We start from the raw sequence: 137872 nt of genomic DNA on the forward strand, positions 1-137872 counted from the left end.
ATGGGTGGAAGAGGAAGCAAGAGAAAGAGAAATGTAGGTTGGAAGTTGGAGTGAATATTAGTCAATAGGGGATGGGTGGTTTGCTTTACAAATTGCTACATTTGAGATGCCTGTGGGACATGGATGAAAAGGGGTTGTTTATGACGTTGGGAAGCTCAGGTTTCTCCGCCCGCACCTTTCACTTCATTGCCAGGAACTCTGGAGAACACTACTAATAGTTAAGAGATGGGTTAGAAAAAGAATTCTTGAAGGAGACTGAGGATGGCGTGAGAGGAAGAAAGAAAATCCAGAGAGTGACATAGAAAATAAATGATAAAGAATGTCCAACAGCCTCAAATGGCGTCTAAAGGTTAAGTTAGAAGACCTGAAAATTCCTCACGTGAGTTTGGCAATTAAGATAATGATGGCCACATTGCCATTTTCTTCGGGAGCAGAACCTGCAGGGCAGAGCACGAAGGAGGAAGTGGAGACGATGGATTATATTGCCTTTTTCAAAAAAACTTGGCCATTAACGGAAAAGGCGGGATGGTGTAAGAGCGGGACGGGAGGACGTCTGAGCACGTTTATAGCTAAAGCGAAGCCCAGAGGGTTGAGCAGACGGAAGCGCAAACCCCTTCTCCCCCTTGCAGCTCTGCCAGCCCTCCCCCCACGTGACCGGGAGGCAGCCTCCGCAGCCCCGGCCTGGAGGGACTACAGCCCCCAGAAGGCCCCGCGGCGCGGGTGGGGGGAGGAGTCGAGGCCTGGCGCGCGCCCCAGCGGCGCGAGCGGAAGAGCAAGAGCTTCGAGGAGGTGGCGGAAGCGGAGAGCGACGGCACGCCCGGTAACGAGTAGCCCCACGTCCCTGTCCTTTCCTGCCTCTACACCCTTAGCTGGGGCTGGTCGCTCCACTTCTCCCCACACACTTTGGACAAGACTTCCTTTCTCTTTTTGTTAGTTACCGGTATTTTTTCCCCTCACGTGACTCACGGGGCGGGTCTCCGTCTGGGGCGGAGGTTACTGGGAAGCTGCCGCCCTTCGACCCCTGCGGGCCCTGGGTTGCAGGGATCCTCCCGAGGCCCTTTTGCTGTCCTAGAGGCTGAGCGCCCGCTTTGGGGCCTTTTCCCAAATACTCTCTGCGGAGAGGACATTCCTTTCCCGGGTTTCAACAGGTACTGAGCGGGTCCGTGGCGATCCCCCCAGGGGTCAACGGGGCTGTGGGCCTCAGAGGCCGCCCCGAGAAGACCCCGGGGCTGCTGGCGATTTCCGGGCTGCGAGCATTTTGAGGGAGTCCGCTCGGCTGTCCAGGAGCCCCGGGCTATGGGCAGGAGCTGGGAGTGAGCTGTCTGAACGGGAGGATGTACTTCCTGGTTTGTTGGGCGGCCCTCGGAAACCCCCAAGTCCGATTATTAAAAGTTTTCTTTACTCAATAAAGCCGCCTCTCAGAGTTGAGAAAGGAAAGAAGCACAGGGTTTGGAGACTAATGTCCTGAGATGAGTCTCAGGTCTGTCACTTGCTGGACTTGTGATCTTTTGTAACCCGTTTTCCGCAGCCTCGGTTTCTCGATCTGAAAAATGGGGCTACTAGTCTTTGGCCTGCCTGCCTTCAGTGTTGTGGGCGTCAGTGGATAATATGTGATACGTGGGAGAAAGCATGTATCAGATATAACTTTATCCTCCTGTCTCCAGTCTAGGTCAGTTGAATTTTAAAACCACGTTCATGTCTTTGAAACTCGATTATAAACATGACCATGCTCTTTGTGAAAAGCAAATGATTTAATAAATAAGGGGAAGTGACTTTGGAAACGAATACAAGCCATGCAAACGTTAAGCCATGTACCTCTTGAAGAGGTGACTTGAAGGCCCTGTCACCTGTGGAGTCCGTGTTAAACTTCATCTGCAAATTAAGGTCTCCCAGAGTGAGGACACTTCCCTACCCCCAACACACTCGCCTGTCAACCCATTTTGCTCAGTTATAACCTTCCTTCACCACAAAAGTACAAGGATCTCAGCACTTTCTGTTCATCAGTTGTGCTAAACTGATGCCTGTCTCCAGCAGGTCTTGTATTTTTTTTACCCCCTTTAAGATACTTCTGGTGCTAAGTCTAGCTCTAATTCTAACACAGTTCCACTGACCTTGTGTGCACAGTAGCTGAAATACTGGTGTCATCTTCATCTGTCCTAGGTATGTATGCTAGAAGTCTGTTTCCTCATAGTTAGAATTCAGAATATAAATAGCCCATATTCCAGTGTTCTGGCAGTTAAGATCTGAGACTCTAAGCAGGTAGCTTTTTTGTCTTATTTTTCCCCTTGTAGAGAATGGGATTTTACAATCAATATAAGGGTTTGGAGGTGTAGTAATAAGGTAATCCTAACTTGTATTTATACTGATATCATCGGTTGGAAAATGCTTAAATGTAGTTCAAAAAAACAGGATGGCGGTACAGTGAATTAGTCCAATGTACAAAGTTGAACACATTGCGTTCAAATCCTGGTGTTGTGACTTACTTTATGACTTTTGGCAAATTAGTTGACCCCCCTGAGCCTGATTACTAGTTTCTAGGATAGATACAATAACATTTATCTTGCAAGGTGTTCATAAGGATTAAATGAGATGTTAATATAAGAAACTCAGTAGTGCATAGAGTAAGTGCTCATTGCTTTGTTGCTATTGTAATTGTTGACAATGATGATCAAAAAATGATAATTTAGATAATGTATTTTCTTGAGATTCTTTTTTTCCCCAAAATACTGTAAATAGAAGTTCTCATTCTGCAGTGTGTTTCTTAGCAATTGTATTTTATATAAAGATTATATTAGGCTATTTTTCACTTTTAGAGGTTTCTAAAATGCTATTGTGAAAAGATTGTTGTTTGGGATGTGCTTTGGTGCTTCATTTGTAACCTGCAGTAAGGATGCTGTTTTCTGTCTGCACATTGTAGCTTGTAGTAGAACAATTATCTGTGTTTATGACTTAGTTATTGACTATTGACTAGGACATAGTTTTATAGAGCCATTTTTTGGTCCTTCCCCTCATTCCTGCCTTTTTTTTTTTTTTTTTTTTTTTAAGTCAGACTGTTTGACTCTAAAAGTTAGTTAGCTTAGTGGGTAGGTTCCAGAGAGCTTGGTGACCTCATTTTTTATTAAGGTAAAACTCTTAGTGACATTGGTGTACACATTTGCAAGGAGTGAGAGTTGAGAGAAACCAAGAAGGATAGTCTAATAGAGAAAATTGATCTGTTGGTCAAAGCAAAATCTTAGGGTTAAGAATTGAAGTATTTATTTTTATTTCCTACAAATGAGTTTTGACTACAAGATACCTGCAGACTCAGATTTTTAGGAAATGTTTCCTTTACTCTGTTTTAATGTGGTATCCTCTGGCTCTGCCCTGGTAATTTCATTCTTCCAGTTATGAATCTGCAAGATAACTATTTTTTAACTATAAACTTTTATACAAAGCTATGACAATAGTCATTTCCATTAAAAATTATTTTGTATGCTATAATGTATTATTTTTTCCTTTGTCTTAAATGCTTGTGTTCTTAAAGAACAAGAATCTTTGCTGTTTTGCTTAAAGAAGTTTTGGAAGGTAAACTCATTCTCAGCTTTAGCATCTAAGTGTACGTAGTGGATATGCTCAGTAATGACTGTGAATAGTTCTGAGTAAGAACATTTTGTTGATTGTCGTATGTCCCTAAGGCATGCTGTTGAGAAACTATATGGTATTGTGGAAATAACCTAAGCTTTGGAGTCAAATCAAAGTTTGAATTCAGGCTCCACCACTTAATAGGTTATGACTTTGGTTCATATTATCATTCTGAGTTCATTTTCTTATCATCTGTAAAACAGGGATAATAATAATCAATCTTGCATGACTGAAAAGATTAGAGATTTTTTGAACTAGGCACATACTAACCAGGCTTAGCAAAAGGTAGATTATGTTAGCATTACTTTAAAAAATTTTATTATTATATTTTTATGATAATCATTGATTTTGGTCAAACATTTATAATTCATTCCTCTAATACTTCACATGATTAGTGTATTTTGTTTTGTTTTGTTTCTGTTAGCCAAGGTTAAGGTTGTTGACTGTAACCACCAACCCATGAAACACAGCAAAGCTAATTGGCCAAGATTTTCCAATCTATGACCCTGTCCTCATTAGCTCCGTAGACTAACCATTCACAAAATAGCTCACCAGAATGAATGATAAAACTGGTATATTGTTGATTCAGTACTTATGTACTCATTAGACATAATAGAATTAAGTGAACTAGTGCCAGAATAAAAGTATAGATTTTTAATGATAAACCTGTATAAATATAAGACTAGCCCTCACACTCTGTATAAAATTGGGGACCTACAGGGTGATCTTTGACAGTCATTAACCTGAGTTATAATTTAGACATTTCTTCTTTGTTGAACTGTATTTGTTGCAGACTTCCCACTTATAGAAGTGGAAAGAAATGGAACTAGGCTATTGGTAGCTTGAAAGAGAACCCTACTTCTCTGCCACCCATCAGAAAATGTGCTCTTAGCTAGTGGAGAAAACATTTAGAGTTCCTTGGTGATGAGCCCAGCAGGATGGATGAAGTCTGGGTAAGTCATAAGAGTTTATTGAATTACAGAAAGATTCCTGTTGACAGAGCTTTAGATAGAAGAGAAGTTATAGGGTGTTGCTCAGCAAGCTGTAAGCCTGCATTTGAAGAGGGTTTTCTACTCTCTCAATAAAACATAGACCAGTTGCTTCCAGTCTGTGGTGTGCATTTTTCACTTGTCTCATGCTAGCTTTCTATATAGCTTTCCATTCTTCAGATTCACTCTTCAGTTTTATTAACATTTGTTGTCCCTCTTATATCTTTTTTTTTTTTTTTTTTTAAATGTCAAACATGGTTGTTTCCAGACTAGGGATAAAAATAGAGAAGCACTGTTGGAAACAGCAGGTCTGGTGTCTAGTATTGTGAGATTCCCAAATAACACTGTTAACCTGTTAATATAATGGTATAGATTTCTGACAGCTGACCATTTTACTTGATACAGAGGCAAAAACAGAGGCAAAAGGTATGTGGCACTCCTTAATAGGAGATTTGCTTCTTAGGAAAGAATACATGTAGTGTTAATACTGGCTTGCAGTTGGGCTGTTTCAAGTTTTTTTTTTTTGCCATGGAATACCAGAAGAGTATTAAAGAAGAGAAGCACTTGGATATAAATCCTAAACTCTCAAATTTATATCAGTAGTCCAGTATGTGTTTTCTTATCATCTATAAAATAGGGATAATAAAACCATTCCTGCTAGTTTATCAAGATTAGAGGGAAAAGGTAACAGAAATGTCTTGGAAATGGGGTAGGTAGCTGTGGGGAAGAAACTGACCAAAAGGCAGAGTCCATGAGAGTAACACAAACACCTATCCACGCACACACACACACAGACATACGCACTGGAGGGAAACAGAAAGAAGAACACACACAATAGGCAGAGAATGAGGGTCATCTAGAGACGGGAAGTCAGAAACACTGAGAGAGACAGTCTGAGGCAGAGTTAGAAAGAAGAGTAATCAGAGATGTAGAGAGAAGGGCCACCTTAGAAATGATAGATGCAGAGAGGGAGACAGAATGCCGGAGGGATCTGGGAGGGCATGACCAGGAGATGGAGAGCTTATTGAGGTAGTTGTTTTCTGTTACCTGAGGAGACCTTCTAAATATTTGTAATTAGCAAGGAAAGGGAAGAAAAGTAGATATTAATAGCAAACAAGTAACATGTTTATGCAGTTTTTATTCTACTGAAAATTCTCCTTAAATTCTAAATTTATTTTGTATATTTGGCATGCTGACACCAGAATAGCTTCTGTTACAGATCTATTAACCTCTTGCTTGACTCTCTTCATAGTGTATTTTAAACACATTTTTAAAAAATTAAATAAAACTATTGTTTTCTTTTGGAGTGCCTGGGTGGCTCAGTCAGTTAAGCATCCAACTCTTGGGGCACCTGGGTGGCTCAGTCGGTTAAGCGGCCGACTTCGGCTCAGGTCATGATCTCGCGGTCTGTGAGTTCCAGCCCCGCGTCGGGCTCTGTGCTGACAGCTCAGAGCCTGGAGCTCGTTTCAAATTCTGTGTCTCCCTCTCTCTCTGACCCTCCCTCGTTCATGCTCTGTCTCTCCCTGTCCAAAAATAAATAAATGTTAAAAAAATTAAAAAAAAAAAAAGCATCCAACTCTTGATTTTGGCCCAGGTCATAATCTCATGGTTTGTGATATCAAGCCCCACATTGGGCTCCGTGTGCTGTCAGCACAGAGCCTGCTTGGGATTCTCTCTCTCCATCCCTCCCCTGCTCATGCTGCTCTTTCTCTCTCTCTCTCAAAATAAATAAAAAACGTTTTTTTCCGAGGCACCTGGGTGGCTCAGTCTGTTAAGCGTCTGACTTGGGCTGAGGTTATGATCTCAGGGTTCCTGAGTTCAAACCCCACGTCGGGCTCTGTGCTGACAGCTCAGAGCCTGGAGCCTGCTTCAGATTCTGTGTCACCCTCTCTCCCTGCTCCTCCCCTGCTCAGGCTGTGTCTCCCAGAAAAATAAACGTTAAAAAAAATTAAAAATTTTTTAAATGTTTTTTTTTAATTAAAAACAATTTTTTTTAATGTTTATTTTTGAGAGAGAGAGAGAAAGAGACCGAGTGCAAAGCAGGTGAGGGGCAGAGAGAGAGAGGGAGACTTAGAATCCGAAGCAGCCTCTAGGCTCTGAGCTGTCAGCACAGAGCTGGTCTGGGGACTGGAACTTGCGAACCCAGAGATCATGACCAGAGCCCAAGTCGGATGCTTAACTGACTGAGCCACCCAGGTGCCCCCCCCCCAAATTTTTTTTCTTAATAAATCTGGTACATGGTTGCTGTAGAAAACTTGGGAAATAAAGAATTAAAACAACAAAAAACAGCCTCATAATATAAGCACATAACAAAGGCCACATTTTTCATATGTTTTTTTAGTCTTTTTTTCTAGGCATCTGCAAAGCTCTTCTACTTTCCTAAAGAAATCAAAAAGCTTTTTATGAGTCCAAATGATTTTATAAATTAACTGTGGTGGAATTAACTTTATGTACCAGTTTTGGCACTTAAATACTTCTATAAACTATTTGTATACTTGTTTTTATTTCCTCCCATTCTAGATTAGATTAATAACTATATGTTATTTACCTTTGTGTTTTAAACATCTAGCAAAGTGTTCTACACGTATCAGGTACTCAGAATATATTTGACATGAATTGTTGAGTTCCCAAGTAGAAACTGTCTTATTTAAACAGGTCTGTCCAATTTCTCATTGGCAGATTAGACCTTCAGTGTTGAGAAAAGCTTGATATTAGAGTGTATGTGTGCACGTACGTGTATAGGTTTCATATGAATGGAGCTACTGAACTAGGAAAGGGCGCTTTTTCTGGTTAGCTTTTTGTGTAGCAAGCCACTCCAAAACTTAGCGGTGTAAAATACCCATTTTATTATGCTGTGGATTTTGTCTGAATTCAGACAAGGTAGTGAGGAGATGGCTTACCTGACCTTTAGGTGGAAAGACTTATAATTAAAAGCTGGTAGTGACCTGCCGGCTCCTGGAGGTGTCAGCATTCATGTCTGGGGGCTAATGTGGCTGTCCCACAGAACACCTGCCTACAGTTTCTCCACATAGACCAGTGGAGCTTCTTGAGAGCAAGGTGGTGACTGTTTCCTAAGAATGAGCATCCTAAAAGAACCACGCGGAAACTGTATTGCCTTTTGGGACCTACTTGTGGAAGTTACATAGTGACATAAACTTGCCAGAGTCAAAAATAGCAGTTACACTGAACCCACTTCTCACGGGAGAAGTGTCAAAGTCACATTGTAAGAAAGGATGGGGACAGGAGATAGGTGCCATCTTTGGGAAAGACAGTCTGTCACAAGCACTTAATTGAACTGAAAAATAGTAAGTTACAAATGAGTTAATACAATTATCACATTTTGAATTTCAGTTCATAAATTTCCTGTTGAGTCTTAGTAAGGATTTCCCCCACTGTTGATAGCATTTTTATTCATTTATTTTAAATACTTATACTAAACTTGTAAAAACTTTTAAACTCAGAGCTATTTTAAGTTACTTTTTTGGCTTTTGAAATCTGAACAAGATCTTACTTCTTTTTTTAACCCAGTTTGCAAGTTGGTCAGTATCTGTATTTGGGCTTTTTCACATCCCTTTTTAAATTTCAAGTATTGTTTTGTAAATAATATGGTACATGTTCACTGTTGAATATGTGGAATATCAGGAAAGAAACAAATAAAATCCATGCATAATTCCACCTCTTAGATGTAACCAGTTTCAGGTCCATAATTTCTTATCCATGTTTCCTAAATTCAAACTGTTACGAGAATGGGAAGTCTTTAAGAAGTTTGTGGCAAACTGTGTTGGCAGCAAAATTCAGTCTGCACTGATGTCAGGCTACTTGTAGTCTTTATTTTACATAGTATAGTGATTTATACTTTTCCCATAGAAGTATTAATGTGTTTAATTAGAGTTTTGCCCGAAGCCCTAGTTGGAATATTTTGTAACATATGGAATATGTACCATATTAACCTTTGTAAAATATAAAAAAAAGTTCGTGAATTGTGAAGCCTCTCTGGCCCCAGGTGTTTTGGGTAAGGGATGTTGGACTGGAATTAAAAAAACTAGTGCCAGGAAAAGATGAATTTATATCCTATTTAGTGGTCCTAAGTCTTTTTATCCTATGAATCTTTTCAGAACTTTTGTGCTTTCATTTCACATTTTCATTTTAGGAGACTAACCAGAAGGAAAATTAGTAGTCTTGATTCGTTTATGTGGTGTGTAATTCTCTACAACTATCCCAAATAACAGTTTCAATCTCAGTGTGACCATCTTTCAATACATTCAGAATTTCCAGTGACCTTTTAGGCCTCTTGACTCTTCTAGTGTAAGAACCAATGATTTATTAAGTACTGGAGTCAACAAGCCCCAGGAGCCATGTAGCTCTTGGTTTCTGCAACCATTGTTGTTAATGTGACGTTGCTTTTCTTTCACTTAACTGCTGTAGTGTTTCTTTTTTGTACTGTGCTTCTTGTTTATTTCCTTGGGTAGCCTGAAACTTTTCTTTGCTTCTGACACTTGAGTTCAATGTCAAGGAATTTATCTTTGACTTCATAATGTCATATAGTTTTAATTTTTAAGTATTTCTTATTATAAATTCAATATGTGCTCATTATAGAGGATTTGGAAAATATATCCATATTTTCACCATCTGGAAGTAACTATTAACATTTAAGATTATTTCCTTCCTATGTATGCCTATTAATGTAATACAGATGCACTTAAATTGGGATCTCTTGCTATTGTATATAAATTTTGTATCCTGATTTTTTTAAAGAAAGGTAACATGTTTATGAGTAGTGTCTGGCAGTTTCTGGAACTAGCATGAATTATATTCTGGACAGTGATCTTTAAATTTGTATTCACTTTGAGTGGGAACCTAGGAAATGGGTTCAAATTCTGGCTTTCCCATTGCCAATCTGAATACCAGGGCAAGTATTTCCCTGAATACCAGGGAAAGTCATATGATAAAAACAGTGAGAATGGTTGTCCTGGCAGCTTTGTGGGCTAACCTCTAGTTGAGAGTGGCTGGGGTGTATTTCAATACAGCAGTAGTGGGGTAATGTGGAAACAGAAAACATGATAGCTCTCGTGGAGGAAGAACAGTAAATATGGGGTTGGAAAAGCTGAAAGAATCAGAATATCTCAAAGTTTTGAGCCTGACCTAGCAGGTATATTGTAGTGTCATTGATAGTGACATTGGGAAAAGAGCTCAGATAGGCCTAGGGAGAAAGATAATGAGTTCAAGTGCTAATATAAATTTTAAGTTTTAGATCATTTGAGTGCTAGTTAAAAAAAAAATCTGGTGCTTTAAAACTAAAGAACATAAAAATGAAAGGTCTCACTTTTAAAGTATTTGTTTTTGAGGCCATACATTTATTTTAGCAAATAAGTATTCTCTGGAATTTGTCTTTTGAAACTGCTTTCAGAAACAGAGTCAATACAAGAAAACCAGTCTCGTTGCTTGATGATCATATCCTTTGTTTTCAAGAGAGTATTTTCTAGCTTGATCACTCATCTTAATTACTTATTTCTAAGTGATATTTGACAGTTTCTAAAAATGATTCTGCAGAGGCATAAAACTTATTACCATGGTGGATATTTAAATGACTGTCATGTGGTTGCTGAAGACAACTTAAAAAGTCTTAAGCTGTGATAGCATCCTTAGAATAAAGTACTAGTGTACCTTGGTTAGGAGGGTGGGTTCCAGACAGCCTAGGTTTGAGTGATCTCTTTGATACACTAGTTATATGTTTTGAGCAAGTTACTTAACATGTCTGGGTCTCAGTTTCCTCATTTTTAAAATGGATATGGCACAATACTTCCTGCTTCATAGGATTGTTGTGAGGATTAGCTCTTAGACTTAGAACTGTGCCTAATAAATATTAAGAGCTCAGTAAATATTAGCTATTTATTACCCTCACAATAACTGCTGCTATTGCTACCACCACTACTTTATTTAATGTGTGCGTTTTAAAAATCACTTGTATTCCTGTTTAATTATGTCACATACAAGTGGAATGATAGGCAGCTGGAGAGCTCAAAGATCTGACACATAGAGATGTTATTTTAGAATGTTGGCCTAGAACCCAGTGGGAGAAGAGAGGAAAAGACCAACAATAGAGTATTGAGGAATACTCACAATAAAGGAGCGGCAGGAGAATGTTTAGAGAAACAAAACAAGGAGTGTGCCTTAGCATAGCAGTTATACTAATTAGATTAGATTTGGTTGCAACCAAATAGAGATTTAAACATCATAGAAGTGTATTTCGCTCAACGTCAGGAATTCCCAAAGTAGTCTAGGACTGGTATGGTCTGTCTGTCATGGTGTCATGTTGTTGCACTTCTCTGCATGGATTCTGTTCTTTTCTGAAGTCACTTTATAGTCTAAGATAGTTACTGGAGCTCCAGCTGTTTCATTCACATTCCATCCATCAGAAAGGAGGAAGAAAAGACATCTCCTTCCCTTTAAAGATACTTACTGAAAGTTACACGTACCACTTTTGCTCATACTCTATTGGTGAAAATTAGCCACATAGCGACACCTTTCTGCTGGAGAGATGGGTAAATGTAGACTATTCTGAGTGGTCAGTGCCTGGGAATAAAGAACAGGAACAATCAGGATAATCCAAGTGTGGCTAGATGAAGAATACAAGGTAGACAACAGAATTAATTGTCTTTAGGACAGTTTGTCATTATTGGTAATCCTTGATAGAGTTTCTGTACTTATAAAAATTATGAATATAAAATCACTCTTGTCAGATTGCGTTAACAGTACTTTGTTTTTAGGGTATAATCCTTTACAAATCCTTGTTTTGTTATTTTTAAGTTTATTTATTTTGAGAGAGAGCATGCACTCATGCCAGAGTGGGGGATGGGGGCAGGGGGAGAGAGAGAGAGAGAAAGAGAGAGAAAGAGAGACAGAATCAAAAAGAGAGACAGAATCAAAAGCAGGCTGCAGGTTCACTGTGGAGCTTGATCTCACCACTGTGAGAACACAGCCTGAGCCGAAATCAAGGGTTGGACACTTAACTGACTGAGCCACCCGGGTGCCCCACAGATCCTTGTTTAATTAGGATTATCAGTCTCTCATAAGGAAAAAATTATGTGTATGTACGTATATGTATGCTTGTGTGTGTACAAACATACGTATACATAATGTGTGTGTTTTATGTATCTCCTCAACATTGGCATTGGCCGAAATTACTCCACGTTGCCACAGTGTGCCGTAAAATGATGGCAAATAAGCCTCTGATACCTCTCTTTTGTTGTCTTTAGCCCCTAATTTTACTTAGCTTTCCATCCACTCTCCAATTTGGTTGTTTTGGGCAATGTTTTAATTCGTCTCTGTCCTTTTATGTTACTACTCTCTCTCTCACTGCTGTTAATCGTACTTCCCCAAATAGATAAATGAGCAAATTTAATTAAATGTGTTATTTGCACTCTCCTGATCATTAATGAATTTGTAAGTAAGATCAGACCTACAATCTTCCTGGTATTACAATTACTGAATTTTGTCCACTCAAGTGGTAATTATTTGCCTTAAAATTTTTTTATTTTTAAAGCTTCTGTATTTTGTATGTTTGTGTTCTTTCAGTACTAGGAAAAAATGTGAAGGTCTCCCAACAAAAAGGGAGACCTTTTTCCTTAGGATTTTTTTTTTTTTTTTACTCCTTTCAATTGAAAATATTTTATTTATATATTTTTTTAAATGATGAACAATACATTTAAGATAAGAAATTCGTCAGTTCCTGTTTTTTGTATTCTATCAACAGACATATAGTTTAAAATAGACAAGCTTTAAAAGTCAAATAGTAAAAACTGAATTTATAACAAAACATAGTGAATCCCCATGCTTTCTAGTTTCTTCCCTAAAGGTAACCACTTTCAGCTCTTCTTCTGGCATTTATGTATCCATATTTCCAAATAATATATGTGTAGTGCTGTCTTTTGATTCACCAATTTTTTCATTATATGTTAAGTTTCTATTAAGATAGAGAAAGTTTTACTGTTCTTTTTTAAAAAAATATTTTAATGTTTATTTTTGAGGGGGGGGGAGGGAGGCAGAGTGTGAGTGGGGAGGGGCAGAGAAAGAGGGAGACACAGAATCCGAAACAGGCTCCAGGCTCCGAGCTGTCAGTACAGAGCCTGATGCAGGACTCGAACCCATGAACTGCGAGATCATGACCTAAGCTAAAGTCGCTGTTTAAGTGACTGAGACACTCACATGCCTCTGTACTGTTTTTCAACCACCATCACCACTGCTATTCCTTCTCTACCTTCCCAATTTAGTTATATTACAATATCTGGTTAAATGAAATAGTTAATCTTATGTTTACGTTACTGTGCCTGTGCAAGTTTTATTTGCTGATAGTGTCTTGAAATAGTAGCCTCTCAGTGCAGTTTTCCATAAGGTCAGTCACAGTAATGTGTTAGTTCTAATTTTCTTCCTTTTTTGGCAACTTCTCTTCTAGAGACCTTCATTGTCCTCCTATCTACACCTACTATCTGGGCCTGCTTCACAGCTCATTTCTGGGGAAGATTTCCCTTTGTTATTCTTAGACTTTTCTTTCCTTTTCAATTTAGATTCCCAGTATTGTAACTCTTAACCTTCCTTATTCCTCATTTACCCTCTTGCTTAGGTAGAACACATCCTCTGGTAGTTGTGTTGGATTTGAAAGATGCTACTGTGGCAGAGAACATGGGGACGACAGCCTTCAACATGCCTGGCTCTGTCCTAGAGCTTCAGTCTGGATTGGTTGCCTTCTACTTCTGGTGCAGTTAGCATCCTGGAATCCCATTCACCAATATTCCTTCACTTTTTTGTATTGAATATCCTGTTTTCCATATCCATGCCTTTCTTTGTTGGGATTTATTTCTTCATTTGGTGTCAGGGTGATGATCCCACTATCTAGAATATCTGATCAGGCAAATCTTGAACAAAGCAGAGTGTTAATCATACATAGTGGTTTTTGGGAGTGTGGAGTTCAGGGATTGGAAGATTTTAAGAGGTGGAAGTAGGTTAACATCATCTGTAGATGCATGGTTACTTGGGTGACATTGTAGTTCATTTGTTGGCCCTCAGGCGGGGGTGTTTATTGGAGTGAATCTGTCCCTGATTGTTTGGCTTAAAAGAGTGCCTTTTGGGTTAAGTTGTCCTTATCAATTGAATGAATTTGAAACTGATTCTCTTGGCAGTTTACCCTGGCTAGGAACAATCCGTCTTTTCCTAAATTTGTTAGAACTTTAAATTCTTAGTCCTCTGGTGATTTTCTAAGAAAGTGTATTTATTATATGGGAGGTAATTTTTAAGCCTTTCCATGTCAGAGTGTCTTTTCTTTCTGTCCTCACATTTGGTAAATCTAGTTTGTGTGAGTGTAAAATTCTAGATTGGGAATATTTTTCTTTGGAATTTTGAAGGCATAATTATTTCTCCTTGTCCTCTGTTGCTATTGAGAAGTCCTCAGCAAATTTGAGTCCTCTTCTTTTGTTTGGACCTACTCATTGGAAACTTGTTCAATCTCTGCTTTGTCCCCAGTATTCCAAAATTTAATAGTGATGTGCCTTGGTGTAGGTCTTTGCCTGTTTTTATGTAGTACTGGGTATTTGTAGGTATTTGGAGGTCCTTCTAGTTTACAACAATTTGCCTTTTCTTTTCTTTTTTTTTTTGCAGCTAGTGTGTGGGAATGGGAGTGGGGAAGGGTAGATCTTAGCTTTCAACCATGTGCACTTCATCACTGTTTTAAAGACCTCTGCACTTCCGGTTAGCCCCTAAACCAGAGATCATCCCTTTTTACATTCTGCAGAGATAACCTCAAGTCTTTTTTCAGGGAGCAGAAGAGATCTAAGGATCTAACTGCTCCTCAGACAGCTTTCACTCAGTGCCCTTTCTCCATTTCACTTCCAATTCCAGAGGCGGTGCTGTCCGTTCCTGATCCTTGTGTAGGTTTCTGGCTATAAATTGGGTTGGGTCTCAGCATTCTCTACTGCTGGATTGGGATTTGACTCCCCAGGATCTGCTGTAAATATTTGCATGTGTTCCAGCTTCCAAAGTTTTGTTACTTTTTTCTCGTTTTTCCACCCTTGTCGTTTTATATCTTTAAAAAAAACAACAAAAAACACTTTACTATCTAGGCTGTGTTAGAGGGCATCATCTTCATTTATTATGGGGTGGTCTTTTCCCTTAATTCCCTGACTTTGGTTGTGACTATTCCTGACTGGTTTATAAAGTAACAGCATTCTTCTCCGAGGAAGATTGCAGGTGCCCCCTTTCTTTTTTTAAAAAAAATTTTTTTTTTCAACGTTTATTTATTTTTTTGGGGGGACAGAGAGAGACAGAGCATGAACGGGGTAGGGGCAGAGAGAGAGGGAGACACAGAATCGGAAACAGGCTCCAGGCTCCGAGCCATCAGCCCAGAGCCCAACGCGGGGCTCGAACTCACGGACCGCGAGATCGTGACCTGGCTGAAGTCGGACGCTTAACCAACTGCGCCACCCAGGCGCCCCGCAGGTGCCCCCTTTCTTGGCAGTGAGGAGGTCAAGTGCCCATCTGTTCTGGAGGGCAGCTCCTGCCAGGGAACTTATTTGGCCCTGCAAGGACACTAGGGAGTCAGCCACTCATTCCATGTCTTCATTGAGTTCTCGGGACAGTTTATGATATCGTTCCACAGAAGAGCCTGTGCCTCCTATCCCTGTGGCCAGTCCCTATCCCCGTGGCTATTCTTGTCCCTAGGGTAGTAACACCGCTCATTTATACTGGGCCTTAAGACTGAAGGTTTATGAATGGGGTCCAGATTAGAGGCAGTCAGTAAGAGGAAGCTGAGTGCAAACAGGAACCTCTCGATGTTTTCCCAGCTTTCTGGGGCAACCTCTGCCAATCTGATGGCAAGGAGTAAGGACGGTCTATTTATTTATTGCACTGGCGATTCCGCAAGCTTCTGCCGTTTGTAGACCAGCCAGCTTCCTGGGTGTGGTTTGAGTAGGGCTGAGGATCCTAAGAATGTAGGACTCTCCAGAAGGTCACTTTGAGCGGTTTTGTCAGACTTGGGTCAGTCTTCCAAGTCTGGGGCTCCTCAGGTTTGGCCCTCTTGACTCCGGAGTGGTGGTCCCATGGAGTGATGTCCGTGACCTTGAGGGCAGTAGGGAGGTCACAGTAACAGTATGAGGCCCAGTCCACTGTGGTTTGAGAGGGTCTTTTTTCCAATCTTTGACCCAGACCAAGTCCCCTGGTGAGAAGGGGTGTACAGGGGATCCTAAAGAGATTGGGGCCCTATCTGTGGTATATCGTTGTAACTCATTTAGGGTAGCCTCTAAAGCTTGAAGTTGTTCTCTTATTCCCTTATCCCCTATTTGGTGTAGGTCCCCTGGGAGGCTCTCTAGACATGGAAGGGGCCTTCCATATATTAGTTCAAAAGGGGAGAAGCCTTGAGTTTCTGGTGTGCAATGGACACGCAGGAGGTCCAGGGGCAATAGGTCCGGCCATGAGAGGTCTGTTTCCTGACAGAACTTGGCTAAGGTTCCATTGAGGGTGCGATTCATCCGCTCTACTTTCCCTGAGCTTTCAGGCCAGTAAGCAGTCCAGGTGATGTTGAGGTAGTTGGTTAAAGTTTGTATAATGTCCACCATGAAGGCAGGGCTGTTATCGCTGTGGATTGTGGCTGGTAAGCCGAACCGGGGGACAGTTTCTTCCAGGAAGACTCTAGCTACTTCCTGGCTCCGTTCCGTCCTGGTTGGGAAGGCTTTGACCCATCCAGAGTATGTACAGACTATCACTAGGAGGTATCTAAGTCCTCGGCTTGGTTGGACATCTGTGAAGTCTATTTCAAGGTCCTCAAAGGGGGTAGCTCCTATTTGGACTCCTGGTGGGAGTCGCGGCATGGATCAGGCATTATTCTTGGCACAAGTCACACATTGTTTGCTTATTGTCTGACACAACACGGGCAGCAGACTGATGTAATATTGTTTTTTGAGGAGGGCCTCTAATGCAGTTTTTCCTAGATGGGTGAGTTGATGGTATTTGCTGACTAGATGCCCTCCCATTGTTGCTGGGACGAAGATGCGTCCATCTGGCAGTTTCCACCATCCTTTCTTGGTCTGGGTGGCCTCTTTGACCTCAACCCATTTATTTTCTTTTTTAGTGTATCTGGGTGGAGGGCTGGAGTTGTCAGACACCATAGGGCCATAGTAAGGGCCATATGTCATGGCCATAGTAAGGGAGGGAGCTGTGTCTACCTCCTTATTTTCCAATGTCCTTTCTCCTTGCAGTAGACACATTGATCCCTTGCTGAGGAGGCTCTGGGCTTCCCCCCCTTTTGGCAGCTGGACCTTCCTTGTCCTTTTGTTGTCCTTTTCCTTCAGAGCAGCAGCAAGGAGGCTGACCTTTTTTCTCATCTTTTTTTCGGCTTCTCTCTCAGCAGTGACCTTCCTGTTCATGTAGACCTTGTTAGCAACCTCGATCAACTGGGTGATGTTCATTCCAGTGAAGCCCTCGAGTTTTTGGAGCTTCCTTCTGATATCTGGGGCAGCTTGGGCCACAAAAAGAGGTGTTTACCATCTGTTGGCTTTCTTGTGCCTCGGGATCAAACGGGGTGTAAATGCGGTAAGCCTTGCATAGCCTCTCATAATAATCCCTGGGGATTCCCCTTGCTGCTGGGTGATTGATGGTATCTTGGTCATATGCATGGTCTTCTTAGCCCCTGCTCAGATACCCCAGAGGGGAGTCTCTTGGTACCTGCGGTTGTGGACTTGTCCTTCTTCTGTAGTGAAGTCCCATATAGGACATTCTTCAGATGTGGCTGTCCTAGCTCAGGTGCCAGGATCGACAACCCTGCCTGGTGTACGTTCTTCGAGGTATTGCTGAGCTCCTCTTATAATTCTCTCTCTTCAGTGTTAAAGTGTGGAGCAGCTGTTGGCAGTCTTACCAAGTTGGTCAGTGGGTCTGAAAGAGGGACTCCATTAGGTTTGTGGTTTTTTGGAATATGATGGTGTGTTAAGGTTCCAGTTGAAGAGATCAGTAGTGGGAAAGGCTGGTAATGCATCATGGAGCTGCCAGGCTGGAGGGTTTTGTTTTCATCGTGTCTCTCAGGTTCCCGCGTCTCTCGTACTGGCATCTGGAGAGTGCCTGGGCCTGGCCAAGGGCACAATCTGGCCGCTGGTTCTGGGGGAGAGAGGATCTGCCGAGTCTGGAGGTGGTGGGAGACCAAAGGTGGCAGAGTATCGGGAACCGGGGGGTTAGGTGCTGATGGTCTCAGGGGAGCATATGGCAGGGGCAAGACTGGTTCTTCTGCCGGATCACTGGCGAGAATTTGTGGAAGTGGGGACTTCTGTACCCTAGCCTGTCCCTGTTCGTTGCAGGTAAATCACACCCAAGGGGGAAGGGTTTGGGCAGTCTCTAACTAGGAGTCGATATATGGGAACTGATCTGGGTGACCTGGGTCTCTGGTGACAACATGCCAGACACAGCAGACTGTTGGGACATCTAAGGTTCCCTGTGAGGGCCATCCTACACCAAAAGTGGGCTGTTCCAACTCACATAGCGGCCTTAACTTGCCGGGGGTCGTCTTAATTCCATTGTCTCCCAAAAGCTCCTTCTTGAAGTTCTTGGTCATAGTCTCAAGAACTGTGGGTGTGCTCTGTCCCGACCTCATAATGTTCCCATGAGACGGAGTCACAAAGACAGACAGAGGGATAGGGGTGCCCCCTGAAATGAGGAGACCAGTCAGATGCCCGTCTGTCCATATTCCAAAGGAACTTAGGTGACACTTAGCCGTAGTGGTCTCAGCTTTGTGACTTACACTCGGAAACTATTCTGATGCCGCCATAGACTGTATGGTGTTCACTATGGAATCTGACGGACCCACTCAGACTCCGTGGGCTTTTGGGGACCTTAAGGGTGCCTGCCCATGGAGCCACAGATTAAGTCCTAACTGAAGGACCAGATTGGGCTGCACATTCACTCACACACTCAGACCAGAGGTTAATACATTCCCTCCCTGGGAATCCCTACCTGTGAAACCTCTGAAAGGTCTCTGGGAGGTGATCAGGCTCCCCTTCCAACCTGATGGGTGGGTCTCACTGGGTCAGGGGCCCCAGGCCTTACAGGTGTCTGACGTTGGGTCCAGATCCTCACCTACCAAGTCTCCTCAAGTCTGGTGGGAACAGCGGAGCGGGGCTGGCCTGAGGTGACCAAGCAGGAGAGTGCCGAATATCAGGCAGGGCGCGCCTTCTCCATTGAGATTACTCACCGCCTCTTCATTTTCCCCAACCGGTGGCAACAATGGGCCAGTGCAGTTGGGTTTCCCGGTCAGGGAACCAAATGTTAGAGAACCTGGTCTGGATCACCCAATGGAAGAACCAAGTGGCGCTCAGAGATCTTGGAAGGCAGGAGGTTTATTTCACACAGGCAGGCTCAGAGGAGATCATTCTCCAGAGGTCTGAGACCCGAGCGCAAGAATGGGGGACAATTTATAGTCTGTTACTTCCACATTAGTAATAATTTGGTGCACGCTGCAAGTGGGGTAGGAGGAAGAACTCGGAAGGGGAGTCTTCGGGCGGGGACTGGAATTCCCCTATCAGTCCTGTCCGGCCATCTTATAACATAATTTTTCCCTATCAGAATGATACTACATGATCATTATAATTTTAATAAATGAAAGGCAAGTAACAATATGGTGCTCAAAAACAATAATTAAATATGGGTCTGCAAAGAGGGTATTGTTATAGAAAATGAAGAATGCTATGCCTTCCTTGATTGCAGGCTATCCTTTTAATTTCTATAAGTAATTTTTAGAAAAAAACATAAAAATGATTCATCTTCATTATAAGAAAGCTAGCAAATACTGGTAAGTATGAGGAAGAAAATAAGAATCACTTTGATTCCTCAACCCAGTGCTAACCACTATTAACCATTTAGTGTATATTTTCTAGTCTTTCCCGTGCATTTATGTGTATTTGTGTGAGGATGTTTAAATGGAACATATTATATGTATTATTTTGCTTCTCTCCCCATTTTTTCCCACCATAAATGTGTATATCTGTTACGTCAAGAGAGTTTTTTGTGTAGAATCTAGAGTCCATATTAACATCTAACAGCTGCTATTCATTTGACTGCAGATTATGTGCCAGGTACTGTGCTAACATCTTTTTCTTTTTTGAGGGGCGTTTAATTTATGTTGACATTATTTCAGACTGCAGAAAACTTAACAAGAATCTACAAAAAATTTACTCAGATACCTCAAACATTAACACTTTACTACTTTTCCTTTTTCTCTCCCTCTCCCTTCCTCCCTTTCTCCTCTTTTTTTCCTACTTTTCCTCCCCTCCTATTTATCCTCCTTCTCCCTCCCTCCCTCTCTCTCTCTCTCTTTCTCTCTCTCTTTCCATATACATACTATCTAAATATTTCTTGAACTGTTTGACAGTAAGGTGCTGACCTATTTCCCTGTATACCTAAATACTTGAGAGTGCATTTTCTAAAAATAAGGTTATTCTTTTATGTAACCAAAGTATAGTTGTGAAGATCAGGAAATTAACATTGATTTAATATTATTGTGTAATCTGCAGGCTTGTTCAAATTTCAGCCCTTGTTCCAATAATGTGCTTTCATGGCAAAAGAAAATTCTGGATCATGGAGTGCATTCAGTTGTCGTATCTCTTTAGTTTCCTTTAATCTGGAGCATTTCCTCAGTCTGTATTTTTTTCATGACATTGACATTTTTGAAGAGTGCAGGCCAGTTATTTTGTAGAATGCCCCTAATTTGGGTTTATCTTATGTTTTCTCATGATTGGATTCAGACTATCCATTTTTGGCAGGAGTACTGTAGAAATAATGTTATGCTTCTCAGGACATCATGTCAGGTGGTGTAGGATGTTGAATTACTGGTAATGTGATCTTAGATCACTTCATTAAAAATCCATCCTTGCTGATTTATACCTTTAAAAAAAAAGGTTTTTTTTTTTAAGTGTTTTAAATGGTACTGTCTGCCAGGTTTTCCCGTGTTGTTACTATTTTTCCTTTTGTAGTTTTGTTGGTAAAATATACATAATATAAAATTTACCAGGTTAGCCATTTTTAGGTATATAGTTCAGTGGGGTTAAGTATTCACATTTTGTTTCTAATTTTGAAATACCTTTGAGAAAACACTTTGAGACTTTATAGATGTTACTTCTTGAACTTTTTTTAAAATTTTTTTTAACATTTATTTATTTTTGAGAGTGAGAGAGAGCATGAGCGGGGGAGGGGCAGAGAGAGAGGGAGACACAGAATCAGAAGCACGCTCCAGGTTCTGAGCTGTCGGCCCAGAGCCTGATATGGGGCTCGAACTCACGGACTGCGAGATCATGACCTGAGCCGAAGTCGGACGCTCAACCGACTGAGCCACCCAGGCACCCCACTTCTTGAACTTTTACTCACCAGTTTTAGTATTGATTGGTGATTTCTGCCTGAATCATTTTCATGATGGTTCCAAAATAGTAGATTTAGAAATTCACCATATAGAATATGTAAATCTACCATTTCTTCTACACTTATTTATAATAATACTTTATTTCATAATTATTTATTTTGATGCTGTTCCCCTTTTGGCCTTGCTGTCCCTTCAAGCCGATTCCTGTCTCCCTTTGGCTTACCCTACTCATTCTTTGAGCACTGCCTCACTTTTTACTGCAACAAAATGTAGGCTCATCTTGCACTTTCCCAGCCTGAGCCCTGGAATGAGTTATTTCTTTAAGGAGCTCTGGTTGCTTTTGGTAGAGAATAGTTTTAAAAGCCGTGATCTGGACCCTAGATGCCCTCATTGCTCTAGGCCCTCTCAGCAGGCACGTGGAAGCAGTTGTGTTGTGGTGTAAGTGTGTGTCCGTCCACACACACTCAGTACGTCTTCATCTGTCTACTGAAAGCAGTGAGTTTATACTGATAACCTCTGATTCCAACCCAGTACTACAGGGTTTATTCTGTCCTTCCTTTATTCTGTATTTAGAACTCCCTCTTCCAACAGGGAAAAATCTAGCTCTGTTATTCATATTTTTACTTATTGGCTCAATCTTAGAATAAACTTAAGAATTGCTAACTCATACCACTATTTAAAAGACACCTGAGCAGAGTTCAGTATTTGTTGATAGGTTTTTCTTTAGCCTAAAGGTATATACTCTAAATCTCCAGTGTCCAATAGGGTAGCCACTACACATGAATTGTTTTGTAAGTGTAAAGTATACACTGGATTTTGTAAATTTAGTATAAACTAAGGAAGGTAAAAGATCTTATTAGTATTTTAGTAATATTTTTATGTTGATTATATACTGAAATATTTTAGATATATTGGATAAGATATATTAATAAAGTTAATTCCACCTATTTTATTGAAATGTGGCTATCAGAAATACTAAATTACATATGTGATTCTCAATCATGTTTCTGTTGGACAGTGCTGATCTAAAAACCATGTTTAAAAGTTACTTGGATTTGTTTTCTCTCCCTAGCATTCTTCCCATCCTCACATGGTTATGTTAGTCATTTGAAATACAGTTCAGTTTTTTTTTTAATTTTTTAATCTTTATTTATTTTTGAGAGACAGAGACAGAGCATGAGTGGGGGAGGGGCAGAGAGTGAGGGAGACACAGAATCTGAAGCAGGCTCCAGGCTCTGAGCTGTTAGCACAGAGCCCAATGTGGGGCTTGAACTCACGAAACATGAGATCATGACCTGAGCCGAAGTCAGACGCTTAACCGACTGAGCCACCCAGGCGCCCCTGAAATACAGTTCTGAGTTTATTTTCATTCTGAGTTTTTCTCCCCATCCTAACTGATCATCCTTATTTTGGAATATGTGAAACGTTAACATGGTTCCAAAAGTAAGAATTGTACAAAAAAATGTATACTCAGAGCAGTGTTCCCCCTTTTTTTTTCCCCCTTTCCACCGGTTTCTACCCCACTCTGTAGATAACCAGTTTCATCATTTTCTGAATTATCCTTACTGTGTGTTTTCCCTCCGGGAATGATGAGATACGTGTATATTTTCTGATTTCTTCTTTTTTACACAGAAGATATATACTATAGAAAACTTTTGTGCTTGGTTTTTTCATTTAACACAACATATTTTGGAACCCATTCCATATCAATTTATAGACTCACCCTCTCTCCGTCTGTCTTTTCCTCCCTCTGACAGTTGTGTATCACTACTGTGTTGTGAGGATGTTAACCATTCTTTTATGATGTTTTCAATATTTTGCATTTACAAACAGTGCTACAGTGGCTAACCTGGTCATATATATTTTTGTATGTTGGAAATATATCTTTGGGTGAATTCCTAAAATGGTATGTTTGGGTCAAAAGTTTAGAAGCACGTGTAAATTTCTTAAATATTGCTGTATCCCCTTCTGTGGGGGTTGTATAAATTTGAATTCTCACCAGCAGTATGTGAGAGTGTTTGTTTTCCCATAACCATCAGAGTGTTGTTATACTTCTTAATTTTTGCTAACCTTAAAGGTAAGAAGTGGTATCTCCATATAGTTTTAATGTTTATTTCTTTTGTTAGTAGTGAGGTTGAACATCTGTTCATATGTATAAAGGTCATTTAAATATCTTTTTTGTGTTTGTTAATTGTTTTGTATCTTTTTATTTATTTCTCTATTAGATTTTTTTCTCCCTCAATTTTTCTGAGTTCTTTTTTTTTTTAGGGATGCTAGCTATTTTAAGTTCTATATGTTACAGGTATTTTCTCCCAGTTTGTCAGTTGTTTTTTGGTTATGTGTGTGTGTGTGTGTGCATGCATGTGTGTGTCTGTTTTTAGGCATTTATCTAGTTCATTTTTTCAGTCTTTTGTTGCATCTGAATTTTGGGTTGTAATTGGAATACCTTTCTCTTTCCCCAAGGTAGAGAAGAATTTACATGTTTTAGTTGTTACATTTGGATCCCTGCTTCGTTTAGAGTTTTTTTTTTAGTGAATATTATACAAATTTAATAATCTTCCAAATGCTAATTAGTCATCCCAGTATATTTTTTCTTTAAAAAGTACAGTTTTGCCCCAGTGTTTTGAGATGTCATGTTTAGCATACATTAAGTTTCCATTGAGTTTATTTCTGGACTTTCTACTCTTTTGCACTGATCTGTCTATTCCTGTACCATTATCACGCTGTTTTAATTATAGAGGCTTTGTAGTATATCAAGGGATAGCTTTTAACATTTTTAATGTGTCATGTTACATCTTTATTTTTCTGTTGAACTTTAGTGTCAGCTGTCTATCTCTAGAAGAAAGTATGTTCAAAATGGGATTTTTATTAGGATTACATTAAATTCATAAATTACTTGAGGGAGAACTGACGTCTTTATGATGTTGAGTAATGTTGAGTTTTTTTTTTTATCTGAGAACAAGGAAACAAGCTTTCCATTTGTTCACATCTACTCAAGAATGTTTCAAAGTTTTTATATTGGTTTCGTACACTTGTTAAATTTTCCATTTTTAAAAAACTCAATGTATTTGTAGATCTTTGTATCAGTTTTTATAGAGCTACATTATTCTTTCTAATGACTATTTTTGTATAGCTTAGATATACCATAATTTATTTAACCTTACCCATATAGGTGGACGTTAAAGTTGTTTATAATTTTTCACTATTATAAATAGTTTTGGGAGAAGTATTATGGTAGAGGTCAGTTATTACCTTATGATAAAGTATTTGAAGAATTGCCTGGTCCTAAGCCTCTTTGATATGTAAAAGATTCCGAAATATTGTTAAAATGCTTTATACGTTATTAAAAGGTATACCTCCATCAACAATGTGAATTCTTCTGTCTACATTTACCAAAATAGGACCTTATTGCTCTTTAAGTCTGTCAGTTTGATGGGCAAACAAAAGTACTGTGTATTTATATATTTATTTTGCATTTCTTTGGTAACTGATATGATTTATTTTTTCTTTGCTAGCTGATGAGGTTTATTTTTTATCCATCCATCCAACCATCTGGCATATTCTTATTGAGCATCCACCATATGCCATCCTGTAAGTTAGAACTGTAGTTATGACTAGAAGTTGAGCATCTTTTTGTGGTTTTCATCATTTGTATTATTTTGGTTTTTTTCTTTAAAAAAAATTTTTTTTTAAACATTTATTCATTTTTGAGAGAGAGACATAGCCTGAGCAGGAGAGGGGCAGAGAGAGAGGGAGACACAGAATCTGAAGTAGGCTCCAGGCTCTGAGCTGTCAGCACAGAGCCCGATGTGGGGCTTGAGCTCATGGACCGTGAGGTCATGACCTGAGCTGCAGTTGGACACTTAACCAACTAAGCCACCGAGGTGCCCCACTTTCTCTTTTTTTTGAAGGCAATTGATAGGCATTTCTGCCCCCTCAGACTAGTTCTCACAGGACTGAGAATGAGAAAAGATGACATTTTCTTATTCTGTTTGGTTGATGAGCTACTAAAAAGTATTTTCATCTGTTTGTGTTTATTTTCATTGCACATTCTATGGTAGGTAAATGTGTTAAACTCTTAGCATTCGCGAAATGAGATAATGAAAGTTAAGAGCATAGACTAGTGTCAAAGAAGTAATTATATATTTTTATAAAAATAACTTTTATTATTTTCCAGGTGAGACTGCTGTTTATCAGAAGGAAACTTTTGTACCATTTGCCTTCAGATAAAATCTGTCTGCATGTTCTAGAGTTTTATTATTCAAAAAATAAATGTCATTTATTTGGTAAGTCAGTTGACTATACTTGTGCGTATTTTATAGAACTATTGTTTATTTACTCTAAATATTTATTTGCTTATATTTTGTTTCTTTTAGTGTCATTTTAATTGTAACTCATTTAAAACAAGTTTGAGAGTGGCAGTTTCCTGAAGGACTGAGGGTCTCTTAAAGATTTTCTTCTATTCACTGTTCTTAACTTTGGTGTTTGCTGTAGAGAGAACAGGGGCTGGTTAAATATTAGAATTAGTTCTCAAAGCTGGGATACTGGTTTTGCTTTGTTTAGTCTCTTCCACTGTAGGAACAGAGAATTGACATCCTTTCAAGCTCTAGAACTTCCCTCTCGTTCATATATGGAGCAGTGAAGAAGCTATGTTATTATAGAGGTGTGAAGAACTGACTCAGGAAGATTATATCTTCAGTAAAGCATAAAGAAGAAGAGTGAATAATACTATGAAAGAAATTAGAAATGAAAAATAATGAGATAGCTAGTGAAACTGATTTTAATTATTTCATATTACTCTATAGGTGTTCTTTTTCAATTAAATTTTTTTCCAAGAAGACTTAGTAAGTTGATATAACCACTGTTATGTAAGACTTTCTTAGTCACATCCTCTTACGGTCTTTTCAGTCTGTTCCAGCTTGTTTCTAATGTTTTGCCAGTGTTAACTGGGTGGCTGATACGTAGGGTGAAGGCTTTAGTGGCAATAAGAGGGTCAGTCATAGCAAATGTTAGAAGATAATTGTACTTGGGTGCTGCTGAAGCATGTGGCAAAAAATTGGAAACTATAATGAAATGATACTGGTGACTTGAAGAATTTTCTTTTAAATGGTTTTACACAAAAATAATGAGAAGTAAATATTGATGTTCAGAGCTTAAAGTATTCTCAAATGGAATCTAAGGATGAGGACTATAGCTACAGAAAAAAGGGGAAAGAAGATTCTCCTTTGATATCTTTTTTGGTGGTGTCTTTGCTTTTGTTAGCATCAGAAAGCGTACTTCTGATATTCCTAGAGAGGGTATATGGCTGCTATGAGTAGAGGCATGAGATTTCATTGTGCATGAGTCTGAAATGGCCCCAATCTTAGAGCAAACCAAAATGAGTTTTAATCTTGGTTATTTAAAATCTCCTTGTACCTGTCTTATTAGGAGTATTATTTTTTTTAAGAAGAAACTAATTTGCAACTGGCTATAAAGAGTGACATTGTGTCCGGGAAAATGGTGTACTAACACACTGCGCTGTCCCACAAGAGTACTTCTCAAGTCCCTGAACGCAGTGCTGACAATCTGTGAGGGCCTGTGAATCGTTGGGCAGCAGTTGGGGAAGACGGCCAGCAGAGTGAGGTGGTTGTGTGTAAGTTACAGAGGAGGTGGGAGGGGAAGAAATGAGAGAAGAGCAGGGCAACTCTGGTTCTGTGGGCAGTTGGAATGGAAGCTATTCTTGTTGGTACTACTGAAACGATTGTGAAGTGAACAGTCAGAGGTTGTGTGTGAAGCGGAGGGGTTTGGTGGAGTAGAAAATTGTGTATTTCACTTTTTCTTTCAAGGTGTCAGTGTTTCATTCTGTCATCAAAACTGTAAGGCTATGGGGCGTCTGGGTGGCTCAGTTGGGTGACTGACTTTGGCTCAGGTCATGATCTCACAGCCTGTGAGTTTGAGCCCAGCGTCGGGCTCTGTGCTGGCAGCTCAGAGCCTGGAACCTGCTTCGGATTGTGTGTCTCCCTCTCTCTCTACCCCTCCCCTGCTCACGCTCTGTGTCTCTCTGTCTCTCAATAATAAATAAACGTTAAAAAAAAATTAAAAAAAAAAACTGTAAGGCTGCATGTTCTGTTGATGAGAGTGTGGATTGGATAGATTTAAAAATTTTGAAGAGACTAGAAATATCACTTCCTACCAGGAAATGAGACTATAAAAGTCAGGGTGATAGGGATGGGGCTTATCTTTTCCAGGAATTATTGTAATGGTAGGAAGGCCAGTTACCATATCGAGATCCCTAAATGATTGGGCCTTTATCTCAGATGAATATATATCCTGTTATTTATTTATATATTAGATCTTACGTACGCATACCATCAACTAGTGTTGTTTAGAACCACTTGGCCAGCCATGGCAGTCTTCATCAGACATCAGTACATGGGTTTCTGAATATTTCTGGGTTGTGGAATAGACTTTAATGTGGGGCGAGTTATGGTTCACTATGGTTCAGCCTTTGGCTCTAGCTAGACTAGTTTCTGTAAGTGTCTCCAAAATATCACTTTCTGACTTACTGCGTCTTCATATTGTTCAATCTTCTTGCAGTGTCTCCCTTCAATTCTCTTTCTCTATACCAGCTTATAAAGGCCTAACTCCAGTTCCACCTATTTTATTACATCTTCAACCATTCTAGGCCCTTACTGATATCTCTCTGGGTTTTTATCATTTAGTGCTTTTCTCTTTACTTAGCTATCAAATATTATTTTAAAACTTTTTTTTTTTTTTTTTTTTTTTAGAGTGTGTGCTCGTGTGTGAGCAGGGAAGGGGAAAAGGAAGAGGGAGAGAGAGAATCTTAGGCAGGCTCCATGCCCAGCAGAGTCTGATGGGGGCTCAGTCTCACCACTGTGAGATCATGCATGGCCCGAGCTGAAACCAAGAGTCAGATGCTTAACTGACTGAGTCACCCAGGTGCCCCTAAAATGATAATTTGAAAAAAAATATTTTATCTTCCCAATTAGATGGGGACAACTTAAAGGGGAGGCTACACTATTCATGTGGTTCAAACCATGTTATATTATTGTAGTCTTTATAATCTATACTGTCCCAACATAGTATCTGTATCAGTATAGTATCTGCACTTAAAAAATATTTGACTCCAAGAAAATGCCATTACCTATTGTTAGCTTTTACCAGTCTTTAACACTTATCTTTCTTTTTGTATCATAAGAAAAATAGATTAGAATTGCAGTTTTAGTACCTGAGTCATGTTTGTTCAGTACATCGTACTTCTTGGGAAAGCCTTCTGTAGTGCTCTCTACAGGCTTCCTGATTTTTAAAGGAACATTGCTCTGAAGAGATTATATTCTAAGTTAATTACAGTATTTATTCTTGAATCTCTAATTAGTAAGCTTTCAATCTGCATATAAGAGAAGCTCTTATTTGTTAATTATCTAATGTTTTCTTTGCCTACTTTGAAGTGTAACTTGCTTTAGTTTCTCACCAGCCACATTTGGCCTTCACGCTTGCTAGCATAGCTTCAAGGAGGGGGAGAGAGACACAGATTTGTAACTATATCTCTAACATAGGGATTCCACCTCCTTTACAATTGTTCTCCTATTGCTATTGCACTTTTTTGTTTTTTTAAGCTTTTCTCTGCTGTCTGTTTTACCCCATTTTTTAGGAGGCCTATATTCTAGTATAGTACACTAGTTCAGGGACTTTGGAATCCTAACCAATGCTTGGAAGCTGTGTGATTTTAAGTAATTTAAGTTTCAGATTTCTCATCTGCAAAATTAAGATACCTAGCTACCTCTTAGTTTGTAGTTGGGATCAAATGAGATAATATAGAGGCACCTGGGTGGCTCAGTTGGTTAAGCGTCTGACTCTTGATTTCGGCTCAGATGGAGCCCCACATCGGGCTTTGCATTGACAGTGTGGAGCCTCCTTGGGATTCTTTGTCTTTCCCTGTCTCTCTGCCCTTCCCCTGCTCTTCTCTCTTAAAATAAATAAATAATTTAAAAAATGAGATAACATATATAACACTCAGCACAGATTAAGTCTGGTTGCTTCTACTTTGAAAATTTACTGTGTGGTTTATTAGTTTTAGTCTGTGAATCCTAAAGGGAAAGAAAGATCAAGTTTAATGCATGTCATGTTTGAGGTACAGCCCTCAAAGCGTTGTCAATTTCAACTCTGTTGTCAACTGTAGGATATTAGGGATGAAATCCAGATAGATCAGTAGAGGAACTAATTTCTAATAAGTCTAGAAATAACAGACCAACCTCCAGATGTCTGGTAAGGGATATACGTTTTAGGAGGGAGTTTTTCCTTCTCTCTCCCCCCTGCCACCAGGTATATATGTGGAATAAGAAGCAGAGCTTTCTCTCCACCTTTCAATTACATGTTATATTGCTGTTGTGTTCAGTTATATTACAACTTTGGTCTATATTACTGCCTTTTGAGTTGGTCAGTAATAGGTGCACTAACATTAAACTGGGAATAGTTAAGTAGGTGAACTACCGGGATACCATGTTAGTGGAGTGTGAAAGAGGCTAAGCTACGGACTGTTTCCCAGCCTATAAAGCGTGAAATCAGTTGGTGCCGATGCATGGTGACTATAGTCACTGGAGTGTAAAATAACTTGAGGACATGAATTGTGTTTAGTCGTGAGAAAAACCTTTTCATGCCATCATTTGTTTATGTATTTTGGCACCCCCAGGATCCTGCTGGAATCATGCATCCTATATCTTTCATTGTCTTAATACTCAGATTTCTCATGGAATGTTTCTTCATTTATGCAAACCATATTCTTTTTTTTTTTTTTAATAATTTTTTTTTTTTCAACGTTTATTTATTTTTGGGACAGAGAGAGACAGAGCATGAACGGGGGAGGGGCAGAGAGAGAGGGAGACACAGAATCGGAAGCAGGCTCCAGGCTCTGAGCCATCAGCCCAGAGCCTGACGCGGGGCTCGAACTCACGGACCGCGAGATCGTGACCTGGCTGAAGTCGGACGCTTAACCGACTGCGCCACCCAGGCGCCCCAATGCAAACCATATTCTTGTCCAATTGCATGCAGAGACGCAGAGGCTGTAAATCTCCAGATTTATACTAAAGACTAATACTAAAATACTGTAACTATTACATTCTGTTTAAGATGACATCTGAAAATACCATCTTCTACAGGGATTTGATGTACCAGTTTCTTCTGTTTGGAAACTCAAATTTGAAGTGCACTCTACATTCTGCTTTGAAGCTTCCTCCAGTCTAAGAATTGTGTTACCAGCTTCACTGGTTGCTATTCCCATGTTCACATGTGTCTTTGGAGAAAGGGAAGTATGTAGAGAAGGATAATGTTTTCAAATGGTTGGGGGAGTTGGTAGGAAGACGTATAGCGATTATTCTTATGGGGAATAGAAGAGAGGGAGTTTCTCTCCTGACACCTGGTGAGGTTCTTCACCATATGGTTTTGAGGGTGAGGCAAGGTGAATGAGGAAGTTTCAGAGACTATAGTGAATTATTATTGTCAGCACTTTTAAGTCTGGAAGGTTATTGGAAATAGGCATGCCATGAAAGCATTAAAGTTCTTTCATTCTTACCCTTGTTGGTTTTACTGTTTTACTGCAGCGGTCTTTGAACTCTGGTTGCTTTGTATTTATACATTCTAAGCAAATTGTGAATATTTATGAAATTAATACATTATTGTGAGACACCATCCTGCTGAATGTCAAGCAGTGAATTGTAGCAGTTAAATGCAGGGACTTTGAAGTCTTAACTGACACTCAAAACTGTGTGATCTTAAGTTACTTAAGCTTCAGATTTCTCATCTGTAAAATTGGGATAATAATAACTACTTCATAGTATTATACTTGGAATCAAGTGAGATCTTTCATACACACACACATATATATAAATGAAACATTTAGCATGGTCCTTGTCACATGGCAAACACTCATTAAGTGGTAGCTGGGTTTTTCTTCCTCTGCTACTACTTTTGGTACTACTCTACCACTTCTTCGGTTTTGCTTGTAGGGCCTAAACTTTCATGCAACAGAAAACATAATTAGATACGGTTCATAGCAGCAGATTGTGAAGAATATGTCATTGTTCTCTTAGACATGGCTTAATAGATCTTAACCAAATAGAAGCTCTGTAAAAAGACTTTTTTCATGAAAGGAAAGGATCGTTATTATGTTGACTTAAGATAGCTTTGCAAATGAATATAAAAAATTATTTTAAAATGTATTTGGTTAATGCAAATAAAACAACCTATGAACTTAGGGAGTTTATAGGAATAAAATAAGAGTTCAAAGTATTGTCATTTCTTATTATTCACTTAAAACAAGCCATCTTTTCTGAGGAAGTGCCTTTTTCAAAATTGGTAAGAGAAATGTGTGTCTGGTGTTAAGAATAGTTGTAATAGAGATCTTGCCCAGTGTAAGAGGCACATTTTTGTGGGAATGGGATGGAAAGTCTTTCTCATCATCTTATACTAATAGAAATGAGCATTGGTATGGATAATGTATTTGGTTTTGGTCTGCATTATGTGATTATTTTTGCAGCACAATTAACTTACTGATTAAAGTTTGTCCAGCTGGTATATCCAGAACTTATACTGACTGAAAAACTGGGTAAGGCAACTATGATGGTGATAAAACTACTAGTTTTAGTTGATAGGAGACCTGGGTTCTTGTCTCAGTTCCTACTCAAATAACTGTAAGTCTCAGATAAATTCCTCAACCAGTTCCTTATCTCTCTTCCTTCTTTCCTTCCTTCCTTCCTTCCTTCCTTCCTTCCTTCCTTCCTCTTCCTTTCTTCCTTTTCCTTCAAAAAATTTCTTTTCATGTATATTTATTTTGAGAGAGACAAAGAGCAAATAGGGGAGTGACAAAGAGAGACAGGGAGAGAGAGAATCCCAAGCAAGCTCTGAACTGTTGGCACAGCGCCTGACACTGGGCTGGATCACATGAACCGTGAGATCATGAACTGAGCAGATCAAGAGTTGGATGCTTAACCGACTGAGCCACTCAGGCACACCAGTTTTCTCATCTTTAAAATGAGGTGATACCACATGATTTTCAAAGGTCTTTTTCAGCTCTAAGCTTTTGGGCTATGTATGGAGGTGGCTTGGCAATCAGGAAATAGAGCAATGACACATTTTGGCCACCAGACAGACGGTAAAGTCCAGTCAGTCAACTTGTGCTATGTATTTGATCCTTGCAACCGAGGTCACATTACTCTTCTATCCATTTAGTTTAAATAAGTTATGGAGCTTCTTGCTTTTCTGATTCTAGTTGGATTGAATATCTTTCTGCTTTTGTTATTTTCAACCTTCTAGATAGGACTGGGACAAGTACATAAAGAAGGGAGAAGAGTAGAGGTTTATAGTTGTCAGGGATTCATTTAATTTTGTTCTCCAAGATAGCGAGTGGCTCTCGGATGACCTGTGGGCAGTTTTCATGGGAGGCGCAAGAGTGTGGGTGACCAAATTTTAATTTGTGGTCACCTTCCCCCAAAATACACCGGGCACACACACAAATGACACTCAATCCTATTTATCCCCACTCTCTCTGAAATCATAAAAATGAAAATGAAATGTCTGAAAAATAGAATGAGCACAGCACTTTTAATTAAAACCTAGATTCCAGCCGTTCTTTGTCACTTAATATCTATTTAGCCATGGCCATCACAACCTCGGATCCTTAGTTTCTTTATTTGGAAAATTAAGATCTTGAATTCTGACTTACGAAATCCTTTTCGGTAATGTAATTCTGAGATTCTGTAAAGATTCTTTAATGTTTATGTGAAGGGCAGTGATATTTTTGATACAGCATTATAATTAAGTAGTATCTTGTAAAAATAGTCTATAATTTTTTTTTTTTTGGCAAGGAACAGAAGTATAGGTGCTGTTAAGGCATAAATATTAAAGTATTAAAGTTAGCTACCATAAGAGCAAGAAGAACAACACTCTACTGAGACATTTTTATAACCCCACAAACAAATAAAAACAAATTCTCTAGACTGCAGACTCAGGGTGCAACAAATCAATCGAAAGGGGCCATACTAGGCTCCTGGCCAACCTGATTTGGGGTATAGTTGATAACGAAGCATTCATAGGAGAAGTCATTTGGGGATAAGTGAACTTGAAAAAAGAGGACATCTATATCACAGAGGGAAACTATATCAAAAAGCTGGAGTCAGAGTCCATTTCTTCCAGTCACACAAGTGGAAATAACTTTGATACTTATATGTCCAGTTATATGAGTCTGAGTTGCTGTCTGAGAGCACTGGATAAAGGAACAAAGGGGGCATGGGGCCCAAATAGACTAGTTCAGATGAGTGTCTAGAAGGAGACAGAGCAAAGGGATACAGGAGTGTGCTTGAAAACAGGCAAGGATTAGTACTTACACGAGAGAGTGAAGCCAGCAAGGCAGACGGGATAGAAAGAGAATTTTAAGATTATGAGCAAAAGCCAAAATTTTAACCTGTCCAGGGTTTAAGCACCATCCTTGGTGTTGGTAGACAGGGTCTGCTTGGTATATCCACAGCTCCACACATTTGAGGCTAGTGATTATGTCACTGACAAACTCTACATGGTTTGTATGGTTCTGATGGCTTTACATTCAGCTGGATACACATATTCACAGATCTGCTCACTAATACTGCGGAATTCATTACACAGAACTGGCTAGTAAAAAATTTGGCAGGCAAACTAGCTTTCAGAGTGCTCTTAGGAATGGAGCCCAGCTGTTCCCTTTGGGCTTTGAGCTGTTGGAATTCATTGGGTTAGCAGCTAGAAAGAATGAAACTGTAACATTTTTAGCCCAGTTCATGACAGCAAAGCAGAGGTGTTAGAATTTCTGTTCTAGAGGTTTACACTGCAAGTAACTTAACCTGATTGTGTGTCTTAATATTACTGGGCTTCTGACCGCTGAAATATGGCTTGGATCGATGGTGGTTTGGAGAAAGTAGAAAGAGGGCTATCCATCATTCGGAGGCTCCATAGAAGCTGCCTGATAATGCTGCTTTCACCAAGCAGCCATCTGTCCATCCATCCATCAGTAGGATGAAATGAGATTTAGCGGAACAGGCAGCCGTAACTCTGAGACACTTTCTGACCAACAATTGCAGCCCTGGCCTGAGTCTGACCACAAAGCACAGCACTGGGGTTTGGCGGGATGTGGCAGCAAGTGCAGTCTCATTCCCGTCAGTGCAAAGCCTAGAATGTGTTCAGTATGAGGCCAGAGCCCAGCCATACTTCACATACAAAATTTGATAAACTTGGGATGACCAGCAAATAGTAATTTTCATCTCCATACTGTTTTATAAGTTGAACAGTCCTTTTGATGGAGAGTTTTTTGTTTGACTTGGAGAAGAAACAGAGTTAAGACCTGATTTCATTTTGCTGGAATCCCACCACAGTGTAACCTTTAACCTGTATCTTATATTGGTGGAATGCTCTGTAACTGCTAATGAATCAGGACGACCACCTTTCTTTTTTTTTTTTTTTTTAAATTTTTTTTCAACGTTTTTTATTTATTTTTGGGACAGAGAGAGACAGAGCATGAACGGGCGAGGGGCAGAGAGAGAGGGAGACACAGAATCGGAAACAGGCTCCAGGCTCCGAGCCATCAGCCCAGAGCCTGACGCGGGGCTCGAACTCAGGGACCGCGAGATCGTGACCTGGCTGAAGTCGGACGCTTAACCGACTGCGCCACCCAGGCGCCCCTGAATCAGGACGACCACCTTTCTAAAACACTGGGTGCTTCTGGCAATTCCCAGTTTGTCATGGTAATGAGGGATAAGTCTAAATTAAATTGAAGGATAATTCAATGATTTTATTTCATACAAATTCTTTTTCCTATTAAGCTGAAATTTGTACCTAGGTTATTAGGTAGCAGAAATTGAATTTTCTTTCTCTTACTTCTCTCTGCATTAGTGATGTTGATATGAAGAAAAGAAAAGAAAATATGGACAGGAAAATGGGTAAAAGACTAGAAGCAAGGAGCTGGATTGCCCATAAAATGGATAGTCAGGTTCTGAGTAATTGAATATTAACTGTTGTCTTCCTGATTCCCCTGCTTTTCCAGGGCACTGAGCCTTCTAAGAGCCTCTTGGTCAGTACAGATCTTCCTTGACTTATGATGGGGTTATGTCCCAATAAACCCATCCTGAGTTGAAAATATCGAAAGTTGAAAATATGTTTAATATACGTTACTTACTGAACGTCATAGCTTAGTATGGCCTGATTTAAATGTCCCTATTTGTATTAGCCTGTAGTTGGGCAAATCGTTTAACACAAAGCCTATTTTATAATGAAGTGTTGAACATAATAAGGTGTTGAATATCTCATGTAATTTATTGAATACTGTACCGAAAGGGAAAACAGAGTGGTTGTTTGGGTGCAGGGTGGTTGCAAGTATACCAGTTGTTTATCCGTGTGATGGCGTGGTTGGTTGGGAGCTGTGGCTCACTGCTCCTGCCTGGCATCACTAGAAAGTATTGTACCGCATTGTGCTAGCCCAGAAAAGATCAAAATGCAAAGTATGGTTTCTACTCGGTGCGTATGTGTTTGCACTGTTGTAAAGTTGAAAAATTGTTAAGTCCGTCAGACCATGGTAAGGCAGGGACTGTGGGTATAGCTGTGTGCTCATGTTGCCTGTTCTGGTACCTTTCCTACCATGGCCAGCTTCCTTGCCTTTTTTCTTGCAGTGGTCACTTCAGACCTCAGTTCCTGCTCTTTGTTCTGAAGCCTTGCTTTTCATTTCAGATTGGGGGAGGGGTCAGGGGAGTCTAATGTACCGGAGATGCCTCGGAAATGAGAGCCTTGGATGAATTCCTGGGCCTATTGATCCACCGGCAGTTTATGCATCCTGACATTCATAATCTCAGTAGGCTGCTGATGTTCCTGATTAATGGGCCCAGGGGCTGTCCATCCGTCACTTCACATTAATTACTGAAGAGGTGTTTTTCCAGTGATTTACCTGACAGCGGGCTGTGATAAATACCTCTAAGCAGAGTGGGCAGTGATTAATCATGGGGCCACACCCCTCCCCCCACTTTCCCTTCCCCCTAACCACAGGCCAGCACTGGGACCTGACCAAAGAGTGCCCCCTCCCCATAAGCTATCTATCTCCATAATTGCTTGTGGATGCATATTTATTGGGGCAATGGACCTGGCAGATAGCATTCTAGAATTTTTGCCAAAGATGATGAAAAATAAATCTTCCCAGTAGGAAGAGTAACTAATATGTTTTTACATGGGGCAGAAAAGTATATATGAGCTGCCTTTATGTTGCAGCTCATATATGTTTAAAGAAATCTAATAGAAATATTGCCCACCTACTCTGCATGTGCTCAACACTGTGGTAGTTGCTCTGTGAGCTTTAAAGGGAGGAGAAAGTAGAGTTTTGATTTTCGTGATTTTCATAGTCTATTTAGGGAGAATCTGTGAACACATACGAGAAATTAGAGAACATTTCAAGACACTAATATAATATAATCTTTGGAGAATTGGGATAGAACTCCAGGGTTTCAGTTCTTACTTTGGCCTTAGAAAATGAAGTTTAGTAAAATACTTGAATATTGAGTATTTTCCATGTGTTGGGCACTTCATTCAACCCTGGAACTACGGAGGTGAGTGTGATGCAGCATAGGCTTGGGGAGCAAAGTCTAGTGCCCTGGGCTTCAGTTTCTCAAGCTTTAAAATAAGCTTTTCTGGGAAGTTAAGTATTTTAAATTAATTTACAATTAATTAATTTAAATTTAAAATGATTTAAAATTACTTTAACTTCCACATTAATTTTTTTCTTGGAATATTTATTGAGTACTTGTGTTCCTGGAGATAGAAGAAGCATGTGAAAAATAGCATTTGCCCTCAGGAACCTCTGTTACAGAGGTGACAGTCGTAAGTGAAACATGTAAAGAAGAATATAAGGTAGTATATAATGTCATGAATACCATAGGTATGAATGCACATGAATTCACAGATAGGTGAAGTCAATGTGTCTTCAAATAGTTAAAGGGAAACACTGGACTTGAGATAAGCCTTTTGAAGGAATAGTGACTAGGAGGTACTTTTAAACTGAGGCAGTTCAAAGAGAGCATTTCAGAAATCGGCGTGAACAGATCGTGAGGCTATCCAGTGTAGAATGGAGGATGTGTGTCTGAGGTAATAGAAATATGATTAGAATGGTAGAGTGACACCATATTGTGTAGAACCTTGAATGCCAGTTAAGATGAATTTATATCTTGTAAACTCTAGTGAGTCACTAAGGTTTTGAGCAAGGGATTTTGAAAAAAAAAAAAAAAGGTGTGTTTTAGTAAAAAAGTATTATATATTGATGTGCATAACATTGTTTGGAATTATCAGAGTATCTTAGAATATTCTCTGTGTCCTCGTTTCTAAAGTTGTTCGGAACAAAACTATCCAGATGAAAAATATAGTTCAATGGGGCACCTGGGTGTCTCAGTCAGTTAAGCATCTGACTTCGGCTCAGGTCATGATCTCACAGCTCCCATGAGTTTGAGCCCCACATCAAGCTCTCTGCTGACAGCTCAGATCCTAGAGCCTGATTCATATTCTGTGTTTCCCTCTCTCTCTGCCCCTCCCCTGCTCACGTTCTGTCTCTCCTTCAAAAAATACATAAACATTAAAAAAAATTTAAAAATATATATAGTTCAGTATATCTCCCTGAGTGCAATGCATAGATTGTCTGGTTTGGTTATATATAGAGAGTCGATAATAGAGTTGACAAAGGAGACTAATTTTTACAATCTTTACTCATGCTAAGTTGAGTAAGTCAGTGGAAGTTTTAAGTAATGACTGCAGAATTAAATTAGGAAAGACTGTAGCCTCAAGTTTTAAGAAACAAATTGATCTTTAGTCTTACTAATATAACTTCATTAAGGTTGTGCTAATTACTCACTGACTTCTTAAAGCCAAGAATAGAAATTAAAGAGCCAGTGCTGTCATCTATATTTTGGTATGAATTTCTAGGGGATGTGATTTTTTTTTCTTTAATAAAATTAAGATATAATTTTACATGCCATAAGAAAATTTACTTTTCTTAGAGTATATTGTATGAATTTTGACAAAAGCATGTAGTCCTGTAACTCCCACACAATTAAGATACAGAAGAGTTCCATCATTCCAAATATATGATGGAAGAGTTCCATCATGCCCTTTTGTAATCAGCCCCTCATCTGAACTTGAGCTTTTGGCACCTATTGGTATATTTTCTGTCCCTCAAGTTTTGCCTTTTTCAGAATGTCTTATAAACAGAATTGTATTTCCCTAGTAATAAATGATGTTGAGCATTTTGTGGTGTGCCTATTTGCCATTTTTATATCTTCTTTGGTGAAGTATTGTTCACATTGTTATAGGATATTGAGTTTTGTGTGTCTGTTGTGTATTCTGGATAAAGGTCTTTATCAGATAGTCATTTTGCAAATATTTTCTCCCAGTCAGTGATTTGTCTTTTCATTCTCTTCACAGTGTCTTTGAAGAACAGAAGTTAAATTTGCTGAAGTCCAGTTTATTGATTTAAACATTTTTTTCTTATTTATGGATTGTATTTTTGGTGTTGTATCTAATAAATCTTTGCTTAACCCAAAGTCAAAAAGATTATCTCCTATGTTTTCTTCTAGTAGTGTTACAATTTTAGGTTTTATATTTAGGTCTGTGATTCATTTTGAGTTAGTTTTGTATGTGGTGTGAGGTATGGATAGAAATTATCTTCTTGTTATCAATAGGAAATTTTAATTGTTTTAGCACCATTTATTGGACAGACTCTCCTTTTACCATTGAATTTCCTTTGTACCTTTGTTGAAAATCAATCGATCATATATGTGTGGGTCTGTTTCTGGATCCCCCCCCCCCCATTCTGTTGGTTTGTATATTTACCCTTTCTCCAATACCACACTGGTTTTATTACTGTACTTTATAGTAAGTTTGAAATAAGGGTGGTGTAAGTTGCCTTAACTTTGTTCTTTTTCAAAATTATTTGGGGTATTTTAGTGTCTTTGCCACTCTGTTATTTGTTTTAGAATGAGCTTGTTAATTTCTATAAAATTCCTTCTGAGATTCTGATTGAAATGTAAAGATAGTTTGGAGAGAATTGACATCTTAATATTGAGTTTTCCTATTCATGAACTTTATTTAGATATTCTTTGCTTTCTTTTATCAATGTCTTACAGTTTTCAGCATAGATTCTACATATATTTTGTTAGATTTATACTTAAGTATCTCATGTTTTTGAGTGCTGTTGTAAATGGTACTCTTTACATTTTTAATTTTTATTTGTTCATTGATAGCATATAGAACTACTACTTGTATCCTATTACTTTGCTAAACTCACTTATTAGTTCTAGTAACGTTGTAATTCTGTAGGATTTTAATTGTAGAAGGTTATATCTGCAAAGACAATTTTCTTTCTTTCCAGTCTGGAAAGACTTCTTCTTTTTTTTCCATGCCTTATTGCATTGGCTAGAACCTTCAATTTCGCTGTTGAGTAGAAGTGGTGAGAATGATCATCCTTACCTATTTTTTTTTAATTTTTTTTTTAACGTTTATTTACTTTTGAGACAGAGAGAGACAGAGCATGAATGGGGGAGGGTCAGAGAGAGAGAGGGAGACACAGAATCTGAAGCAGGCTCCAGGCTCTGAGCTGTCAGCACAGAGCTCGACGCGGGGCTCAAACTCACGAACCGCGAGATCATGACCTGAGCCGAAGTCAGACGCTTAGCCGACTGAGCCACCCAGGTGCCCCCTTTACCTATTTTTTGATTTTAAGAGGAAAGCAGTTGATTTTTCACCATCAAGTGTGATGCAAGGTATATGTTTTAATCAGCTATTCATTTTTGTTTTTTGTGGATATCCTTTATCAAGGTGAGGAAATTCACTTTTGTTCCTAGCTTGCTGACGGTTTTATTAGTCTGTTGTTATGGGAAGAGGAGTTTTACTAGCCTGTTGTTGTTATGTCTTGTTATAACAGAAATGTTACGGCATTTTTGGTGGTTTGGTTCAGTCTCAGTTTTGAGTAGATACTTTCCCCTGATCTCACGAGTGGGGCTTTTTCAGTAACCTTGCCTCGATTTGAGGGGTAGAGGTGGTTTTTGTTTTGTTCACTTCTTGTTTTGTGTATTTTACCTACCTGCAGTGGGCCTTCACCTGCTGCCTCAGGGCAATAGGGCTTCCTTTCCCCAGCCTTACTTAATTTCTTTCATGTAGGGGAGATAGGCAAGAAGGATCTAGGTACTTTTCCCCCATGAACTCTTATTTCTTTCTCCCAGGTCTGCACCACAAGGCTGGATTTAGACTTCTCTGTCTCTTGCTTAGTCCTTAGTCTTTCTTTTGAGCCTCTGAAGTCTGTGGGAAAGATTCTGTGAGGGGGTGAGAGTTCACCTCATTTCTGTGTTTGCTAAGGGTTCTGTCTTCTCTCAGTCCACATTTGGCCTTTAGCAATTTTTAAAACATTTTAACTGAGTTCTTCATACTGGCTTTTATGGTGTCCATTGTTTACTACAGCTAAGGAAGCATTCATGTTCCATCTCTTCTTGAGGACCCTGTCTTCTCTCCTTAGATTTTGGGTTAGTTGCTTGTCCCAACTTGCTTCTCTGATCTTGCTTCTCTGATGAGCTCAAGAAAATTTGTGATTGTGCACATTTTCCACCTTTGTTTGTTTGTGTTAAGATGGAAATGACATTCTCCATCTTTCTACATCATAATCAGTGTTCAGAAGTTCTGTTTATTTAAGGATGTGATTTTGACATGGGATTCTTTTGTTGATCAGAATACCATTTAAATCTGTCCTTTTCAATTTCTACCCCCCAAATTGTTATTTTTGTTTGTTCTTTCATTCATTCATTTTACCCAAACAAAAAAATTTTTTTTGATTCTGTGCTATATGTTCAGGCACTGTACTAAGTGTGGGGGGATACAGTGATGGACAAGGAGACGTAATTCCTTCTATAATGAACATACAGTGCAGTGGTAAAGACCAGACAACTAAAGAAGTAATTGTAATCAAATATAAGAGCTGTAACAGGAGTGGTGTATGGCAAAGGTCTAATCTAAAATAATTAAGTAAAGCTCTCAAGGAAACAACAATGAATAGAGGCCTAAAGATTACGTAGAAATTAGGCAAAGTTGGTTAGGCTGCAGGGAAGTAGACTAGGTAGAGGGAAGAGATTGTGTAGAGACTAAGATGAACCCTGCCCCCACCCCCCAAACGAATAGTGTGGAGAGTTCAAGAATCTCGAAAGAAGTTTGATGTGGCTGTATGGCATATAAGGACAGAAGTGACAAAAGTTAAGAGAAACTCATTGGGAGCCAGGTTAAAGTGTCTTGTAAAGGGGCATTTGGGTGGCTTAGCCTGTTAAGCGTCCAACTCTTGTTTCAATGCAGCTCATGATCTCTTGGTTCTTGGGATCAAGCCCCACTTAGTGCTCTGTGCTACAGTGTGGAGCCTGCTTGGGATTCTCTCTCTGCCCCTCTCCCATGTTCATACGCATATGTGCGTGCTCTCTCCCTCTCAGATATTAAAATAAAAGTCTTATAAGCCATGTTTAAAAATTGATTTTATCATAAGAATGATGGGGGGGGGCACCTGAGTGGCTCAGTTGGTTAAGCATCCGACTTCAGCTCAGATCATCATCTCACAGCTTGTGGGTTCAAGTCCTGCATCGGGCTCTGTGCTCACAGCTCAGAGCCTGGAACCTGCTTCGGATTCTGTGTCTCCATCGCTCTCTGGACCCCTTCCCTGCTCACGTTCTGTGTCTCTCTCAAAAATAAACATTAAAGGGGCGCCTGGGTGGCGCAGTCGGTTAAGCGTCCGACTTCAGCCAGGTCACGATCTCGCGGTCCGTGAGTTCGAGCCCCGCGTCAGGCTCTGGGCTGATGGCTCAGAGCCTGGAGCCTGCTTCCGATTCTGTGTCTCCCTCTCTCTCTGCCCCTCCCCCGTTCATGCTCTGTCTCTCTCTGTCCCAAAAATAAATAAACGTTGAAAAAAAAATTAAAAAAAAAAAAAATAAACATTAAAGTTTTTTTTTTAATTAAAAAAAAATGATGGGAAGTCATTGAAAGGTTTTAGGGAGGGGGATGCCTGAGCACCTAATTGTAAGGGTCATTCTTGATGCAAGGTAAAGAATGAATGGAAAGGAAGCAACACAGAGAGACTGGTTAAGTGGGTTTTTATAATAGTCTAGGTATTTGTGTGAGTGAGTTTAACCTAGAGTATCTTCAGGGATGGGGAAAACCAGACAGATTAAAGAGATACTCAGGTGTAAAGATCAGTGAAACTTGTCAAGTGATTGAATATAGATAGAGAAGACTTTTGAGGTATATCCAGTAAAAGTCTTGGTATGTTTCTGCAGAACCTTCAGATTTTCTTTTTCCCTAAAAGAGAAAGCAGGAAGAAAAGATACTTGGTTTACTTTAATAAATACCACCATTCATGGCCCATGATTCAAAATTCATTGAGGCTGTGGGTGGAAGTCAGTCAGAAAAGAAGAAAAGGAGAAAAGGAAACAATGTGTAAGCTATGGTGAATAAAGTTAGTTCTTTTACCCGATTGTTTTTGAGAATTGAGAAAACCAGAAGACAGTTTGATTTCTTCAATGTTAATGTTTAGCCTGTTGGCACCTAAACAAATAAAATCTGCAAACTGGCTTCCTTGCTCTTTTGGAACAAAAATAGTGTATAATCGATCTTCTGAAAGAGCTGTTCCATGCAGAGAGAAATTTACTATATTTAATCATGTAATTTCCTTGTTTTTCCCAGATGTTTTTACTCAACATTTAGTGTGGTAAATACTACAAACACCTTTAGAACTAGCATTAGAGAGGTCAAGTCTTCTAAGACTCCAGGGTCACCAAGGTAGTGACCTTTACTACCAACAGTTGTGGCAAATTTTATACAGAACACGGTGGATGCCAACAGTGTTTTCATGGTATTGGAGCAGCAAAGTCTGAAGTTTTAGAAAAGGGAAAGTTAGTGATAAACAGCCCCTATATGATTCAAGATTTCACTGGTTAAGATAGGAAGGTATGTGTAGAGCTCATGAAGGTAAACAATTTTCCTTATTTTACTTCTCAGAATGATGAAGTTAAAAATAATATGATGTGTTATCACAATGTTAATAGGCAGTGGGATTCAGAAAATTCAGAGCTGTTTTGATGAGGATATGCTATGGGGTGCAGAGTTTTGAGCAGTTATTTAAGTGCTTGAATATCAGTCAAAGCAAGGTTTCAATTCTAGTTCCAATACTTACTAGCTAGATGTGCAACCTTAAGTCTTAGTGGCTTTATTTGTGAAATGGTAATAGTTGTACATACCTCAAGAACTTGTTTATGATTGTTAAATGAGATAATATATATGAACACTTAGCATAGTACTTCATTCATTGACTTATTTTGTGCAGCACAAATTTAAATTATGTTGCCATGTATAGTTCTTTAAACCCAACATATTAGAAGGTTTTTGTAATCTTAGAAACATTCATAGTCTTAGTGCTTTTTAGTGTTTCTCATAATTGGAATAATCTGTATGTTAACTGTAAAAATGAGTAATACTTACAAAATAGAGGGCATCATTTCTTTGATGGTGGTAGTAGTACATTGTGGTATGCAGGAATGAACTGGGTTTGGAGGATAGGCCTTTAACCTGGCTCTGGTTTAATTTTGCTCTCACTGTTAGTTTGCATATAAGATCTCTTTCTGTGAATAGAAATGTGCATGTGTCATATACAAGTTAAGATAGGTGAAAGGTCTGTTTAGTAGGAAATTAGCTAATGAATTGAATTTAAAAATAGCACAATGATAAAGAATTCTTAACTTTCATTGAGAGTACACATACTTTCACGTATTCAGAGTCTCAAATTAAGGAGAAACATCCGGATTAATACTACTTTGTGTTAGGAATGTTTATTGTTCTACGCATTTATTTACCTATCATTTATTGAATGCCATCCATTGCCAGGAATGGTGCTGGGCACTGAGGATCTAACATTGATAAGGCATTTCTTGCTTTCAAGGAGCTCAAAGTATCATTGAGAGTCAGGTGAGCTAATAATAGTTTGGTATGGCAGCAGGGAGCAGAAAATACCTACCCCACATTTACTCAGGGAATGTTTATTGAAATTTGCAACGTGCAGCAGGCATTCAGAGAGATCATTTAGGGCTGCATCTTAAAAAGAACAGTCATCCTTGGCAAGTAGATCTTCAAAGGGTAATGGAGAGTCTTGGATTTGGACAGGCACAGTGTAATTTCAGACAAGGCTAGACCCCTGACAACTTCCTGGTCAGCTTTGTCGACCCACTGGTGCTCCTCTGACTTTTCACTTCCATGACTCAATTTTGTTTTTTGGAGCAGCTTTTGAAATAGTGAAAGGAGGTAGTTAAGGCTTCTGATCTCCTAGACATCAGCTAATCGATGCAGTTATCCCTAATGATTTTTTTCCCCAGGGACTTGTCAAAGATATTAAAGTGGAGGGTACTAAACACACTGGGTTTTTTATATTGTCATAAGGCAGCAAAGCATATTGCCAAGAGAGTTAGGAGCACACACACTGGAGTCAGATAATCTAGATTAGAATCAGCCACATTCTAGTTCTTTGGCCTTCGATATATTAATTAACATCACCTTGGCTAGGTTTTCTCATCTGTAAATTTGGATTTGTAATAATACTGCTTTGTAAGGTTTTTGGGAGGGTTGAGTGAGGATGTTACTATTATGCATATCGTCAAATAAGCAAATAATATCTGATCAGGGGCCAAAATAGGCACCATAAAGTTCACATATTAAAGTTTGTACACTTTGCTCAAATAAGAGGCATCTCCGATCCTTACTTAGAACTTTTATTCTTATTTTGTATATACTTTGAACAATGGAATTTATAGCACTTATTATATTGAAAGAAAGAAAAACGCTTAGAGTGGCAAGAAGTGACAGGTGGAGAAGAGACAGAAACAATAAAAACAGGTGTACTGTACTAAAAAACAGTTATCTGGAGGTCACAATATAGTTGTGTTGTGTGTGGGCTGAGAACAGCCTTTCACAATGAATAAGGCCTTTCTGTGTTACTTTATATATACACGGCCAGTTTAGCAGTTTAGATAATGCTTTCCATTAATGAATCTGTTTCCTGCATACCTTTGAGTAAGGTCTATGTAAGGTGCCCTGAATGAGTGTCTACTTGGTTGGAAACTTACTTTTTCAGTCCAGGTATGTTAAGGTGTAGAGTAATCGCTTCAACTATAGGTACTAATGTCACAAATTACTGTCTTTATTCTGTTAATTTGAAACGCAACCTATGTTTTGTAAGCCCGGTATTCAAACCAGAAGTGAGAATAAACCTTCAAGTGGATGTAGGAATTATTTTGTGTTTTCAAGTATAAAATATGTCATTGTATTAACTAGTGCAAGTGCATTTACGGAAGGATGCGTTAAGAAAACTACAGCAGCATCAGTTGTGGTTCATTAGTAGATTTTATAGTTTTTAAATATGAAACCATTTCTCTGCTGTCCAAGTATAATTTTTTATGTTATTATATCACACACAAGTGCCTCTGTGTTGTGTTTAGGTCAAGCATATTTTAAAGTGAATCTCTTTTGCAGAAGGACATTTCTTGGTTTTTCATTTGTGGAAATGTGCTCAACCATGGAAATAGAGGACCTTAAAAGTGTGGAAAGATTAGGTATAGTCCCAATTTTATTATTTTGCTAAACACCTGTAAGGTGGTATAACCTTCTGATGTTTTACTTGTTTTACTTTCCGTTTTAGCTTGCTCTACAACAAAAAATCCCCATCATTTGACATAGAGAATGTTTTCTATGCCTTCTATGAAAATTTCTGACATGATTATGCTGTTTAGAATAGTATTCTACAAATTCAGTCAGTAAAACAACTTAGTGAATAAATTGATTTTAAGTTATAAGAATCTAAATTTTTTTCATTAAAGTAAAATAGATTCAAAAAAATAAGATCAGTGCAAATAGTAAAGATATTAATATGGGACTTTTTGTCAGTCTCATCTATGTATGTGAATCTGTACTGTGTCATGATGTGAAAGGTCTTGAACTGGAGTACAGGAAAAAATTTGAAGAAAACTGGCTTAGCAAGTCTAACAGGAATCTGTGCTCATAGCAGATAAGTCTCATTCACAACGCTTTTTAAAAACTTTTAGGTCTAGAAAAATATGCAGCAGTATGTTAATAGTGACTAAGGTGAGGATACAGCTTTTTTATTTGTAGGTTTATTTTATAATGCTTTTGCATTAAGGAAAATGCAAAAAAACACCTTACTTTTTTAGTTAGCTTTATACTTTATTAAATTTTTTCTTAAAATGAGATTTTCTTCTATCACAGACCTTTGAGCCATCTATTATCTTCAAAAAAGTAACCTGTTTAAAGAAATCCCCCTTTTTTTTTCTTTTACTTAGAGACTTCATTCTGCAGGTAGTAGCCCAGAGTGACCTAGATAAAGAACTTTGTAATCTAGTTTTGTTATCAGAACACTGAACACTCTATAAAAGTTTATAAATGAATACTAACTGCTACATTCCCAAGATCATCATCCAGTACTGCAAAGTTATATAATGCCCATTGCTGAAGAAGTAGAATTTATATGTTTGTGACTGAATTCAAATGACTGAAGAACTGATTTTGTACAGACTTTCATGAATCCTGAACTTTGCTAAGGTACAGGTAACTTTTTTTGTTTTCACTTCATTGCTGAACTTTTATTTATTTTTAAATTTTATTTAAATCCAAGTTAGTTAACATACAGTGTAATAATGATTTCAGGAGTAGAATTAAGTGATTCATCACTTACCTATAACACCCAGTGCTCATCCCAACAAGTGTTCTTCTTAATGCCCATCACCTTTCTGGTCCATCCCCCACCCAGCACCCTTCTAGCAACCCTCAGTTTGTTCCCTGTATTTAAGAGTCTCTTATGGTTTGCGTCCCTCTCTCTTTTTATCTTATTTTTCCTTCCCTTCCCCTATGTTCATCTGTTTTGTTCTTAAATGCCACATATGAGTGAAGTATTTATCTTTCTCTGGCTTATTTCGCTTAGCATAATACACTCTGGTTCCATTCATGTTGTTGCAAATAATAAGATTTCATTCTTTTTCATCACCAATTCATATTCCATTGTGTGTGTGTGTTTGTGTGTGTGTGTGTATAATGTATATATAGTATATATATACATAATATGTGTATATGAGTATGATATATATGTATTTTTATACCACTTCTTTATCCATTTGTCAGTTGATGGACATTTGGGCTCTTTCCATAATTTGGCTATTGTTGATAGTGCTGCTGTAAACATTGGGGTGCATGTGCCCCTTTGAATCAGCATTTTTGTATCCCTTGGATAAATTCTAGTAGTGCAGTTGCTGGGTCGTGGGGTAGTTCTATTTTCAATTTTTTGAGGAACCTCCATACTGTTTTCCAGAGTGGCTGCACCAGTTTGCATTACCATCAATGGTGCAAAAGTGTTCCCCTTTTTCCACATCCTCACCAACATCTGTTGTTTCCTGAGTTGTTAATTTTAGCCATTCTGACAGGTGTGAGGTGGTATCTCACTGTGGTTTTGATTTGTATTTCCCTGATGATGAGTGATGTTGAGCATTTTTTCATGTGTCGGTTGGCCATCTGGATGTCTTCTTTCAAAAACTGTTTATGTCTTTTGCCTATTTCTTCCCTGGATTATTTGTTTTTTGGGTGTTGAATTTGATTAGTTCTTTATATTTGGTACAAGTAACTTTTAGGAAAGATGTTGAATATGTGAACTTGATCTTTGTAGAAATACCGAGGCTCAAGGTATCTTAACTATCCTGAGGTGAATAATTGAGCACTTCAGAATATCACATTCTACTTAACACTACCCTTGCGTTTCTAACAATGACAGAGGAAGTATTGATAGATTTTCTAATCTTATAGTTGCTATTTTTTTGCTCCAGAATTTGAAAATTATTGTAAATGTGGCTTTACTACAATTGACTACCCATCCTGCTCACCGTAATTGGTTTCTCCTTTCCTGTTGTTGGATCATAGTTTCTTACCTTGTATTTGTTCCCTAACCCATTCCAGAAGGTATTTATCTCTTCAACTCAACTGAAACCTTTGCAGTGTCACCAACAACCTCTTTCCTGCCAAGTCCAGTTGAAGATTCTCAGTTCTTCCTACTTGACCTTTCAGCGTTTAATACAGATGACTGCTCTTGCCTTTTAAAATATTATCTTCACTTGGTTTCTGGGATACAACATGCTTCTGTTCTTCCTGTTTTCTTCTTCATTCTCCTTTGCTGGCCACATCTCCTCTTCCTGACATCTAAAGGTTGTAGATGGCTCAATCCCTCTGGCCTCTTTCTCTGTTACCACCTAGGTGGTCTTACTCTGTTCCTTGGCTTGAATCTTTATGATGATGACTCCTAAAATTTTATCTCCCAATTCTTGCACCTCCCTGAGCTTTAGACTTGTATTTCTGATTGCTTCCTTAGCAACTGCACAAGATGTCCAACAAGCGTTCAAATTTAAAATGCCCAAATCACAACTCTTGATTCCTCTTTTCCTGTTTCCTTCCCCCAGTCTTCCCTATCTTAGTAAATGTAACTGTCTTCACCCAGGTTGATGAGACCAAAACTCTCCCAAGTGACTCCTCTTCCCTTCACGTCCCATATAGTCATCCCACCAAGTTTTTGTTAGCTTTGCCTTCAGTGTATATCATTAATCTGGCTACTCTTGTGACCTCCTCTTGAAGTAGACATGCTGCATACCTCATAGTTCTTAGACTTCTTTTTAAAAAATTTTTTTTCAATGTTTATTTTTGAGAGCGAGTGAGAGAGAACGAGAATGAGCAGGGGAGGAGCAGAGAGAGAGGGAGACACAGAATCTGAAACAGTCTCCAGGCTCTGAGCTGTCAGTACACAGCCCAATTCGGGGCTCAAACTCACAAACCGTGAGATCATGACCTGAGCCAAAGCCAGACGCTCAACCGACTGAGCCACCCAGTTGCCCAGGTTCTTAGACTTCTTTACAGATTTTCCTTCTTCTGCTCTTACTGTTTGTAGGCAGTTCCTCACATTTTTGCCAGAATGATCTTTAGCAAAGGTAAGTCATGTCATGTCCTCTTGCTCAAACCTAGTGATTTCTCAAAACATTCAAAATAAATCCCACATTCCCTTGTCCTGCAGGCCCATACTTGTTCTGGCCCTTAGCTGTCTCATAGTGCCCCTTCTTACCCTGTTGTTACCAAACCTGTTTTCCTGTTATTCCTTGAATGTTTCAGGCTTGTCTTGCCGTAGAGCTTTTTGCACTTGCTTTTCTTTTTCCTAACATTCTCTTTTCCCCGGATAATTTGTGTGACTCAGTTCACCTCAGGTATTGACTCCCCAGAGTGGTACACCCTGCTTTACCGTATAGTTTTCTCTTCTAAAATAGCAACACACCCCATCACTCTGTGTCTCTGTCCCTGCTTCATATTACTTCATCACATTTATTGCTATCAGACATTATGTGTTTAAATGTTTATTTTTTGTCTCCATCATTACGGTGTAAGGTCCATGAGGCCAAAGACTTTGCTTTGTTTCATTGTTGTGTTCTCAGTGCCTACGATGGGACTCGGTACATAACAGGTATTCAGTAAATGTTTGTGGAATGAATAAATGAATGGAGCCCCAATTCATTTGGGGAGGTTAGGGGTGTATCATCTGTTGAGAAGTCTCACTTGTCATGATTGAACCAGGTATTTATTTAGAGTCAGATGTAGTGCTGTAGCATTGTAGATACAAAGATAAAAAGATACTAACCCTACACTGAAGGAACTTACTGTTCAGAAGAGAGCCAGATATGCAAACACAAAACTGTAAAGCAATATGATAATTGTTTTAATGAAGGTATATGTAAAGGTATATAGTGGGAACTTATGGATAGTACCAGAGCATATCAGGGAGAGTCAGTGACAAAGTTACAGAGGAGGTAACCTTTAAGGTGAGAGTTGAAGGACAGGTAGGAGGCCATCAGGCAAGCATCTAACAGAGAAGGTAGTAAGTCATAAGTCACAGAGGTGTGGGAAGGCAGCTGGGCATGATTCTGGTACTGCTAGGAGTTGGAACTGATGAAATACAAAGTCCGAAATTAGGAGTGGCTGGAGATGAAATTCGGCACATAGGTAGTTTTAGGGGTGGCAGGGGAGTTAGATCACCTAGGGCCAAATACGCTATGCAAGATACTTTAAAGTTTGTGATAAAGAACCACTGAGGAATTTTGAACAAGGAAATGACCGAATCTAATTTGTGTTTTCGAAAATTACTGGAAGCAGCGTAGAAGTAGAATGAACAGGGCTTGGTAATTGATTGAAATGTCAGGAATAATGACTTCCAGGTTGCTGGTGTGAACAACTGGGTTGACAGTGATACCATTCCCCCAGCTGTGAAACTGGGGAGGGAAGAGCAGTGAATCTGAGAAGATGGCTAGAATTTAAAAGTACAGTATATAATAATTTTAGTGCTCAGAAGTCTGTTAGTTTACTTGTGTCACTTAATATATTTTGTATATTACATTTAATTATAAACGTTATTAAACTTCTAAGATATTTTTTATTTCTTACAAATGGACACATATGATGCTGAACTGAAGGATGTTGGCATCTCTTAGTTTTGCCAGTTTGCAGGTAGACCGATGAGAATAAGAATGCTCTTGACAGAATAGTAAAACAAAGGAAGTTGTTTTATTAATATGCAAAGAAATGATTCAAAATGTAGGCCGTTGACAGTTTTAAACATACATGAAAAAATGCTCTTAAATTTGAGTTGAGGATAACTTCTACTACAGTTATGTTTTTTAATCAGTTTTATTTTCTAATTTATGAAATATAAGTAGACTTTACTTATTTTGATGCTTTTTTTTATCATCATGAACTTACGAAACATTAAAGTGTTTTTGTCTGTGTCAGAGATAAGCTTATCTACACATTTATATTTTAGTTGATTTCTTGGTTTAGTATATTTCCTTGTTGTTGAAAGTGGAAAATTTTGGAACAGGCAAGATATAAGAGGAAAAGCACACTGTGTTTGTTCTTGTGGTGTTAAGGATATGGCAAAATCTTAGACCAGCGCTATCACATTACATATGTATCATAGACCACAAATGGGAGCCACATATGTAATTTTAAGTTCTCTGATAGTGGCATTTAAGACTACAAAAACAGATGAAATTAACGTTTTTTATTTAACCCATTGTATTCAAAATAGTATCACTTCAACATATATAAATTTAAAAATATTAATGAGACATTTTATTTTTGTTTTTCTATTTATTTATATTTTTGGTGTACCGGGTCTTTGAAATTCAGGGTTTATTTTACATGCACAGCACATCTCAGTTTAGTCTGGTCACTTTTCAAATGCTCAATAGCTACATGTCGCTGGTGGCTATGTATTGAACAGTGTTGTTCTAGATCATTCCTAGACCAAAAGGTAGAAGTTGCTCAGCATTTTGCAACATTTGAGGGTATCTTTCCAACATCAAGTAATTTATGTACTATGTGTTTTATTATACTGTCAGGTATATTAAAGAGGCCGCTCTTTTCTCCATTCATCATTTTCCTACTTACAGTACTTTTGTCCAATAAAGGTCTGTTTATCAATTTTCATTGCCTTTTCTTTCTCCTACAGCAATTTATGGTACTGACCTCTTATACAAAAATGATAGCATATCTTTAAATTTTAGGGATTTTGTTTTTAATTACAAAAAATAGTACATTTATTGTAACAAACTTCAAACAATACAGAGTGTATGTATAAAAAGATAGTTAAGTAATCCTTAATTCTTTTTCATCTTTCATTTTCTATTCTCTGAGGTGTAAACCACTGTTTTCAAAGGACGATATCCTATCTGTTCTTAGGAATATACATTTATGAGAAATTCTTAAAGTGAGGAAACTGATACTTGGGAAATACCTCTTAAAGTGGACCTATTTAAAATGAAGACTAACGGGGCGCCTGGGTGGCGCAGTCGGTTAAGCGTCCGACTTCAGCCAGGTCACGAACTCGCGGTCCGTGAGTTCGAGCCCCGCGTCAGGCTCTGGGCGGATGGCTCAGAGCCTGGAGCCTGTTTCCGATTCTGTGTCTCCCTCTCTCTCTGCCCCTCCCCCGTTCATGCTCTGTCTCTCTCTGTCCCAAAAATAAATAAACGTTGAAAAAAAAAATTTAAAAAAAAAAAAAATAAAAAAAAAAATAAAATGAAGACTAACGCTTCTTAGTAATAAATAAAAGATTTGTTTGGGACAGTTTTCTGAAATAAAAACATTTATTTTACCACATATTTAATAAAATTTGGGTTTTAATTATGGCTGTGCTAATTCTCAATTAAGAAGGAATGATACATTGGTATAATTTTTCCACTAAAATTGTGTGATAGTCTGATAGCATCCTTGACTTTGTTTGACTTTCTTAGTATTTATCATACAGACTAGACCAGTGCATCAGTTTTAGGAAAACTATTGAGAGCTTTAGCAGTTTCTCAAGGGATTTTTCGTAATCCTTTGACGTTTCCTTTCTTGTTTTTTATTCTGTCATCATCCTTGATGCATTCCCTTTTTCAGTTGTTACTGGTTTGATTCAGCCAGATCTACATTCCCCAAGGGTTTTGTTGTGGAATGAGTACTTCCTTCAGCACTATTTTCATAGACTTCATGAAATCCTACACTCTTTTCAAGATTTGTATTTTCACTTTACAATTGAGTTGCATTGTGTTTAGTTTGTATTTTTGGATGTTTAAAACATTAGACTGTTAGTAAGAGGTAGATAGGCAAAACCAGGATACATAGTTGCAGTAGCTGTTAGTGTTAAGTAGAAATGGATCTTATAGGTGGTCAAGGCACATTTGAATATTATTTTATTATAAGGGCTTTTGATTCTCTCTGCAAACTTGTAACTTAAGGAACTGAACTGCCTGTTTAAATAATAGCTTTTATTGAGACTTTACCATGACTGGAAAATTTGTATTCATGTATCATTTTATTTAACCTGTTCAGTGTGCCTATGAAATAAGCCTGTTATTATAATACCTCATTTTATGCTTTGAGTAAACTGAGGCTTACAATGGTAACTTTTGCCCCAGTAAAGTTATTTGTCTAAGGTAAGGGCTAATCAAGTGTGGAGCTGGGATTCTAACCCAGGAAACCAGCCCATATTGACTGCTCACTCATGTACATGCACACACACACACACACACACACACGTGCAAAAAAAAAAGAGGATTGAATTATAATTTTCTTTTTTTAACTTAGTATTATGTTTTGGATATAGATTCATTGTATGGATGGGCCATAATTTTAAGGAATTACCCCTGTTTAGATTGTTTGCAGTTGTTGTTTATTTTTTGTTTTGCTAATGTTGCTGTTCTTGATAACTAAGAAGCTTAGATTATAATAACCGTGTGGGAAATAGAGGAGAGGAGGCATTGGGCCTGGGAGACATGAGTTAGAAACTGGGTTCACTTCCTAAAGCCTTAACTTCACAAAGAGTTGTATCCCACTCAGAGGATGTACTAGGAAAAAAATTACTCAGTGTTACAGAAAGAAAATAAGGAAGCTTGTCTATTTTCACCTGGGTTCTGAGTGAAGGGAAAAAGTGTTCTGAGATTTTGTAGCTACTGTTTTACCTCCATGTGGTTTGTGTTTCATACATATAATTTTACTGAACAGTCCAGAAAAATCTAACTCTTAAAAATAGACATTAATGTAGAACCAGTTCATAAAAGAACACTTACAGTCTGGCTGAATGAAATTCCCACAGATAAAGCCACACTGAGGTTGAGCTCACCTCCCACCCAAAATTACCAAAAAAAGAAGAAGAAGAAGAAGAAGAAGAAGAAGAAGAAGAAGAAGAAGAATCATGCCAAGACACATCAGAATTAAATCCTCAAGAATTTCAGAAAGTAGAACTATTACATAATAAATATTTAATATTATAATAAAAATTGAAGTATAAAACTAATACAAAAGTAAATGCCACAATTGTATTAATAAACATTGAAAAATAAAATGGAAATGTTAAAAATGATTAAAGGTAAAAAGAAAACAAGTATCAGAACAATATCAACACAACTATTAAAAAAGCCTAAGACCAGGGAGATCAGGGGAGGGTGGGGGTAAATAGGACTTATATAATAAAACCTTATTCATTAAAATTTAAAAACTGATAGGATAGGATAAAATGCAGAATATGCAAATTTGAAGAAAAAACTAGTGATGTGGAAGGTGAATCTGAAGGTATTGCCCTGAATGAATAGAATTGGTAAAAGACTCAGAGATAAAATACTCAAATTCAAGAAGCACAGTGGTGTTCTAGTAGAAAAATAATACTAAACACACACTTAAAACACATAGTAGACACTTGAACACCAGGTACCTAAGAGAATATCAAGAGAATCACCAGAGAAGAAAGAGATTACCTACAAAGCAGTGACAGACTGACAACAGATTTCCTAACAGTAACAACAGAAGTCAAATCTGTTAAAGGATGGGAGCAGTGGAAAGATATTTTCAGACAAAAACTACAAGTACATATGGAAGATATTGTGAAATAAAAACACCTGTACAGTTGTTTAGGAGACAGATACAAATAATAGTTAACTTTAGGTATTGAGAGAAGCACTCATGTTAAAATGCTAACAGACTAGAAATAAGAGTATGGAGCCTTTTGAGCAGTAGGAAAACAAACAAACAAACAAACAACTTGGTCAATCTTAAAGTAGGGAAATAAGAAAACTACAAAAGTAGGATAAATGGAAAGGAAGCACAAAATAAAAAGGTAGAAGTACTTCCAGATATATCTATAATTGTAATAAATATAAATGCACTAAATTTGACAATTAAAAGACTGACATTGACAGAATAGGTAAAGAATACACAGTTCAGTTGTATGCTGTTTGCAAGAGATACATCTAAAGCATGGTAATACAAGTTGAAAGTAAAAGGACAAGAAATGAAAGCTGCCATAGTTAAATTACTTTTAGACAACATAGACTCTAGCACCCCTGCCCCCAAATTCAGCAAGAGAAGAGATTGCTGCATAATGGTTAAGAGTAACAGTTTATCAGGAAAATAGAATAATTTTCAATGTAAGTATCAGGTAACATCAGAAAATTATATAAAAGTATAAAAATTAATATACAGACTCAAACCAATAATTCCACAAATATAGGTATTTCACAAATACACTCCAATGATTAATTAAGCAAACAGACAATAAGATACGATTTGAACAATACTTTAATAAACATGATTTAATGAACACACACACATGTAACACCCATGATTAATTAAGCAGACAAACAATAAGTAAGGTTATCATTTGAGTATGTGTGTAATCACTGTTAACATTACAAAGAGGAGACAATCAGACATTATAGCTCTCTGATGTGATGTAATAGGAAGTGCATAGTTGGATTTAGACATTCTTGCTTTAAAAAAAATTAAACCCAAATCCTATCAAGCCTCTAGATCACCACTTTTTAGGAAGTACAGAGACTATTTATAAGAGTTTATTGGACAATACTACAAGAATGCAGTCAGCAAACTCCACAGAATGTGAGAAATTCTATACGGCAAATAACCAAGTTTCTTTAACAAATGAATGGCAAGATAGGAAAACATAAACAGTTTGATTAGCACCTATAAATTAAAAGACCAGTGTGTAGATCTTTTGGGATCCTGATTTTAACAAATCAAGTGTTCAAAAAAAAACAACAAAAAAAAAACAGTTGGCCTCAGAAGTTGAGCACTGGATATATAATGATTTAAGGAATTATTTCTCTCTCTCTCTTTTTAAGGTGTGTATGGTTTTGTTAAAAAAAAAAAGAAGTCAGTCTTCTAAAGACAGATACTGAGGTACTTAAGGATAGAATGAAATAATATTTGGGACTTTAAAATAATCCAGTGAGGGTGGGAATATATGCACAGATAACATGAAGAAACAGTGGCTCTGATTTGAAGCTGAGTAATGGGTATTTGAGAATCATTATAAATATTTTCTTTTTTTTTTTTTTAATTTTTTTTCAACGTTTATTTATTTTTGGGACAGAGAGAGGCAGAGCATGAACGGGGGAGGGGCAGAGAGAGAGGGAGACACAGAATCGGAAACAGGCTCCAGGCTCTGAGCCATCAGCCCAGAGCCCGACGCGGGGCTCGAACTCACGGACCGCGAGATCGTGACCTGGCTGAAGTCGGACGCTTAACCGACTGCGCCACCCAGGCGCCCCTATAAATATTTTCTAATATGTGCTTGAAAATTTTTGTCATGCAAAAGTAATAACAGCAACAACAAAAAATTTAGAATATAGCTAATTAAGTCACTAGCTCAGGAAGTTAATCAAAGAAAAATGGCATTATCCTAAAGAAAATTGAAGGAAGAGATTGAGATGAGAGATGAAGGCAGAAATTAATGATATGGAAATGATACAGAGAAGATCCTCTTCCTGTTTATTAACATACATTAATTGTGCCTTGCCTTCTTCCCAAAGGATTTTGAGATCCCCAAAGGGATAGAGAAGTAAATGTTACCAGACGTCTGGGATGGATTAATCATTCATTGTATTTGTATACCAGACTTGATTCTGTGTTTTCTGGAAAAGAGCAGAAAGGGACATATTTGCTATACCTGATAAAGGGACTGTGTAACTTTGAGAGACATGCTGTTTTCCCTTCTATTTTATACATGGGAGATGGGATAAGATGGTAATTACTTTCAACTTTGGTTTGCAAAAGTTAGAAAATGTTTTGCAAGTGGACATTTCCTGTATCCACCAGCTGTGAAAATCAAGATTTTTAACTTAGAAAATCTAATCTTAGCTTTTGTAGTGAGTGAAGATACATAGTTTACTTTTGCTTTCAGAAAAATGCTAAGGATTTACCGGTAAACGTGAAGGAACTTGCAGAGTTGGAAGATCATTTTGCAACCATCATACTAAAGATTGGGTCAGATTAGACTTGTTAGTGGATGCTAAATCTAGGGGAAATTGTGATGAGGAGTAGGATATTTGTATGCTCTTGAAGTGTTACTCCACAGACTGCTTTTAGTTGCAAGGGAGAAAATACACAGTAATTATACAGTAGAGAAATTGGACAGTACCTTGACCAGGTACTCAAAGCTAAAGTCACCATTGAAGGACAGATGGGAATCATGTGCCTCCAGATGTGAGGCTCTGAGAAGGACACATGACCATCTATGTACTATTCTGGCTGAGAATGTATAACCTCAATCCAGTCATGAGGAAACACCAGATAAACCCTAACTGGGGGATGTTCTATTAAAAAAAAGGGTGGGAGAAGGAACAGTGTTCCAAATTGTCAATGTCCTAAAAGACAATGAAAGTCTGTGAAAACATTCTAGAAGGTAGGAGGCTAAAGAGACGTAACTAAATGCAGTACCTGATTGTAAACCGGATCCAGTATTGGAGAGGGAAATATACTAAAAGGTCTTTAGTGGGTCAGCTGACAAAATTGGAATATGTATGTTTGATTTGATAAAAGTATCCATGTTAAATTTGCTGACATGATAACTGTATTAAAATTATCAAAGAAAATATGCCAATTTATAGGAAATATACTCTGAAGTATTTAGGGATAAAGGGCCATGATGTCTGTAATTTGCCCTCAAAAGGTTTAGAACAAATATTTGTGTGTGTGTGTAAAGAGTGGAAACGTGTACGATTGCAAATGATAAAGCAAATGGAGTAAAAATAACATAAATCTGGGTAAAGGATTGCAGGGTGCTGTTTGTAGTATTTTTGCTTTTGTAACTTATCTGTAAATTTGAAATTATTTCCAAGTAAAAAGACCAGATATATGCTGTTGTTATGATGCATTCTAATGAACAAAGTGGTAGTGCTTAATTTGTTCTTGAAGAATGAACAGTTAACATGCCCATTAGGCAGTTTCTCTCAAATATCCTCTGTCTCTAGTGAGCCATTGGTAAGTACTGGATCAAATCAGTTCATGGTTGAATTATCCAGTGAGTGCCTTAAGTGCCAGTATTCTCTATTGTTGATTGAAGAAGGATCCATATGTTTTATATACCGAATGTGGGCCAACAGCATTAAAATTCTGTTATAAAAATTGTAAAAGCCTGATTTGTTCTATGCTAGTTTGCCTATCATGAAGATGGGACAGAGAGGTACTTAGAGGAAGTTACTGATTATTTTCTCTCAAGAGATATTTGAAACTTTAGAAGCAGTTGGACAGGTTCTCACAAATGATCCTAGTCTTCAGAAGTATAGGATAGAAAAAAATGATTTGGCCTAAAATATTTGAAAGGTGTATATTAGCAGTTAACTGCCCACCATCACAAAGGAACCTTAAGTTTTTATCTCCTTCAGAAAATATAATTCTCTGCAATATAATTGCATGCTGATGGCCATTCCAGAATAAATTGCAAAGTACACCCCAAATAACCTGCCTGTTAAGAAGAAAACTGGACCAATAAAAAGCATTTAGAATATTGTAAAAAAGTTAAAACCATATTAAAGAGCGAAAGAAAACATCAAGTGCTATTAGTAAATATCTGGGTGGGAATTTTTTAATCTAAGATTTAAAAACTTGTGTATGCCAGGCATCCCTTCTCCCCTTGTTAAAGGCCTTTCATGCCTACAGTTGCAAAAAAAGTTCACAAAAAACATAACGGCTTTAAACTGATTTGATATTATCTTAAAGGTCCACAAGATGGGGATGCTCCTCTTTTTTTCTATGTCTGTGAGAAATTATGAAAGAATTGTTCTAGCCAGTGGTGTATTGGAGAATCTCCTACTGGTCTGAGAGCTGATTGTTAAAGTCTTAGGAATTTTGCAAACTGGTAACACAGCCATCATTAAGAATTAAATTACATAGCTTATTATTAAATAAATGGCATTAAAAAAGGTAATCAATATTTAAAATTCACTTCCTAATTATTTTACTATTATTTATGTTCTTGAAGTTATTTATGAATATCGAACCTTTAGGTTGAGCTACTGTATCATGGCGTGTTACTGCGTGTCTTTCTCCAATTCCATTTTCAGTGAAGTTACATCGATAGCTTGGAATTAGCTACGGTAGGAATATTTACATCACAGAGTTAAGCAAATGCCATAAATCGGGGCTTGATTTATTGTTTATTGCTTGTCTATATGTAAAGTGATGGAGAAAATGCTAATAATGCAAACTTAAAGTGTCAGGTCTTTATCTATTACATTGTACATAGCTCAAAAATTGAGAATATATTTTGCATTTCAGAAATGATTATTCACTTCAGCAAAGAAGTTACTCACATTGTTGACATCATTGATGTGAGTGAAAATATCAACCAGTCCTCTGAATTACAGTGGAAAGCTGGTTGCTAAACATTGACCAGCGCGTTGCTGGTCATGGCCTAATTGAGTTTGGTGTTCTGGTAAGAAGTGGGTGGTATAAATTTCTTATACTGTTTTCAGCTTTAGGAAATCGTATCATGACATGTGGGCATTAACTTAAAAAAGGCAAATTATGTTTTAAAAGTCATTAGCAGTAGCACAAAATAATTTTAAATTTGAAGCCTTTGATACGTATCTATTGTGGAAGAGAAAAATAGAATCATAGAATTTCAAGTCTGAAGAATACTTAAATCCTGACTTACCTACAGATAGAAATTCTTTCTCTAGTGTATCAGTCAGTCATCCAGACTGTAGAGACAGAGCTCATTACCTGATTAATAGTGTTGGAAAGTTCTATATATGGAGCTAAACTTTGTTTTTCTTTAATTTCTACCAATTGGTTCTGGTACTGACTTCTGGAGAAGCATAGAATCATAGAAGAGAACATTTATCTCTTCTGTAGAGCAACTAGCTCTTCAGGTTTAAAGGTAGTTTGGATGTTTCCAATTAGACCTCTTTAGGCAAGAAGTAACCTTTAATTCCTTTAACCATATTTTGTATGGTATATTTTCTGAGCTGTACAATCTAAGATTGTGTTGCTTTTGTAAACATCCACATCACTACCTTTTGAGGTTTATTGACTTTACAGATGAAATTTAATTCTTTTTTTGTGCAATTACACACAAATCAGTTGTTCTGTGGTGTTTGATTTTTTAATCAAAGCAGATCTTTGTATTTATTCGTATTACTTCAGCGCAGCATTCCAAATTGGAGAAATGATACTAAATTGTAATTTTATCATTTTGGGCATTTATTAACCATACTGATTTTGTATCAGTTGCAGATTTGATAAGCACTCATTGTTTATTGTTTATATTCAAATTGTTGTTTAAAATGTTGAATTTCAAAGGCCTGTGGGGACACAGATTATCTTTAAATAATCCTCTCTAAATTCATTTCTGCCTATTACTACTTTTTGCTGCAAGTCCACCTTCTAGTTCTATTAAGTAGCCCACATTTTCCATCTTATAATGCAAGAGTACATCATGACATATATTGTCAGATGCTTTGTTAACTGAGATCAAGATACACTGTCTATGGGCTCCCAGTGAAATATACGTTAGTACTTCTGTCTTTGTAAAGTAGGCATTTTTGAAAAATCCTGGCATGTCTAAATGTTAAAGTCCTATTCGTCCACAATTGGAAAGCTAGAAAGAAAATCTACCATGAGTTGTAGGTTAGATGATAATTAAGACCTCAAAAGAGAAAAGGAATGAGAGGATTTATGGGAACATTTGATACTCAGGGCCACGGTAAATACCTGGGCTGCAAAGAAAACGGCCTGTGCCATGAGAGCAGAGCTTCTTCACTGAGAAGGTATTCTGGAGCAGGTGAGAATTGAGGGATCTGGAAATAGTTTCCCTAGTATTATCTATTTTCTTTGTAATGTGTGTGGTGAAATCTTAACAGTGAATGCTTCTGAGTGTGTATGGGTGTTTCTTTGTGATGTACCTCCTTCTTCTTTTTGCTATGGATACAGTAATACTTCATGGTATAATTTTGAAGATTAAAAACTCAATATGAAGTCATCTAGCTCATTTTCTTGTATTTTGTTGATGGTAGATAAAGCCTTATTTAACCATTTGTTAAGTTTTTTCCTTTTTTAAATTTCCATTGGCCAATTGTGGTGAGTTTCTCAAGAAGTTACTAAATGTGAGTTGTTGCATCACATTTCTTGGTCTCCAGTCTTCTTCATCCTGTCCAGACCCATTTTATTGCTGCTGGAAGAAAAATTTATGACAGGTCATTTGATTAAATAGTATTAGAATAATGATGTTCTTTTCCCCACTACCTATTCTCCCAAAAATCATAGTTCAAGAGCAACAGGTTCTAGAAGTTAGTCCTGGATTAGTTGTCTCATTTTCTAGCCTCCATTCAAGTTACTTTTAAAAATCATATTTATGTGGATACATTTATGTTAAACAAATGTGTTTTTAGAGGTCCTCCTTGAATATACTCTTCAGTGTAAATTCTGGGCCCCAGGAATAGGGAGATAGTAGTGTTTCATGAGTACTTAATAGCTGGCAGTCACTTTTCTGATAATCTTTTAATTTAGCCAAGTCAGGGCTACTTGTTAAAAAGTAGAGAGGACTTCAGATGTAGAAGTAAAGGGTTTGGGGCATATGAAGAAAGAGAGTTACATGAATTAAATTCATGAGCTCATGAGTTATTTTGGAATTTACTTTCCTTAGTGGCATAACTTACTACATTAATTATTTTATGGCAGGTTTTACTTTGTTTTAACTTGAGGGTTTCTATAGGATGGGTTAGTAGGCCCTCTACCTAGTCTTTAAAGAATCTCTTGGTTCAGCATGTTGTACTTCATTTTTGGTAATTGATTTATTCTGTCTTGCAGATTGAGGTGGTGCCATGCAGCAAGCAGCAGAGAGATGCAGAGTTCGAGCCAGAAGGCCTGACATGGCACTTTATATACCGAAAGCTCGAAGGGGTATAGTGCTGCTTAAGTCAGGTGATGAAGAAAAAAGCTGTGGTCCACCTAACTCTGTGGTGAAAGAAGAACAAAAAGAAGATGGTCTCTTCCAAAAGGAGATCTTCAGAGGCAAATCTGAGACTCAGACACTAAGCATTAATCCTGATGATAAGGAACACAACCATAAGGAAGGAAAGAAGTTTTCAACAAAATTAAGAAAACACACATGCCTTCAAGAAAGAAAGAAAGACAGGGTTTGTATTAGGAGGGGAACCACAGAATCTAAAGAAGCATTATCCCAAGGACATCAGCAAAGTGTCCCAAATCCTGGGATGCTACCTAGTGCACCTTTACAAAGACACGTTAAACCAAAGAAGGTGGAGTGTTTGGAGGTCGAAACCACAAATGTGATAGGACCTGGGAAGTTGCTTCTATCTCAGTCTTGTTCAGAAGTGGGTGAGGCCCAGGTTCTAAACAAACCATTCCAAAATATGGAATTCTGTGATTTCAGTAGGCACAAAGTAAGTGGCAAAACGTTCAAAGGCAGAGATTTGGAAAACAGAATTGAAACTGATGTCAAGGTGGTGGAGATACTATCCCAGTTTCCTGGAGTTTTTAATTCTGTATTGAAACCTGAGAGTAAGACTGTGCCAGTAAAACTAAGTTCTGATTCTGAAACTGTACCAGAAAGTATGCAAACATCGTGTGGAATGTTGACTCTCGGCAATGGAGGCATCACTGCCATTTCTGTTCCTGGAAGTGCGGATGGTGTCACTGATCAAACTTGTGTAGACTTTGAAGCTGAGAATGTTGGTGATACAGCCAACAGTACAGATATCATCTTGGCTCAGAGAGGTATAGATTCCATTCCTGAGACTTTGGGTCACATCTCTCATAAAATGACCATAGTCAGCAAATTAGAGAGTATAAATGGCATTTTTGATCCAACACTGATTAGAGAGTATGAGAAGAATGACAGTACTGCTGATGACTTGTGTATAAGGTATGAACCTTCTGATACAGCTCTCCTTGCTCATGAAACAGATCTAGATAATGGGCTGAAGAGTGTAGGTGACATTACCCATAAGGCATGTAAGATGGACATTACAGATGTCCTGTCTGATCAGATAACTGTGGGTAGCCCTTGTGTAGCTGCAGTTAGAACAGCTGGTGAGGCCTGTAGCAACACAAATAGTTTCTCAAAATATTTAGAAATGAGTGCAGATACAGCCCCTCTTCATGTAGCTGGGAGTGGGAATGACATAGAAAATTTCAGCAGCCTGACTGCTTGCTCAGATATTTATGCTGAGAGTATTTCATCTAGTTTCACAGAGTCAACAGGAAAGTTGATAGAGAGCTTGTCAGATTGTGCTTCCTCCTTACCTATAAAGAAGATTGCTGGTAGTAATTGTAGCACTTTTTTGGACTGTGAACTCAGTATGTTAAATGGGACAAAAGTACTTTCAGACAGTGCCTTGGGCATTGATCTAGATTGTACGGGTGATATAACAGAGGCATTGCATGAACTAAAAACTGCCGAAGAGTTCGAAACAAAAGAGGAAGATAACTCAGAGAATATAGAATTTGGTGTATCCTTTCCTGATACGGAATCTGTATCTATGGAAACATCTATGGAACCGAAAGCAACGGAAACATCTCATGTGGAGGGAAGTACTGCTACTGAGGACAGCTGGGAGTCTCTGTTTAATGATGATGGTGACTGCTTGGATCCACGTCTCCTACAAGAGGTCTGTTCAGTGGAAGTTTCTCGATGCTTACATAATTTATAGATTCATAGAGCCTGGTGTTTGGGGGGGTAATTTTGATGGACATTTGTGCACATTCATACATTCACTCATGTTACATTCAATGTAAGGGTTCCTGCAATAAACAAATAGGACTGTAGATTGAGAAAAGAATAGTCTGATAGATCTTTACAAAGTAAAACATACCAAATTGAGTATCTATTATAACCAAGTTGTGAGAGATCTTACTGAATAGATTAAAGATGAGTTTAACGGATTCTGACTGTCTGTTGAGGAAATAAAGAGGGAAACTTCTTCAAAAGGGATTTTCTGCATTGACAAGATGTATTTTACCCAGGCCTATCTGAGGGGAGGGGAGTAATTTATTATTCACATTTATCGTATTTTTCTAGGAAATGTTGGGATGTTGTCAGACACTGGAGGGAAGGAAGTAGAGAAGGGAAGGGTAAAATAAGGAAAGGTATGATCGTTTCTTAAGTAGTTTATGCTGAGTTACAGAATAAATGATTGTTGAGTACATGTAAAGTATGAGTAAATAATGACATGCTGGCTAGTCAAGAGTTCATAAATACAAAATGTTGGGTTAGAAGTCATTTTAAAAGTTATTTAGTTTCATCTTTTTATTTTCCTAATTTAGACATTCACTCTATCCAGTATTTAAATTCCTTGCCATAAATAAGAATCATTGGTGTTAAATAGTAAAACCACTTCCCCTTTCATTCCTTATAGGAGTGTCTGGAAGGAGAAAAAATAATTTCCCAATGAAATCACCAATTTTATAAATGAGGAAATTGAAGCTTAGTGGTCAGACCTTTAGGAAAGGCAGAATCAGGGTTTCCATTTAGTTCTCTCTTAATCCAGTGTTCATGTTCTTTCTACCAGACCATGTTGTTACCTATAACATAGTTTTGTTTGAGTGATTCCAGAGAACCTTTTAAATATGAAGTGATTGGTTCTTTTGTTTCTCAGAATTAAACCCTAAGTACAGAAAAACGGTCACATGCATGTGAAGACACATGTGAGAATGAAGAGGGTGTAGCCCATTGGACAGAGCTGACTTTCCAATACCAAGCAGTTCCTCTTCATTCTTAGGTGTTTGCATGTGCACATGTACCACAGGTAGCACTTCTTATGGTCAAGTCAGGAAGCACTATGTCCTAAATATTCCTTAGAAAGAAATACAGAACAGAAAATAACTACAAATGGCATCCATGAACCCCTTGAAATTGCATACAGAATTTTATATGTATGTGCAGTTTTTCATCAGATTCTCAAAGGCAGGGCTTCCCAAAGTACGAGTATCACCTGGAACTTGTTAGAAATGCAAACTCTTTATTTAGCCCAGTAGTGTGTATATTTGTGTTTTTCAGGTGACTCTGATGCATACAAAGTGAGAACCATTGCTGAAAAGGTAGTAACATACACTTGAATGTTTACCAGAATGTGAGTGTGATAACTAGAGATGGCTGTCCACACATAACTAGAAGAAAAACAGAAGTTTTAGACACAAATTAGGTTAATAAATACTAGTAATGTGGGAAGTGAGGTGGAATATAGAGAAGTTATTAAGGATCCAAGCACTGGGGGCTCCTGTGGGGCTCAGTTGGTTAAGCATCTGACTCTTGATTTCAGCTCAAGTCATGATCTCACAGTTTGTGTGTTTGAGCCCCGCATTGGGCTCCTCACTGACAGTGTGGAGCCTCCTTGGGATTCTCTCTCTCTCTCTCTCTCTCTCTCTCTCTCTCTCTGCCCCTCCACTTCTCGTGCTCTCTCTCTCTCTCTTTCTCAAAATAAATAAAAATAAAAACAAAAAGGATTCAAGCATTGGAAGGTCTCCATGTTCAAAGAGATTATCTGAGGGAGCAGAGAGCACACATGTGCACAGGAGAGAAGGAATAGCTTCCTACAAAAGAAAGGTATGGCAAGAGCCCTTTACACATAATGAGGCTTAGTAAATAAATATTTATTGAATGGATGTAGATGATAGGGCAGAGTTGGAGCTCTGTGCTTTTTTAGGGTGGACACCAGGGGCTTTCAAAACTTGATTGCTGCTGGAACTTGGATTCTGTATGGTAGCTTAGGGATACAGCTTTTATAACGGGGCATGAGGGTTCAGGTGTGCAAGTCTGTTTTTCAGATCTTAACACTGTTTGGAATAGGTGCAGAAGAAAGTAGGCAACCACTCAGTGTTTTGAGGAGCATCGTAATATAGCCAAAGACGATACTTGTATGACATGAAGCTTGGAATGGCTAGAGAAAGGAGTATGTAGTGTTTTAAGCTGGACAGCCAGTGCCTGGGTGTTGTGTTTGGATATCACACACTGGGTTGGTGCTTGGTAGGGAGTGAGGTCTGCATTGAGGGATAAGGGTTGAAGAAAGCAAGAAGGAAGGAGGTAGATTGAGAATGCTGGTAGCAGATCCAATTCCAAACTATGATTTCCTGTGCTTTGAGTTTTAGGAGATGTAATAATAATGTTATTAAAAGATGTCACAAATCCAATAATGTTAATAGCCTTTTAGTGACTATTACTCTTAATTTATTATTTATATTGCTCTAAACATACTTTATTAAAGGTCAAATCAGAGTGTCTGTCTCTTGAAAACTTTCCAACCAATAATTTTTGGCTCTTTTCCCAGTGGGCCTGTTTCTTTGTTGACAGTGGCTACCCATGGAGGTATGTCTAATACTTCTAATAGTCAGGGAGGTATGCTGTAGAGCAGGGTGTGACAGCCATTGGCATGTGAAGCAGTTTCCTGTGACATTTGAACTTCTAAAACTGCCTGAGTGGGTAGAAAGCATGGATGGGTCATTACTGAACTCCTGGAACTACAATTCTTGATGAGTCTCTAAAGATCATGGTTTGGAATGCTCAGAAATTTACATTGGTAATTGATTTTTAAAAAAATGTTGGCATGACTTCTTTTAACCCTTTGAGATCTTGGTATAAGAACACAAGAATTACTGTTGTCTGGATAAAACTTTCATAGCTCCTGCTGCCTCCCGTACTGATCTGCAGATCCCTCCCGTACGAGGGTTAACCCAGCAACATAATATAGATATTGATAGAGTGTGGCATCTGGTCCCTTCACTGGCCATTTCTGGCCTTAATTTGACACTGGTCATTTCTGGCCTTGGTTTAGGTAGGAGTCTCCTTTTGTTACAGAAGGCTACTAATAATATATAACCATGGAAAAAAGAAGAGTAAAGGGACACCACCCATTCCCAGACTCTCTTCTTTTGTGTGTAGACTCACGTTTATACACTCCTTCTCCCTATAGACTTTTGCAAAGATGCGGTCTGTGTTTAAGTAGGGAACCTAAAAGCGAAAGGAAAAATTCATAATCCAACCACTAAAAGCAAATTATATGAAGTACAAAGGGAGGAAAGTCCTTCATATTCCACCCCCTAGGGACTTCATTAATAGTTGGTAGTTCATCACTTTGCAGCTAAATGCAAAGTTTAAGTACCTAGAGTTTGATAAACTATAGGTTGTAAATAGCTAGATATAGTTATCACTACCATTTTAAAGGCACTGGGTTACATGCCAGCTTTTTTCTCAGCTTTATCTGAAGTTTCTTATATTTGGAGAGACAGCATGTAACCATGTGATTATCACATAATAATCTAAAGAATAATTAATATAAAACACCCATATAAGAGATGTCCTAAATCGATTGTCTGATGGGTGATCTGGACAGTGGCTTCAACAAAGGATTAGACCCTTGAGGGCTAACCTGGTTGACACTGGTTCATGTTGCTGAAGCCATAGAATTAAACAAGATTTGAAGCCCCACTTCAGAGATTGTTCTTATGTTCCTAATTTATATTTTTCTATTTTTTTTAAATTGATAGACTCTCTTTTTTTGAGCAGTTTTAGGTTTTCAGAAAAAAATGGAGTGAAAAAAGTACAAGGTTCCCATATACTTTATACTTCCTCACTATTTTAGTTTTTATTTTCACAGTATCTTTTATTATTAGTTGCAAATCATTTTGACAGACTTATGTTTAATATTTTTATTAAAACGTCTGGATTAGCGGCACTTGGGTGGCTCCGTTGGTTAAGCATCCAACTCTTGAATCCAGCTCAGGTCATGATCTCATGGTCTGTGAGATCGAGCCCTGCATCAAGCTCTGTGCTAACAGCGCAGGGCCTCCTTGGGATTCTCTCTCTGCCTCTCCCTGGCTTGTGCTCATACTCTCTTTCTCTCTCAAAGTAAATAAATGAACATTAAAAAAAATAAAACATCTGAATTAACATGTTCTTGACTGCCTAAGTGAGGATTCCAGATGCTGTATTTTCGAATGCAGTCACTTGGGACATCCAGTGAATAATCTGGTTGAATTATATATTCCGTTTATTGTTCAGTCCACTAGTGGATGATGACTAGATCTCTGGTTCATACAGAAAGAGGGGACATTAAGACGATACCATTGCTAACAGTTTGTTTATTTCTAAACCAAACAACTCCTAAAATGAAAAATCTCCCTTCTGAGCTCCATTGGGTTTGTTGCATAGTATTTTTTCCCTCTGAATCTGCATTCGCATCAACAGCATTTTAATTCCCAATGCTTTTTCAAAACTAATGAGAGGTAAACAGTTCTAGGCCTCTGTTGTCAGTACAAGGAGGGATTCTTGTCTGAAGCTTCAGAGATTCCTGGTGTGCCCTACTCTGTCCTTGGCAGTGTTTTCATGTTAGTGAGCTCCATGAGATGCCATATGTGGGGTATAGTTGGGGCAGATGGGGTAGGAATAGTGATACGACTCCTCCTAATGTTTGTTCCATTTAGTTCATTCCCTGTTGAGCAACGATAGCAGGGAGGGGAAATGGTAGGGTTGGCAAAGAGAACTAGAGTGAAAAGAAACACTTAATAACTGTATCCCAAAATTGAAAATTTATTTGTGTTAAAAGTTTGGTTAAGGATAGAAACATACTTTTAGGAGAATTAAACTCATCTATGCTTTGATTTAATATAATCATTTGTATCAAAAATTGCTTGTAAGGCATGCTAGATACTCTGTTGCTGGGCTTTGGGAAGGAGTGCTAGAGGAAAAAGGGGACCCATCTATAGGCCTGGCTGCTGAAGTGAGTAGCCAGCAGTCAAAATATATTTAAATTCAGACTGTTTTGTTATGAATTTGGGGTTGGGGTATAGGGAGGTATAAATTTGCAATAATGCCTAGATTTGGGACAGAGGGAATTTAAGTGCTAGTCAGCAACCTGTGCAGAATTGACCAAAAACTGAGATTGTTGAGGAAAAGCCAAGAGGATGCCCAGGCATACTGGATACTAGGCTTAATGCACAAACACTGTGCTTCTGATCCTTCAGATGATGGGTCATACTATTATATTGCCTGCCCAGAACAAGACTGACTCATTTCTTAAAGCAGTGGTTCTGAGTCTGAAGTTTGAAGGTCAGAAGTACATATGTATTACCTGGTAGGGACAGATAAGCCAGGACTAATACTCTCTAATAAGCAAAGAAAACATTTTATTTGGGAGAATTGGTATGGGTATGATGTAGGATCTTAGGTAGCTAAAGGGAACATAAGGAAAAGTAGATCAGGGACTAGAGAAATCAAACAAGTGGAATGGCAATAAATGCTAACTTTATCTATTTTACAATTTTTCCTGGGTCTTGTGGACAGCCATTGTCACTGAGGTTAGCTGTCACCGGTAGTTCGGGAAGGTTCAAATCTCTAGCAGTTTCCTATTCCTGGGTAGTCTGGTCTTAGATCATTCTAGTTCATCAGTGACATCTCTCAATCTAGTCATTTCAGTGATGCTGGGAAAAGGAGGAGATGCAGATGTCTCCCTGCCTTCTCAGTGTTTCTCTTGACTATAAATTTAATGTTTTCAGGGGACTGTATAGCGTCTTCTCAAGAGCTCCAACATCAGTCTGCCATGTTAACCTCTGTACTGTCAGAACAGGAACCAGGCCCATATTGGTTCAGGATGTTCATTTGGTCTCTGCCCATATATTCCTATGTCATACATCACCATCTGTGGGAGGGAACTAGAGTTCTCAGATTTACCCTCTGGCCCTGAGGTCAGTAAATGATCATCTGAACCAATTGCTGGGGCACTATACATGTCTCATTACGGTAGCTTTTTTCTTATTTCCTTTTGCCCTTTTCCTTTTCTGCTTCCTTGTTCACTTCCTTCCTTTCTTCTCTTTAATTATGCCTTAATCCAAAGCTATGGACATGGCTTTCTCCCACCGATGATAATCAGAGGTATTGAGATATTACTTAACACCTATTCTAGAGAAGTCTTTAGATGGCACCTTAGATGGGGAGGACATTCGAGCCATTCTTGTTAGAAATTTAATGAAGCCAAAGTTTGCCTTTATGGCTTTGGTTTCTTGGTAAGTCAGTAGGGGCACAGCCTAGATACATTAGAAGTCTTATTTGCGGGTATGGAATTTCATCGGAGACATTATCTATTCTTATACTTACTGTGTAAAATGTTAGAGTTTAAAAGTCTAAATTTATCCTTCTATTGAAAAGAACTCAAGCCCAAAATAGTATAAAAGAGGGCTAGAAGCTGTAATTTATACAGCATAGCATATAAATATTTATGCTATAATACTATAATGGTAGTATCTTTTTAGGAAACTCCTTATGGATGTTTTTGAACTTAGGTCATGAGAAATTTGAAAAGACTTGGAATACTTTTTATTTTTTTAAATAGTGTTATTTCCCTGTTTGCCAAAGATAAGTCAGATGAGTAAAACATTTTAATTCTAGCTTTTGGTTTATTCATAGTACTATAGAGCACCATGAAAAATTTCTTGGCTATTACTCTGTTTTCTGTGATCCTAGAATACCTTAAATAGAATTAGATCCAGATAATTCAAAATCTTACTTTTTGTTTATAGCTTAAGCCTATTCTCCAGCCAAATCTTTTAATTTATCAAGGTTTATAGTAAATAATGACATTTTAAATTGATTTTGTTCAACAGAAAGTGAATTAGAAGCAGTTAAGTAGCCACAAGATATAAGTAGAAGAGAAAAACAAAAACAAAGAACTTGAATAACCTAACCTATGTAATTGAGAATTGACTATGTGGATTAATTCTTTTTTTTTTTTAAGTTTTTTTAATTTATTTTAAGAGAGTGAGTGGGGGAGGGGCAGAGAGGGAGAGAGAGAGAATCCCAAGCAGGCTCCACACTCTCAGCACAGAGCTGTGGGTACTTTTAATTAAACATAATAAACCACCTTAAACTATAGTTATATCTATAACAAATTTAAATATGGGGTATCAAGTTACAGGGACAAGGACAACAAAGACTTTACCACAAGTTGGTTGTATAACGTGATTACATTATCTACAGAATTAATCCATGCAGTCAATTCTAAAGGTACCTGGGTGGCTCAGTCGGTTAGGCATCTAACTCTGGACTTCAGCTCAGGTCATGATCTCACAGTTGGTGGATTCGAGCCCCTTGTCACACTCTGCGCTGACAGCACTGCTTGGGATTCTCTCTCTCCCTCTCCCCCACTTGCACTGTCTCTTCATTGATTTGAAAAAGCCATCGATTGTGAAATACGTCATCATTTTATGTATCACTAAACTTTCACACAACCCTTACCCTTTAGAATTTTTATTTTACAAAGAACTCTGTTAGACTTAATTAGATGCAAATTTTTATCCTATATCATTTCTTACATAAAGAGAATGTAGGTGAAAGAAATTGGCTAAAGTTTTCCTAAAACTCATGTTTATAGTGCAGCTCTTTGTAATAATTCCTTGATTCAGTCATTGATAGGACGCCTTTCCATCCTGTATCATGTTCTGTGCCATCAAGAACTTTGATGGTGCAACATTTCTTAAAAGAATACGTAAAAGAAGCAAAAATCATTGTTGCTGGATTCTTTTTTTTTAATTTTTTTTAACGTTTATTTATTTTTGAGACAGAGAGAGACAGAGCATGAACGGGGGAGGGGCAGAGAGAGAGGGAGACACAGAATCCGAAGCAGGCTCCAGGCTCTGAGCCATCAGCCCAGGGCCCGACGCGGGGCTCGAACTCACAGACCGCGAGATCATGACCTGAGCTGAAGTCAGACGCTTAACCGACTGAGCCACCCAGGCGCCCCTTGTTGCTGGATTCTTAAGCCTTGTTTGCATTTATTTAGAGCACTTCTTATATCCAGATTTTCTTCCACACTGCTGACCACCCTTTCTGCTGGTTTTGGTACTGGTACTTTGATGCTTTTGCATATGCAGGCAAGCATTTTCTACAATATGCATGATTATAAAATGCATCCTGATGTCAGAAGTGTTAAAGTGTGAAAAAAATAGGTGTCTTAGAATTGATGAAATGTGGTATATAGTAAAACCTTGGATTGTGAGTAACTTGTTCTGTGAGTGTTCCACAAGATGAGCAAACATTTCTAATAAATTTTAACTTGATAAAATGAGCGATGTCTTGCAGTACGAGTAGTATGTGATGCCGAACATCACATGATCACAATCAAGCCATTTGTTCTTGAAATTTGCTTTGATATATAAGTGCTTTGGATTATAAGCATGTTTCCGGAACAAATTATGCTCGCAAACCAAGGTTTTACTGTGTATCCAACTGCCAAGTGTTACAACGTAGTAGTATAGGGAAGGGAGAGACCACTAAACTGGAGTCAATAAGGAAAGCTTTAAGAGGAGATAAAGATTGAAGCTAGGTCTTAAAGGAGAGGAAGGACCCAAAACAGACCAGGCATTCTAGGATGTGAAAATAGCCTGTAAAAAATACAGAATGTTCCCATACTTCGGTGCTGAATTTGTCACTATCAGAAGTTGAGATGATCTGTTTTGAAATTTTTCTTTTATAATTTATTTTCATTTATTTATTTTTATTTCTTTTTTTTTTTTTAATATTTCTTCATTTTTGAGAGACAGAGCACGAGCCAAGAGAGGAGCAGAGAGAGGAGACACAGGGTCTGAAGCAGGCTTCAGGCTCCCAGCTGTCAGCACAGAGCCTGATGAGGGGTTCCCTCAAACCCACAAACTGAGATCATGACTTGAGCTGAAGTTGGTCACTTAACTGACTGCGCCACCCAGGCGCCCCTATAATTTATTTATTTGGATTTTTTGCATAATTTTTGTAAGCAGAGAAATTAAAATTTATTGGTAAAGGGAAAGAAAAGAGTGTCAATTTTTTTTTTCAAATTTCAGAATGCCATCCAGAATCCTTTAAAAAATATATGTTGTGTAAATCAAATCCTTATTGGTGGGGTTCTGTATAGTTAGTCCTGTTAATCATGCATTTGGACAAAGTAATTAACTTGAGGCATGTGCATTTTATTTGTTCCACAAATATTTATTGAATGCCAAGTTTGTGCATGATAATATGTGCAATAGGGGACTATCAGGATAAATATGATATGTCCCTTATAGTTGGACTATAGAATCCAGATGTTGATGAGGCAACTGGAACTCCAGCCTTTCTCTCCAGCCTTAGACCGTGTAGTAGTTGGCCAAGGCTGTCATACTCCAGTGCCCTAAACCAACTGTAGCATAGTAATAACCCTTGCAATGCTAGGGGTTAATGGTACAGATGAAGGTGTCAGCAGGGTTAGTTTCTTCTGAGGCCTCTCCTTGGTTTGTAGCTGGCCTACTTGTCCCTGTGTCTTCACACGGTCTTCCTTCTGTGTCTGTGACCGCTGTCTCTCTTACAAAAACACCACTTATTTTAGAGCCCACCCTAATGACGTTACTTTAACTTCGTTAACCTCTAAAAGCCTTATCTCCAAATACAGTCCTATTCTAAGGATCTAGTTGTTAGCACTTTAACATAGGAATTTGGGCAAGACCCAGTTAAGCCCATAACACTCCCCCCAAGTCCTGACATTATTCAGTGTACCCACACAGGACTGTTTGGTGAATACTACACTCCTTGTGTGCCTTTGCACACTTATACTGATGGCAACTTTGTCTGCCTTGTCTGTGTTTTAATTACTTGGGCAGTGAAGAAGAGTTAGCAAAGTTCTCTTCTACCTTCTGATAACACTTTATTCATCTTAAAATTTTATTACATATTGAATTTGAAGTTCTTTTTCTAATGTATGTTTAAACATTCATTAAATGTTTGTTGGAGGGGCAGTTAGGTGGTCAGGGTAAGTTTGGAGGAAGAGGCCAGTCCAGCTGTAACATAAAGTGTCATGTAACAAGTATTACAGAAGTAGTGCAGCGGAGATAAATGCTGTAGAAATGTAGAGGAAGCGTCAGATTATACATGCTTTCGGATGTGTAGGGGAGGAATCATAGAAGAGGTGGTATTTGAGTATGTCCTTGGAGAATGGTGTCATATTTTGAGAATGCAGACCAACAGATGTCAGCCAGCACTTGTAAAATAATATGACCAAAGCAATAGACAGGAGGAAGTAAGATCTGTTTAGGCATAGTGGGTATTACTCTTTGGTTGGAATGTAGCATATTAGATTGTGTATTAGTTTACTATTGCTGTAATAAATTACCACAAACTAGTGTCTTTTTTTTAACATTTATGTATTTTTGAGAGAGAGTTTGCACGTGCATGTGTGCGTACAGGAGGGGCAGAGAGAGGGAGACAGAGGATCTTATAAGGCTCCTCCTCACTGGGCTTGAACTCACGAACTAAATTCCAAAACTTGAGATCATGACCTGAGCCAAAATCAAGAGTTGGTCGCTTAACCGACTGAGCCACTCAGGTGCCCCAGCACAAACTAGTATCTTAAAACAACACAAATCTATTATCTTACAGTTCTGGAGGTTGGAAGTCCAAAGTGGGTCTCCCTGGGCTAATTAATTAAGGTGTTGGCAGGGTTGTATTCCTTTCCAGAGGCCATAGGGGAGTACCTGTTCTCTTGCCTTTTTTAACTTCTGGAGGCTGCCCACATTCTTTGGCCCACTTTTAAAGCCAGCAAAGGTCAGTTGAGTCTTTCTAATATCTCATCTCTCTGACTCACTGTCTCTTCTCTGGGCTCTTCCTGCTTTTAAGGACCCCTGTGATTATAACTGGGTCCACCCAGATAATCCAAGATAATCTCCCTAATTTAAAGTCATCTGATTAACAATCTTAATTCTCTCTGCTGCCTTAATTCTCCTTTGGCATGTATCATAATCACAGGTTAAGGGAATTAGGACACAGATGTCCTTGAGAGGACATTATCCAGCCTACCACAGGTAGGTTGGGGCCAAATTATGGGAGCTTTAAGTACAGCCACTGAAGAGTTTTGATCAAAGGAATGGCGTGATGAAAGCAGTGTTTTGGAAAGTTTAATCTATGCTCTGTATGCTATCTAGAATATACCACTAGAAAAATCAACCCTGGGGGCGCCTGGGTTTCAGCTCAGGTCATGATCTCACAGTTTCCTGGGTTCAAGCCCCATGTCAGTCTCTGTGCTGGGAGTGTGGAGCCTGCTTGGGATTCTCTTTCTCCTCTCTCTCTGACCCTCCCCCACTTGTGCTGTCTCTGTCTCTCTCAAAATAAATAAATCTACTTTTTAAAGAGAAAGAAAAGAAAAATCAACCCTGAATTTTCAGCTTTGTCATTGATCCTCCCTTCCTCACTCCTTCCTTTTCCCTTTCACCCTTCCCTTCCTTCTTCTTAGAATAGCTTATATCCACAGATGCTTAATCAGACAGAGTTCATTGTCCTGAACACGAATACAGCACTGTTTCTGATTGTTTTCACTGTAAGACCTTTTCACCATGTTATGGAAGGAATACTATGCTACCAGTCAGGAGACGTGAGTTATGACTCAAACTCTGTCAGTAATTTGATTTGTAATCTTAGGGATATCCTTTAGTCTCTCTGTGATGCAGTCCTCCCTCTTTGTAATCAGGATGATAATAGCCTGTCTGACATGCTCATCTGACAGAGATATAAATATGAATTTATTCGAAAATAACGTAGCATATTTTTATTTTTTGTCACAAGTAGTTGGCTTGTGACTTGAGAACTTTTTGTTTTTGTATATTGAAGAACCAAGGATCAAACAAAAAACAACGAAAAATAAAAAGCTCAATGATCCATGCCTAATTGACCTTCTACTCTCCTCACCCTTTTTCTCTACAGATAGATACCAGGGCAACTAAGTCATAGCCGGTCAGGTACTGTTTTATAGACCTGTTTTCAAGACCGGACTGCTAGGCAATAAGAGTCTTAAAACCCTCACTTTGAGGAAGATAATTTTAATTTAGCTGAATGGTTTTGTGGAAGCTGGTTATGCATATGAAGGAATAACTCAGATTTATGTTATGCTTTATAAATAAACAAGACAGACCACTGGTAAAAATCCTAAAATGTTTGTGATTCATAACTCAAAATTGTTTGCTCTGAGCTGTTTGCAAACTTTCCGTTGGTCTAATAGATCAGAATGAATCAAATTCAAAACCTCTTCTCTCTATTGTTGCTCTGTCAAAGTTTACATAGCCATCAAAAAGAAAAAAAATATATATGCAGGTTTTACAATATGAAGGCTTCACATTGACAGTATAGTTGGTATTGCTTCAGTACACGTGACTCTTAGAGTAAATGTTTCACTTGTCTATAATAGAAATATGACGTAAGCTATAAATATGAACCTTACTATAATTAAAAATTTTCTAGTAGTCACATGCAGAAAAGTAAAAAGAAAGAGTTGAAATTAATAATGTATTTTTAATCAGGAATATCATGTCAACACGTCATCAATATAAGAAATTATTAATGGGATATTTTACTTTTTTTGTATTAAGTCTTTGAAATTTGGTGTATATTTTATACATAAAACCCATCCAATTTGGAGTAGCCACAGTTTTCAAGCACTCAGTGGCTACGTGTGGCTGGCAGCTACTGTGTTGGACAGTGTGGGTCTTCTGCGGATGTATCTACATAATTCATGCATGAAATTTTAGAGCCTTTCCTTAAAGCTGTCTATATCGCCTTGTCTAATCCCCTCACTTCCCTTCACAGTCTTGCTCTGATCCTCATTTCATTCCATATTGTTCTCCCTTAGACGTTTCCTTCCCTTCGTTGAAACATATTCCTCTCTCTTGTACTCTGTCAAGTCTCCCTATCCTGTTTTGCTGAGATACTCAAGAAAGAAAGTGCTGTTAACATTATGGCCTCCTACCGACCACCATACCCCCTCAAAATATGTGTTACCAGTAGATCTCACCAGTGTCAGTACCATGGGGAAATGAAATTAAGTTCTTCCTCCTCTTTGGCAAAGTCAGGAATCCCTGATAACAGCGGTGTCTGATAGGAAAAACTAGTCAGGAGTATATAACTTGTAGGCTTTAGATCTATTATTACAAAATACAGAATAAGAATCGTATGTTTTGCTATTACTAACACTTTGCATTTAACCAGTCCCAGAAGCCAAAACAGTTAATAGTTACCTCAGAAATGGGATATAAGTATATAGTTCAATTTTGCTGACTAGGTTAGAGCAAAGGACCATAATCAGATGTTCTTGCCATCTTGCCTCTTTTCCTTCCTCTTTGTAATCATTTCTTAGAATTTATAATTCCTAGGTGTTTTGTAGTCATGCATTATTTACCTCTCACAACGCATTATATAGCCCCAGTTTATAAATGCACAGCCATGCAGTGGTTTTGTTTTTTGCTAAGTAACTCAAAAAGTCAATGCCAGAAATCCAAAAATGAAACTAAGAAAATTCCATTTTTAACTGCATTTAAATACTATTTAAAAATAAATTTAACAAAAGAAGTATATAAAACATGTATTCCAAAAACTACAAAACGCTGTTGGAAGGTCTGAATAAATGGAAAGTATCCCATATTCATCTTTTCTTAATATTGTTGAGGTACTTCTCAAATTGACCTACATATTCAACAAATCCCAGCTGTCCTTTTTTTTTTTTCTTTCTTTTGGCAGAAATTGACAAGCTGATCTTCAAATTTAAATGGAAATCCAAGGGACCCAGAATAGCCAAAATGATTTTGAAAAGGAAGGACAAAATAGGAACACTCAAACTTTCTGATTTCAAAGACCTATTATAAAACTACAGTAATCAAGACAGTGTGGCACTGGCATAAGGATGCACTTGGAAATGTTTGCAGACCTTCCTGGTGTCTGGGGCTCTGAGTTATTTTAAAATGATAGACCAGCCCACTTTAGGCTTTTAAGATTTTTAAGTTCAGCTGATTTCTTGGTGCCCACTTCTGTCCATGCCGTACCAGAGGCAAAAATGGTTTCTGTGTCCTGTTTTTCTTTGGAGGAACTTGTTACTCTGTGGCTTTCTGGGTATTTTTGGTTGTCTTGCATACTCAGCTGTCTGGTGAATTCAAGAATAGTTATGATTTTATAGATCACTTAATCTTTTCTCATTGTTATGGTGGAAGGAATATTCTCTTCTTGCTTCCTGTATCCTAAACAGAGTGGAAATAACATGGTGCTTATCGTGTAATAGATTCAGCACTTAGTTAAAATTTGCATAAGTAGGTTGAATTCATTGAATACTTAGGTATCATATAAGTATTATGCTTAGTGTGCTGAGCACTTACAAATCATCTCATTTGATCCACACACCTATCTGTGAGGTATAGGTGCTGCTGTTATTCCTAGTTTTTTGGTTTTTTTGTTTTTTGTTTTGTTTTGTTTTGTTTTTTTAGATGAAACTAAAGCTTCATGGAGAAAAGGAACTAGAGGCACAACAATCAATATTTTTGTTGATTTTACCTAAGTCACCTTCTGTCTCTCCTCCCTCCCAAATAAAATTCTTGAGTCTTTTTTCATTTCTGCAAGGAAAGGAGAGGTGTCCTTGGCATTGCAAGTTCTCATTTCCTCATTTGATGGGCAGTGAGGCACAGTATAAATGAAGGAAAGGCTTTGAAGGGATCTAGTTGGACTTTTGATTAACAGAGAGAAGACACCCTCAGGTCTGAAGGCTTTGAGTGGTCAGTACTAGCAACTAGGTTTTTGTAACAGGTGAATGATAAAATGACTGTTACAGCTTTGCTGCCACTTTACATTTTCCCCCCTTCCCTTCTGCCTCTGGTGTGCAGTAGATAATAGCCTTCGGTTTTCTTATGGGATAGTAGAATTTTAAGTATTTTCCATTACTGTTAAATTTTTGTACTAATCTGCTATGTGGGAATTCCTGTAGGTAGCCATCGTGCTAGAGACCCTATAATTCTACCACTTAACATTTGTCTTAACAAATTTCCTTTGTAGGCTCCATTCAGCAAAAGGTGGACTAACAAAATGTTTTCATTTTTTTAAATTTCTGTTTTGTTCACTTTCATAAAAGAAACTATGAGATGAGCCTGATCAATAAGCCCAGATAAAACAAATGTTATTAATTCATCTCTTCAGCTATTTTCTGAAATTCGTTTTCCAAGATGTACCATTTGTAACTCACCACATTAATCATTCTACATTTTCTCACACTCTGGTTGATAGATGCAAGTGAAGCTTCATGTATTGCCTATCTTTGTTGGAATTTCAGCATCTTTTAAAATATTCCACACGTTAATATAAACTGGATGATAGACCCCTGGCCATTATTGTATTCGTGAACAGCATTAGTGCAGAGACAGTGCTAAAGGTTAAAGAATTGGAATATGGAGACAAGGAGGAGTATTTATATATGATAGTATATTTTATAATGTTCTAGCTTGATGTAACAGCTACTTATATGCTGCTTCTTCCCTAGTTATCAGGGACTATGAAGAATAGAGAAAGCATCCAGGAACCTAGATTTGATTATTACAACCATGAAGTTTCTGATATTGACCTCAGTGATTGTGAATTTCCACATGTCATAGAAATTTATGACTTCCCCCAAGAATTTCGTACTGAAGACCTCCTGCGGGTTTTCTGCAGTTATCAGTAAGTACATGCAAATGGTTGGGCATGTTTGGGAAGGTGGGATGAAGTTTTCTTAAAATGTCTTCTGAAAAATCATCTCTTTAGTTTGCATTACTTGTTGTTTACTTTAATATCAGTTTTGTTTATTGTCTTTACCAAGTTGGTTAGAAATCTTCTGTATCAAGCCAGTCTTCTGAGTTCTTTAAAAATGCCAAAGTCGTTCTAGACCCCATGTTAGCTTTTAAGAATGTCCTCAGTGATGACTTCTGAATGTCTTCATGGTGCATTTAGTCCATTTATGTTTAATATAACTATTGATATATTTGGATGTATGCCTGCCATCTTTTTTTGTGTTTACTTGTTTCATCTTTTTTTCTTCTTTCTTGCCTTCTTTTGGATTGATGAGGTATTTTTTTCTCATTCTGTTTTGTTTGGAAATGATACTTTGTTTCTATTCTTTGGTGGTTACTTTAGAAATTACAAAATGCATGCTTAACTTATCAATGGCTAAAGTTAATATTTTTACACTCTTTCCAAACATGATAAGAGCTTTTAACTCCATTTCCCAATTCTATTTCCTCCCTTTTCGCCACTCCCAACTAATATGCTATTGTGACTGTTCTCTTAATTTTATTTTTAAACTCCATTTGATGTTATTATTTTATATATTTAGCATTCAGATTTATCCACGTTCTGTGTTCTTTATACGTCTTGCATCTCGTATATCTTCCATCTGAAATATTTTTCTTCCTGCATGGAACATATTTCCTTAGTATTTAATTTAGTAACAAATTGCTGTTAACAAACTCAGTTGGATTTTTTGTTGTCTTTTAATGGCATTGTTTCAACTTCATTTTTCAGACATTTTTGCTAGGTGTAGAAATCTAGGTTGACAGTCATTTTTCTCTCAGGAATGTGTAGATTTATTCTACTGTTTCCCGTCTTTCTCTGTGGAGAATAAGAAGCCAGCTAAAAGTTCACAACTGTTGCTTCTGAATGTAATCTGTCTTTTCTCTTTGGATGCTCTTAGGGATTTCTCTTTGTCTTTGGTATTGTGCGTTGTAGTGTGATGGGGCTTTGCTTTTTTGTTTGGTTGGGTTGGTTTTTTTGTTCTTTTGTTTCTTTTGTTTTTAATTCTTGAGATTATTTGAGCTTCTTAAATCAGTAAGTATTTTTCATTGGTTTTGGGGAACACCCACATTATCTCTTCAGATAGAGATAATGGCCTCTGTGCCAGTCTCTCTTTTACTTTCTCTAAGATGCCAAGAAAATATATATTCGACCTTCTCATTTAATCCTCATGTTACCTCCTTTATGTTTTCCATGTTTGTTATATTCTAAGTAGTTTCTTTAGCTCTTATTTCCAGTTCACTAATTTTTTCTTTAGCTGTGTTTAATTTTCTGTTAATTCTGTCCATTGAATGTTTAAATTTCATTTTATGTTTTTCTTTTTTTCAAAATTATCCATTTCTCTTTAAAATCTGCATGGTCATTTTTTAGTTTCTTTTATTCTAAAATATTTTCAAGATTTAAAAAAATTTCTTCAAGTATATTTTTTTTTTTAATTTTTTTTTTTTTTTCAACGTTTATTTATTTTTGGGACAGAGAGAGACAGAGCATGAACGGGGGAGGGGCAGAGAGAGAGGGAGTCACAGAGTCGGAAACAGGCTCCAGGCTCTGAGCCATCAGCCCAGAGCCCGACGCGGGGCTCGAACTCACGGACCGCGAGATCGTGACCTGGCTGAAGTCGGACGCTTAACCGACTGCGCCACCCAGGCGCCCCTCTTCAAGTATATTAAACATAAACCTTCTGTGGTCTGTGTCTGGTAATTCCTTTACCTGACGTCTTTTTAGTTCTGCTTCTGCAAATTCTTACTTGTAGTGCCTTGGCTTTTTTGGAGGCTTAGTTACTTTTCTTACTGTGAGCCAACTCTTTTCCTTGGAATTTTATTTATGGGAATTGGAGTCTACAGTAGAAGAAGAGGATTTCTCCTGAAAGGATATGCATTTTCTTCTTCTAAGCACCAAGGGCCCTAACAATTCAGCAGCACTATAAATTAAATTATTGATTTGAGGTTATTCTGACCACTGAGATAGAAATAGTCAAGTGGAGAATGGTAAGAAATGATTGTTATATGTCTCAACTAGTTTATTTTAACAACACATATAAACACTTGCCAGTCTTTGATGTGGTGCCAAAGCCTTTTATTTCTTTTAAGTTATTGGTCTATTGATAAAAGAGTTCCTAAATGTTATTTCATAACATATCAACTGAAGTAGAACAAGAACTTTAATGTACCTTTAGAGTCATCTGAGTGCATATTCCTTATAGGTTAAAATGTTTGTCTTTTATAGCTGTTTGCCCAAGCATAATTGGTCATTGTTCTTTGATTTTTTTAGTGACTTCACCATTCTCTAGTCTTCCAAAGCATTCAGTTAAGTTTTTATAGACACAACAATTCTTCTTTTTGACACTCATATTTCGTTGTTTAAATTTTATTAAATTATGTAGTGAAAATATAAATAAAAACTGATATAAGTGGGTTTGAAAACAGTTGCACTAACTCTAGTTATGTATATAGTTTATACATATATAGGACAAGGTAAAAGAATCAGAAGTGTACCTCTGTATCTTTAGCTTATAAGAAGAAAATAAGTTTCAGGGGTAAAGAAACAATCCAGAAAGAAAGTTATTAAGAAAAAGATCTTTACGATCTTGAAGAAGTCAATACCAACAAGGATTATACTTTAACATTCTAATCCTGAGAATTAAAAATGAACTCAGTCCGTTGTCCGATGCTACAATTTTTAAATTTGTAGCATCGGACAACGGACTGAGTTCATTTTTAATTGAATTTAAAATTAATTTAAATTTAAAATTTGGGGCGCCTGGGTGGCTCAGTCCATTAAGTGTCCGACTCTTGATCTCGGCTCAGGTCATAATCTTGTAGTTGTGAGATCGAGTCCCATGTCCGGTACCGCACTGGGTATGGAGCCTGCTTAAGATTCTCTCTCCTCCCTCTGCCCCTCTCCTACTCATGCGTGCTCATGCTCTCTCTCTCTTTCTCTCTGAAAAAATACTCAATTCATATGTATCTTGAATTTTTAAGATTCTGTATCAGTTAGGGTTTAGCTCCCCACTTTTTCTTAAAGGGTCAGATAGGAAATATTTTAGGCAACTCTGCCATCATTGCACAAAAGCAGCCACAGACAATACAAATGAGTATGATTGTATTCAGTGAAATTCTGTGTACAAAAACAAGAACCCTATTTTTTTTTACAAAGTTCTAGAACAGATAGAACTAGCTAGCAGCCATGTACCTCACCTAAATTTGAATGGGGGGCGGGTATCAGTTCTATAACTAAAAGAAATAAGGGGGTGACTGGATCATGGAGGACATTTAATCTTCCTGTACACCGTACGCTAAATTTATAGGTTTGCTCAGTCTAATTCATTAACATTATATTAAGACCCTGTATCAGGGCCTGTTGCACATAAAGTGCCTAATAGATTTTAAAAAGCAGTCAGTGAGATTAAATCCCAAATTAGAACTACCTTAGATTGTTATTAGTAATGATGATTTTTAAAACCAAGGATTAGTTTTGTTGAGGTCTAGAATTTCCTGAAGGCTAGTTAATTCTTATGAATTATTAATTTCCCTTTGCTATATTTCTTCCTAATCTTACCTGCAAGTCCATTTTTCTCTCAAACCTAAAAACAGTCCCAAAAGAGGAGAAGCATTTTAAAGGATTATAAAATTCCAGTCTAAAAGGCTCTCCAGAACCCATCTAAGGTCTTTTTCTAACCTTTTTGTAAACTATTATTATATAGACTCTTCTGCTATTGAACTTTTTTAGTCTCCAACCCCTGTGGTCATTTTATGCCATGGTCAAACTTACCCTTACATTCGGGAAATTCTCTAACTAACCTTGAAGCCTCCTTCATTCCTTTTTTCCTCAAAGGAATTTTTTTTCTCATCTGAAGGAAGATATTTTAGCTGTTGTCTTTTTCCTTTCTTTATAGTGCTTTATAAAAATAAAGTCAAGGTCATGGTACAAAAGCCTATAATAACGTCTTGAGAGTCAAATACCTGAATCAACTTTGTATTTTAGTCACTATCTTTATCAATATTAATAATATTCCTGATGAATATTGCTATTAGTCATAAAAAATAATGAGCAACATTCATTTATTAAATGCCCGTAAGTGCTCAACACCGTGCTCTTTGTCTTGTCATAGATGATCTCATTTCCATTTTTACAATAACTGGAAGGTACTATGCCCATTCTACAGATGAGCAGACCTAGCTTCAAGAGAAGTTAAATCTGCCCAAGGTCTCAACATGGCAGAACCCTGAGTCCTTATGCATCTGACCCTTAACCCTGTACCCTTTCTGTAGAACCGTTGAACCTATGAGCCGTTTTAAGTTCCTAGCTGAGAAAAATAATGTCATCATTTTGATAGTCATTATGCACACTAATAGCTCTGCTCCAAAATAAAGGTGTTTTTTAGTACTTCGTGGTCTTTCTTTTGATTGTGTCTAATCCTGTCTGACGTTTCTCTGAGCTTGATTTCTTTTATCCTGAATTTTTCTGACTTTGCCACAATTTTTTCCTTTTTTCCCCTTCGTACTTTCTTTTACAACTAGAAAGATTAGTCAGCCTCTCTGATTAGAGTTGTCTTTTTTTCTCTATTACTTACTTTTTTTTGTCTTTGGGGTTTTTTGTTTGTTTCTTGCTTTGAATGACCTGTTTCCCTCTCCCTCTCTGTCTCTCCGTCAGTCTACATTTGCATTAAATCCAGGTGACCTTCCCTGCCTCCCTCCTCTTCCAGTATTCTTCTACCCCTCCTCTACTTTCTCTTTTCACCTCTTCTTGTTCTGTGCCCACAAGAACATCTCTTGTAAATAGTGCGATAAATACTTTACCTCCCCAAGGGACATGTGAGGATTAATTAGTTGATGTCTATAAAATGGCTGGGAACATAAAATACTCCCAGGTAGTTCTTTATGATGGTATTATTGCTTTTAAAATTCAGTGGCTTCTTCTGTCCTCCAAGCTGTTTTTTGTGTCATTATCCCCATTCCACCTGTGCTCGTTGAGTGTTTATCTCATCATGAAATGCTTTATGAGACTCTATTTGAAAGCTGTTTCATAAAAGTAAATTTTATTTTAAGAAATAAAATTGTGTTCTTTTGTTGCAGAAAGAAAGGATTTGATATTAAATGGGTGGATGATACACACGCCCTAGGAGTATTCTCCAGTCCAATTACAGGTATTCGCCCAGTGGATTGTGGTAGTCTTTTCTCATTGTCCCTTTTCTCCTGCTACTTGTTCTTATTTCCCTTGTATTGTAGCCAACTGGCATTTTATTCAGCCGGTTATAGGTGAATGGCAGAAACAGGTTTTTGAGGCATAGTGCTTTGGTACCCATGTGCTCCCTCTCTTCCTTTTCACCTTAATCCAGTGGTGTTTGGAATGAGAGCCAGCTCCTTCCAAGGTTACATGCTGTATAATGGTCAGTTCGGATAGTACATAAGCAGACTGTAAGTAGAAATTTAAGAAACCAGTGTGACTGAATCTTAAAATTTTTGTGATGTTTTTCCCTCAGACAAATGAATTCGAAATAGCCCTTTAACCTTTCCAGTGAGAAATCTCTCCCTGGAAGTAATAACTCTCACTACATAATACCTACTTTCTGAATATATGAGGGGGCCTTTTGAATTACATCATTAGCTTCATGATTGATGTGATGCAGAAGCATTCAGAGAAATGAGAGATGTTGGATCCTGTCCGAACCACTTAGAATAGGGATCTGCAGACTTACTCTCTAAAGGACCACATACTAAATATTTAGGGTGTAAGGTCTCTGTCACTACTTAATTCTGTTGTAATAAGAAAGCATCCCTAAACAGTATTCAAATGAATAGGAATGGCTCTGTTTCAGTAAAATGTTACAAAAATAGGTGGTTGGATGGATTTGGTCGCAAAACCATAGTTTGCTGATCCCTGATCTAAAATAATCACTTGCCGACTTATTAATGGATTTTCTAAAGCTTGCCGTGGGGGGGAAAAAAAAGGCATAACATCTAGACATCTAGGAAATAACTTTCTGAGAACTAGCCTTCAATTTTCCTTTTTCCTTTGTATCACTCTTCTTCATGTCGTCTACTTCCTTACATGTATTCTTCTTTGCAGCTCGTGATGCTCTGGGTAGTAAACATACCATGGTGAAAATCAGGCCATTGTCACAGGCCACAAGAGCAGCCAAGGCCAAAGCTAGAGCTTATGCCGGTGAGCCTATAATCTCAGGGGCTTTTCTTGTTGGTAGTGTATTATTATTTTCTCCAGCACTTACTCCTCATCTAGAATTCTAAAGACCTATCACTTTTATTTTTTAGTGTTTAAGGTAGTATGTTCTTAAAGAGAAAATAGAAAAGGTTATGTTGGAAATATGGCATTTGAGTAGCCAGTTGGAGAGAGTGGGAGATCTGGCCAAGCAACGCAGCAACCGTTTTTTTGTTGTTGTTCACATCCTTATCTGGTTTACCTCACTGTTGAGCTGTTTGAGTCACTGTAGAAATTGTATTAATACAGATAATGAAGCCAGGATTGTTTGTGCTTTGCCATTTTAGTTTCCTCTGATGATCATCTATTGGCCCATATTAATTACTGCTGATGCAGCCCTTGTTAGTCTATTTTATATGTTAATTATGGAGTTAAATCACTTGGCACTAGAGTGCCTTCTCTTCCTTACTTCCTCCTGCCCCCTCTGTTTCTCCCATTCAGAGTTCCTCCAGCCAGCAAAGGAGCGTCCTGAGACTTCAGCAGCCCTAGCCAGAAGGTTAGTCATCAGTGCCCTTGGGGTTCGAAGTAAACAGAGCAAAACAGAAAGGGAAGCAGAGCTCAAGAAACTGCAGGAGGCCCGAGGTGAGTTGAAGTGATGGTGTTCTTCTCTAGTTCTCTAGAGCTCACTATAAGACATGTGGTAAAAAAAAAAAAAAAAAAAAAAAGGAATGGAGCCCTTTCCCTTTTGTCATTTCCATTTCCTGGAAGCCTCCCAAGTGTATTAAAATTGTTTTCATGCCTTATATTTAGGGTGGAGACATTTCAGGATTTCTCTTCCTGTTCCATACACCAGGCATCCTAATCCATGTTTCTACTGTGGTTTTCTAAGAGATAGGTTCGGTCTTCTCAGCTCATCATCCATGGCTTTCGCTCTAGTTGTTGCTCCAAACTCTGAGCAAACTTTTCCTGTAAAGACATAGTAGTCTTTCAGACAGAAAACGTTTGCTGTGGTTTTATTGGACCTTGATTGCCATGATATTATCTAATGGTTTAGATTGTAGGTAGAAGACAAATTAAGGAAAAGCCATCGACTGACACGGATGATGATAACTGTAGGAGGTATTTTTTCCTTTAAAGGCAGCTCTGAGTGGCTCCCTTAGAGTACATATGGATTAACCTATCTTCTGATTATTTTGCAGTACCTACGAGTTCTTAGAAAATATTTCCACTGATCCACAGCAGGGTTTTTCTTTCCCTGTAGTTTGGAGTTGAGGTTAAAATTTCTCTCTTCCCTCCTTACAGGCTGTTGACTTAAATGTAAAGGCCTGGGATTCTGGCTTTACACTTAAGTACTTTTTATCAACCTTCCAGGCTTTAAACAGTCTCATTGCCTTAGCCCACGATCTGTGGGATCTGTGAAGGCAATTTATTCTGAAAATTCCACTTACCAAAAAGTAACTTCATTTTTCCATTAAACGAATTGAAGTTTCAAACTCCTTGTTTATTGCCGGTCTAACAAGGCCATTAATACTTCCTGTCCACTCTGCTTTGGTGATAGCAGGCGGCTTGCGGACTCTCAGCTGCACTGGCCAGATAACCAGTGACAGAGTGTGTCATGGCAGGTGCTAGAGTTTCAGAGTTGAACCCAACTAATTTTTTGAAACCGTAATGATTATAATGAGGCAGTTTTGATTTTTCCAATGCATGTTCACTCAAGGGCCTTTTACGGACTATAGATAGTTTTTATACACAGCAATAACAGAACTAGAGTAAAGCAGAATGTGCAATGTCCTTAACCCTTTATTAATGGTTATCTCTGAGGAAAGTGTTTTCTCTGTGATAACCACAATTATCTCAGAAAATCGCAAGAGGGTAATAACAGTGGTATCTATAAGGGAAGATGTGGCTCTTTTTGCAGTGTATTATGTTTCCCTACCCTACGCATGTAATATTACCTGTATTTCCACAGGTACTGCAGCAATAGTCTTGCACAGATGTCATCTTGAGTATTCCCCTCTGTTTTTCTGTAAGCACATTAGCATGTAGCTTCATTTGAAGTGTTTGTTTTAAATGTCCCCTTATACAGAGGACATTTCAGTGATGCAGTTAAAAATGAGACTATTGGCTGAGTACCCTGTTACTTAACTTTTTGAAAGAAGGCCTTGATTTGTGAATAGAGACTCACTGTGATAAGTTCCTCTCATCCATTGGTGCTGAGGCTGTACAGATTATAGAAGATTCTTCCTTTATTATGCTTCAGAGCTCTCCCATTCTTCATATCTGAGAAAACGCATATGGAAAATTCCTGATATATCTCTTTCTGACTTCTTTATGCATTAAGCAGATATTCTTGTACCTGCCTGCATGGAGCCCAAGACTTCTCACTTAAAGACTTTTTCTCTCTGGAAATGAAAAGTACTGTTTAGGTATTCAACAGAACAGATATTTTTGCTCCAGACCTTTTTCCACTGGAGGGGGGAGGGATCAGTACAGCTTGGTGGATAACATAATAGATTCTGGAATCAGACTGCCTACGTCTACCCATAAGCTCTACAATTTACTGGCTGTGTGACCTTGAGCAGATTACTTATTCTCTGGAGGCCTCTGTTTCCTCATCCATAAAATGGACATGAAGTGAGATAATCCACAGAAGATGCTTAGTCATCTTCAGAACCTATAGAAATGCACTCTGTCCTGTTTCTATAGGTCTGTAATAAGTATGTGATATATGTTAGCTGCTGCTGTTTTTAGTAATAGTAGTAATATTATGAGTCTAGCACAGATCTCAGTGCACATTTTTTGTCACTACTTTTTTTATTTTAACTTTGCTGTAACACTCCAAAAACAACATTTGACATTCACTAAGCACCTGCCCTGTATAAATTATGCATTATGCTCCTACTTGGGAGAATTAGAAAGACGGCAAAATTTTGTTCCTCTACTTAAGACTTAGTCTAGTGAGGATATCTACCTTGAGTAAAGAAGAAAATAATTTTTTCAGCAGTTGTTTCTCTTCTCACTTCAATTTGGAAGACCTTTAAAAAATTCCCGTATAGTTAATATACAGTGTTAAATTAGTTTCAGGTGTACAATATAGTCATTCAACAATTCTATACATTACTCAGTGCTCATCAAGATATGTGTACTCTTAACCTGCATCACCTATTTTACATCCCTCCCACCCACCTCCCCTCCAGTAACCATCAGTTTGTTCTCTATAGTTCTCTATAGTTAGGAGTTTTTTGGTTTGTCTTGGTTTTTTCCTTTGTTCATTTGTTTCTTAAATTCCACATGAGTGAAAAATCATATTTTTTTATGCTTAGCATTTCATAATCATATTGCTTAGCATTACACTCCCTAGCTCTATCCATGTTGTTGCAAATGGCAAATGGCAAGATTTCATTCTTTTTTAATGTCTGTATAATATTCCAGTGTGTGTGTGTGTGTGTGTGTGTGTGTGTGTGTGTGTGTGTATGTGTATCACCTCTTCTTTATCTGTTCATCTATCAGTGGGCATTTGGGCTGCTTCCATAATTTGGCTATTGTAAATAATGCTATGATAAACATGGGGCACATTTGTCCTTTCAAATTAGTATTTTTGTATTCTTTGGATAAATACCCAGTTATGCGATTACTGGATCATATGGTAGTTCTGTTTTTTATGTTTTGAGAAACCTCCACACTGTTTTGCTTAGTGACTGCACCAGCTTGCATTCCCACCAGCAGTGCCCGAGGGTTCCTGTTTCTCCACATTTTCGTCAGCACTCGTTTCTTAGTTATTTGTTCCAATAGTTAGCAGCTTTCAATGTCAAAAAATTCTTCCTTAGGTCTAACTTATATCTGTACAACAGTTTAAGCCAGTTTCCTCTTCTCTTTTCCTTGTTAGAAATAGGGAATATATGTGGACACCATTCTGTTCTAATTTTTAAAGATCAAAGGCAGATTATTTAGGAATAAGGGAATTTGGGCTGTAATAGGGTTTTTGCCATTAACATTAGCTGTGTTGCCATGGGCATGTCTCTTACACCTTTCTGTGCGCCAGTTTCCAACAAAGCAAAACTAATGCCTAATTTACCCTGGAGAATTTTTTGAGCATAACCTAAGGTAACGTGTAAAAATGTTTAGAAAGGTGCTTTACAAATTCAGGGTACTATTATTTATGTGACTCTTAGAAAATTAATATTCATTATAATGAGACAGTAATGACACCTATGTAATTTGTACTGTTGCTCCCCCCCATTATCCATGACAAACAGTGCTAATCAGTTACGGCACTCTTTTTTGTGACTTTTGACTTGACCATTGCCAATTGATCAGAATTTAGCATGGAAATTGAAATCTGTGTACCATCCTGATATAGGTACTCTCATAAGCAGTACTATAGAATAACTAGGATTCCTCTACCCACCCACTTGAAGAGTTCTCCTGTCTGGCATAGTGTCTGGTTCATAAAAAAATACTCAATGTGCATTGACTGGATACATGAGTGACACATTGGTCACTTTTTCTTCATAAATCTTATTTCATTCATGATTCTACTCTGAACTCTTTCAAATCCTTTATGTTTTTCTTTATAAAGCCCAGAGTTGAACACTTCCTATGAAAACCTTGTAATTAATGAATTTGAGATTTGTGATTTTGAGGTTTAAATACTTCCTGCTAAGTTTCCTCACCCTACTTTGGTCTTCTTACCCTTCTAATGAGAAGTCTGTGTCTTAGTCCTTAATTAAAAATTAGATTCAGAAAACAAAGCTACTCTGGAAAGAATCAAGAAAAAAGAAGTGCCCAAATCATTTTAAGCAAATCATGTGTATATCTGGAGGATAAGAGCTTTTTAAAAGTTCATAGTCTTAGAACATGGAGAAGAGGTTTGTCAGTCTGACAGAGTGCATAACAGATCAGAGCTGCACTAAGAGTGGGAAATCAAAGCATAGATCATCCTCCATCCTTTGTATTTGACTTAATCATGTTTTAAACCAGTGATTCACATGAAATAATAAAACTACATTTTAAAGACCAGATTCAGGAGTATATGTAAAATTTCCCCATGTTTCACTTATCAAAACACTTGATTCCCACCTAAAACTGGAGATAGAAGATATCATTACATCTCAGAATAAGCTACTCTCTCATTTTCAAAGCTTGCTATAATTCTGTTTCTTATTTCCATTTACTCTTGGGGGTAGGTGCTTAATTGACTGGTTCTAAAAGGCATCTTTTGGGTCACAGGCCTGAAAGGCAGAGTAAGTAAACAATCATTTGATCCCCTAGTTTGCTTAATTAAAATCACTGAGAACTTAAAAGTAAAATCATCCCTATAGAATACTTAGTCAACTGTAATAAAAAAATTTAATTACAACTGCTACCTTTTGAAATTCTTTTTAGGCACTCCATTATTCTGCCTTCAATGGCTCTGCTGCATTGCTGACTCATAATCTAGGTCGTGTGGCATTTTCTTGGTGTCTTTTCTTTCCTAATGTGAAATTCCCTTCATTTCCAATCACATTTCTCTTTTCATCTTAATGTGATCTTTTTCTCTGAGGTGCAGTATTTACCCGTATTTTTGCTGTCACTTGCTGTTTAATATTCTTATATCACAGGCCAGTATCAGATGAAAATGTTAATTAACCCTAGGATTAACTGACCAGTTTACCAACTGCTAAATAAAGAACACATAGTTCTTTGTGTTGACACTTAATACATTGATGAACATTCTACTCTCCAGAGTTAAATGCTCCCCTTAAACACTTATGTGGTCCAGACTATCTTTCCTGGTATATTAATGATTATATAAATAGTTGGTAAGCCTAAAATCTAAAACCTTGCTAAAATTAAGAGGTTACTTATATTATTTCACCTTAATCTATCAGGTCTGTCAATCCATAAAAGAAGGCATTTAGATTAGTTTGACCAGACTTGTGCTTCAAGTCTGCGTGTTGATTATTCCTCTGTAGGGAGTTTTGTGATGATTTTTCTCCACTATTTTCTTAGGCGTGGAAGTAGATTTTGAACGTTTTAATTTACATTCCTTTTCTTTGTTTTCTTTTGAGATGACACTGTATTGGCTCTTTTTTAATCTTTATCCCTTTCCATTCCCTGAGTGGTAAGTCGTGATTCAGTCAACTAATTTAATAAAAGCATTTATGCAATTTATTTATTATACTGGGAAATGAAGGTCTTTAGGGACAGCTTACATGCACACTTTAAGTTAATCATTTCATACAAATTCTTCTATTCTGCCTTTAGTTCCTTGCCCTTATGGCTGCTGTTGGGCTTTCTCTTTACTTAGTTTACTGTTTTCTAATTGTTAAAGGCAAAGGTAATAGGAGCTCTTCTCATGCAGTCTGTCAGGTTAATATAGGAGGTCCTTGCAGGCAGTCTGTCAGATATTATCTGCTTTCCTTTCTCTCTCTCTTTTTTTTTTTTTTTTTTTTTTTTGAGAGCAAGCACGGGAGGGGCGGAGAGAGGCGGGGAGAGAGAGAATCTCAAGCAAGCTCCACACCCAGTGTGAAACCCGACGTGGGGCTCCATCTCACGACCATGAAATCATGATCTGAGCTGAAATCTAGAGTTGGATGCTTAACCAACGGAGGCACCCAGGCACCCCTCCTTTCTCTTTTTTGTTTTTCATTTTCCCCTTTTCTTTGTAGATATATTCATATGTCAGGACAGTAGAAAGTATGCTGGTTTAAGAATTAAAGGCCTGAGTTCCAGCTTTAGTTTTTCACTGATTATGTAACCTTAGCCAAGTCACTTAACCCCTCCAAGCTTCCATTTCCTCTTTAAAAAGTATTTCTCTATTCAGGTTCTGAATTACTAAATGTATGCCTCACATTGTTACTATTTCTTTGTGCTTCTCAGTCTGTCTCCCAGCCTTCACTGGTTAACCACCAGAGTTTCCTCATATATTATTTTACATGTATTTGGCAGTAGAGATCCATAATCTTTTATTATAAAACATTAGGGTGGGAAATGTTTCAGTATTCTGAACTGTATTCAATTTTAGAAAGATAGTATCGTTATCTTAATATATATTTCATAACACCAAAATCAGACACACTGACAGTATTTCTGCCACCAAGTGTATGATTGTTCCATTAAATGGCATATGTAAGACCATAAGCAGCCTTTTATCTTTTCAGGTTATATTTACTACCAAATGAATTTTGGCCCTAAACTTTAAAAAAAAAAAACAAGTTTAAAAAAAACCAACTTTTCCAAAGTGCTTTGAGTTTAGAGTTGCGAATTGTGGTGAGTGGTTTATTTTTCTATTACACCTGGATTTCTTTTGTTAAACTTCCCAGGTAGTCACTCTGATTTAAATTTCTGAGCTTATTGAAAAATTTGAGTTCTAGTAGTTCACTTTTCTGGTTTCTTCAGTTTTCTAGGAATCCAGAACCAATTTTTGATTGCTTTCGTCCAACATTGCTTTTGCCTTTAGATCCCCTTCTAATAACTTTACCCTGTTTATGAGAATCAGAACCACAGTGCTTTCCTAAGAAACCCTGGAATCCTTTAGACAAGCCAATTATCCTTAGTGCGGTCTCCCTGGAGAATCCCAATCCCAATTGAAGCCTGTCTTAAAGCCAAGTCACAAGGCACTGAATTAATTAGCCTTCAGTTTGGAATTTGCTGACCCTCTTTTTTTTTTTTTTTTGTCTGTTATAACTTTACTGTTATATTCAGATAATGCCACAAGGTGGTGCCCAAATAGCAGTGAATTTCTCTATCTCACATTTCCAAATGCCAGTCAGCTTCCTGACCAAGTTCTTTGCCCTTAAAGTACAGTCAAATATATTCAGTAAAGGAATTTTGTAAGGGATTCTGCTGATTTGGAAAGGTATGTCAGAATAGCAAGTGTTAACTCTAAACTCACCTTGATTTCTGTAGTAATTCCCCTGGTTCATGACTTGCAAAATCTTTTACAGACTTTATTTGAAATAATAGCCCTTGAGAGGAAGCACTTAGGCTTATCATCTATATTTTGTGGTAAATGACTAGCCATGAAATTAGAACTGGTATTGTGGCACCTAATGAAGTGCTCGGGTCACCAAATCATGTGTGGTCTGTATTATCTCAGGTCTTGGTCAAAGTATTAAATGGAAACCCAGCTTCTCTGTTAAAAATTGAAGATGGATTGCCCAGATTTCTGATTTTTTTGTTTTGTTTTTAGAAATAATTCTTTATTTCCCTCCATTATATGTGGGTGTTTTCCCATGTTGGAATTGTGTGTTGCGGAAGGTAGGCTCTTGAAAGTGCTCTAAAAATACTGAAATTTGATTTGCCTCTGAAAATTTTTTTTCTGTAAGACTGTAGTAGGGAGATCCAGCTAGAGCCCAGTGGCCACCATTTCTATTTGAGCAAGAAGACAGAAGAAGAATATTCAAACCTATTCTTCATCCCTATTGAAATATTTTTAAAGATCAGTGAAGTGGGAAGAACAGGCAATTATATTGAAGCACTAACACAGTTGAGAAATAGAATGAAAATAAATACATTATTAGCAAGACTGGAGTCTGGTCCTGCTAGGTTCTGACTTACTCCACATACTTTTTATTTCTGTTAGTCCCAGATCTTTCTTTTTTATTATATAGTACTAATAACATTGCTTCCACTTATAACGCACTTGGAAAGTTAAAGATATTAACTCTTGGAGTCAGGTAAGAGAAGACCAGGAAATTCTCCTGTCTCATGACTGAAGTTTGCTTATAATTTGGATTAAAGGAAAGTCACTGGTTATATGGAGCGTACTTCCACTTTTCATACTGTCCTTACTTACAGAGAGAAAGCGACTGGAAGCCAAGCAACGGGAAGATGTCTGGGAAGGCAGAGACCAGTCTGCAGTTTGAACATCACTTAAGGAAATGGATAGTTCCATGAATTCAGAAATTAATTCCATAGTCTTCGGATAGGAGGATCCTTCTAGAGTTCTGTGTACATGCAGAAGTGCGTGTTCATGAAAGAACGAGATAAAGCCATTGAGGCGAGCACTGACTGGGTCTAGAAAGAAGGTGGACTCCTGTCCGTCTTTGCTTCTAATTGCAGTCATTTGGAATTGCCATACTGTGTTGGGCATAGAAAGGAGCCATCAGCCAGGAAGCTGACTTGTGGCAATTTGGATATGACTTCCAAGAGTCCTCTGGGCGTGGCAAGCCCCACTGTTACCATGGCTCATGTGTCTAAGATGTCTGAAGCAGATACAAAAGAGAGGATTCAAACCTGCCATGATGGGCCATTCTGGCCCTGAAAAGGTAGGGTGTTCTTTCGGGCCTCACAGAGCCAAGGGGTGGCGGAGGGAACAGTGTTTGAAGTACTTAGTACTCACCGAATCCACACTGTCAATTCCAGAACTCTGGAGCTGGTGAGCTGCAGCAGATGTAGGTGTTTGAGCTCCAGAGTTTGTACTGGGCCGGGCGCCTGGGGCTGCTCCAGCTGCACAGCAGCCAAGGGCATGCCTGCTTCAGCCCTCTAGAAAGCCAGCCTTGGGAGCCGTGTGCTAGTCCCCACTGAAAGTACTACCGTGTTGTGAGAGGGAGACATTAAAGCTCAGTCTATGACCTACATCACTGCTATTTGTCACTTTTGTCATTCCCACAAAAAAACTGGGGAACAGCTCTCCTCGTATCTTCATCCCTATAAAGTTGTGCCTGGGTTCAGTGGATCTGTTGGCTTTATTGAGCCACACTGAGTAGACTGCTGGTCCTCTATCTGAGTATACTACAAAATACTCTATCTGAGTATACTACAAAAATGCCTCTCTCGGGATGGGTATGTGGTAGCTCCCCTCCCCTTCTTGCCCTCCCTGGACATGCCCACCCGAGCCTCTTGCCTTCTCCCATTTCTGTCAAACCTGACATTCTGCAGAAGGCTTCTGGCACACAGCATGTTCTTGGTATCATCTTCTCAGCCTGTGCCAGAGGCACCTGGCAAGCAACACCAGATGATCCATTACAGTGAAGAGTTGCCAGAATAAAACAAACACCTCTGGGCAGTGAGAAATTTCCTAAAGGACACTGACAAGTCTGAGCCGCCAATTCAGGCTTTATCCATCTCATACCTGCGCTCATTGTTTTTGGAAGGAAGTTCTGCACTGAAGAACTGGGAGTGCTAGACTTTAATAGGTTGAGCTAGCAAGACATAGTGTCCCATCGTGCTTTCATTGAGGGCGGCAGCCTCATATTTGTATGTGGTGCCCATGACAGTGATGGATTATTAGCACTGCCTAGAACATGGTAGAGTGGGGGCTCTGTTCAAATGTTCCTCAGATGACACTGGCCTTGGGTCTTAGCCCTGACCCAACTATCCCTGCTGCTATTCTGGTCTTGGAGGCTTCTTGCAGCTCCTCAGCATTGTTTTTCTCATACTTGGTCAGTTCTGAAAGTGTCCCTTGTTCCTATTCAGGGCCTCCCTTTCAAGTTGAGAGGATTAAATAAAACCTCTTGATCCTCTGTCCTAGTATCTGGTCCAGTGGACTTCTCTGACTTGTAGCCACAGGGCTTGTGCTCTCTGTCTTCACACAACAGACTTCTTTAAGATAGACAGGTCTGTTCGAACAGCATGGCTACACTGGAAAGAAAAGGCAGGGAATCGTAGCCAGGCTTCATACTGAATGGTACACTTCTGAGGTACACCTTTGCTCTGTTTTGATTCTTCAAGGCTAAGAGTGACCTTGGGCAGTAAAAAAGATGATTGTCCCTATTACTTGTCTTCCCTTTTCTAATAGCATTTTGGCTTTTAAGGGCGTTGGTAACATAGAGCTGCATGTTTATTACCCAGTTTTTTTAATTACTCCTAGCTTTTAAGGTACTGTTGTCATTCTAATGCTGTCTACTAAGTGGCTAGTAGTGTATGCTTTTTTCCAGCTTGCGATCAGCCACCTCTAACTTTCAGACTTATCCTTATAATTAGACCCACAGAAGGGATTTGTGTTTAGCCGGTACCTAAAGCTGTGAAGTGTTGCTGCTTCCACCATTAGTAGAGAACGTGCTGTTCTTTTCTTGAGAGAGAGACAGAGAGCGAGCATGCGCAAGGGAGGGAGGGGCAGAGAGATAGGGGGACAGAACTTCCTTCCAAGGAAGGAAGGATCCAAAGTGGGCTCTGTGCTGACAGCAGAGAGCCTGATGTGGGGCTCGAACTCACAAACTGTGAGATCATGACCTGAGTCGAAGTTGGACAAGCCACCCAGGCGCCCTGAGAGTGTGCTTTTTAGGTATATTTTCCATTGATGTGTACGGGTGGAGGTAAGAGGACCTGCCACGGCCCAGCGTGGACTACACTGAGCTTGTGCAGATGGAAACCACATCCTTGGCCCCATCCATATGCCTTCACAAGCTGAGCCAACTGGACAGCACCCTGTAGCTGCCCCTGGCTCCTTTGTTAGATATTCCAGAAGACTATGAATGTACTCTGCTAGGTGTTTTTGTTGCTTCATACATGTTAAATGACTAAATCCCAGTGTCACCTGGTATCTGTAGTAGAAATGTACGTCCCCTTGGAGTCCTAACATGCTCCCCATAGAGTGAAGGTCTTGGTGGAATAGAAATAAATTAGGCTTCTAATTAGTAAGCCGAGGTTCCTGGCACTTCAGTTTCTCAGACTACAGAATGCCGGGGTGAAAGTCTTCTGACATTTTTGGTTCTGTCTGGAATTTGGTGGTTGGTATTCTGTTAACATTCCTCATCTAGTTACAAGCCATGCCAGCCACCAGTCTTCCCACGTCCTTCCCTTTCAACTCGGTGGTGTAACAGCACAGCCCTTGTATAGCTTTTTCCAAGAATTAGAACGGGCTGCACCTATCAAGTGTGTGATGTGGCCAACAAGACTGAGACCGGAGCCAGTGGCTGGCTGCCTGGCCCGCTTCTTCTGGCCCTCTCGGAAACTGGATGCAGGAAGAAGCGGTGGGTACCTCCCTGCCTGAGTCTAGTCATCAGCCGCCACACGCTCCCCCACGAGCTGCACATTCTTTCACAGACCATTAGCTGCATGTGCGAGTATAATGTTTTTACTGTTTGGGAGAGGTTTGCTGGATCCAACAGGAAATCAGTCCTTCCCTTGTTTACCTAAACTGCCATGCCAAGATATAATGCTCCCTTTGCCTGATGAAGGAGTGGAGAAGGTAGAAGAGAAGGGGGAAGAAAGCACTTCTTTGTATTCAGAGAGGATAGCTCAAGATCATGTCCCTTTTTACCCCGTAAGGAGGGAGGGGATAGCTCACATGCTGTGGGGAGGGGTGTACTGTTGTAAATCTGCCCCATCTGCTACTGTTCATTTCAGCTTTGCAGCCTCAGTTGTAAAAGTTTACGGTCCTTGGGCTTTTCCTTCTTGCCTCCTCCCTTTTGTCCCTTAACCTTTCCAGCCCATGTTTCAGCCCTGAGCCTGGGGAGAGAATTGGGAAGCAGACTATAGTCTGCTAACATCAAAGGCTGATTTCAGAGAAGTGTGGTGGGACTGTTGTGAGTAGTATGTGTGCCCCACATGTACTAGTCACCAGCTCAGCAAGAGTGGAAAAGGTTAGATTTCATGGGCTGGGGACCCCAAAGAGCTATATAGCCAGTCTTGTCTTTGTAGCTGTCCATACTGAGCAACCTTTATTGGCACTAGGGCATCAGACCTGTAAGGATCATCTCTTAACGTGTATCTAACTTATTCCATGCAAAGTTCACTCCAGAAACTTGGTTGAGACCTGAAATTGAGGCAAGTCCTGAGATGCACAGTGATCTTGAGGGAGATTGGATTGCCTGCCAGGTGTATGGCATATTTTCTCCTTGGCAGAGGCCCTGGCAGGGGCCGGGGTCCATGTTATCGCAGCAGCCTTTCTGCTTGGACTTCTCTTGCTGCTCTGTAGGAAGACCCTATCTGGCCACTTCTGCAAGTCCTGCCCCTTCTCAAGCACTCAGTAATTGGTGGTGTTGGCCCATCAGGAGATAAGGGGATGCCTGAGGCCTAAGCTTCCAGGATATTAGAAACACCCATATGTGCAGTAGGATAAAGCTAAAGGCACTAGAGCAGACTCTTAGAATGACAGGTGAGTTCTGAATGAGCGCAGATCAAACAAGGGACTCAATTCATCAACTTTGCTGCCAGTTGTGACTTTGACACAAGTTGTGTTGCTTTGAGCTTCTAGCAGAGCTAATCCTACCTCCTGTGTATTTCTGTCCTTCGTCCTCTACTCCAAGACTTTTGCAAAGCACCGTTTAAATGGGGGGTTGGGTCACAGCCCATCTCTAAGGAACTGATTGCTCTTGAGCCAAGAACACTGGGGCAAGATCCGGGAAAGATGGGGTCTCCTTGTGGAAGAGCAGCTCATCTGAACAAAGCCTAGAGGCCACAGACCGTAGACCAAAGGCCTTTACGGGACAGGCCCAGAGTCATCCTGAGGGAGCAGTACCATTTCGTTTGATGATCTTGCCATCAAAGGGCTTCCTGAGCAGTTCTTGGTGCCACTTGGCACTGGCCCCTTTCCTTCTGAGTTAGGGCTCTGTGAAGGGCATGGCTCCAATAAGCTGAGGTATCTGGTGTGTGGGCAGCAGCCGGAAGTGTGCAGTGATGGCCTCAAATGAGGTTGTTCCTGAGACGCTGCTCCTGCTCCAGGGAGAGCTCTGCATTAGCTCGGTAAGAATCTCCTGTGGACCAAAGAAGAACAGGTAAGTAGCCAACCCTACCGTGCTCTCATCCCCTCCCTAACAGCTTCACTCACTCACTCACTCACTCACTCACTCACTCTCACACACACACACACACACACACACACACACACACACACACACATTCTGCCCTGCTCACCCTTTACATTAGGTCACTCATGGGCACAAACACCAGTCCATTTTGTAGAAAGAGACCATGACGTGTAGTTTCATGGACATAAGAAAGAATAGGCTACTGAGTGGAAAGGGTTGTGCTGGTTATTCTTTTTTGCCCGTCCTCCATCCCCAGATTCCTTCTCTACCCTTTTTGTATTTTTTTGTGCTCTACAGAATTGGCCCCTGGAAACTGCCTCACCCTGGCCCCCTGAGCCTCTGGTCTCTGATTTAGGTCAGTGGGGAGCAAGAGCAGGAGATCAGTAGATGGCAGGTGGGAGAGGCTGGGGTATTTCTTCTCTGTTCTGTGGTGATGGCCTCATCAGCTCCCCCTGACCCCAAGCTCGAGCTTTCTCCTGGCTCCTTCCGGTGCCCCTTCAAGCCAAAAGGTATTAACAGTTTTCCACTGTTGCTATCCTCTCATTTCCTTAGTCCTATTCACATCTAATTCTTTCGTCCTATTCACACGCTATATAAATAGTCCTTTCATGAAATACCTTTGTACTCTTACCTGGGTTGCCCTAGCTTTCTGCAGGGACCCTCACAGTGGCCAGAACAGCACTATTTTTCTTTCCTCCCTTACCGCCTGGACCCCCAGCAGCCTGCTCTCCACTGTGCAGTCTGAGGTTCCAGTTCCGATGTCTCTCACGTCCCTGTCTCCTTTAATGGCAGCAAAATCGACCCAGTCACACAATTTCAAATACTTGGACTATTTCCTCTTACTGTCTTCCATCTGTTGCTAGACTCACCTTTTGAAAACATAAATCTGATCTTTTTGCTCCCCTTGACTGAAATTTGTCAGTGGTTCCCAGAAGCCCACAGGATAGTCGTTCTCTTAGCAAGAACCATCATAACCCTGCCCGCAAAGAGCTTTAGCGGGTTTGAAGTATATAGCTCCATTTTAAAACAAAGAAAACGTTTTTGTGGTTGAGATTTTCCTTCAGTCTTACAGCTCTACAGAAAGTGGTGGACTTAGACTTAATTTTTTTAATGTTTATTCAGTTTTGAAAGACAGAGACAGAGCACAAGCAGGGGTGGGGTGGAGGGGGGGGCACAGAATTTGAAGCAGGCTCCAGGCTCTGAGCTGTCAGCACAGAGCCCGACGCAGGGCTCGAACTCACAAACCGCGAGATCATGACCTGAGCCAAAGTCGGGTGCTCAACCGACTGAGCCACCCAGGCGCCCCTGGACTTGGATTTAGATCCCAATGAAGCCTTGTCCCCAAATCCAATGAGGCCAAATCCTATGCTCTTTCTCCAGTTCTTCCTTTCTTCCCTGACTTCTGCCCCTCCTTTTGAAACCCAGCTCAAATGTCACTTTCTCTGGGAAAACTTGTTCACCCCCAGGTCGGTGCTTTCTCTCCATGCTTGCTCAGCATTGGTTCATACTGATTTGGAGTACTCCGTATTAGGGTTATCCATTTGCATGCCTGCTTACCCTGTTCACCACTGAGCTCCACGTTTTACTTCCATTTATTTTCCTAGTGCCTGGCATAGTGTTCAACACAGAAGTGGGTCTTAAATGTTTGCTGACTGAATAAACCAGTCTTGCCCCACCTTACCCCATATGTGCAAAGGTGTGAATGCAAACACCCCATAGCAAATATAGGTATTTCATAACTTGAAGATGGATTGCTACTTTCCTTTACAGACCAGGGGAGCAACCACCTCCTCACTCTGTCCCCCACTGAATCATTGCATCTTCCTCTGTCCAATTCTACCAAACCTGCAAGTGTGCTGAGCCCTGTTCCCTGTGGCCTATGCTGTGCTCACAGCTGGGGACAGCAACCCAGCTGGCGGACTTCCACTTTTGCCCGTGAGGCATTCAGCTTAAGGTGGGGACAGCTAAGAAAGACCATGTGAATGGGGGAGTGAACAATAACGGGCCTGGCAAAGAGAAATCTTGACTTGAAGTAAGAGAAAAGACCTCTGGATAGATGGGGGACGGAGTTTATAATCCACGCCACCTTAAGGACAAAGAGGGACACAGAAGTAGTTACTGGGTGAGGCTGCCGGTGGGACCAGCTGGATCTAGAAATTTACCTGGGAAGACGTCAAAGGAAACTCCTCTCTGTTCCATCCATGACCTTCTGCACGCCCAGTCCAGTCACACACAGACATGCACACAGCCTCCCCCGGCTCCCTGAGCCCGCAGATACCGGCCCCACACAGGCTCGCACTTACCTGTGTGGCAGTTGTGCAGCCAGACCCGGTGCCCGTCATACTTGCAGCGGCACCGCATCATGTTGTTAGAGAAATCAGACTCTGCCACCTCGTATTTGGGGTTCACAACCACCTGGAGTGAGAGGGGGACAGTTGAAAGCAGGTGATGTGGCTTCTGAAGTTGGCAGTGGCTGGAATAATCCTTTATATTTCCTGTCATCTCACAAAGGGTATTTCTGTTCTTCACTTCATCCGTCCTTACAGTCACCCAGAAGGCCGGCACTCTTGTTCCTATTTGACATTGTCCATTAAATCAAGGCTCAAACCTAGGATCCTCTGGATCCTCATTCAGTGTTCTTTCCCCATAGCAGAGCTCCTTCAAGTGCCAGGCCTGTCGGAGGCCCTATTTGTGAGACTCTCTTCCTTCATTTGACCTCAGGAAACTTCTGGAATACGTGCAGGAAATGGAGTTCCTGTGGGGAATCCCCAAACCCCCTTACCTGGAAGATATAATTCCCAGGGCCCACATCTGTGATGTCCACCCACTGGCAATCAATGTCATGCCGGTAGGTGTCCCAGCAGCCGACAGTCACTCCCTGCTCCCCAAAGTTGGCACACGCATAGCGCTTCTGCAGTCCTGTGAGGAATGGCGCTGACGGTTAGTGAGGCAGTGGTAGGTGCTCAGGACCAAGCATTCTGCTCAAGTTACTGTTTAATCCTCACGCCATTCGTACCATTCAAGTGCAATCAGATTAGGGACCTGCGATTCCGTTACATAACTTGCATGACTATCAGAGCCAGATTTCCTACTAACCATGAACCCAGCTCTAGCAAACCTTCATCTATGGCAGATTATTTCTTTGGATGCTCTAGTGGAAATTCCTGTTGGCTGCTGGCCTAGGAAATACGGTTGGAAGGTTCCAGCCCTACATGCTAAGGATACATCGTCCAACCCTTTGAAGAGCCAGTGTTTGCCATGCTGTCCTTAAGGGCTGGGAACTGTGGGTATGCAAGTAGGAATCTGACGATCTGTGCCCTCAAAGAACTTAGCCCAAGTGAAATAGCCCTGCAACTACTATCCAAAATAGCGTTAAGTATTTCAAAGCGGTACGAAGTGCGTTGGGAATGCAGAGGCAGTGGACCTTCCACCTAAGATGTCAGAAGGTAAGAAACCGATCTTTCTGAATTGCCTGGAGTGCTGACTGTTGCCAGGCCAGAGTCTCCAGGTGTCTGAGGTGGCTTCATCTGAGGGCAGAAGGGAGCCTCACCCTGAAGGGGCTGAGGAGTAGAACACAAGGAGGAGATGCTGACAGGAAACCATATACCTGTGGGGCAATTTGTGTCCTCCAGGCAGAAGCTGGCCTTGTGCCCCTCAGCCACCTTGGAGCCATTGAGAGTGAGTAGGTCATAGTGGGTGAAGACCTCAATGCTGTGGTAGTGCCTGCGGAAGGGAAAGAGCTGTGAGCTTGAGAACAAGAGGAGAGGGTCCTCTCTGGAGGAGCTGGCAGGTCAGTGCCTTTCTCCCTTTCCAACCCAAGATTAGTGGGACCCAGGGTCTACTTTCCCGTCATCCCCACCAGGCAGCAAGGCACAGCTGCCCCCACCCTCTAGGGCGTTAACCCAGGTGAGGAGGGTAAGTGCTGCCCTGGTAGCCTCTGGGAGGCTGGTGCCTGGCTACCAGGCCTGATCGGAGGCGGCAGGAAGGGACACTTCGAGGGACCAGCCTAGGAGCCCAGCTGCTGAGGAGCGGGGCTCACTCTCCTCCCTGTGAGCCTGGGACCAAATTGCTACCATTGTTTCCAATCCAGTTCTAATGACAACTGTGTTCATGCTGCAGGGAAAGGTGCTCATTATCTCAGCAAGGCCAAGTCCCAAAGTCGCTGCCCCTTCCACTCAGCTTTCCCCACCCTGCTGTGTCCTGAACAAGAAAATACCATTTTTCCATTCTGCCTTTGTTACAGGCATCGTCTGTCCTGTGTGGGCTGGAGACTCCTGACAGGAAAGAATGCCCATTGTCTCCTTTTAGTACAGTGTTCACACTTTTCTTTGGGGGCCTTGCTCTGCTGTGGCAGAAACCAGCAAACTTTTTCTGCAGAGCTAGCATCCTGGATGGGATGTCTATTTTGGGTCTCCAGGTTTCTAGGAGTCCCCACCTTAATGTGGTTTTCAAAGACAAGGCCCAAAGTCCAATGTAGAGAAATTATCCAATATTCCAACAGAGACCAGCTCAGCCGGCAATGACTGCTCCCCTGGCCATTCCTGGGGAAACGCACCCTTTGAGCGCCATCAACTGGGGTACATCCAGGACAGGCAAGGGAGTGACTGGCTGGCAGGGCCAGTCGATGCTCCTGGGGCTCCCTAGTGGCTCCTGGAGGCGAAGCCAGTAAGGTGTCTAGGAAGGAAGGCTCTTAACCCAGAGCGTACACCCCTCCGGGAAAGTGAGTGGGGTCAGGGAAAGACCAGACTGGTTTGGTTCCTGGACTCTGCTTTTTGTCCCTCCAGAGCCAAGGCAGGAGCAGGCGCTAACCTGTGGCACTGGTGCCAAATCCAGCTGTGGCGGCCTGTCTTGGGACGGAAGTCAGCCCGGCCCAGGTTGTAGATCTGTGAGGAGAAGCGCAAGAGGCGCCGGTGCCCGTAGGGCCAGTCCATGAGGTCGGCAGACTGGGACAGGCAGTTCTCTTCGTGGGCACAGTACAGCTGGCTGAGCGGGCGGTCCTCCAAGTAAGCCGTCTCCTGCACCAGCTGGGCATTCATCACAAGGTCCGGAGCACCTGGGGCCACAGGAGGCACAACGCCGTGCAAAAGGTAGGAAGGCGGCCAATTTGCTCTTGGGCATAGGGAGACAGGCATGCCCCCAAACCAAGCTCTTGGAGGAGCTACCAGAAAAGTGGAGCTCTACCCAGAAGAGTAGGGAGGTTTAGGAGTTAAGACTGGGGAGTTCTAGCAATAGAGGAACGATCTATTGCCTTGGCCTGGGAAGCAGGTACAGTGTCACTGTTAAGCATGATGGCTTTGGAGCCAGGCTGCCTGGGTTCAAATCCTGCTTAATTTCTGACTGCACCATTAAGTAGCTCTGTGACTTGCTTCACCTTTTGTCTCTCATCTTGCTCATCCATGAGAGAGGGATAATAATAACGCCAATCGTGCCAGTACCTGGAACGTGCTTAGGTCATTGTCGGGTAAGCACGCAGTGGATGTAAGCTAGTCTTTCTTTTGTCAGGTGCTTCTCAGCTCCCGGGGGCCTTTGTGTAGCCTGGCTCACAGTCCCTCCTCAGCCCCACTGCCTCCAGCTTGGCGTCCTCAGCTCAGTCACTCCCTCTGGGTCTCAGTTCCTTCAAGGAACTGGCAGGGAGGGTCAGTTCCAGGCAAGGAACTGGTCAGGGAGGGAACTGGGCCTGCTCCTGAGCTCTGCCATTCTGGTCCATTCCGCTGAAGTTCTAGGCCTGTGCCTCCTCCAGAGCTCCTGTTCTAACAGGATTGCTATCCTGGCTATTCATACCAGGCTATCCCGTGCTCTCTCCTCGGAGGCATCGTGGACATTTCTGGTGCTTCTCTGTGCATAAAAGTCCCCGTTGCTGGAAAGTCTGCTCAGTGCCTCTCCTGTTCCCTTCCTGTCACAGGGGCTCTTACCCACCCCAACCCCCACCCTTGGAAAACACATGTTCCCTGTACAGAAATGTGGAGAGCTGCAGCTTTTACCATGTAACATCAAGAGAGAAAAGTTGCCCATTCTCAATGCTTGCTCTTGCAAAAGCTGGGTTACAGTTTAGATTTTTGGTAGAGGCATCCCCTGGCGGAGCCTAGGTGCTGAGGCTGGTGAGACGGGGCTGCTGGTTTATTTCAATGGGGGGGGGGGGGACGGAGGGTGACAGCAGGAACTGGCTGGGTTGCCAGATGATGCCTGTACTGTCACTAAATGCTCCTGAAATTCCTGTGGTGTGTTTTGGAGAAAGCCAGGCTATGCCCACTGACAGACCCTCGTGCTCCTGAGGGAAAGAAAGAGAGCTTTCAGAGAGACCGAGAAGGAGAGAGGGTAAAGGGAAAAAAGGAGTGAGAAAAACCACGGAGGCGAGATAGGGATGGTCCCACAGGCAGCAGGTCGCCTGTCTGTGCTCAGCTGTTGTGAAGTGTCCAAAGCATTCACCAGGCAGTAGACCAGGGAGGGGGTGCAGGGTTCCCAGGATGGGGAGACACTGGGGAGCAGGCCCCATGGCCCACTCTGGTGCCACATGATTGCAGGCGAGGGTGCACTGGACAGAGAGGAAGCCCCAGGGCTCACTGACAAAGGTCAAGGCTGTCTTGGCATGCAAGTTTGGCCGGGAAGAAAGTCAAGTAGTTGTACGTGTTGGTGCCAGCTTGAGCCTTTGGACTGGCCACAGTTATCTTGGCATCGGCCTCGTTGGCAGATGTCAAACAGACGCTGCCGCCCTGAGAATCTGGGTGTGGGGGGCGGACCGATGCCTCAGAACGGGCTTGGGCCTGTTGGGCCAACCCCACAGCTCCGGGGGAGGACACACAGCAGAGCCTTAGGCCGTGCACGCTCCTCACAGTCGCATTCCCCGTACAACAGCTTTCAGACTCTTCTTATTACAAGCTGCACTATGAAATACATTTTGCACCGTGGCCCAGCGCACACGTACATAATCCCAGGATGACTGCCCTTACTAAGTGTGACACATTCTCTCGTTTTCTATCCTGTTTCATTTTTTTTTTAACGGTCACGACAGGAAAATTGAAAATCACTGTTGGGTATCCTGGGGTTTTCTCATATTCTCTGTTTTAATCCTCACAATAACTCCACGAGCTGGGCAGGGCAGGGCTGGATCCTCACGTGACAGGGGACTTGGCCACACACAGCCGGTAATGGCAGAGCCTGTGCTCCAAGTCCCGCCCTCCTACCCCCTACCCTTCCAGGGTTGGGGCTGGGACCAGCTCTCGGGCCCTCCCCGAGAATGGGAGGTGCGGGCTCACCAAACTGTCCCACCGGCGCCGTGGACTTTACTCACTGTCTGTGCAGGAAACTCCGGCCGAGAAGCGCCCCGTGCCGTGGGAGCAGTGCACCGGCCCGTGCCGCGAGCACTGCTGCAGGGCAAGCTCTGTGCCTGAGCAGCGCACGCCACTCATCACCACCTCTCCGGCCCCCGGCGTCCCCTGCCAGTACCAGGTGTCCTGAGAAAACAGCCAGCAGCCCCTGGTTCAGGCCGAGGGGTGCTTTGGAAGCCTCTCCTCTGATGCTCGTGCTCTAGAGCCCTGTCGGACCACCCCTGCCCAGCTGTGTCCAGCCTTGGCTCAGAAGTCTTCAGGGATGGGACGCTCCCTGCTACTGTGCGCCCCTCCGAGAGCAGAAGTTTCTTCCGTTGCACTGAGGCAGGAAGATTCTTCCGCCACTGGCCTTGCCCCCACCCTGTTCCACACGGCTGCCCTTAGCTATTGGAGAGGGGGCCCTGTCCCCTGTCCCACTCAGGTGGCCTGCCCCGTTTCTCCAACTGTGCCTCGTGTCGCCCTGGGCGGACGGCTGTGGGTAGGGTTGGCCCCAGTTCTCTAAGTGAGGAATACCCGGCAGCCCCACCGGCCAGGCGGGCCCAATGGAGGACGAGGTAGCATCGCAGCCGCGCCCCGGCCTTGTGATTTTCTTTCCTTGGCGCCTCTCGAATCTCTCTGAATTTCCCCCAGGACGGCCACTAGCCTGGGCCACACCAGCGTGACTTCTCGGCTGGGCTATTGCCATGTTAGGTTTCCTGTATCCATGCTGATCTCCACCCCAACAGTGTGCCACACAGCACAGAAGAGATTTTCGAGAAACGTGCACTGCAGACTTCACGGTTTGCCTGCCACCTCCCTCACATACCACACCACTGGCCCTTGATAGCCCCACTCCGGCCCTGGTCCCTGATTTCCCCAATGGGGGCAAGCCTCCATGGGCCACAGGGTCTCTGCGTGGGCTGTTTATCCCCACCCCACCTTCTCCCGGTAACTTCCAGTCATCTTTCCTACAGACAACATACAAAAGTATGTGTCTGTTATGTGAATGTTTTCCGGTGACTGCCTTCCTCACTTTACTGACTGTCCCATGAAGCAGGGGCCACGTCTTGTTCTCCACACTGTCCCTGGTGCCCAGCATTCTATCGGCCCCCCAGTTTCACTCAAAAATTCATCACTGAATGAATGCAAGAAGGGTTAGCACTTGTAGCACAGGACGTTGGGAAGCACAACAGGAACCTACCTTGATCGCGTGGCTGGCAAAACCCAGGCCGAGCTGTCGGCAGGCCACCATGGCTTCGCTGAGCCCCCAGTGATCGCTGCACACGGCCCCCCAGCGCTGGACTCCGTTCACCTCTACCTGCACCTCCACCACACCCTCCTCAGGGCTGCGCCCACCGGCCAGGCGCACCTGCAAGGGTCACAGGTGTGTGAGGAGTACAGTGGCCTCGGGAGGAGAGGGCTCAGGACAGCCAGCCTGGATCTGCCCGGCCTAGCTCGCTGTGCAGCCCTGGGCACGACACTCCTCTGGGTTCATCTCCTCTGTTCCTTGGGGACGTTTTGCTAGTGTCTGATGTCCCTGCCCACAAGGGACACCTGACTCCAGGTGCCTCACCTGCTCTGGTTTTTGTGCTCCTCTTACCTGAAATTCTACCATTAATGATGGCTTTGCCAATGGCAAAGGGCTTTCATATCTATTGTCCCATTCACAATAACCCTGTGAGATAATTAACCCCAATTTACAGAAGAAAGCCATGATCAGAGACACGAGCGAGCGACTTGTCCACCATCCACGTCTGCAGGGCCCTTGAACTCTGACCTTCCCACACAGCCTTGCCAGTGCCTCTCCCAGCACTGATAGTCCTGCGGCCCTCTGTCCTAGCCACCTTCGTTCGCAGCCTCACCGGGGGCCTGAGAGGCTGTGGTGGGACAGCGTATCTGCCTCAAGGGTGCCCACCACCATTGGACATCTCTGAGGGGATGTGGGCCAGGCCAGGGGACTTCGAGGAGAGGGCTTTACAGACTGGCTCTGAGAAAGTGCCCACTGGTTTGATGTATCCTGGGGCTCTCTCTCAGGGCTTCCCAGCCCCCCAGCCTGAGGTCATGCCCAAGTCTGAGCTCACCTGATTCTGGAAGCCCATGTTAGGGACGTTGCACCTGACGGCGGCATCATTCTCATGTTGACAACCATTCTGGGACCCTTCCAGGGAGGGGCAGTCACTGAGGGTCCGCTCATATCCCCTGCAGCGCACCTCACTCAGGTGGATGGGCCCCAGTCCTACGGGGGAGAGGGAGAGGTGCTGTGCAAGGCCCCATCTCTGTAACCCCACACCTTGGTTTCCCCTCCATAGACAGGGAGACCTTCCTGTCCTGGGCCCTGGACACCAAGGGATGGAGCCACGGCACATCCAAATCCTCCCGCCCCACCCCAGGTCTCCTCACCTACCTTGGCCCAGCTGCGCCCCAAAGAGGGCCTCCCGAGCAGAGCCAAAGCCAAGCTGACGACACACAATGCTGGCGGATATGAGGTTCCATCCGTGGTCACAGACGGTACCCCACTGGTGGTTCCTGAGCACCTCCACCCGGCCTTCACCCACCTGGGCCCCAGAGCGGAGGCGCACCTTCGGCTCCTGCTGCGAGAAAACTAGCTTCAGGGCAGGCTGAGGAGGGGGCAGCAGGCAGGGGCTGAGCCATGGCAGGGGGCCTGGGCCAGGCCCCTTCAAGCTGGGCGAGCCCATGACAGGGAGTTCTAGTCCCACCTCTGACAGCTCAGAGATATTACCTCCAATAAGCCATTTTTCTCAAGTGCTCTTTCTTCATGACAAAGAACCACCACACTGGCGGTAGTAGTAACAAGGCAACCATAGGAGTTGGGGTTCTTGGGCTTCTCAAGCCTTCCTGATCTCTGGGGGGGGAGGGGCAGGGAGGGTGTTCCTTCCTTTTGTCCAGCCCTGGCTTCTTCCCTGTTCTTTGGGGCTGAACTAGATCGATGCTTCCCAAAGGGGTGTATGGGATGATTTGAGAGCTGCGCAGGGGCATGGCATTAATTAAGCTGACTCACACAGTGGGGAAGTTACTCCTCCGGTCCCTCCTGTTTCATGGAGGAGGCCATCCCACTGTGGGGCCGCCATGTCTGTAACACCTCACCGGCACTTAGGCGTTGCTTTTTATAACAAAGGGCCAGGCTCAGGTTCAATACCTTCGGGCCTCAAATGGGTGTTAGCTACGATGTAATTACTGTTTTTATGGTTGCCTTCTATTCATGACAAGTGATGTCAGCTTTCCATTTATGGTAGGGATATAAATGGTTCCTTTTAAATAAATCCCAAGTTTCTACCATGCTGTGTCCTCCTCCCAGTCTGCACCAGTGCCTCCTCGGTGGGGGCGGGCCTCCCCTCCCCTCCCCTCCAGCCTGTCCTGGAGAGCCCCTCCCCACCGGTTCCTGCTCAGACCCAGCCCAACCCACCTCTGCCCAGGATTCCTTGCGCCCAGGCTTTGCCTTTGCAGGGCGGAAGCGGGGCCCTGCCACACAGCTGACCACAGCGTGCATGCCACCCGGGCAGGCTGGCCGCAGCTTGCCCCGTGCCGGAGCCACCTGCACCTGGCAGTTGGCCATGTGGGGCTCTGTCCCCAGGCAGTTGACCTGGTGGATCCAGAAGGAATTCTTCTGTGTCAGGCTCTTCAGCCTGGAAGACAAGGGAGACTGAAGGTGGGGAGGGGTTGAGGGAGCTCAGGAGTCAGGGAGGCCAAGGCACTGCGGAGGAAAGGGACACGCCCTCCCCTTCATGCCACACCCCTCTGCACCCTCCCCTAAGGATGCTGCTCCTCACCTAGACTTGGGGTCCTTCATCTTCAAATTCCAGACTTTCCTAGGTGGGAGAAAACAGGTGGGGATGGAGTGGGTGCAGGAGACCCCCTGGGCCCTGGCTCCTCAGAACTGTTCTTGAGTTTGCACTGGAACTCTGTAAACTTGGCCGCATTATGTCAATGCTGAGCTTCAGCCCTGGCACGGGGTCTCTGTGCAGACACCAATGATCTCCATTTCCCAGGGAGAAAAGCGGGGCCCAGCAAGGTACCTCGACTAGTCCCCAACGGGGGTTTCTTCGGCACTGGACCGCCCCTGAGGTGGGCAGCCCCCAGCTCGCCCTCTCCCCACATGCAGATGAAGGGGAGCCTTGAGGGAGCGCCCTGAGAAAAGGGGAGAGGTCCTGGGGGGTGGGTGCAAGCTGGACCTTGGTGGTGGGGGCTGCCCACTCAGAGGCTATAATCAGGGCTGCCCTCCTCCTCATGGGTGCTGGGCCGGTCAGCCAGGCCCAGAGGTGCAATTACCAGGCAGTAGGGAGTCAGGGGCCCTCATCCCAGTCATCCCCAGGGACGGAGCCACGCGCGCCTGGTCTTTGGGAGCGGGCCCAGGTAAGACAGAGACACAGGACAGAGTCACCAAACCAACTGGAGGTGTGCAAGGGGGCGACCACTCGGATGCAGGGTGGGGGCTTTTGCCCTTGACGAGAAACACATCTAGTTTTCACTAGCACAGAGCTGGTACCATTTAGAGGCTGATGCAATCTTGTGACAGTTCTGTCACGTTTTTGACAGAGTATTTTTATGTTTCCTCTCCCAAATGCTGCCCCACCCCATGTCCTGCTCACACGCAAAGCAGTCAAAGCCTGGCTCAGATCAGAGTGGAGGAAATTCCCTGAGGATTGGCTCATCGAGGCCCCGGGGGCCCTACAGAGGGCCCACAGCGTGGAGTTGGCAGAGCGGAGACCAGAGCTCAGGCTGTGTGTACTTGTGGGCACCACCGTAAGTATCTTCATTCAAGCCCAGTTTTTAAGCAGGGACACAGGTTTGCATTCAGTTGTTTTCATCTGGGAAGCTTTCTGTACTACGGTCAATTCTTTTCATACGATTAGCAAGTAGAGTGTTTTTCTGTTTCGAGGTTCTTCCCAGGGTCTCCAAGTTCATCCTCACACTCCCTCTCATTATTCTGAGAGGCCCGGAAGTCCAGCTGGGACTGTTTCCCTCCCAGCCCCACACCCACGGCCATGTCCTGCCACAGACGCCACCCTGCCCAACTCCCTGAACTCTGCAAGGTCCCACATGTCACAGCCACGCACACGTACTCATACGTGTCTCTCTCACGCACAGACGCACACACATATGCTCACACGTGGGTGCACGCACTCGGCCACCGCCCCACAGCCCCCTGAACCCCGCAGCTCTCCGTCCAACTGTCCTCCTACCTGTAGTAGTGACTGTTGACAGGTGCCTCGCTGGGGAAGCCCAGCATCCCACACACCACCTTGCTGTTGTTCCTGGTCCAGCCCTGGTCACACACCTGCCGCCAATGTCCCTCGTACCTCACCTCCACTGCTCCCTCGGTCACCAGGCTATGCCGCTTGGTGCTGGCGAGAATGGGCTTGAGCCGCACCTCCTCCAGCCGCCGGCCCTGCAGGGTACAGAGTCACTGTGGGCCCCAGGATTTCTGCGCACACTGAGCCTGCTACAAGGTCTTCACATGGGAGAGCCGGGGCTCAGAGCACTTAGAGATCACTCCATCCAGGCTCTCAATGGACAGACCAGGAAACAGAGGCCCAGAGATGAGGTCATCTGTCGAAGCCACATAGCACAAGAGAACCTTGGTTTATCTACGGTCCTCTCCTCAACTCCAGAGAGAACCAGGCAGGTCTGTGCTCCCCCTGGGATCAGGGTCAGGCCCCTTGGAGTTTGGGAGGCTTCCGCTGGGCACAGAGGGGCCTTCTCTGTGTTACCCTGGGGAGAGCTGAGGATGGGCATGGACCAGCTGTTTGAGACTCCCAGTAGGATCTTTGGCCCATGGGACCCCCGCCCTGGCCCTGGGGTGACTCAGACCATGGGGACCACCCCACCCTGGCCTGCTGCATTTGTGGGCCAGGGCCAGCTGTCCTTACACTGGGGCTGCCTGGCAGTTGGAGGGTAGGAGCCAGGACCTGCCCTGCCTGCTCCTGTTGTTTGGCTTGAGCTGTTTTTAGCTCGAGGTTGTTTGTGCCGGGAAGAGGCAGCAATTGTGGCCGGGCCTTGTGTGTGAGGCAGCCCCTCACCCCTGCTGCCTCCCTTGTGGGGAGTAGCTTCAGCGATCCCCAACAGGCCCAGCCTGAACCCCCAGCCTGCCCTGCTGTAAGCTGGGCTCTCTGTCTATGCACCTGTTCTGGGCCGCCAACATGACGTGGGGCTCCAGGGACGCTTGTCAGCCCACTCTGCTGCTTTTCCCTTCCTTCTTCCTCCAGGTTCATCACCCGTCCCGTGACCCAACACTTGGCTCCGGCCAGGGCCTGAACAGCCTCCTCACCTGGGGTCCAAGGGCATTGGAGACCCTCTCAGAAAGATAGCCACGCTGGCGCTGGGGGTGACACACCACCCCAATGTCCTCCGAGTGACTGCAGTCACTGACACCCCAGCCATTGGACATGCACTGGTCCAGGGAGCTCTCTGTGCCCATACAGCGCACATTGTCCAGCCAGATGGGTCCTGTGGGCAGGAGACGGGTGATGCTTAGGGACAGAGAAGCAAGTCACGGGTTGTGCCTCCTTCATAGGACCCCACAGTTATCAACTATCTTCTTCCAGAGCCTGAGTAGAAGTGGGGGAGGGGAGTTGGTTCTCCTGGGATCTTGGTATCTACAACCCTACTTGCTGCCTCCTTTTGGCAGCAGGTCCTGTAGAATCTGTTTTTGGAAAATGCCAGGTAGGTTTAGTGATTAGATCTGTCCACCCATTCATCCATCCATTTGTTCACTCAACAACATTTGCTGAGCACCTACTGTGTGCCAATCACTCTGTAAGAATGGAGTAGGGTGGTGGTGGTGGTGGTGACCTCACTGTAGGTGAGAGTGGGAGGGTCGGAGCAAGGGTCTCGTGCAGCCAGGCACTCAGGAAATACCTCATGGGCGAGGTCATTTGAGCTGGGTATTAAAGGATGGGCAGGAGTCTGTTGAAGCCTCAGGATGCTCAGCCTTTGAGAGAAACCCACTATCATCTCCTTGTCTTCCTGCTGGGCAGCACCAGGCACTCACCCTCCCCTTGGCCATACTTGGCACTGTGGGCCCAGGTCAAGGCTGTTTCAAAGCCCAGTTGGCGGCAGGCCACCGTGGCCTCCTGGAGAGCGAAGTCATCGTCACACACAGTGCCCCACTGGCCCTGGTACAGCACCTCCAGGCGGCCCTCCTCTGGCCTGCTCCCTGGGCCCACCAGCCGTAGCTTCGTGGTGCCCAGTGACTGTAGCCTGCAAGGAGGGGCCTGGAGCAGGAGCAGGAGCAGCATGAGCAGGGAGAGGGCAGCTGGTAGGGACCACATCGTGGTGACTTCAAGGGCAGCTGGGGCCAAGGCACCTGAGGAATGAGTAAACGTGACAGTGATCACCACCTCTACCCCTGACAGTGATCACCACCTCTACCCCTGACCTAGGCCTCTTCTGCTGGCTGTCAGGGACAAAAGACGGCAGGGCCCCTCCAAGTGTGTGTGCGCATATGTACATGTGTGTGTTGTGGCATCGGTGGAGTCTGGGCTCTGAGATTAGGCAACTTGGTCTAAACCCACTGTTCACTGTCCATGTGACCTTGAGGAAGTTTAACCTTACTGAGTCTCAATTTCCTCATCTGTAAAGTGGGGATAATAATCCTTGTCTCAGTGTTGAGAGTGTTAAACACTGTAGGTAAAGTGCTTGGCACAAACCTACCACACAGCACTCAGTAACTAGCTGTTCTCGATACGGTCCTATATGTTGGTAGAAGGGGTGGCCTACCCTTTGAGTCATAGGGGAGTCCCCAGGGTGCCTTCAGGTCCAGAATAGCTACCCCAGGGGCACGACTCTTGCACCCTGGCCACCCTCACCATGGAAGGCACATGGAATGCTAGAGGGGAAACAGTCATGTGAGGGGGATCCAGGCCTCTACCACTCATTTGCTGTATGGCTTGAGCAGGTGTCTCAAATTCTCCAGGTCCTAATTCCTTATTACTAAAGTGACAAAACTAAGCCAAAAATTGTCTAATACTTCCTCTAGCTAAAATAGTCTATGATATCCTCAAGCTCTGGGTCCATCTAGACACGTGATTCACTGATTCAACAAACATTTTTGGAATACTTGCCTCAGGCCAATTATTAGGCCAGATGCCAGGACACAGAAGAGAAGACATCAAACACTTACCCCCTGCTCTCATGAAGCTCAGAGAAGGGGAAGCAGGGAAGGCTCTCAGAGAGGGGATACTTAATCAGGGCCTTGTTGGCTGAATAAGAGTTCTCCCTCTGTGGGGAAAGGGGTATTGCAGGTAGAGAGAAGAGGGGGTAAAAGAGGAAAGAGGGCAAGAGCAGAAAGCGTCCTCTCTTTCCCCGGTACTGTAGTATTGGAGGCCTGGAGGGGGCAAGAGTGGAGGCACAGGCTGGGGCCAGATAAGCAAGGGCCTTGGGCACCACGAGAGGGTTGCTCTTCATTCTGTAGGAAGTGAAGGGCCACGGGAGGGTTTGAGGCAGTGAGCACACACCAGAGACAGGGTTCCTGTAGTCACATCAGGTGCTCTTTGGGTCCCTAGAGGGGGCTGAGGTTAAGGGCTGGCCTCCCCCTCATACATTAGCAGCCTGGGTCCCGGGAACAGGGTAGGGGAGGAGCAAAGGGGAAAGCGTAGAGCTGGTTAGGGCTGCCTGAGTGTCCACAGCCACCAGTGCTGAGGCTCCTCCACCGCCAGGCTCTGCAGCTGGTGAGGGGTTGAGGCTGGCCTGGAACAGGGTGGAGAACGTTGGGTCCTTGACTCCCTGTTCAGTGCTTGAGTCTTGAGAGAGCTCGTTCTGGGGAGACCCCCTCTTCCACGGCCACCGCTGCCACTAGGAGACTGCATAGCTGGTCAGTCTCAGCAGGGAGGGCCTCACAGGGCCCGCGCCACTCCTGTCCCTACAGACTGGTAGTCCGGCTGGGAGTCAGTCCTTGCTCCTTCCTGCACACAACCCCTCCCCCTTCAGCCACTGATCCTCCTGCTTTGGTGAGCCCAGAGCTGGGTGGAGGGGGCTCCTAGGAGTGTACTAGATGGGCTCAGGAAGGATGCTCCGTGGGGACGGTGCCCCCAGTGCCCAGATAAGTGCCAGCTATGTATGTAGGTGACACCAGGAAATATCACGGCCGCATAGATGACACTGCACAGCGTGTACACGTACAGACCAGGAGTCAGACCACCTGGGTTCACATTCCACTTCCAACAATTAGTTTCTGGGTCGTCTCGGGCAAGTGATTTAATTTCTCAGTGCCACAGTTTTGCTTCTGTAAAATGGGGATCGTAAATAGCACCTACCTCGTAAATAGCACCTTCTGTAAAATGGGGATCGTAAATAGCACCTACCTTGTACAGATTAAATGAATGATAAATACATGTTAAACCCTCAGAAGAGAAGCTCTCTATTGACAGGTAACTATTATCAACAGTAACTGTAACAGCCAGTATAGAACCATTGGTCTGGCTTGGTCGCAGCCCCTCTTGGATAAAGGAATGGAGGCTACACACTAAGTCATCAGCAAGTTCCCCGTACCCTTCTTTGTGACATTCTCCAGATGTGCCCCTTTTCCCTCGGAGCCCAGGTTCTCCTTGCTCCCCTCCCTCAGGCGGGGTATTATCTCCTCTCCATCTTCACCACTAAGTCTCTTCCCACCGGGATCCCTCCTGCACTTCCTTTCCAGACTTAAACACTGTTTTCTTCATGTGACTCCTCACTCTGGGGCCTGTGGGGCTCCCGACCCACTGTCACCATGAGCAGCCTGCTCTCTGCTGCTTGGGGTGTGCCATTGCCTCCTCTGAGCACCCCTAAGGAGGAGGTGGACAGCTAGGGACTGAGCCAAAACCAAGTCACTGTGGGTAGGGACCTTCCACAGATGGTGAGAGGGTGAGAAGGACTGGGTTCAGGGCCCTCCAGTTGTTAGGACCCACTGGGGCGGACCTGAGAGATGACCCCGCCCCCTGCCCTTGCCCCCATCCCCTGGGAGCCCTCACTCTGCCACCAAATGGCTATGTGACTTGAGTTAGGGGCTTCCCTCTCTCTGGGACTCAGATGCAACACCTATAAAATGAGAGTGTAGCACCAGGGGTCCCGCTAGTGATGGGCCAATGGGTGGGCCAGGCAGGTCTGCTGTGTGGCTTGTGGCTGATGTCCCACAGCACCATGGAGAGCTTACTGGAGGCTGAGCATAGTCCAGGGCCGGTAGGCTCCCTCCTCACCAAGGGGCCTGCCTGGAGGCGGGGACAGGTTTCTGCTGCAGGACCCAGGGATGGGGGTGGGGTGAGGCTTGCTGCCAGGAGAGCTCCCAGGGGGGTAGATGGGGCCGAAGCAGGAACTGAGAGTCCCTCCTCCCAGCCTTCCCGCCACTGCAGGGCCCCCTGTAGTTTCTGCTCACCCCAAACTTGCCTTCTCACCATTCTCCAAACATACGCTTCCATTCTCTGCTTCCACATCCCAAGCCTCTGCTCTCACTGCCCCTTCTATTTGGAATACCCTTCTCTCTGTCCCTGATTGTTCAGTTCCAACACCCAGCTCAAATGCTGCCCCTCCATGGAGCCCTCCCGGGCCCTCACCTTCCTAGCACTCTAGGTGTTTGCTCCCTATCTCCACAGCCAGCCTCCACAGTGTCTCCCCGGAACTCTTCCTCCAGTGCCCAGCATAGGGAACACGACCAGGCTGGGAAGCCTCCCTCAGAGAAGGAAACAGCCTCAAAAGTGGCAGTTCTTTTCGCAAGCGAAGGAGAAGGGCACAGGGTAGGAAGGCGGTGGTAGTGGTGGCGGGCGGTTAATAATAATAATTAATTATTAGAGTACATTTAAAACTATCCATGGAATACTTGTCTCTACTTTATAGATGCGAAGCTGAGGCCCAGAGAAGCTAAATAACTTGCTCAGCTGGGATTCAAACCCAGGAAGCCAGGCTCCAGAAGCCAGGCTCTCAGCCACCAGAGAGATGGATGCCTGAGGAGGAGGGGAAGGAGGAAGGGAGGCAGGGAGATGAATGAAATTCCACCCTGGTGCTGGCTGATTGATGGCCCAGCCGTGGTGTGAGGGCACTGGGGTTGGTGCCAGCACTGAGTGCAACCAAGTGACAGATCCAGGACCTTGCCAGCTTGAAGCTTGAAGCGGAAAGGCACCTGCTCCAGGTGCTACCAGGGGACTCTGGCACCTGGCCTGACCTGGCCCCTCTAGGATGGGCTGGAAATGCTCAAGGGTGTTCTGGAGAGAGCATGGGGTGGGTGCTGCCCTCATGGGCACCAGCCTCAGGGTCACTTGAAGCCCTTCTCTCTGGCTTTTGGGGATGGGGTCCCTCCCTGGGATCACTGATTACGGTGACCTGAAGCAGTGCCAGCAAATGGCTCTGAGCTCTACCATCCAGGCCCAGGGCGTGTGGCAGTCAAAGCCCTCTGCCCACCCTCATCCTCTGCCTCCCCACCCCCTAGCATAGCCAGCTCTGGTTTATTTAGTTGAAGAGATTTGCTCCACCCTGCCTCTTTGTCCCCCAAGTCACAGGAATGACATGGGAACCCACCTTGCCCCTTCCCCTGCCTCCTTCCTGGGTGAGAGGGCAGAGAAATGGTTACACTCAGCGTGTTCACAAACAAGACACGCAAGCACCCCAGGCCAGGGCGCACCACCCCGGGCGGGCCTTGGGCCAAGCTCCCTAATTTGGTCACTTCCACTGGAAGCAGGTTGGTGAGCTACCAGGGGACTAGGCCAACTGTCCATGGGACCCCTATCCCTCCCAGACCCCGGCCTTCAGGAACCCTCAGAAGCTTGAAGCCCCACAGAGAGACAGAAGTGGGACAGACAGGACGGCAAGAGACAGACCCGGGGCCAGGGGCCAGGCGCAGGGTGGGGGAACGGGGGGGGGGGCTCACCAGCTGGAGCACGGACGGTCGAGCTGGGGCTGGGGCTGGGGCCGGACTCCGCGGCCGAGCAGCGCTTACGGGCCTCCCTGGGCGCCCTGGGGCCTTTTTATCCGGCTGCTGCCCGCGGGCGCCCCCCACCCGGCCGCCCGCGGAGGAGGCCCCACAGGCCCCGCCCCCGGGCGGCCCTGTCGACGCGGGAGCCCGGCCCTGTCGGCCCCTTGGCCCTGCGCCCCCCGCCCCCCGCCGGGCCGCGGGCCAGCGCGCAGCGGGCGTTCACACGCCTCTGGCCCGGGAAGTCCTGGGGTCATGAAATTGCAGGGGGCAGCGGGGCGGGGGGCCGGGAGGGCTCAACTGTTTCCCCTGGAGGAAGCTGGCGCGCTGCAGCAGGAGAGACTGTGGGAGGATCAGAGTCCCCGCGAGAGACCGGTGGCGCGGCACCAGCGCGCTGCGTTTGCCTGGGGGTGCCTGTGGCCTCGGGAGCCCCTGTCCCAGGCGCAGTTTCCTCCTCTGCAAAGCCGAGTGACATGCCTGCCCCCCAGAATTCCCCCATTTAGTGAGTCGCGGGAGGTGTCAGTGCCCAGAGCACAGTATCCTTCACAAGGGAGTGCCTCACTGTCATAGGGACCACTAGACTCCCTTGGTGGGGCGCGGCCAGCGAGGGAGAGGGGCGCTCAGTTCAAGGGAGCTCCGGATGGTGTGGTGTCTGGAGTAACAGGTCCACTCCTTTGCCCTGGTCCCTTTAGATTTATTGAGTATTTCGTGGACACTAGGTCTCTGTTCTGCCCATTGTACAGTTGTGAACGCTGAGCCCCAAGAGACACGACCTGCTCCCCCCAGTTATAAACAGTAATTGTGAGAACTTAAATCCTCCTCTACAACTCCTTACAGAATTGAATGAGGCAAGTCCTGGCCCTTGACAGGCCCATAGCTGGAGGGTAAGTGGTGTGTGTGTGTGTGTGTGTGTGTGTAGAATAAGACAAAAGTAAAAAAGGCTGAAAGAGGGGAGTTCCATCATCTTAACTGAGCTCCCAGGCACCTGAATCCCAGCCTCTTTCCTCCAAATTCTTTCCCTTAGTCCTGGTCCCTCCCAGTGCCTCAGTGCCACCATCTATAAAATGGGCAGAGAGTTCCAGCCTCCTAGCTTCCTCCCTAGGTCTAGATCAGTACAGCCTGGTACCCCCCCTTCCCCCAACCTTGTCTGAGTGTCCTTCCAAAGCCTCATTCAGCAGATCTTTATCGATTTTCTCCTCCTTGCTAGACAGGGTGCTGGGGTGCTAGACACTGCTGGGGTGGGAGGGGGCTTCCCCGTCTGGTAGGGGAGGCAGACCTGTAAACAAACACGATCACAAGGCAGAATGTGATAAGGGCTAGGATAGCAAGGTGGACCTTTCTCATCCCTGGGTGACAGCCAGGTCACACTGACCTGGCTGCTAGAGGACTACTGTCCACCCCTGGCCGCCCACATCCCAGATGTCCCCCCAGTGCCCCTGCCCCGCCCCAACAGGGCCCAAAGCATTCCCTGCATGAATCAACAGGAAAGAATGCTCCCAGCTTTGGGTCAGTGGCAGCAGCAGCCCAGCCCCACCCCTGGGGACAATGAGGCAGCTGTGGGCTGGGGTGCCAGGTATGCCTCAGCCCCCTCCTCATGCCCAGCCACCTCTCATGCCGAGCCAGGAACAACACAGAGGGATCGGAAAACGTGGGCTCCACCTGCTGCCAATCACCCGCCCAGGCCTGGCTGCCCAGAACTAAAAATACCCTGGAGGCCCCGCGGCTGGCCCGGGCTAGAGCCCAGGGAGTGAATGGATGTGTTGCCCGGAAGTCCGTTGACCTACAAGACTCTGGGCAGAAGCTGAGGCTAGGGAGCAGTAAAAGGAGGAATCTCCCAGGGGGGGTCACTGTGAGGCTCTCTTATTGACAAGTAACAGGCTTGGTCCCAGGCCCAGCCCTATGGCTTACTGGTGGTGGGATTTTCACAGCTGAGTGGCTATCTCCTCTCCCTTAAATTCGATTGCTGTGGGGGTCAAATGGGACAATTCAGTTCATCTCAATAAACTTTGACTTGATGGAGACTGCCTGCTTCCTCCTTCGTGCCTGACTGTACTCACAGCCTCAGCCAGAGCCAAGAACCTCTTGATATACAGGTCTGTGTCTGCCTCAACTCTGGGGGCCCTGGAGTTTCTTATATATCTCTAAACCTAGATTCTGTCACATGGCTCAGTGCATAGCAAGCACTCACTATATGCTGGCAGATTGAGTAAGTGGGCCTGCCTCGTGCTGGTCCTTGAGCTAGACTGGTCAGTGTGTGTGTGGGCGGGGGCACAAACAAGCAGATATGATCCCTGTCCTCACGGAATTTGCAGGGTGGGGGTGGGGGGAGACAATCAATCAACAGATGAGGCATTGTCATCATCAGAACAACTAACAGGTGCAGAGCAGTTACTCTATCATCTCACTGAATCCTCTTAAAATCTCTATGGACAACACTTTCATCACCCTCCTTTACAGATGATGAAACTGGGCACAGAGAGGTTAAGTGATTTGGCCAGAACCACACAGTCCTTATCTGCAGAGGGTAGCAAGTGATAAATTGTAGCAGACAGTTAGCTCTGTGCCCTGGGTACCAAGTGGGGAAGTTTGAGGATTGAAGGCTTCATGGAAGAAGTGCCTTGGCTGATTGTGGGTCTGTCTCTATCACTCTGCAAATTCACTAAGTAGAGAGGTAGGAAAGTGGGATAGTCATGAGTAAAGCTTTGGAAGCCATGGAGCACTGGATGTCAGAAGTTACCCCATCTGCCCTCCCCCAGGCCCCCAGGGCCCAGGGCATAAGCATCACCATCTGCCCGCCCCTCCCAGGGTGAGGAGCTGAGAGGCTGAACAGTAGCTAAGAGGAGTCTCTTCCCCACGGGGGTATTCCTCAAACCCACCCAAATAAGGGCCTGTGCTTTCCTGCCAAATGGGAAGGCCAAAATCTCCTGCAGAGAGCTGTGACCTGGGATGTTCCCAGCAGCCCGGGGGGAACCTGACGAGTGTACCCAGGGCCATGGCTGCTGGACAAGCTTTCCTCCTCGGTGGCCCTCGAGACTCGGTCTGGCCCCACCTCCTTTGACACTCAGTATGGCAGAAACTGTACAGTTTGGGAATGGCGGGACCTGAATTCTTGTTCTGACTGTCTGAACTGTGCAGCCTCAGGCAAGTCCTTTCGCCCAGTCCAGGGTACAGCCTTCTGCATCCATTTGTGCTGCCTTTGTACCCTGGCCCTGTGACATCCAAGGGCCAAACTGCTCTCCTCTCTTCCTGCATCTTGGCTGTCCCTGACTTCAGTGACTCCTGAGCAGACTGATCTTGTCGTGCCTTAGCTCAAGAATCCTCAGTGGCTCACTGTTGCCCACAGGATATGGAGAATCCACTTTTCTTCCTCCTTTTCCCTTTCCTCCTTTCCCCTTTTGACTTCATTTTTTATATTCTACCTGTCTTTAGGCCTCGCTGTATCCCAGCTCCTCTACTAATTTGCCTGTGAAAGTTTACATGAATGCTCTCCAAGTATCAGGTGCTGGGAGAGTCTTAGAGCTGAAGCAGATACAGTCTGTGCCCTCGGTTGTGCACTAACCTGGTGGGAGCTGACTCACAGACATGGTGATGATGGACAGTAGACTGGGATGCAGAAGGCAGGGCACATGGAAAGGCACTGACCATTTCGACACAGGACAGACTTTTCCTTTCCTGAGGGCTGTTTAACCAGGTGCAGGGCTTTTGCTCCAAGGGAAGAGGTGAGAGCTGAGATTTTGAGAAGCTTGGGGGTGGGGAAGTGAGGAGGTGGATCTAGCAGGGGTGGGCTGCCAAGAGAGAGGCTGGCCTGGGAGATGGTTCCTGGGGAGAGAGAGTGATGAGCTGGCTGCTATGGGGAGAGGAAATTTGGAGGAAGACAGAGCTGATTAAAGAGATATTTTATGAAGTTTTGCTTTGTGATATGCAATGTCACCTTCCCCCACACTGTTCCTCTGAAAGCTTCAGAAAAATTGTTACTACTTGATAACATTTGGAGTTGGGCAGGCCCACCTCAGCATTTGCAGGGCCTGGGCATGAGTCAAAGGGGGCCTCCTATCACATGTCTCAGAGTTAAAAATCAAACTAACTCCTCATTAAATAAAACATGGTCTATCTTCCTGCTTTGACAAATAACACTTTTGGAAAGATCTTGAATCCAGATCTTTCTAAACCCTAGAGTTTGGTGTGGAACATATTATTATGGGAAGCATCTACCCCTGTCCCTGAGCCCCGATGTGGCCCACCCCCTTCCTCTCCCACCTCTGCTCCATCCCACACAGCATAGGACCCTCTGCTGTGACGGGAACACGCACACACCCGGCTCTGTCCAGACCTCCACAGCCGTTGCCCTTTGGCCGCCCTGAGCCACAGTGCACAGCCTAGAGGTTTGGTCTGCACTCTGGAGGAAGGGCTGGAAGCAGCCTTGGCCTCTTGGACAGGGAATTTCTGGAGCATGGGTTAGGAAATGGGGTGGGGGCTCCAGTGGGCACATCCCCTTGGCCCTGGAAACTCTGTGTCCTGTCTGGAGGTGTGTGATTCGACAAGAGCCACACGGATGCCCTCTGATATGTGGAGGACCAGAGCAGGGAGTGCTTGCCCAGGTCTGAGGACAGCTGTGTGTATGGGTGGGGACCAGGAGGTGCCACATGGAAATGGGAATGTGGCTTAGAGGTGGGCCTCAGGGTGGATGTGGGATGTCTAGTCACTCTTGTGGTATTTAGAGAGGTGTGGGTCATGCAGCCCCAGAGCCAGGTGGGGCCTCACCTCAGCAGGTGGGGGGCACTGAGGCCTTCTGAGCAGGGGCAGGGGTGGGGGGCACTGATTAGAGCCAGGCTGTAGGAATCTTGATCTTTGCTGGTGCCCTCTCGAGCTGGTATTTAACACTTCACAGATTCATACCTTTGCTGGGGGCGGGGGTGGTGGTGGAGGGTCTGGGAAGGGGTATTCTGGGGGCGGACAGGGAGGATCTTAAACAATCTGTAAGCTGTGGAAAGAAAGAGAACCTGACTTAGACTCTCCACTTTCTGCCTTTGTCTCTGGGATCCCTAGCTCAAATTTGCTACCAACAGTTTACCACTCCCCTCTGCCCCCTAGCCTGTTTCGACTCCTGCCTCTGTCTCTCACTATATTAGCCCTCTTCGTATAGCGAAGCCCTCACCTGAGAAGGGTCACCACCAGTGTTCTCCCCATCATCAGGTCCCTCCCCCCTCCAGGACCTCCCGCACCCTGTTCACCCTTCTCCCTTTCTCTCCCCACCTCCTGCTCTCAGCCAAGTGTGCCTGTCCAAACTACCCCCACCGCCCCCCACCCCCCGCCAGCCCTTCCCCGGTCCCCTCTCATTGCCCCTCTTCCCTGCATACCCTCACTTGGCCTGTTCCAGCAGCTAACACGGGCACAGCGCCTGGACGTGTTTCTGTTCAGGTAAATTAAAGTCATAAGTTCTGGGGGAAATGAGACGGAATGAAGACTCAGAGCTGCGGCCCTGAAGCCTCCCAGGCCCCTTCAGAATCTCACAGAAGCTGGGCTGCCCTTCTCACCCGCCTGTAATTGAACCCCTTTTTTTCCTCAGGCAACACCAGACAAGTTAAATTAAAAAACATTTCTTATTCCATGCTGTTTTCCTGGATCTTTAGAAACAATGAATACAGTCACTGCATTACTTCCCCCAGTGTCTTGTGGCAGATGAGGGCAACAGAGCCTCAGTGGGGTGGCCTGGAAACCTCGAGGCCTGCACAGCATCTCTGCTAGCCCAGGGTCTCGCCTCTCCTTAGCTTCTTTAGGAAGATCATTGACCATTTGGGGGCAGAGCCAAAACGAAGGCTAGGAGCCACTTCTAGCCCCGGATCAACCATTCGTGAATTACTTTGGAATTAACTGAGGCAGTCAGTGGGAAATATGAGTTCAGGAACAGAGCTATTGATTAAAGAGAGGTACACATGACCTGAACAGTTTTGTATTCTCTTGCATCCGGTTTGTTGATTTAGAACTTTACAAATATTTTCAAGGTTCTTTGTGAGGAATGGTCCTCTCCCTCTGGCTAGAATGTAAGATCCTTCAAGGCTGGGACTGACAGACTCCAAAGGGTTAATTTTCATGTAACCAATGTTCATCTTCCAGGAATGAGGGGAGGCAGCAAGGAGCTGTCTGGGTGGAGAATTCCCTTGACCTGGCCTGCCAGGGGAGGTGACGGTGGGAACCTGCCAGGACAGAGGTCAAGGGAAATCCCTGGATGAAGCAGGAGCTGAGCTGAGACCAGGGCCAGAGGCCTGGAGGTGAGATGGGGAGACATTGGCATCAAAGACCGCACCAGAAGTGAGGATTGGGGCTGCAGGGGAGAAGGACAAGCCCCATCGGAAGACAGGGCTTATTGATGGGCCTATTCAGACAACAGTAGACAGAGCAAGAGGCTGGTCTGGCAATCTCACACTTTAGCCCAACAGTTCTTTGTGGTCCTAGACCAGCAGCACCAGCATCTCCTGGGAACCTGTTAGAAATGCCAGTTTTCAGGCCCCACCTCAGACCGGAAACTCTGGGGATGAGGCCCCAGCATCTGTGTCTCAACCTGTCTTCCAGATAATTCTAATGCCTGTTAATATTCAAGAACCACCTCTCTAGACTATATGCTTGGGAAATGTTTGCACTGACAGAGTCTAGAGCCCTGTGGTGGATGCCTTTTTCCTTAGAGTCCCTGATGTGCCTGGTGTGCTCAACCCTCTTGGGGTCCTCTCGTATTATGAGGACACTCCTCCACATATGATGGGCTGAGCCCTGGGGGGTCACAGTCTTCTACATCCTTTCACGGTAGGGTGGGAGGGCCATATCTTCTGTCCTATGCAGAGTTCTACAAGGACCTCTGCATCCCCAAGGAGAACATCACTGGGGTGGTGGTGGAGGGATTCCTCATTATTGTCCTCAGGGGCCCTACCCATGTGGGCCAGGAATAGGTGGTCAGGCCAACCTCTAGATTCTGGTAGGATCTTCCTGGATGACAGGAATTTCACTGTCATTCCCATACCACAAACATCTACACCATTGTGACCATCAGCCTGAAATCTGAGATCTTCCGGGAGACCAGTTGGCCAACACGTGTCATTGATGCCCATCAGCTCCAGGCAGGCGGAAGGGACCTAGAGCTTGTGCCAGAGGCCCCCTCCTTCCTCCTGGAGCTGGTCCTGGCTTTCATAATTCATAGTATATCTTGAGTTAGGAACAATTCTTCCTCCTAGACCAGTCTGGACACGCCAGTGGCTAAAAAAAAGTTAAGAAGCTGCAAGGTTGTTAATTTGTTCACAAGGGAAACTGCCCAGAAAGGACAAGAAAAGCTTCATTTCCTAACCATTAACTGAAAATCACTTTTCTTAGGACAGCTTGACCTCTAAAGTGTGACTGAACTACCCAGGAAAAAAATGTAGATAAGCTATGTCTCCTTTTAGCATTGAGTGCCAGTAAACAAAGTGGGAGAGAAGGAATATTCCACCAAGATATCAGCAGAAACTTAACTTCTTAGGGGAAATAATTTCCTCTCCTAATTACCAATTAATGAGCATAAGCTTCTGCCCACCAGCACTCTGAATTACTGTCGCTGTGGTGAGGTGGTGTGATGGGAACTTGGTGTAACGCCTCGTGCCTTTGGCAGGGATTAGTGAACCAGAGCTAATACGTGAATGCGTCTCATTCAAGTTGGGGTGTTATCTTGTACTAAATATCGGGCACGGGTCCATCATATTTGTACAGAGAACACTTTGCTAGGCTTGTTGAGGACACAGAGAGTTAAAAACCCAGTTCCTACCCTCAATGTAAGTCACATAAGTTATGAATTATATTTATATCATTATATGAATTACATCAGCCAGTGGAATCTGTTTGTATAGACAAGATCATTCATTTATTTGTTTGTTCCACAAGTGTTTATTGAGTGCCTATTATTTATGTAGCCACTTTGGGAAACCTAGAAAAGTAAACATAACCCAAATTTCCCAGGCTCTGCATGCTACTGGGGTCATACCAACGGTAAAAGTCACATTTTCTAGATTCTTGTCTCTATTATTTAGGTAGCACTTCCAGCATTTGTTCTTATTTACAGGCAGTTCTTGTCCCTGCCCCCAACCAAATTCTCACCCAGTCTGCAACTAGAAATTTCCAGCAGGTGGTCAACATATGCTCATAATAAACCAGGCTATAAACTAGGGTTAGACTGCAGCATCTTCCTTAATCTCCCACTCCAGCTTTGCACTCTCCCCACCCCGCCATTGATGTCCATTACCTGAGAACTTCTTTGAAAACTTTTCAGGTATTTATGGCTAGTTCTCACTGGGAAAAATGCTAAGCTCCAAGCCAGAGGGGCTAGCCCTTGATGCTTCTAAAGTTGACACCTTTCAAGGCCCAGAATGGTGCTACCTTCCCTCAAGAGTGAGGAGAATGCCTCCCACCCCCCGCACCCCCCACCCACTCCCCGCCACCCCTCTCCCATGTTTCTGTGCTGTGTCACCTGAACTCTGGTATGTTTCACTGGCCTATGGCCTACCTTTTCACCAGTTAACACACTGTGCTGATTATTACAGCTTTATAGTAAGTCTTATATCAGAGAGTATGAGTCCTCCAACTTTGTTCTTTTTCAAAATCGCTTTGGTTTATTCTAGTTCCTTTGCCTTTCTATGTACATTTTAGAATCAGCTTGCCAATTTCTGCAAAAAAGCCTGCCAGAATTTTAATTGGAATTGCACTGAATTTATACATCAGTTTGAGAAGTGATATTTTAAGATTGCCTTCTAATACATGACCACAATATAGTTCTCTACTTTCCTTTGATTTCTTTAATTAATAATTTGTAGTTTTTGGCCTACAGATCTCGCATATGACATATGGTTGTTGGATTTATGCCTAAGTATTCCACATTTTGATGATATTACAAATGGCACATAAACATTTTAAATTTTCAACTGATCATCACTACTATATAAAAATTAATATCATTTTTAAATTAGACCATTTTTAACACATTGACCTTGTATCCTGTGAAATTGCTAAACTCAATTCTAATACCTTATATATTCCTTGGCATTTTCTAAATAGAAAAATACATCATCTGTGAATAGAGACAGTTTTATTTCATCCTTTACAATCTGTATGCCTTTTCTTTCTTTTTCTGGTCCTATTGCATTTTGTTGGAACTCCAGTATAAAGATGAAGAGAAGGGTAAGTATGAATATTTTTGTCTTATTTCCAATCTTACGGGAAAAGCATTCAGTTTTTTACCCTTTAACCATTAAATATGATGTTACCTGTAGGTCCAATTCATCTGTGTTGTCAGAGTTACGTGTGTAGTGTTGTTCACAGTATTCTCTTATCCTTTTGATGTGTGCAGGGTGTTATAATCCTGCCTTATTCCTGCTATTGGTAATTTGTGTATTCTCTCTCTTTCTCTTTGTCTTTTTCTTGCTAGAAGATTGTCAATTTTATTGATCTTTTGAAAGAATCAACTTTTTGTTTCATTGATTTTCTTTATAGTTTTTCTGTTTTCATTTTCTGCTCTTATCCATATTATTTCCTTCCTCTGATTTGTGTTTATTTTGTTCTTTTCCTAGGTTCTTGAGGTATATTATTGATCTGAGACTTTTCCTCTTTTCTAATGTAAGCATTAGTGCTATAAATTTTCCTCTTAGCACTGCTTGATTTCTGTCTCATGAGTTTTGTTATATTTTCATTTTTATTTAGTTCAAGGTATTTTTTTCACTTGAGAAAGTGACCCATGAATCCATGAGTTTTTTAGAAGTGTGTTGTTTAATTTCCAAGTATTTGGTGATTTTCCAGTTATATTTCTGTTATTGATTTCTATTTGTTTCTATTATGGTCAGATAACACTCTGTATGATTTAATTTTTAAAAAATTTGTTGAGGTCTGTTTTGTGGCCCAGGATATGGTATATCTTGGTATGTGTTCCAAGGACACTTGAAAAGAATGTGTATCCTGCTGTTACTAGGTAGAGTGTTCTATAAATGTCAATTAGATTCTGTTGGCTGATGGTGGTGTTGAATTCTATATCCTACTGATTTTCTGTCTGGTTGTTCTATCAATTGTCAAAAAAGGAATGTGGAAGTCACCAACTATAATTGTAGATTTATCTGTTTTTTTTCTTTTAGGTTTTCCTTAACATATATGCAGCTCTGTTGTTTGTACATACATACTTAGGATTGGTCTTTTTGGTGAATTGGCCCTTTTATTATTATATAATGTCCCTCTCTGTTTCTGGTCATTATCTTTGCTCTACACTGTACCTTATCTGTTATTAATATAGCTAACCCTGCTTTCTTTTGATTAATTCTTGAGTGATATCTTTTTTCCTACCCTTTCCTTCCAACTACCTGTATCATTATATTTGAAATGAGTTTCTTGTAGACAAAATAAGTTGAGTCATATTTTTAAAGCCATTCTGTCAATCTCTGCCTTTTAATTGGTGTATTTATACCATTTACATTTAATGCAATTATTGATATATCAGTGCATAAGTCTGTTGTTCTGTTCTGTTTTTGGGGGGTTTTGTTTTTGTTTTTGTTTTTGTTTTGTTTTATGTTTGGTCTGGGGTTTTTTGTTTGTTTTCCCCTTTTCTGTTCCCTGCTTTCCTGTTGCTACCTGAACATTTTTTTAGAACTCCATTTTGATTAATCTGTAGTGTTTTTGAAAGTATCTCTTTGTGTAGCATTTTTTAGTGTTGCTTGAGATATTACATTAAACATATCTAATTTTTAAGTCTACTGGTATTGCCATTTTCCCAGTTAGAGTGAACTGTAGAAACCTTATCTCCCTTTATGTCTCTTTCCCCTTTTCCACTTACAATACAGTTGTCTTAAATATTTCCTTTATATAAATTTACAACCATAGCAGACAGTGTTATAACTTTTGCTTCAACTGTCAAACATGATTTAGGAAACTCAAGAACAGAAGAAAATAGGTATTTACCCATCTTTTTATTTTTGTTTTTCCTTCTTCCCTCCTGATGTTTCAAATGCTTTCTTTTTTATCATTTCCCTGTTTAGAAAATTGTTAGCTGTTCTTTTAGGATAGACCTCCTGACAACAGATTCTTAGTTTTTCTTCATCTGAGAAGGCCTTGACTAACCCCTTCATTCATGAAGAATTTTTCTTGCTGGATATAAAATTCTATCTTGACAGTTCTTTTCTTTCATTTCTTTTCTTTCTTGAAAATACGCCATTTATTTCTGGCCTCCTTAGTTTCTGATGATAAATCTACTGTCATTCAAACTATTTTTCCCTTATAAGTAAAGTCATTTTTCTTTCACTGCTTTCAAGATTTTCTGTTTTAGTTTTCAGAAGTTTGACTATGATGTGCCTCAGCATAAGTTTGTTTGGGTTTATCCCATTTGGAGTTTGTTCATGTTCTTGAATTTATAGGTTTACGCATTCTGCTAAGTTTGGAACATTACTTCTTCAAGTACTTTTTCAGTCCTGCCCTCATTTTCCTCCTCTTCTAAGATTCCAGTGACATGAATGATGTATATTAGATCTTATGTTATAGTCCTGCAGTTCCCTGAGGCTTTGTTCACTCCTCTTCTTTCTTTAATTCTATTTTCTTTATTGTTTTTCAGATTAGGTCATTTCTATTTTTCTATCCTTGAATACACTGATTCTTTCCTCTGTCCTCTCCATTTTGTTCTTGAGTTAACCCATTGAGATTTTAAATTTTGTTTATTGTATTTTTCTGTTCTAAAATTTTCTTTTGGCTTTCTTTATATTTTCTTTCTTTCTTCTTTTCTTTTTTCTGAAACTTTTTAAACATACACATACTCAGTATAGATGCAAGTCCCAGATCCCTATTCAACCTTCTATTATTCCACCCTACATGCGGGTGGGGATTAGATGTCTTGTTACAACCAGGTAAGGGTGGAAATCTAGACTCTCTACTTGGCTTTTGCTAGTGTGTGTGTGTTTCTCAGGTTGTGGGGAATGATGATGCCACAGTTCTTTTTTTTTCTATGGTACTTGCTGCAGTAGAGCAGTCATTGTCTAAAAGTTTTCTGTCTAGGTAGGCTTCCTGATCCTTTGGCTAGAGAGAGTAGGCTTTTGCTGAGGCCTTTGTGGTCTGTGTCTGTTGGTGCTGCCAGGTTGCTGACTTCTTCAGTAACAAGTCTGGGATATTTGAGGCAAAAAACAAAACAAAACAAAACAATAACAACAACAACAACAACAACAACAAAACCTCAGGGAACTCACCATCATGTTGTTCCTTGGGTCCCAAGGTCCTTAGCTAGTTTGCCTTCTTCTCTCCACCTTTCACAGCCTTTTTATGTGTAGGGCATTTATTTACCACCTCTTTCTCTGATTTCTATATCGTGGAGGTTGCCTATGGGGATGTGGAATGGTGCAGAAAACGCATCTGCTATATTCTCTTGCAGTGAGTATGGAAATCTTTGATCTATAGTATATTTTACTCTGTGACATACCCCTGACTATTGTGCCAAAGTTGCTCCTAACCTGATTCTAACTTTACTGGCCTCTTAGTCAACCAGACTTCTTCTAGTGTTGACTCTCCCATGGCATACAACCTGCTTTTTGATGCAAGGTGGGGGTAGGCATGGACTGGATTCCATTCCCAGATACCAGCTGTGGCAGGTTGAATAGTGGCCCCAAATGCAATATGTCCAAGTCCTAACTCCCAGAATCTATGAGGGTGAACTTATTTGGAAAAAGGGTCTTTGCAGATGCAATTAAGGACATAGAAATGAGAGCATCTTAGATTTAGGGTAGCCCCGAATCCAATGACTAATATCTTTATAAGAGAAAGGAGAGGGAGATTTGAGACACATGAACACAGGAAAGAAGTCCAGGTAAAAATGAAATTGGAGACTGAAATTATATGGCTACAAGTCAGGAAACTTCTGGAACTAACAGAATCTGAAAGAAGCAAGGAAAGACTCTCCCCTGGAGCCTTCAGAGGGATCATGGCCTTACCAACACCTTGATGTCAGACCACTTTTGAGAGAATGTATTTCTGTTTTAAGTCACATAGTTTGTAGCAATTTGTTATGGCAACTTCAGGAAACCATAACACCAGCCACAGGTGGAAACTTTTGCTGTAAGAGGACCAAACACTGCAAAGATGGAGCAGCTGCCCCATTGCTGAGTCAATGGCTGAACTTGGCCATACCTACAGGATTTGTACCCACTCACTATGGCCTTGACCTGCATGGTGCCTACACTCAGGCTAGCTCTGGGGTGGCTTGCTTGCCCCCACCCTGCCCTGGTAGAAGACACAGGATACAGCCTCTTAACTCTCACCCCTTGGACCTTTCCTAGTAGGACCCTTTTGGGTCACATGGTTAGCTTGTGTCGCTTAGAAACAATAGACACAAACTTTGGCTAATTTAAAAAAAATAACGGAATTTATTGCAAGGATACAGGAAAAGCTGAACAATCCGGGCTGGTACTGGCTAATAGTGCAGGGGACCTGGTTATTAGCCAGAACTAAAGGGCAGTTGATTACAATTGCTGCCAGTGAAATGGTCTCAGCTCATGTCGCTCCAGTAGAAATTCAAACAGAGAAGGTCTGACTGGAGCAGATAATGCTAAGGGGCAAAAGGGTGGAGATGGAAAGGGGGAAGTTTGGCAGTGCAACCAAGATATCAAGGAATGTGGGGGCCTAGGTCCTCTAAGGGAACATGAGGTGCTGGTACCACAAAGGGGAAATGATGCTGGGTAAACAGAAACCCCAGCTGCCTAGGCAAGGGACAAGAGCTGGTTCACTGTTCCTCCTCTCCCCTGATTCCCCACCCCCAACCTCTACCTCTTCCTGCTTAGTTCCTCAGAAGGAGTAGGGAGAAACCACAGATGGTGCTTTACAACTTTAGAGTATACCTCGAGTCAGCCATGAGTGATAATTAGACTGTGATTGTTCTTTTTAAGCACTTCATTTAATCAATTTACAATCGCCTATGCTGTCTCCAGGTATTGATTATGGAGTGCTGCGTCTTGGAAGTCTTAAAGTACCCTCCTGGGATGTTACCCCTGACATTGTGATTCTCATAGGCGTGTGAACACCCTGTGCTCAAGTCGACCTTTCCATGTGGTTGCTTGAGACACTTTTTCATCTTAATTGTTTCTGAAGACAGGACAGAATAGCAGCTCCTTCTATCGCTGATCTGAATCTAAGTGGGAAGGAGATGCCCAGTTAATGGGGCATACAGCTATTCCCAGGTGGGAAGGATGGGGTTGACTGCGCCAGATGCCCTCTCAGAGAAGACACAGCTACAGCCTAGAGATTGACCGTGAACCCTTGTGAGGATGATAATTGAAGAGAGATGACCCTGGACAGACACCAAGCCATCCCATCCACCCATATTCATCAAGGCAAGCAATAGGGGCTAAGGACTGGCCTGGGACCTCACTAAGCAGAAAGGCCTTGAGAAGGGTCTAGGCAGTGTGGAAAAGGGAAGAGGGGCTGGTCAAAAGGAAGGAGGCAGGTTGCAGTGGTTTCAATTTGGCCGCATGTTAAAAAAGACTCAAGCCTCCATACTACCCCAGACCTATTGCATCAAAATCTCTGAGGTGGTGGTGGTTATGGGTATTTCTGGGCATCTGTATTTTTAGATTCCCAGGTGACCTTGCACGGTGAAGGTTGAGGATCACTGAGTTAGAGCAGGGCCCTCAATCTGAGATCCTTGGTGGGCTCTGGGGGCATCTTTGATGTTCCCCCAACTTGCATGCAAAATTGTCTGTATATATGTTTTTCTAGGGACAGGAACCCCTTGCTTTCATCAGATTTGCAAAGTGGACGGTGACCCTCCAAAGGACACAAAGCACTGAAATAAAGGGGATAGGTAGCCTGTGCCAGGGACGAGAGGGGATTCAAGCTATGGTGACTCCGATGCCGGTGGCCCCTTGAAGCAAATCCAGTCACAACTCTGCAAAGCCTCCCTCCCACCCTTAGCTCAGCAGCCAGGTGACCAGCCACCAGCCCTGCTGGGAACCTTCCCTGTCAGCTGCATAAAACCAGCTGCAAAAAGAAAGGAGTAAGACTTGGCAGTGGACGTGAAGTAACTAGGGACTTCCCTCAGGCTCATCTCACCCAAGACTAGGGCAGCAAGAACCAGTTCCAAACCCTGTGAGGCAGCGGTTCTCAAAGTGTGTTCCCCAGACCAGCAGCTTCAACATCACCTGGGAACTTACTAGAAATGTCAGTTATCAGGCTCCACCCCAGACCTTCTGAATCAGGAATTCCGGCTGGCCCACCATTCAGTCTCAACAAACGCCCTGCTGAATGACTTCCATGCACCCGAAGGCGAGAATACTGCCATCAGGGAGTGAGCGCCTCGTCATTTGATGATGGTTGTGTTGTGGGTTAGCCCAGCGCCTGGGTGAAGCTGACCCGGCAGGGTGAAAGCCGTCAGAGCCCACAGCTGAGCACCCTCAGCAGCTGCTGAAAGGTGGAAGGCTTCAGGGGCCTGTGGCTGGGTCAGAGGAAGGGCTAGGCTGTCATTTGCTGAATTAGAGAACATGGAGGCTGGGACCGGGACAGGTTTTCTGTCCTGTTTCAGACATTCGGAGGCCTCTGCACAGCTAGTTCTAGCCATCAGCTACGAGGTGTCCTCTTGACTTGTGGAGAAGATGCAGCAAGCTTTACATCATGCAGGGAACTTGTGAAGAAAAGAGGGGAGAAGGCACCCGAGTCCTTCAGAATCCCCTTGCTGGTCACAGTAGCGGTACCGAAGTGGCCCCGGATTAGGACATGTGCGGGCTGCTGGCTGTAGCACTACCTGGAGCAAGGGACCCGACAGGAGGGGGATGTACGAGTGTTTGGGGAGCATGAAGGCCGGAGGGGAGGCTGGCAGCAGGTGTCATCTGAGGGGTCTCACAGAGGAGCAAGCTGTGGTGGGGTTTGAAGAGCAGGTAGTTATCCAGAGGGATACAAACTGGACGGGAAGGCGTCTCCAACAGCCTCCTGCGTGGCACTTAGCGGAGACTCCCAGCTGGTTCAAGCAGCTTGGCCACCAGCCTTGCAGGGTGACCGGGCAGGGCAGCTTCTCTTTCGGGGGGCGGGGTGAGGCTGCAGGCATGTAGTGTGGGGTAGCCCTTTGGCTCTTCTGTGGGATTAACACCATTCTTTTACTTTATTTATTTATTTATTTATTTAAATTAATTATTTATTTATTTTGCAGGGGGGGGCAGGGAGGGAGAGAGAGAGGGAGAGAGAATCCCAAGCAGGATCAGAGCTATCAGCGCAGAGCCCTATGCAGGGCTTGATCTCGTGAACCATGAGATCATGACCTGAGCCGAAATCAAGAGTGGGACGCTTAACCAACTGAGCCACCCAGGTGCCCCAACGCCCTTCTTAACAACCACCTCTCTGTCTCACGCACTCACTCACTCACACTTAATGCCGCTGCTTCCTCTAGGACCTTCACATGTCGAGGGACTCAGACTTCCCTGGGCAGTTTTCAAAAGTGATCTGAGCTGCCCAAATCATCCTTCTCAAATTCATTTGGAATTCAAAGCAAGTGGGGAAAACTGGCATTAATTAAATATGTAATTGATGTCCGTTAAGTCTGGAATATTGGTTTTAGTTCAAATTTATGACATGGTTGTATTTTTTATAGCTGCACATATATTGCATATAGGCCATTGGTTCCCTTCATGTAATAAAGTGTTCAGTACATTTATGCCCATTTTATAGGACTTGGAGCATAGCTGGAATATCGTAAGTGATTATGGAGACATACAGTATTTGCTTTTATGACATTGTTGGGGGTATAAATTTGCTGTTAAGTCACCACTGATCAGACCAGTAGCCACCAATTACAATCCTGGGCCTCTGGGAAAATGTGGGCTGCTTTACAACGATACATTTTATTATGCAGTTTTCAGGTACCTGTGAGGCAAAATGGAGTCTGTTTGTACATTTACGAGTTGAGGGAGGGTTGAATGTCCCCTCCCTGCGTGTGGCCAAGTCCAGAAAAAAACCTCCATGACTTAAAACACGAGTTTGGAGATTGTGAGCCCAAGGGGGCGTGAGTGACAGATGTCTGCAGGTGAGATCGGGACCCCAGGCTTCCTCTGGCTTGTTGGTCAGCCTCCAAGAGCCCTTGACCTGACTCCTTCCACCAGCGATGAGGAGTTCGAGAATTTCCAGTCCACAATCAATACCGATGTTGAAGTCAGTCTGGATTCAGTGGTGAAAACTAGGCTAGACCTGGCCCTTCTTCCAGGGTAGCCCTCATATCCCAGAAATCAGTTCTGCATAACTTTAGATTTCCAGAAAGATGAAGCAGGGCTCACTCTGTTTTAATCAACACCAGAGCTGGGAGAGAGTTTAGGGAACTGGGGTCCAGCATCCTTCCTTGAAGTTTAAAAAAACGATAACAACAACCGAGCAACAAACAAACTGACTTTCCCGAAAACATGCCATGTGCCAGGCCCTCACTAAGGGTTGTACAGGTGTCGCCTCATTGGACACTCAGGACAGTCCCACAACGGAGGCGCTGTTATCACCCCACTTACAGATGAGGAAAGTGAGGCCAGCAAAGTCGAGGGGCTTGTCCGTGGCCAGCCAGCCAAAAAGTGGCTCAGCCTTGAAGTAGGCCTCCTGGTTCAAAGCCTAATCTCCAGACCATCTGCTCTGGAGATCTCCCTGCCATTGAGCTGGGGGGTAGAGGGTTAGATTCTGGAGGTCCAAATTTAGGGAAGTGAGGAAGAACAGAGGTACAGGGGCAGTCCAGAGAGAAAGTTCAAATTTACTCACCACTTTCAGCAGAGGGGAGTTCTCTCCTGTGGATCAGATCTGTTCCCTGGCCCTTATGTCCAAGAACTGTTCTCCCGCCATCACCCGCCACCAGACCCTGCTTAGCTGGGCAGCACAGATTTTGCACGGCTACAAAGTAACTTTTCTACCATATTTCAAGAGAGGTTCTCTCTTCCAGCATGGCTGGGAGGTAGGCACACTCGGGGCCTAAGCCTTGATTTAGACCTGACCACCTCACAATTGAAACACCCTTGTCAAACCTGCAAGCATCAATCCCAGTAAATTGAGGTTCAGAGAAGTTAAGAAGCCTGCCGACAGGCACACAGCTAAGTCCAGGCTAAGACTCAGTTCTCCTGTGATGAAGGCCAGTCTTTCCTTGCTGATGCTTTTGTTCCCCTGCGTCCACCTGAAGCCCCCGCCTGAGGTGCTCTTGACCTTATGCACACCTGGTGTTTTGGGGAATGACCCACCATAGAATTCATCGCAGGACTTCGTTTCTGTTTCGGCTCATTGGGTTTCCCTCTCTACCTCGGCAGGAGGTCAGTGGTTGCCGGGGGTTATGGTGGGGGGAGAGTAAATCTACAAAGGGGCAGCATGAGTTTTGGGGGCGATGGAACCGTCCTGCGTCCTGACTGTGGTGGAAGTGAATCTATCCACATGTTACTGTGCACCCTTCTGTGCTGGAATACATCTAGCTCTGACTGTACCAGAAAGAGGGACTTCACGGGGAAGAAGGGGGTTCTGGGGTCCATTCTGCGGGACCCCACCTTTAGCTCTCCAAACCAGCAGGACAGCCCTGCTCCAGACCCCGGTCTGTCAGCGGGTCTGTCTATTGGTGGCACTTCCCTCGACTCTCTAAGGAGTGTCCACACCAATTGTCTGCCTCCTCCCCCCGTGGGGTTGGGCTGGTGGGACCGGCAGGCTCCAGGGCTCTCTCTGGGCTCCTCTGGGACTGGCCAAGAGGCTCCAAAGCCCTTTTCCCTCTGGATGTTGGGAGCAGCAGATGGCTGTGGGGGACAGAGATGTGACCTCTATGTGGTTATTCCTTTGAGTTATGCTCCCTCCCTAGGGTCCCAGAGAAAGAAAGGCCACCCTCGGCTCCCATGCCCCAAATCACACACATACTCAGAGAGAAAAACGTGCAGTCACTCCACCTGCCACTGGGAAAAGTCCCCCCGAAATGGAATTAGCCTGAATTGGCCAACTGAGCCAGGAGCCCAGGGCACGTGGGCATGGATGCAGGGAAGAGACCCAGGGCGGTGGTGCAAATGTTGGCACTGCCCTCCGGCCCTGTCTGGGCCGGGTCGCGATTCTGAGCTGGAGTTCTGTGGATAGTCCGAGCACCAGAGGGCCATATCGGGAGACACGGGGAGAAAGGGCCAGGGTGGTGATTTTAACCAGTTGTGGTTCCCAGAGGGGAGTTCTCTGAGCAGCAGCTCGTGGCATGAGCAGCTGGCAAGCCCTTGGCACTGAGCCGGGCCATCTCAGGCAGGACTGGGCTGCCAGCCTCAGCTGCCAGTACTTTTCCTCGCTTACTCATCAGACTCAAAAA

General features: G+C 42.1%; 2 protein-coding genes across 5 annotated transcripts; one reads left to right on the forward strand and one right to left on the reverse strand.

Moving 5' to 3' along the window:
• Positions 1–773: 773 nt before the first annotated feature.
• Positions 774–95263, forward strand: R3HCC1L (R3H domain and coiled-coil containing 1 like). 4 transcript variants are annotated; one of them, XM_047073259.1, is made up of 9 exons: positions 835–1148; positions 2102–2160; positions 25169–25277; positions 61774–63596; positions 79260–79435; positions 84619–84689; positions 85613–85708; positions 86204–86344; positions 94484–95263. In XM_047073259.1, the coding sequence occupies exons 4-9, from the start codon at positions 61788–61790 to the stop codon at positions 94549–94551; spliced, it is 2361 nt and encodes a 786-aa protein (XP_046929215.1). In that variant the 5' UTR covers positions 835–1148; positions 2102–2160; positions 25169–25277; positions 61774–61787; the 3' UTR covers positions 94552–95263. The 4 variants fall into 4 exon arrangements, with proteins under 4 accessions (XP_046929217.1, XP_046929215.1, XP_046929214.1 ...); XM_047073261.1 differs by lacking the exons at positions 835–1148; positions 2102–2160; positions 25169–25277 and adding an exon at positions 774–820; XM_047073258.1 differs by lacking the exon at positions 25169–25277 and having other exon boundaries at positions 835–2160.
• Positions 95264–98263: 3000 nt separating this feature from the next.
• LOXL4 (lysyl oxidase like 4) lies at positions 98264–114108 on the reverse strand. Its single transcript, XM_047073262.1, has 14 exons — positions 113692–114108; positions 112969–113147; positions 111884–112089; positions 110471–110509; positions 110107–110326; positions 109087–109273; positions 108764–108918; positions 107884–108051; positions 106667–106829; positions 104188–104431; positions 102986–103101; positions 102161–102297; positions 101682–101793; positions 98264–99324 (listed from the first exon to the last, which is right to left on the reverse strand). Exons 1-14 carry the CDS (start codon positions 113969–113971, stop codon positions 99254–99256), a joined length of 2277 nt encoding a protein of 758 aa, XP_046929218.1. The 5' UTR covers positions 113972–114108; the 3' UTR covers positions 98264–99253.
• Positions 114109–137872: the final 23764 nt, after the last annotated feature.

The sequence above is a fragment of the Lynx rufus genome, unplaced genomic scaffold (genome assembly GCF_022079265.1).
Source record: "Lynx rufus isolate CCGP_SWC_20201006 ecotype Redwood Valley unplaced genomic scaffold, mLynRuf1.p SCAF_11, whole genome shotgun sequence".
Lineage (NCBI taxonomy): Eukaryota > Metazoa > Chordata > Mammalia > Carnivora > Felidae > Lynx > Lynx rufus.

Coding starts and splice junctions, on each gene's coding strand:
- R3HCC1L (XM_047073261.1), top strand. CDS start 61,788: ATGCAGCAAGCAGCAGAGAGATGCAGAGTTCGAGCCAGAAGGCCTGAC. Junction 63,597..79,259: donor ATCCACGTCTCCTACAAGAG/GTCTGTTCAGTG, acceptor CTTCTTCCCTAG/TTATCAGGGACTATGAAGAA. Junction 86,345..94,483: donor GAAACTGCAGGAGGCCCGAG/GTGAGTTGAAGT, acceptor CCTTACTTACAG/AGAGAAAGCGACTGGAAGCC.
- LOXL4 (XM_047073262.1), bottom strand. CDS start 113,971: ATGTGGTCCCTACCAGCTGCCCTCTCCCTGCTCATGCTGCTCCTGCTC. Junction 113,148..113,691: donor CAAGTATGGCCAAGGGGAGG/GTGAGTGCCTGG, acceptor TCCTGCCCACAG/GACCCATCTGGCTGGACAAT. Junction 109,274..110,106: donor GCAAGGAATCCTGGGCAGAG/GTGGGTTGGGCT, acceptor GTTTTCTCGCAG/CAGGAGCCGAAGGTGCGCCT.